The sequence below is a fragment of the Nothobranchius furzeri genome, chromosome 18 (genome assembly GCF_043380555.1).
Source record: "Nothobranchius furzeri strain GRZ-AD chromosome 18, NfurGRZ-RIMD1, whole genome shotgun sequence".
Classification (NCBI taxonomy): Eukaryota; Metazoa; Chordata; class Actinopteri; order Cyprinodontiformes; family Nothobranchiidae; genus Nothobranchius; species Nothobranchius furzeri.
The window spans coordinates 38,853,631-38,996,140 of record NC_091758.1 but is presented as its reverse complement, the minus strand read 5'-3'; the positions used below and the strand labels follow the sequence as shown (position 1 = coordinate 38,996,140).

The 142,510-nt window shown below is 45.2% G+C and overlaps 3 protein-coding genes and 1 long non-coding RNA gene across 19 annotated transcripts; 3 read left to right on the top strand and 1 right to left on the bottom strand.

The window, feature by feature from the left end:
- Positions 1-5,755: 5,755 nt before the first annotated feature.
- On the top strand, positions 5,756-35,822 carry lingo2b (leucine rich repeat and Ig domain containing 2b). 4 transcript variants are annotated; one of them, XM_015970492.3, is made up of 2 exons: positions 5,756-6,034; positions 32,738-35,822. In XM_015970492.3, the coding sequence occupies exon 2, from the start codon at positions 32,782-32,784 to the stop codon at positions 34,642-34,644; it is 1,863 nt and encodes a 620-aa protein (XP_015825978.3). In that variant the 5' UTR covers positions 5,756-6,034; positions 32,738-32,781; the 3' UTR covers positions 34,645-35,822. The 4 variants fall into 4 exon arrangements, with proteins under 4 accessions (XP_015825978.3, XP_015825979.3, XP_054597432.2 ...); XM_015970493.3 differs by lacking the exon at positions 5,756-6,034 and adding an exon at positions 30,446-30,648; XM_054741457.2 differs by lacking the exon at positions 5,756-6,034 and adding an exon at positions 31,220-31,623.
- Positions 35,823-37,990: 2,168 nt separating this feature from the next.
- Positions 37,991-39,450, bottom strand: LOC129163622 (uncharacterized). The gene is made up of 2 exons (XR_008563403.2): positions 39,073-39,450; positions 37,991-38,991 (listed from the first exon to the last, which is right to left on the bottom strand). It is a non-coding gene; the product is annotated as an uncharacterized lncRNA (long non-coding RNA).
- Positions 39,451-55,675: 16,225 nt separating this feature from the next.
- Positions 55,676-69,973, top strand: c9orf72 (C9orf72-SMCR8 complex subunit). The gene is made up of 10 exons (XM_070546764.1): positions 55,676-55,832; positions 59,281-59,773; positions 63,009-63,104; positions 63,285-63,349; positions 64,667-64,739; positions 64,972-65,088; positions 65,169-65,404; positions 65,487-65,544; positions 67,835-67,944; positions 69,557-69,973. Exons 2-10 carry the CDS (start codon positions 59,327-59,329, stop codon positions 69,741-69,743), a joined length of 1,389 nt encoding a protein of 462 aa, XP_070402865.1. The 5' UTR covers positions 55,676-55,832; positions 59,281-59,326; the 3' UTR covers positions 69,744-69,973.
- A 4,277-nt stretch (positions 69,974-74,250) lies between these two features.
- Positions 74,251-141,218, top strand: kiaa1109 (KIAA1109 ortholog). Of its 13 annotated transcripts, none has more exons than XM_015970497.3 (91): positions 74,251-74,390; positions 76,770-76,905; positions 78,268-78,384; positions 80,748-80,826; positions 80,911-80,975; positions 84,319-84,487; positions 84,958-85,039; positions 85,117-85,310; positions 85,573-85,652; positions 85,799-85,949; positions 87,915-88,071; positions 88,429-88,507; positions 89,932-90,023; positions 90,102-90,219; positions 90,297-90,452; positions 94,345-94,442; positions 94,610-94,818; positions 95,710-95,816; positions 95,903-96,129; positions 96,205-96,423; positions 97,323-97,460; positions 97,914-98,090; positions 98,996-99,124; positions 99,566-99,685; positions 100,092-100,378; positions 101,282-101,532; positions 101,786-102,026; positions 102,711-103,202; positions 103,872-104,142; positions 104,377-104,514; positions 104,589-104,659; positions 104,735-104,908; positions 105,068-105,188; positions 105,267-105,416; positions 105,697-105,824; positions 105,898-106,100; positions 106,166-106,366; positions 106,440-106,651; positions 108,541-108,692; positions 110,335-110,485; positions 110,573-110,725; positions 110,959-111,196; positions 111,306-111,454; positions 113,397-113,628; positions 113,976-114,125; positions 115,273-115,448; positions 115,555-115,730; positions 115,800-116,379; positions 117,240-117,438; positions 117,545-117,808; positions 117,908-118,001; positions 118,769-118,819; positions 119,213-119,419; positions 119,756-119,991; positions 120,075-120,319; positions 120,779-120,884; positions 121,323-121,420; positions 122,114-122,302; positions 122,378-122,546; positions 122,765-122,976; positions 123,477-123,554; positions 124,238-124,436; positions 124,757-124,816; positions 124,936-125,162; positions 126,628-126,789; positions 127,108-127,238; positions 127,311-127,434; positions 127,544-127,656; positions 127,905-127,995; positions 128,158-128,199; positions 129,633-129,889; positions 130,115-130,330; positions 130,399-130,579; positions 130,654-130,843; positions 131,038-131,199; positions 131,269-131,408; positions 132,065-132,260; positions 132,623-132,823; positions 135,530-135,700; positions 135,770-135,907; positions 136,256-136,483; positions 136,560-136,713; positions 137,333-137,490; positions 137,679-137,868; positions 137,946-138,163; positions 138,374-138,625; positions 138,695-138,898; positions 139,161-139,355; positions 139,438-139,572; positions 140,005-140,170; positions 140,814-141,218. In XM_015970497.3, the coding sequence occupies exons 2-91, from the start codon at positions 76,800-76,802 to the stop codon at positions 141,028-141,030; spliced, it is 15,432 nt and encodes a 5,143-aa protein (XP_015825983.3). In that variant the 5' UTR covers positions 74,251-74,390; positions 76,770-76,799; the 3' UTR covers positions 141,031-141,218. The 13 variants fall into 13 exon arrangements, with proteins under 13 accessions (XP_015825983.3, XP_015825984.3, XP_015825988.3 ...); XM_015970498.3 differs by having other exon boundaries at positions 104,732-104,908; positions 111,312-111,454; XM_015970502.3 differs by having other exon boundaries at positions 104,732-104,908; positions 130,654-130,750.
- The last annotated feature ends 1,292 nt before the right edge of the window (positions 141,219-142,510 follow it).

The following is a 142,510-nucleotide window of genomic DNA, read 5'->3' as shown; positions in this document are numbered from 1 at the left end:
AAATTTGTCTATGAAATTTTTAATTGATGTCAACATAAAATCCCAAATGTTTCAAGATGTTTCAGAAGCCTGCAGACAAATGCTCATGGCCGTGGTGTTGACTACTTAACAGAATATTTTAAAGTAATGACTCATAAAGGCTGTTGAAGACTCATGATAACGGTGGAAATGTCCTGAGGAGTCCCACAGGGTTCCATGTTTGGATGCAAACACTTCATGCTGAATTTGATTAATTAAAATTTCTACATGTAGTTTTATTCAACTCAATTTAAATAGAAAAAGTATTTCAATAATAAACGTGTTCTTCAAAAGCAATAAAAAAAACAAAAAAATTATAATTAATAATGATCTCATTTAAAAAAAAAGGAGACTGAGTTCTTGATGCACTCAAGCTAAACATGTTAAAATCCAAATCCGTTTTACCAAATTTACTGATGTTTGCCAAAGTTCTTCTTGTACAGGGTCCAGTGTTGTTTTACTTTTACTTTTTTCCATTTCTCTCAGTTAAGCATTCATCTTCATCCATCCATCTTCTGAACCCGCTTGTCCATGTAGGGTCGCTGGGGAGGGGGGGCTGGTGCCTATCTCCAGTGGTCAATGGGCAATCAGGCGGGGTACACCCTGGACAAAGTGTCAGTCCATCGCAGGGCAACACAGAGACACACAGGACAAACAATCATGCACACACACACTCACACCTGAGGACAATTTAGACAGACCAATTGTTCTGTTTTCACTAAAAGTATGTTGTATCACTAAAATATCATTCTCAGTCAGTTGTTATTCATTATGTGTTTACAGCACCCTTTGTGGTTTCTTCGAGTGGTGCACTTTAGAAACAGCTTTATTTTTTAAATAACTTTATTGAACAGGAAGTCCGCCCAGTCTAGCAAAGCAAGTGAGCAAGAAGAAAGGAAACATATCGGCACACAGTTTATGGTGTCCTGTTGGGGAAAAAAAACAACACTGTCTACATCTTCTATTTATGGTTGTATCGCCGGTATGTACTTTAAAGTATAAGTTGCAACTTTGTTTTTATGCTATATGTTGCCCGCTAATGCTGTATTTAGTTGCAAGCTAGTCCTTTTGTTAAGCTAGTTACCCGCGATTTTGGAGGTCGTCTGGATAGCGTTAATAGCACAAGTTCTCATAATTAGACCTGTGACATATGCTGTGTAGTAGCAGTGTGGTATATAAATGTATATTATGCTGCACATATGAATATCATAACTGTATTTTTTGTCTTGTTTTTAGTTTTACCCTTTTGAATGTCAGTAAACCTGTTGACAACGCTCATCGGTCATGATATAAGAAAGGTGTTAACGCCCCTGCGTCAGACATGCACCCATAACGGGCCGGCACACCAATCAACCTAACAGTCATGTTTTTGGACTGTGGGAGGAAGCCGGAGTACCCGGAGAGAACCCACGCATGCACAGGGAGAACATGCAAACTCCATGCAGAAAAATCTCAGGCCGGGAAGCGAATCCAGGACCTTCTTGCTGCAAGGCAACAGCTCTAACCACCGCGCCACTGCGCAGCCCCATTCATTGCAGTTCTCCTTGTTTTTCAGCTACGCACACACACACACACACACACACACACACACACACACACACACACACACACACACACACACACACACACACACCTGTGTTTCATCTACTATTAGCTCACCTGGTCCTGGTTTTGTAATCACCATCCAAGTACTTGTAGTCCTGGTTTTCTCCCGGGCGCTTGGCTGTCTGACTGGTTTGCTGCTCGCACAGCAGAACTTTTAATTAAAATGATAAATTGCAGAATTTGGGGACAAACTTTATTTCAGTTCTGTTTAAATCATATTTTATTAGATTTTCTTCAGATGCTGTTCTCCAAAGAAAACATTTTCCCATAATTCCTCCATCATAACCTTGATCATCTAAATCAAGATGAAATGTGTATAAATGTCAACCTGCTCCTGTCTGACATTTCTGTCTTTGTCAGAACATTTTGTCCTCGTTTGAATGAAATTGAGAGAAAACAGTTTCAGGTCCTCATTGTGCAACATGAGAGTCACGGGGGTGGGGGGTGAGGGTCCCCTGTGACTCGGCTACAGGTGAAAATATGTCACTGAGGATGAGAATGGGAAGCGTGCTGCATGTGAGCAGCAGAGATGAGGGGCATGAATGGATAATACACGAGTGCAGACTGAGACTCGCAGAGCAGCGATGAACAGGAGGAGAAAATGAGGCAGAAACAAGGAGTGAAAGGCTGATGCCACGGGCTCTGGAGTCTCCATGATCAATCTGGAAAGCTGGATCCCCAAAAACAACAAAAAAGCTCCATGATAGAAAATAAGAATCATAATGGTTCCTTATCCGACTGAAAGAAACCATCACGCTGATTATTGATCTGACCCTAAAGCCCTGATGAGCTTGTCCTGTGAACTCTGTCCAGCCTTCATGTAATGATTCAGTTGTTTTGGGAGGAATTGATTGGTGGATTGATTAGTTCTGGATGTCTATGAAGCCTCTGAGTTGATGCTAATGTGGCATTTTGATCTGATCCTCATCTCTCGCAAACATGAAGACATTTTGGATTCTTTGCATCTCATTTTTGTCGTTGTGATTCAGCAAAAGGAGATTCAATGAAGTGTTTCACTCGGAAAACTAAACCCTGGTAGTGGATAGAGATGATTGGATGAGAATAAACTAGTGACAAACACCGGGTTTCCTGCAGAGGAGCAGCCGAGGGCAGGTCCACGGGGGGGTTGGAGCAGGCTAGAGGTGGGCTGAACCAGCAGAGAGCTCCAGACGAGGGCTGGAGGTGCAAATAACGAGGCTGCAGACAGAACGGGGATCGCTCAGAGGCTGACAGCAAACAGGATGCTGCAGGGCAGAGCTGCTAAATAAACAGCTAGAAGCCCAAAGCTTTGGAGCTCTGATGGTGTCTTTTATCAGACTGAGAGGCAGCTTTCCGTTCTCCTACTATCAGAACAATCAGACTAAAGAAATGTTTTACCTTTTGTTGCTTCTTTAAAAACTTTCTAAAGGGAAAGAGGCAGGTGTGATATTATTAAATGTGTTTTTCCTCAATAAGCATTCAAGTAATTAAACAATTCCAAACATGGGGCTTTGAAATAGTTTCTTCTGTCCTTTTTGACCCTTCAAGGCAACCATAGCAAGGTTCTACCATCTTGCCCGTATGGAGCAGAACGAACTGAACTCGCTGTGGGGCTCGAGCTCCAAAAACAGATTAACTTGTTTCAAACTACCAGAAAAAAATGTACTTTTAATATATTTACCAACTAGGAAGAGGAAAACCCACAAGAAGCAGCAGCTTCTGAGAGCCCGAGTCGAGCTGTCCGAGATCAAACCTGTTCATGGATCAGCTCAGAGGTGAATCGAGGATGTCTGTGGATGATGACGTCCTGCAACATTTTTGCAACCAAAGTGAGACTCATTCAGGATGTGGAGCTAAAGGCCACGCCCACTCACCTGCATTCGGTTGTTACTAATTACATCAATAAAAAGTTAATAAATATTTAAATATCCAGCAGCCAGGAAGGAAGATTAATCATTTATTTATTAATAAGAATTTTTTGGTGGGCTTAAACCATCAGTTCTGTTTGAAGGTCTTGATGTTTTTAGCTTTAATCTCCGGACATGTGAACATTTAGTTTTCAGAAAACATTTTTAAATCCAGCTTCAGCTTTTTTTTCTGAAATCTGTCTGAACAGAAACAAACAGATGTATTAAAGGAGAAACATCTCGATGTTCTACTGCTAACCTCGTCTCAGTCAGAGAATCCACCCCGCAGTTTTCCACTAGAGCTCCAGTTTTGATCCTCCTCAGATTTATCAAAGACCTTCTGTCATTTCACCACCTCACTGAAGCGACGGAGGTTTGAAAACCTACTAAGAGGAACAACAAAAGGGCAGTCCCCTGAGGTGCTTCTGTGTTATTGACCTCCACATCAGACAGGAAGTCCCCTCCAATCTGAGAGTAACTCAGGCGGCTCTTAGTCCAGATAAGAAAACGAAAGATGCTCAAAGAGCTGGAACTAAAGATGTTTGAATTACCAGCGCAGCAATCAGCTGCTGGTTTTATCCACAAGAGTCTGCAAACAAACAAGATGTTCAGTGGATGATGTCATCCTCAAAGTTTCATGGAACTATGACCTTCAGCTGCGGTCCATAGTCCGAGATGAGGTTCAGCACCTCCAAATCTGTAGTCCTGGGTGGATCCTTCGACATTCCGGCTCTGTGATCATAAGAACATAAATTATATTTAACGAAGTCCTTCAGACGGAGTTCCTCTGAAGCACACGGCCGTTAACAAGTGAATACAGCAATTAATCACGAAACAACCTTCAAACTCTTTGCTTGCCGTTCACGAGATGCGAAAACTGTCAAAGTAAACAATTAATTTGATATTTTTTCATTTTCGACTTCTCACTTGTGAGGTGGCGCAATAGGGGAGGTGTGATGACTGAGATCAGGTGCAGCTTGTGAGGCTCGACACGTTCGTTTCTGCTCCAACATCACACGTGCAGACTCGGAGCAAAGTCACACACATGAAGAGCAGTGAGGTGAACAAACGGGAAGAATAAAAGGTCAACACACAGTTTATTCCCGGGAAAAGGCGGAATTCTCCCTACAGCAGTGACGAGGAGTTTGGGACCTTCGTCTATGGTCGCAAGATCTGGATTAGAAGGTCTGGAAGGTGTGTATCCCTTTCCATCAGGTGTCTGACACTACAACAGTCAGACGTGGTGGTGGCGTGATGGTCTGGGCTGCTCTGCTGCTTCAGGGCCTGGACCACCCGCTGACCTTTGACCTTAAACAGGCCGGTCCTGCTCTCCAATGGTCTATTTAGTGTGTGTGTGTGTGTGTGTGTGTGTGTGTATGTGTGTGTGTGTGTGTGTAGATGTTTATTTAAAATGCCGACCTTCCACTAAAGTCCCTGAGCAGGGCACCGTATGGCCAGGGGAGCACCAACCAATCAGGCTTATGAATAAAACTTCTCCCAACAAATACGGGATCTTGATTTGTAGAAATATAATATTTTAAAGTTATTTTTCTTTTCAATTTTCTTTCAGTTAAAAATAAAATGATGTTAACGCGTCAAACATTATAAAATCACTAATAAAGCATCAACTCTAGAACAGGACAGGTTAAAACATCTGTTTATTTGTCCACGCCTCTGGGACGCGGCTGAAAATGTCCGCGTCGCGACTGGTTTGAAACGTTACAGACTGTAATGGATTCTAGCAGCGATGATGCTTTCAGTGTGAAACCGAGAGAAATCAGATATGTGCAGCGACCAGCTGATGCAGCGATATCATGAAGCCAAGGCGGGACACGGAGATATCAGGGATGTCTTCACCCACAGAGGTCCAGTTTTTTGTTCTGTAGAAGTTTCTCATTTTATTAAAGCAGTTTTTTATTAAATATTTGAGGAACACATGAAGTTTCTGACAAATGACCTGTATGTGTCCATGTGAAGGTAAACTCCGCCCCCTGCTGGGACCTCGTGCCACACCTTCACCACCCTGAAATCCGCCTCTGAACTCTAAATAAATATAATTAATGTTTTTAATGAAAGAGAAGCTTTAAACGTTTTGAACGTCAGCATTTGTCTAATTCCTGACCAGCTGATCTCCTCCTGGACTTTTGGGTTTTTTGTAATCCAGCTTTTACTCTGAAGGTTGACTCATCCCGTGAAGCCGCAGCTGCCGGCTTGACGCATCTTCATCTCCGTCCTCCTCCTCCTCCTCCTCCTCCTCCTCCTCTCCGCTGTCACGCGCCGCGGTGCCGACGCATCTCCAAACCCGGCGCTCCACAGGACGAGACCCAGAATCGGAACCAGATAAACCAGGACCAGAAACCCCGATCATGTGAAAGTTGTTTTTGTTTTTTGTTTGTTTATTTGTTGTTTCCATGGAAGCGGCACCGGGAGAAACTCGGAGAAGATTCCGTTTCCAGTGAGTGAGGATGAGAGTGAAGCTCTGCGATGTGAAGGTGGATTATGGGATGTGGAGCAGCAGGTAAAAGGTAAGCGGCTTCAGCACGCACATCTGCATCATCTGGGTCCAGTCAGTTGCAGAGAGGAGAGGAAAGAAGAGGGAATCTTCTTCTCTTATCTGGGAAGAGGAGAAGGGAATGTCACCTGGTTTCATCAGCAGAGGCGGATCTCTGCTTCTAGTGTGGGGTTCGAAAAGAGATGCAGGAATAAAACCCTCCTGGTGTGGAGCTGAGATGTTAGAAACCTGCTGCTGCTGCTGCTGCTGCGGATGGATGGAGTTTTTAGATTATTCCAGCACTTTGGAGAAGGGGAGTCTGACCTGGAGGACCCTGGTCCTCCCTGAGGAGGTGGTGGCACATGCATGGTTTGAAGTTGCTGTGGGTCGGCCTCCCTGCAGTGGAGGAACATTGGCTTTTCTCCTGGTTTTAGAAGTCCCCTCCACCCCCACCATCCCCCCTGGATCTCTAAAAGCCTGCAGGGGGGGGGGGATATTGTAGATGTAGCCTTTCATGTGGATGAGTGCCTGTAAAAAAAAACAACTTTACACACTTTTATTCTGACCTTAAGTATGAGAAACAGGGCTGAATTATAAATGAGTTGCATCCCAGCTGAGAGATGCTCCGGCCCCAGACTCCACTGCCTCCCACTTCTCCGGGCTGTAATTGAGGATGGCATGGCCAACGTAATTGTGTGCAAATTTAATCTGGCCCTTCTTATCTTCATAATTGGGAGCAACTTTCCGGAGGAACAACCAGAAGAGCGTTGCAGAGCTTGTATTGAAGGGGAACAATAATCCGGTTGAGCTCACTGGGAATTCTGAAACATTTTGTGGGAATAAAGCAGGAAAAATATTAAAAGTTTTTCTGTGACAAATGGCCGGCGCTCTGAGCAGGAGGGATACTAATGGAGGGAGGAGAGGGAGGATACTGGAAATGGAGAGACAAAGTGTGTGAGTGTGTATGGCGTGTCCATGGCAACCTGTCAGGGGTGTGTTTGGTCCCTGGAGATGTTGAGGAACGCGGAGAGAAAAGGGAAAGATGAGAGGCGAGAAAAAAGTATCTCTCATTAGGAGTGTGTGCGTGTGTGTGTGTGTGTGTGTGTGTGTGTGTGTGTGTGTGCGTGTGTGTGTGTGTGTGCGTGTGTGTGTAGGGAGGATAATGGAGCAAGGAAAGGTGGGATTGCCAGCCCCCCTCCCATCCTTCCATCATGTGCTTTCTCCAGGTTTTATTGCTGGATTAGATCAACTCCACGCTCCCAGCAGCTGATCCAATCCACCTTTTCCCTTTTCTCCTCAACATTCCTACTTTTTTCTCCCTGTTTCTTTCTGCTTCCTGCCTCCTTACACCATCTGATAAATTCGTGCTCCTACAGCCTGACATCTCCCTCCAAACCCAACGTTTTGTCCTGGTTTTTTCCTCCTGGTGGTTCCCATGCCGCCCGGCCAGCTGGTTGATTCTCGGCTCTTTTCTTTCCCTCAGATGGTGCCAATAATGTAGACGAGCATTGCCAGTGATTAGAGCTTTATGAGCCGAATGTTAAGCTCTGTTTTACTTCTACGGGTTTAATTTATTGGCATTAGGTGGATTAGATCAGAAATCCATCTGAATACAAAAGAAATAATCACAAAATCTCATGATTACATAAAGATATTATGGAGGGAGGAGCGCCAAACGATGCAGCAACAAGTGGAAATAAGCATTTTCCTTTATTAACAGCGACAATTTATTAGATACACTCCGTTAGTAGTGGGATGGACCATCTTAGATCTAATGATCTTCAGAGGTTCTGGTCCATCCTGACATGTCAGCATCAGCTCCATCCATGATGAGAAGCTCCCCTTCCACCACATCCTAAAGGTTCTGGACTGGACTGATATCTGGTGACTGTGGAGGCCGTTGGGAGTACAGGTCATCTTCTAGAAACCAGTTAGAAATGCTCTGAGCTTTGTGACATGGTGATTGATCCTGCTGGATGGAAGCAGCATCAGAAGATGGGTTAGGGTTAGGGGCGCAGCTGAAATTCAGACTCATCAGACCAGGAAGAGTTTTCCAGTTTCTTCTGGTCTAGTTCTGGTGATCCTGTGGGAATTGTAGCCTCAGGTTTCTGTTCTTAGCTGGCAGGTGTGATCTTCTTCTGCTGGAGTCCATCTGGAGCTGCTGGTGTTCTTCTGCAGACCTTAGGAACCAGTCTGACCAGTTCCTCCTGAGGTCCTCAGATTGGCTCCCCTGGAGCTGGCCCTGCGCTGAGAAGATGATTGAACTTGACCATCTGGAGGAAGTAAAAGCTGTAACAAGGTTTTCGTTACCATGGTGACTGAGTCAGGCTCATTGGGATCTTTTCTCTAGTTACTTTGGATATTTGTAAAAACAAGTTGTCCATTTGCTCCTCCTACTCGCCGAACCCAGTAGATGTCATCCCCGTGTGGTTCAGAGTCATGGAGCACCTAGTGGTGTGGAGGGGTACTTTTGTCCTAATAATGTGGACAAAGATCAATCCATCTGTTTTCAGGAGGGATGTCTGGACACCCTTCTCAGGGATCCCTTTGACATTCCCAGATAGGATTTCCATAGAACTGGAGTCTAAACAGGAATTCTGACTCTGGAACCTTCCACTCAACACATCCAACAAAACGGGACATAAAACATCTCAAACTACAATTCAGATATTCCTCCACGCCTAACGAGTCTCCGTGGCCCCACGCAAGAACTTCCTGAAAGTCATTCCTTTTGATTTTTTTGTGTCTTGTTCATTAAATATAAACCAGCAGAAGGAAATCTCGTCCTCCACCGTCCAGCTTTAATGTTTAATGTCCCGTTTGGCTCACAAAGCCAGAGGCAATTATCACTTTTCCTGAATTAGGAAGCTGAAAACTCTGAGTGATGTTTATTTGTTTGTTTCTGTGTCTCTGCTGGCGATAGCCGGAGTCATTATTATCTCTGTCGTCTCTTCCCACGCATCCCGCTCTTCTGAATTCAGTATCTCTTGAAAGAGGAAATAAAGTGGAAATGATGACATTTGATATTCAAAAGGTCAAACATCATCTTCGGCGCGACAACAGGACGGTTTCCTCTGGCCACGGTTCAGCAGCATTTTCACTGTTCCTCTGCTGCTGAATTGGGGTTAAACATCTACTTGATACGTGCTATTAAGTCCTCACCTCACCTGATCTCAGCAAACACCATTTTTCTGTCTGACTCACCTGCTGAAGGAAAGCTCAAGACAATTAGAAGCATGTCGTTTGTGTTGATGTGTAAGGAACTGGTTTTAGGGAGGATTTTCTTTAAATAAATGTCATTTTTTTATTTTGGGAAATGAAACAACATCTGGCTTTATTTATTTATTTATTTATTTATTTATTTATTTATGGATGCAACAACACTAATCATGTGAAATTCAGTTTTCAGTGACATGAATGATGACTAAAACGCTGCTCAGCAGCAGCTAAACATTAAGATCAACACAGACGTAACCTTTCATTGCAGCGGCGCAATTCAGTGTGGCGTTACGGTTTATTAAAGTCTCGCCGCTACAGTCGTGCACGTGTTCCAACTGTCAGTGTTGATCACTTTCTTTTTCACGATCAGCCCCCCGACTCTGAATATTTGATCAGTCCGCCTGAAATCTGCCACCTGTTGATGCAAATCTGTACCTGCAAGTCTTTTTAAAATGTGATCTCTAGACCGGGAATTCCTATAAAATATTTTTTTAATTTGCTAATTTTATCTGATCATCTAATCATGAGCACCTCTGGGCTTCATCCAGGTTTAGCGCAGGATCTGTAACATTAAACAAGTTATACCCAAATGGGTCATTAGCTGTGGCAGCCATATTTAATTGGATTGCCTTTAAAACGTAATCAGCTTTCGATGTACATTTAATAATCACTTCCTGATAGTTTAATTGAAATCTGTCCTGCATTGCTTGAGATACTTCGCTAACAGAAACACACACACACACAAGGACGTAATTTTCACTTTAGAAGTGGGGGGGACACGGGGGGGGGGGGTATCTTTGCAATATGTTCTAATGGGAAACAGGCTTCAACACAAACGGTTGCTTTCCGCTTGGTCCTAGAGCTCAACCTGTGTCAATTTAATATAGTGTAATATTGTTTTTGGATGGTAAAAAGTGCAGGGGTCAAAACTTGGCTTTGGAAAAAGTGGGGGGGACATGTCCCCCCTGTCCCCCCCCCAAAAATTACGTCCATGCACACACACACACAACTTTGGCGGTGGGTGATTAATAATTGATGACATATGATTTTAGCTGAGAATGTGCAGCATGATGAGGGCTGTCATGGAAACGATCCAAACCGCAGTCAGAACGATGACTCTGCTTGTCTCTGTCCACGTCCTGCTCTGATTTGTCCAGCGTACCAGGACGGCGGTGGCTGCAGCCCAGCAACACATTAGTGATGCAGCCAGCCGAGGCCATTCTACGGGGTCCTTAGCTGGAGTGTGATTAGACTTGCAGATGCTGGTTTCTGTAGGCGTCACTTTTAACAAACTCAAGAATACCACCCACCCCACCCCTTTCCATGTCCCTGACCACGTCTCCAGTGCACGATTAAAATGTACCACTGATGCGTGGGAAATTCACAAGAGCAGAATTATGCTCCAACATAAAAAAAAGAGCTCCTCCTGCACAAGAATGCACACCGGAGCTCAAACTGCCACGCCGGAGCCAGAATCGCTTCAAAGCAGGCAATCGAAAAAATGTTCTGCAGGATTTTTTCATCAAAATGAACGTGTCAGCGTGACTGAGGATGAGAAGAAACTGTGAATTTTGTTGCATCACAATGTAGGATTAAGCTTTTAGAATGATTGCAACTATTAGTTTAATTGTGTATTTTTGCACATGAACACGTTCATAATGGAGTAAATTACGCTCATTCAGCTGCTGCCTTTGAGCTATTGACTGATTTAAGATATATGATCCATCAAACACCTTCATGTCTGTTACTGTATTCAACAGTAAGAAGCTAAATCTTTCTGTAAGCCAGTAGAATCAGGTCCATTTATCACAAAATCAATATATTGAATTAGTGTCAACTTACTGTGCGTAGACATTCACACCTCCTGGGTTTTATTACCTTGTGGGGTCCTGCTGCTGACATCTGTTTTGTCCAGTTTGTCCAGAATGTTCTGAAGATCTAATACATTACACTTCATCTGACACCGTTCATAATGACAATGTCTTCAAAAGGGACACAATACAAAACATTTCCAGCAAGGACCAGGATCGTCTCTTAGAGTTGATCTAACTTAGGAACCTGGAAACCACGAATCCAGAAATGAGAAACAAAGATGTGCCGTGTTCGAGCTGGGAAATTTCTAAAACTCCAACAGGCTAACAGGACTGCAAACTTTTGCATTATTCCAAATCCCTAACTTTCCAGGTCCAGACTGTCATACATGATATGTAGCAAAAAGGTGTGTGTGTGTGTGGGGGGGGGGGGGGGGGGTGCATCTGTGTGTGTGTGCGTGCATGTGTGCATGCAAGTGTGTGTGTGTGTGTGTGTGCACGCATGTGTGTGTGTGTGCGCGCGCATGTGTGTGCGTGCATGTGTCCATGCAAGTGTGTGTGTGTGTGTGTGTGCATGCATGTGTGTGTGTGTGCACGCATGTGTGTGTGTGCGCGCATGTGTGTGTGTGTGTGTGTGTGTGTGGTGCATCTGTGTGTGTGTGTGCGTGCATGTGTGCATGCAAGTGTGTGTGTGTGCGTGCATGTGTGCATGCAAGTGTGTGTGTGTGTGTGGTGCATGCATATGTGTGGGTGGGTGTGTGTGTGCGTGCATGTGTGCATGAAAGCGTGTGTATGTGTGTGTGTGCGTGTGTGCATGGGTGCATACAAGCATGTGTGTGTGTGTGCGTGTGTGCATGTGTGCATGCAAGTGTGTGTGTGTGTGTGTGTGTGTGTGTGTGTGTGTGTGTGTGTGTGTATGTAGATAAATAAATAGAACCAGAATAAAAATACTTTTGTTTGAATATTTTAACAAAAGTATACTGAAACAAATGAGAAGATGCAGCTAATTTGTTCAAAGCTAAAACTTTCTTTCAACACATCATCTGACCGAATCTCTACTGGTGAGAATAAAACACTGATTGTGAAAACTTTTAACACTTAGCTCTTTTATCCCATTCCAAATAAAAATGGCTGGTTCTGGCTCGGATTCTTCTTCTTGCCAAGTTTCCAGTTAAAACCTCTGATATTGTTCCTGACATTTAGACCACATTTAAAGTCAGATGATAATATTACTTTTTTTATAGTAGAAAAAGAGCTAGTGGGAAAAGCTTCTGGTTGCTAGGACAACAGACAAAATGAAACCCTCTCGGTAAAGTCAAAATGTGTCTGTCACTCAAAGTGCTGCACATGAGTGTGTTCATCTCTCAGTGAGGCTGAGAGCACATCCCACTCACTGGGAGGACAACCAGCAACGGGCCGATCTCTGGAGGATGCACTCCTGCAGAAACACTAAAATGGGAAAGAAACTGATGGGTTACCTTTGGCATTAGCACAAATTTAAACAATATTTTAGAAAATCTAACTATTTTAAAGCTAACAGTGGGACTGATAGGAGGCTAAAATAACCCGAGCCCAGACAGACGAGGCTGGGAATTAAATGTGACATAAGCCAAGAGCCAGATTTGATCTGAGAATTTCACCTGCTGCCCCCCACCCTTACCTCTCTCCAACCTGGTATTTATTTCAACATCGAGGTCTGTAACCCTCCATCTCCGCCAGCATCTGGCCCATCTTCGTTCATTAGCTCCTCCGACCTCACTTCCTCTGCCTCCTTCTATCCCAGCTTCGGCACATTTACTTTAGTTGGATGTGGAACCATTGCAGCTAATCGGATAGCCTCACTGTGCAGCAGGAACCAAAAGCTGAAGAGTGTGGGAAGTAAGTAGAAGGAGATGAAAGTGAAGAAAAGCTGAGGAACATGAACATTCAGGAGAGAACCGAATGTTAACTAGTGTCTAAAAGTTTCAAGACAAGAATCAAAATTCCTCAAGGGCCACAAAAATGTGCAAAGAAAAAAAATGCAAAGATTGTTTTGAGGGTATAAATCAATTTAATTCAGTTTATTTAAACAGCCCCATCTCGCATCGAGAGTCATGTTAAGCCACTTCACAAAGTAACCTTCCAACTGAACCTACTTAGGTAACCTACCCAGCAGACTGCACCCATACCATACCCATACCATGTTTATTTATAGAGTACATTTAAAAACATGACTGCTGACCAAAGTGCTGTACAGCAGGGAACAGAGGAGCTCCGTAAAAACAGAAAAAAAATCAAACAACCTAAAAATAAAATTAAAAATAGAATAAATAAAAGCGCCGTCAGTACTAAAAATACGAGAAAATAAAAGCAGGGAAAGCACAGAATAAAACACCAAAGGCAATCAGTCATAAGACACGGTAAAAGCAGGTCAATGACCGAGTCACTGACCTGTGTCTAATCTCCATGTGGCGACAGTGGAGAGGAAAATTCCCCTTTAACAGAAGGAAACTTATGTAGGGTTCAAAAACAGGCCTCCTGATGATGAGGGGTGCTAAACAGTGTTGCTCTACACTAGAGAGCATTCTAGAAACGCACTCGCCACAAAGTCACTTCAGAGGCCACAAATAGCCCGCGGCTTGCATCGGACACGCCCGTTTTAAGCTGATCACTAACAGAGTAGCAAGTTAGTAACGCTGTGTTGGCATCACAAGAGATGGAAAAATGAATAAGTGCCTTTCCATATCCTTAAAAATAAGCTTCTAGGATTAAAGTCTTAAATTTACCCAGAAAACAATCAAATTTCAAAGTTCTTCTCAGAATAAAGGTTTTATTTATACGAGCCTGCAGATGCATTACAATTAGAAGAAAAAACGTTTTATTCCTTCCAAGATTTCAAAAACGTTGTTAAAAGAATCACAAAAGGTTTTTGTTTTCATATCTGGTCCGATGTGAAACAGCCGTGTGCGTCTGTGTACACTAATATTAATAAAACAAATATAGAACTACCGTAAATCCTCTAATACAGGCCCGGGCCTGTATTTGACTCAAGCTCATCAAGCTCCAGGCCTTTATTGGAAGGAGGGCCAGTATTAGAGGCAGGCCTCTATTTCTATTTGAGCAAAATGAACTAATGGTTCGTTGGAGTTTTTGACAATTAAAATTGCGCTCACATTTTCAAAGTTAAACACATTTCTTTTAACAACGGTAGTTTCTGCTTCAGCCCCCCCCCGCCCCCCCCCCGCGCAGCGGCCGCAAACTCACTGATGCGCCTGCAGCCTCTCGGAGTTCCTGCTGCTCTAAACATTAAAATAATTGTTTCATTTTCTGTTCCTCACTTCTGATTACTTTCAATGGTGTCTGTTTGTTGCAACAGCAGGTACAAAAACTAACTTGTTTTTATTTGACTATTTTTCTGTCCTGTCTGTTTGTTATCTTCCTGCATCTCCTCTCAGTCCTAAAGAAAAACTGCTACCTGGGTTCATATATATTCACCTCATGGGTTACCTTTGAACTGCAGTTCTAAAAGATCTACCGACCGCAAAAACAGCGGAGTGCCGCTGCTTGGCAGTGATCGGTGCGTCACCTGAGGACAAGTTGATGCGCCCCGCTCCACAGCGAAACGCATCAGGCGCAAATAAAAGACAGAAAGCATTAAAGGAAATGAACCGACATGAACGATCGCGTGTCAGTACCGACGCTCTGGCACAGCGCATTGCCCCCCCGAGCGCAGGAGCTTGTCACCTGCTGACAGCAGGCTGCTGTCTTTTCCGAGGGCTGCATCTTGCCGTTCATTATCACGTGACAGCGACTAGTCGATGACAAGCATAAAAAGTCACTATAGTGAAGTCGACTAGTTCATACAACCCCTATTGCTCCCCAGAGTGTTCTGCAGCATAATCAGCACGTTCTCTTTGAACTTGATATCAAATTTTCGTCTCCTCTTCGTCTTCGCACGGTTAAAGTTACCCTCATGGTCTATCACTGGCAAATCAAAAGTGAGACGATGACACAACCGCCCCCCGTACTTGCTTGTTGCCACAATAAGAGACCGGCCATTATTCACCTCCGCAGACTCCGACACCGGCCAAAATATGAGACTCGGACGTTAATTGAATACAGGCCTGTATTAGAGGATTTACGGTATTTAAAAAACTTTATACAATTACACCACTATAACAATATATTTGGCTCTTATTTGCTGCACTAGTTGGTTCTCCCACAAGGGGGCAGAAGACCACGTCTGTAGAAATCAGTGGAGCAGATGTTTGAGGAATGCACAAGTCCTGTTAAAGACGTCGGAAATGTCAGACATGATGCTTTTGACTTTAACGGCTTCGTTTTCTCCGACTCCTGCTCTGTTCATGTAGATGTATTCAACAGTGGCCCTAAAGCTCCATCGTGACAAAAAGGTTTTTACATGACGGTGGCTGTTTCGCTTTAGGGAAACAGAACTCGGCACCAACAAACCCAATCAGGCCTGTCTGCCGCGCCGAGGCGTAAAAAATAAATTGAGGAACACAAATAAAACGTATTTCCTAACAGGAAATGCAGAGGAATGAAAACAGGCACTGATTTCCTGTCATCTAGGATGGAGGAAGCAAGATGATGTTGGTTGATTGGTCTCTGTGACAGGAAGCGGGAATAAAAACGGATTGTTTAGGAACAAATTCCCGTTGATTACCTGGTGGTGGTCAGAGAGGTGATGTCCTAATTCAGTCCTCGTTATGGAACACTGAGTGTGGTGCCGGGAACGCATGCACTCCAGTGGTGGAGCCCCGAGGCCTCTCAGCTGTCCTGTTGTGTGGACGCCAACGCTCCGGTTGATCCGCTGTCTGGAAGCACACTCCTTGCCATGGGGGACGTTTGTCTGGTTGACGGCCAAAGCTGCAGACTCAGAGGCTTTTTCAGGATGACAACATCGCGCCACACGCTCTGCGATAGCCGTGTCCTTTTGTGCAACACAAGTCCAGCCGATGAATGAAAACCAGAATTTCATTGCGTTTGTGGCTCGTCGTTGCTGCTAAACTGTTTTTGTTTGAAGACTGCTGTGGTTCTGGAGTGTTAGTGATGACGGTTCTGGGCCTGAGACGATGAAAGGTGCCAGACTCTGCTGCCGATGACTATTCATCAATAATTGTCACTTTATCTGACTGAGCCGAAAAGTTATTTACAGCATGAGACAGGGAGAGAGGAGGATGACAACAGAGCAGCAGAATAATTTCATTTAAATTCTCTTCAGCTCTGTTTGCATCACTGCAGCTGCCCCACCCTACCCACCCCTAACAAGGAGGGAAGCTGCAGCCGAGCGGCGGCGGGGGACCAGGAGTATTTGAATCAGATCAGAAGGGTTGCATATGTAAGCCGGCAGTGACTTCCCCACCACTCTGACGCACCCCGAAGACGTCTAAACATCACTCCAGCTAGGTGATGTTTTAAGGATCTGTCAAGTTCTGCTGCAGCAGACCTCGTATCAGCATCCATACGCACGTTCAGCAGAAACGGGCTAGCGATGCCACGGTTTAGCCTGCTTCCTCTGAAACCTGACTGTATTTGATTCGATGAAGCCTAAAATAATCATTATTACCATTCATAGCTTACATTTGAAATAATGTCATAAATAACAATGGTTAACCGGAAAGTTAAAGCTACTGCCAGTGGCTCATTAGGGTCACCAAGTTAACAACCTGTAGCTCATCAGGGTCACGTAGAAACCACTAGTAGCTCGTTACGGTCACCATAGTAACCACCTGTAACTCATCAGGGTCACGTAGAAACCACTAGTAGCTCGTTACGGTCACCATAGTAACCACCTGTAACTCATCAGGGTCACGTAGAAACCACTAGTAGCTCGTTACGGTCACCATAGTAACCACTTGTAACTCATCAGGGTCACGTAGAAACCACTAGTAGCTCGTTACGGTCACCATAGTAACCACCTGTAACTCATCAGGGTCACGTAGAAACCACTAGTAGCTCGTTAGGGTCACCATAGTAACCACCCGTAGCTTGTTAGGATCACCATGGCAACCACATGCCTATGAGACACAGGAGTGAATGCAAAGCTGTTGCTAAGCAACAACTACACGTTGGGTTGAAAAGAGTTCTTAACCAGTGAGAATCAGAAGGCTCTGATAGTAGCACGTGTGTGTTTTGTGTCAACTGTGTTTACTGTTGGAGATGCGATGAGTCAAACCTGTCCGTCGCGTTTTGCGACAAAAATTTCAAAAACATTAATTATTCAAAGATTAAAAATCCCACTTCGTTAGTGTAAAAGTCCAGCTTTCTGTGACCTTTAAAGAGCAAGTAACCCCCAAATCAATTATTTTTTCCTGATAAACTATATAAATGTGTGTATAATCGTGCTGCAGACACGTGTAGTCAATAGTTTTGCACTTTAGTGCATTTTAGTTAAAATTTAAATTTTCTGCCTGAAACTGTCAGTGTTGTGCCGTTGTCAGGTAAAAACTCTTCACTGCATTTGAATTTAAATCTGCCACCGCTATTGGCTAAGAGGTATGCTATGATGTAAACTGGTACATTATGATGTCACAATGTCATGAGTGTGTGTATTTGTTAGTGGCTCCACCCTCTCGGTCTGCTAGGCAACAGCATTTGTTGCATTTTTCAAACATGAAGTGGGAATGAAGTACGCTTCTTGTAAGGGGTGACTTGCTCTTTAAGCTGTCTCTACCACAAAGTTCACCAGAGCTCCACGAGGGGGTGGGGCTTCCTCACCTTTTCCACCAGAATCCCATTGGTCCACGGTTGTTTATGAATTTTGTCCACATTTTCTGAATATCGTAACCAGCTGATCCTGACTGAAGCTTCTTTGTTCAGAATCAGAAATCATGATGTAAACTGATTATTTATTTAATTTACATTTGGCTAAATAGTCATTAACCTTTTAAAATCTGGCTGGTGTTTTATAACTATTATTTCATATTTGATGCATTATGTCACACGTGCTTCAACAACAATAAAAATGTTCGGATCCAAATAAAGATGATTATAAAAAGATTCAAACAAACTTCTGAGATGAAGCTAAATAATCCAAGCTGAACAAAGCGAGCCGTCCATTCCAGACTGGATTTGCTCCTCCTGGAGGCTTACCGCCAGCTCTGGAAGGTTTAAATAATCTCTTGTTTATATGTTTTGGCAAAATAAACACTAACACAGTAAAGCGGCAGGAATCTGACAATCCACCAGGCAAACATTCGGATGAATTAGAACATTCCGGTCTGTCGTTTTGGAAAAGCAGAGTTAGTGAAGGCCTTCGGGTGTGTTGTTTCCATCGACATAGGTTGTTACACAGTAAACTATAAATAATGAAACACTTTAAGGAGCCATCTATGAGCTACTTCTGTAGCAGCATCTAGGGAGGAGCTCAGACTTTCCTTTGATCCTTCACAATAAGAGTCCTAAACATCTTTGGTAAATTCTTGCTGTGTTTAGTTTCTAACTGCATTTTTGGTTCTTTTTTAAAACACAGAAAAGTTTTTTTTTTTTGCCTTGCTGACCGTTTCATTTACCGGCCACAAACTTCCTCAGAGCTGACATGGATGGTGGTGTCACTTCCTTCTTCGTTTATCTGCGAGCAGCAGAGGACGTTGTCGCCCTCTGCTGGCCGTTCTCCCTTCACCGATGACACAGTCCCGTGCACGATCCAATGTGTAAACCCCATCGTCTCAGTTCATGGTCCCTTATCCACGTCTCTGGGCAGCAGAGGGCGACAACTTCCTCTGCTGCCCGCGGATAAACGGAGAAGGAAGTGACGCCAACATCCACGTCAGCTCTGAGGAAGTTTGCAGCCGGTAAATGAAACTGTCGGCAAGGTAAAAAGAAACCTTTTCTGTGTTTTAAAGAGAACCAAAAATGCAGTGCGTCCTAAACATGTAGCTTGAAACATCTGAGGCTTTTAAAATGGATCAGTACTATTATCTGTTCTTGATCAGTACAGCAGAATAATACATCTGTTTAATGGTGAGGAGATCCTGCTCGGTCTAAGTTTTGTTAAGCAGAGGGAAGTTTCTATGGAAGCTCGTACGTCCAAACAGAAAGTGACAATTTAAAAGTGTTTTCCATGAGGCCTGTGATCTAAGAAAGTTACAGATCGTCTGTTTTGTTTGTTTTAATTCTCGGTTCCTTTTGACTCGCAGCTGCCCAGTTGTTACCAGTCACTAACCACCCTCCCAGCAGTTATATACTTGAGGTCTTTGCCAGATTTCAATGACCAGACTCTTATTTCATGATCCTTGTGGTCATGCGGGTTTGCTGCAGTTTTATTTTATCATTAAAGTTGGTGTTAGTTCTCTGAACAGATCTTAAAGTAGATGTTAGCGAACTTTTGGTTTGTGAGAAATGCAAAAGGCTCTGGGAGATCACTGATGGGATCAGAACATTCCGGTAGCCCCGCCCACAGACATTTTGACCAGCAGACTGAACATTCTCACCTGGTTTGTGTTTAATTTGCTGTTTGTTCTGTGTGCGAAGGGCGTACAGCCATATGCAGATAAAGACATGGTTCCCAAAGTACCAACAAACTGATTCCAGATCAGGAACGGTTACCAAACTGTCACAACAGCCCACAGTGAAGCTGTCATGGTGTCCAATGAGACCTGGACCGGTGTCCCTTCTGCTCTGGAATGACAGCCTGGTATTTATTTCAGCACTGAGGTCTGTAGCCCTCCATCTCCACCAGCATCTGGCCCATCCTCGTTCATTTGCTCCTCCGACCTCACTTCCTCTGCCTCCTTCCATCCCAGAGAGCTGGTGCCACGTCAGGCTCTCCTTGCCCAGGGTCTCCACTCAGGTGTGTCTGAGCCATGTCCTACGGCAAGTCCCTCTCCGACTGTCCTGCTAATGCAGGAGTCTTGTTGGCAGATCCGCCCATTCATCTATGCGGACGTCTCCTGACAGCTCTGACATCTGCGCCACCACTTTGTGTACTGGAGTCTGACCGGGATCTGGTGGGTTCCTGGAATAAGGCGTGTCAAGCACGGTGGTTTTAGCCAGCTGGTCGTCTCCATCTGGCTGCTGATAAAACAGATGTTTTTAGATGAATTCATTCATTTGCTCACAACCTTTAATTCTGAAGGTTATGTTGATGCAGAAGGGCTCCCTGGCCCACTTCCTTCCTTCTCACATGTCCTCCAGGTTTGAAGCATCAAAATGTGAGTTTATCCATTTTCTTTATTGTGTTTATCGACTTCCCATTAAAATATCAGCGTGTTTTTGTGTAGCAATAAAAAAGCAGGTTTCCAGTTGGATTTCATAAAAACAACTCTGTCTAGTCACCTGGAGCCTTTTACTTTTGTAAAGCAGAGATATAACTCTCCAACAAGATGCTTTTATTTTGTAGGTTTTTCTTGGAAGAACAACAATTTTAAACTCACCAAATCTAAACATTTATCAGAATCTGGCAAACTTGAAGTTGTCTAGTGAGAATTTCTCCCCTCAGAAGATTTTTAAATTATTTTTCCTGCCAGAAAAGTTCATTTGTTTGTTAACTCATAGGCTTCATTACGATTTCAGCAAAGTCCTACTGAGCATTTAAAGATGCGTTTTTGAGCAAATGTTATGATTTATTTGTTAACATGGTCTTTACTACCTCAATTCTTTTTTTTTGTGTGCTGTAAGTTCAGCTCGCTCCTCCCTGACTGTCTCTCTGGGACAAAACTGATCATAAACCCCTTCAGCTGCATCTGCAAATGTAAACTATGGCCTTCCTTAGAAAATTCCTGTTTTTTATGTTAGAATCTAAAAATTTTCAGACTTGAAAATGAAATGATAATTAGCTACCAATGGAACTAAAAGGTTTGGACGCCATTACCGTTGTTAATGGACCACTTATGTGGCAGAAAGGGCTCCTCAAACTGAAGTGGGTGATAAAAACCACTTAGATGAGTCTCATTCATCTAGCTTTGATGCCATTTGGTGATATTTTGTGAAGATTGATGCTCATTTGATTTTTACAACTTCCTGTGATGAGAACAAGCATGTTGATTAAATGTGCAGGCACACAACAACATGATGGAGAACAGATCCCCAGATTGTTCGCTTCAGTTTTATAAAATCTGAATAATCAGGAGAAGAGTTGTTATGATTTGCTTTGGAATTTAAAGGAACCAGCTGAGAAGCCCCGCCCCCTCTTGAAGGTTGACAGTTCAGGTAGACTTCACAATAGAAACTTAACAGTTCAAACGGGTCACAGAAAAATGGACTGAACTGATCTTTAATTACATTACCAATTATCTTAAATGCATTTATATTAGTTCATCTTTGTGTGAAGATGTCACTTTTAGCTGTTTAAATTATTCTTACGCCATTGGTCAAACGATAATGACTCCTAACGATCCGCGGGTCATTAACATGATGACCTCTAATAAGTCTTGGGTCAATAAGATGATGACCCCAATGAGCAGTGGCTCATTAACATGACGACCTTTACTGAGCCACTGGTGGTTATCACAGAAACCCCTACCTAACCATGGGTTGTTACCACGATGATCCATAACAAGGCATGGGTCATTAACATGATGACCCCTAACGAGCCACGGTCATTAACACGATGACCCGTAATGAGCCACGGTCATTAACACGATGACCCCAACGAGCCACGGTCATTAACACGATGACCCCTAATGAGCCACGGTCATTAACTCGATGACCCCAACGAGCCACGGTCATTAACAAGATGACCCCTAATGAGCCACGGGTCATTAACACGATGACTCCTAACGAGCCACAGCTCATTATCACGATGACCCCTAACAAGCCACGGGTCATTAACACGATGACTCCTAACGAGCCACAGCTCATTACCACGATGACCCCTAACGAGCCACGGGTCATTAACACGATGACTCCTAACGAGCCACGGGTCATTAACACGATGACTCCTAACGAGCCACGGGTCATTAACATGATGACCCCTAACGAGCCACGGGTCATTAACACAATCACGATTACCCCAAACGAGCTACGGGTCATTAACATGATGACCTCTAACGAGACACGGGTCATTACCACGATGACCCCTGACGAGCCACAGGTCATTAACACGATGACTCCTAACGAGCCACAGGTCATTATCACGATGACCCCTAACGAGCCACGGGTCATTAACACGATGACTCCTAACGAGCCACGGGTCATTAACATGATGGCCCCTAACGAGCCACGGGTCATTAACACAATCACGATTACCCCAAATGAGCTACGGGTCATTAACATGATGACCTCTAACGAGACACGGGTCATTAACACAATCACGATTACCCCAAACGAGCTACGGGTCATTAACATGATGACCTCTAACGAGACACGGGTCATTAACACGATGACCCCTAACGAGCCACGGGTCATTAACACGATGACTCCTAACGAGCCACAGGTCATAACCACGATGACCCCTAACGAGCCACAGGTCATTAACACGATGACCCCTAACAAGCCACGGATCATTAACACAATCACAATGACCCCTAACGAGCTACAGGTCATTAACACGATCACAATGACCCCAAACGAGCTACAGATCATTAACACAATCACGATGACCCCAAACGAGCCATGATGACCACTAACCAACCACGGGTCATTGACACTATGACCTCTTAAGAGCCACGGATCATTACCACGACGACCCAAAATGAACCACGATGATCCCTAACTAACCACGGGTCCTTAACACGATGAACTCTAACGAGCTACGGGTCATTAACACGATCATGGTGACCTCTTACGAGCCACGATGACCCCTAACCAGCCACGGGTCCTTAACACGATGAACTCTAAGGAGCCACAGGTGGTTACCACAGGACCCCCCAACTAACTGCGGGTCATTAAGATTATGTCCCTTAATGAGCCATGGCTCATTAACACGATGACCCCTAACGACCCACGGGTGGTTACCACAGCAACGCTAATGATTCACCGTACCAACTTGATGATGTCTTCTGATCTTGTCCCTCTTGTCCACTTCTTTCATGACTTTGTTCAAGCTTAGACTGTTACTAATTTAAGTTTTAGTTTTCAAATGTGATTTAAAGAATAAAATGTTACATTTTAAGTTGTTGCTGAATTGAAACTAAAATCTGTTAAAATGTTCCTCATGTTATTTTGAGAACGTTGAACTCTTTTGTTTTTCCCACCTATTCACCAACAATGAATGCATCCAGTCATTATGCTCTTGTGACCTATCATCACATAGTTGCCTTACCTTATTCACTGACATTAAAGCACCCAGATGGAGCAACAGGATTTGTACCTTCATCAGAAAACTGCAGCATCCATTCATTTAAATGTTTGCTGCCCTCTGGTGGAGCATCTACAACAGAAGAGCTTTTTTTACCGTTGCATTATTTTTTTATAATGTAGTTGTGACGTTAGTATTTATTTTTTATATTTGTATCATTGTTTCATAAATCTCTTATTTAATGTGTAGCTGTCCTCGCCTGCCCGGTCTAACTTAAAGCTTATACGGAACAGCTGTCACCATTTACTCTTTCTCTTCGTGTTTCACTGATGGGAAGTAGATGTGGCGCTAATGAATGCGCGCCACCCATGGTCTTCCGTCCTGTCGGAGACTCCAGCTCTGCAGCTGAGACGCTTTTGTCCACGGCGTCTTTGTATTAATTTTTCTGGCACATGGTTGTTTTATTTTTCCTGGACGGCACAATTTGTCAGATTCGTAACGCAGCGACAGCTTTGCTTCTAAATGTTCTTGGATTCTGCAGAAATGTTTCCTCTTTCCATAAAGAAGCTTGCCTGAATGATTTTATGTGCCTTTTCTTGACTGCATCGCCTTTTTTAAAAGGCTCCAGCCTCCCTGGTGGATTTGTGTTGTCGGGTAGATAACTACATGTCAGAAACACCATCTAAAGATGTAACTGGATTTATTTTTAATGCCGGTTTCCTTTATGAAGTCCAGCCGGTGCAGAGGTAGGAAAGTTTGTCACCAAGCTCTAAAGAGGATTTCTGTCTGTGCACAAAGCTTCTGTATATTCATGCATGTTCATTTTAATTATCCTGGGATTTAAGTGCATTTTGCAAACACTTAAGTGGACTAAATCTGCTTGCTCCCATGAGTTTGAATTTTTCTGTGCTCTCCGGCTGTGTTTGCAGGCAGCCAATTATGTGGAAGGTGCACAAAGCAGGTAAATACCCTGTAAAAGCTTTCACTAAGCTCACGCACACACATCCACACACACACACACACACGCATATTGAGTGTGTGGATTCCAGCACCTAAACATCACAAGTTAAGAGCTTCTGTCTCAGTCGGGGAGCCTCAGGCTTCTGTCACAATCCAGCAGAGTAATTCCACAGCGGGCCGAAGTCGGAGCTTTTTTTAGTTTAGCCTAAAAGGACGCGTTAGACTTTTGCTGCAGTCAAATCAGAGACCTTGTGTGTCTAATTATAGCAATAAAATAACTTCAATTCAACAGTGAGAATGCATCTATTTCATACTTTTCAGATGGACATTATGTTCTATCAGGTATGTTTAAAACAATCACAAATTTCCGTCTCACTCACCTGAATAAGACACACTTGGCCACTTTGCCAGGAGTCAGCTCGGTGAATCAGAATTGGAGCTAAACAAAAATCAGATATTTATTAATTTTGGTCAATTAAACCCTGCTGCGGATTCTGTATTCAGACATTAAATGTTTAACCTTCCCACGGCAAACATGGACTGAAACATTTTCAGTGATTCTTTTCAGCGAGAAAGAATTCTTAAGGGCTAAATCTTCCTTCACTTGCGTTGTAGAAGAGGAGACATTTGGAAAACTACGTGTCGAGTTCTCCGTGCGAATTATCCTGGGAGTTAAGCACATTTTGGAAACATCAATATGGACGAAATTGTCTCGGTTCCCCGAAGAGTTCACGTTGGCTGCGCTCTGACTGCAGGCAGCCAAAAGCCTTTTGGTTACTAATGACATAGAAGGAGATTCTTGGTGGAAATGAAGAAACCTTCAGAGACAAACAAGCATAAATACCAACCTAAAACAATCAGCCCCAGGAGGCCAGACCATCGGTCCCTGAATTGGTTTTTGCTGCAGATGAATTGACTTGTTTCACAACTAACAACGTTGGGTAAAATAACCAGTGGTGCTAAATGACTGAGAATGTGTTTAACATCCATGTTTTTATTCCCAATAAACACAGAACTGAAACGGATGGATACAAGCAATACGACTAGAAGATGGAAAAGCTAGAATGTTTGTGTGAAAGGACTTTTTTTTTTCAAACCTCTTTTCCCGAAACTGTTTTTGTCTCCAATGGCTGCATGTCGGAGCAGTTGTTGCCTCACGGCCACGCGGTTGCAGGTTTAAAGCTAGGCTGTGGCCTTTCTGCATGCATGTTCTCAATCCTAAAGTCTAGCCAGGAGGACCGTCTTCTAAATCTGATCAAACTGATTGATCGCCCTTTCTGATTGTTTTGATTATCTGGAACACGAATTGTCTGGATAGGACCGAAACATCCTCCCAGAGGAACTCCATCAGCCATCTAGCATCTTCTCCAGCAAGGTGGAGCATCGTCAGAGGACCAAAATCAGATCGGATCGGAAACGGAACATAAACGTGGAGAACTTGTGGTCAATTCTCAATGAATGATAATGGATGAGCTCCATTAGTCCGGTAGGTCTAGAAGGTCCTAACATATGGGCCATTCCCATCTGTACCGGGTCAGCCCGGGCCGGGTAGCGTAGGTTGTTTACATATCTGGGTGGCCTGGTATTTTTCCGGGCCAACCAAGGCTCATTCTCAGCCCTCTTCTCGAGGGGGTCTGCTTCAGGCCGACCAGGGCCAACACACCCACTGCTGACAGCAAATTCACACCTTCCATTAGAGCAAGCCTCTGATTGGTGGGTAGAACCAGCCCACATGGGCTTAAGGCAAGGATGTGTGGAATCAACCGGGCCAGGCTGGGGCCGACTGGGGCTACCCGGCCCGCGCCGACCCGGTACAGATGGGAATGGCCCATTAGTTTTCAATATTAACCTTTGAAACTGACGAAATGCTGAAAGCTCTGTAACCATGGAAACATCTGTCAGAAACATCTAAAAAACTTTTAGTCACGACTGTTCTTGGTCAGATCCGAACATGTATGTAAAACCATTACAAGCAGAATTATAATTAGGTTCTTCATCGGGCCAATATGGGTTTAGATTTGTGTGAAGAAACTTCCTTTTTCAGACCTCTAAAGCACAAACGTCAGAAAACTAAATCCGCCTTCATGCGGCTCTTTGGATATATTTGCTCCGGAGCCTGTAAACTCACCGGACCACTGATATTCCTGAGCCAGCATTGTCCGTTCCCAGCCTGGTGCCAGAAGCTGCCAGAAGGAGTTGATGAAAAGGACTCTCAGTCCAATGTCACCTTGGCCGTCACGCTGACTTGAATTTGTTTGGAGCTGGAGTGAATTCTCCAGAGCGACAGTGGAGATTGCTAATCCGTCAGACTGATTTGGTGACAGGCAAAAGTGCTAATCCCCTCGTGTTATTCAGTTCCAGCGAAGACCGCCTAATCCCTCGCTGAGGGTCGGACGTAAAGAGGAACGACTTTAACTAAACATCTCTCCAGGAAAAAAATATCAGAGGGTTCTGGGAGCAAGCTTCCAGAAACACAGCCAATATTTACTGTTGATATGTGTGCTTGCCTCTAAATGCTTCCTGATTCTCAGCCAGACTCAGATTCATGTGACAGCAGAAGGAAAATGTTAATAGAAGCATAAATGATAGCCAGAAAAATGTTTTAATCAGCTGAAGAAAAGCTTAAAACCACTGGCTGGTTTTCAGTCCAGGTTGTCTCTTCCTAACTCTGCAGCTTATGTTTCAGCCCGAACTCAATCTGGTCTGCAGCCGGCGAGAACGCGGTGCAGCTTTGGCACTAAACGTCCACATGAGTTCAAACATCTGTCTGATGAACCAGCTGCTCTGGAGATCCACCCAGCACTCCAGTTCATCGCGTTCCTCCGGTTAATGATGGCTAACGAGGAAAAATCACTTCCTAAATTTGTGAGGCTGAACTCTGAATAGATGTCAGGCTCCTCGCTGACACACTTCCTAAGAGGGGGAGACTTTCCAAGGAACCAGAGGAGAAGGTATCACGAAAATGTGAGAAACCACAAAACTTTTAACGCCGGTAGATTTGTAATTTAGTTTAATTCGTGCAAATGTAGGTTGTGTCTAACAGGAAGTGCAGTTTCCTTACAAAAGGTTTAGTTGGACTTGTCCATTTCCTTTTTTATGCATATTAGCTCATTCATGCATTAGTTGGCTCTCTGCCTTTCTCTCGCCGAGATGAATCATTCTGTTGACTGAATTAGACGCTTGAATCTGGGAATGAAAAGTCCCAAAGATCTGCTGAAAAAGAGCATAAAAATACAAAACGTCAGGTCATAACAATGGGCTCTTATTTTGTGCGATGACCTACTTTACATTATTTTGCAGGTAAGTGAATTTATTTCTATCGGGGCTCACGAGGTTTCATCTGAAGTTTAGATCTGAGGCTCTAGTCTTTACAGAATTTGATTAATATTAAAACCAGACGAACTTCCGAACCCCGCCATTGATTTCAAATGTTTGGATTCTGTTCTGCTTTAAACGTCTCGTGTTTCTGGATGTCGGATGTTTCTGCAGCGGACCTCTTCGCCTCAGCTCTCACTAACCTGTAACATACCTAATAACGGTCACTGCTCCATGATATCTATTTAAAGAATCATCCTTTTTGTCTTTTATGTCTTAAAATAAATGAGATGTCTCGTTTGGACGACGCTTCTCGCTGTTTGACGTGATTGCACCTTTAATTTCCTCTGAAATCCCAACTCGCTTCTGTTGCATTTTTAAGATCAAGCATGGACTCGGATCAATATTTAGGATCGATGCGGGTACCAAACAATTGCAGCTAGCTCCTATAAGGAGAGTACAAACATCTCCCATGAGTTTTGTGGACAGCAGGAGAACAACAAGAGGCAATATTACACGTGCCGGCTCTTTCTCCCCTTTTATTTCTGGAGATGGATTAGCCAACGTTAACAGCTGACCTTTTTAGAGGAACGTCTGTGTTCCGGTGGTTTGGCATCATCTCAAACGGATGCTTTGTGTGAAAATGTTCCCCGAACCACCGCGGCTGTGCGTGTTGGATGTTTGGGTGGTTTTATTATGGATGTTGGGCCTTCACACAAGCTTAGCTGAAGATAATCCCAAACCCGGCCTCAGATGGCTTCTGTGCAGACCGCTGAAACTCGGAGCTAAATAATAATAAAAAGATTGGATCCAAATGACACACAAGTTGTTTGTGGGAATGTGATTATGAAAATGGGGGCAGGAACAAAGTGGAGTAATATGCTCGGGCAAATTTGATTTTGGTGAATGAGGAAGAGCCCAACGAATCAGTTGTGGTTTACTTATACCATGAAAAATGGATGAGTTCCTCCTCCCGAGACTAAAATTAGAAAGTAACTGAATATGGTGAGTGTCCTTCAGGTAACACTGATGTATAAACAACAGACAGAGAAGGTGAGAAAACTTTGCCTCTGAAAAACTCCTGGTGAAATACGGAGGAGAGCAAAGCGTGGAGAATCAGAACAATAACAAGCACAAGCATTTACAAATGGCAGAACAAGGGTAAAACACACAGGAACAACAATGTCCATGTCTCCTTCGTGTGACCGATCCACTTTTTTCAGAAATGCTGTTTGAATGCTGAAAAGGCTGAAGCTGTTTTTTTCTATGACATGAAGTTTAAACAAAATAAATCGTTCAAACCTTCATGACTGAAATACCTAAAGAATATGAAGTTTAAAGTTTTGAACAAAGTTCTGAACTAGAAGAACCAGAAGGCTGCAGGTTCAAATCCCAGCTGCAGCTTTTCTGTGGGGAGCTACTCTTCCTTTCCTCCAGGCGTAATAACGTAATAGCGGATAGCGCAGATTCAAACATTAAAACGGAAGTTTGGAATTGTTTTATAAACACTTTTCAGTCCTGTAGGGATTGGAAAGTATGTAAATCTCTTCTGACCTGTTTAATGAGCCGCCCTTTGCTTTTATCTGCTGACATTTAATGTTAAATGGCCTAAATGCCACAAAGTGCTCCAAATTTTTATTGGAGGAAATTATCAAGCACTGTGAAAGTCAAACTTCTCCACAGCAGAAAAAGTCCGGGAAGTAATGAAAACGTGAACATTTTGCGGCATGTTAGCATGACTGGTTAGCGACACAATGCTATGGTAACGGGAGACCTTTTGCCTCCCTGGTGACAAATAAATAATAGCCTCTGTGGGATATTTTTGAAAACAGTGTGGAGGTTTTGGTCAGAGAAAACCTCTTTGCTTAGTAATTGCAGGAAGACTGATGTACATTATACCAGTGGTCTGCAACCTTTGGCTCTGGGGCCACTATTGGGTCTTTGGACCTTTTTCTTCTCTTAATTAAGTATTATTTTTAAATATAGATATAATTTAAAAAAAATACAAGCAGAGATGCAGTAACCAGATTTGACCACAAGATGTAATTTTTTTTACTTTGTTCCTACATTTTGCACCTTTAATAGAAACAACATGATGTTTTTTATGTCTAAATTTATTTTTAGATGTCCTAATGCATTTAATGTGAATATGAGCTGTTGAACAAGTGTAGGCAAAAGCATCATAGCCCACCTCTCACCTTGTGGCGATGGCCGATAAAAAGATGCCGCCGTGCTTCGTCTCCTCCACCCTTTCCATGTCTTCAGGGTCTGTGAGTGAAACACAAAGAGAGACACCAGAAGGAGGAGAGCTGACTCGCTGTGTCAGATATGGATCGAGACATCAAACAAAGAGATGCTCTTCAAAAGAATCAAAGCTACATCATTTTCAAGGCTCTGCTCTGGAGCAAGATCTGAACAGGAATTTCAATTCAAGGATGAGATTGACAGAATATCTGTCATTGAGCTGCACTTTTATTGGAAAAGGCACCAAATTCTCTTCGTTTTCTGATGTTGTGTTTTGTGACGTGAGCCTAACAAAGTTGGTGGTTTGGCGACACTTCAGCAGATCTGATTTGCTGCCACGGCAGACAGCTGAGCTGTAATTAGTAGACAGAGGCAGGGAGGTGGACGGACAATAAGGCGGGGAGACGTGCATGAGACAGGTGGACAGACAGCTGAAGGACGGCTTTAAACATCCAGCTCAGAGACCAAAACTTCACCAAGATTAAAACAAATGAATGAAAATTTTATTTTACTGGCTTGCATCCTCTCCTTTTTTTTCCATTAATTTGATTGGCACGATGTACGGAGCGGATGGGAGTCAGGGTTTGTGGTTGCCATGGCAACGACCAGCTCTTTGTTAAAGGCTACACTCCTGGCATCTGATGTGCCTGCGCTGCGATCGATAACCCCCCCCCCCCCCCCCCCACCCCCCCACCCCCCCCCCCCCCCCCCAGCCTGCGGGGACTGATGAACGGAGCGGGGTTTTCGCCAGGCTAGGCGGCAGAACCGGTGGGAGAGAAGGAGTCAGGTGGAGGATGTGTGAAGGAGAAGATGCCAAGATTAGAGCAAAGTGATGGGAGGAGGAGATGCGAGCCTCTAGGAAGAGGGGAGGATGCCTCACGCTGGTTGTTTTGTGAATGTGGCTCACCTCGCTGTCAGAAGGTATGTCTGCGTCAGGAAACAGAGCTTTCCTAAATCTCTCCTTTAGCTCATCCATATTCCTGCAGCTCTCAGATGTTTCTTTGCACACCTAATTGGTGAAGGTAGTGAGCAGCTTCTGCGGGTAATGAGGCAATTATGTCCCAGCTCTCTTTCTACACAGCCATCTGTCGATTCAACAACCTGTGGCTGCTGGAAGGAGGTCTCATGTTCAGGTCCATGTCTTTCTGCACTACGGAGAAGGCTCGGCTTGTTTTACAACTCAGCTTTACCCGCTGCGAGCCGCGTCTCCATAGGGACCCGAACAACGTGCACAACAAGTATTGAGAAGGGGAAATCAACAAATAGTTGCAAGCCTTTCAGCTCGTTTTGTGCTCCTAAAGCATCGTTAAAACTGTCATGCGCTGCAGAAAACGGCCGTCCTGCTTCACCCTGACGAGGAACTCAGATGAATCTAGGATCAAACAAAACTTTGAACAACACTCTTTATAAAACCAAAGCTGTCTCTGCTTTTCACGTCTGAGAATTGAGATCATTTTATTTTAAATTTTTAGCTCCTAAAACATTTTCAAATAATGTCACAGTTTCCAAACATGAATGAGGCGGAGCCATGTTTGTGTTTGCTAAGGCAAATTAGCCGAGATGGTCACGGAGATGTTGGACCAGTTCCTGTCTGGTGCATGATGGGATGTTTTCCTAACAGCTCACCAACCATGTTTGTCTTCTGTTGCAACTGGCTAAGACTAGTCTGGACTTCTTGATTTTGACCCAAAGTTGTCGCTCATCTGAAAACAAGTCGTGAACAAGTCGGGGCTTCGTGGCAGTGCAGTTGTTAGCACTGTTGCCTCAGAGCGAGAAGGTCAATGCTTCAATTAATGGCTATGTGGCATTAGCTGTTTGCAAATTCAGGGGCCGCATCCTTTGGAGGACCCGGCCCATCTGGTGGATTTAGGCCGACATTCACCACAAAGAGCAGAAGTGAGTGACTGACATTGGTCAGTCTAGCTATCAGATGTGTTCCTGCCCATTCCTCTGTGGCTGTACTGTCGCCTAGCAACCATGGCAGCACTAATCAGAAGCCAGGAGGAATGGAGCTAGACGTTTTGCAGAGCTTTTTTATTACTTATTCTCGTGGATCTCCGCCAGCTTTATCGCCATGCGAGCTGTCCAGGACGTCCCCGCCTCTCTCCTGAAGACAGCAGCTCCCGCGACGCTATGGATTACGAGATTAAAGATGATGAGTGATAGAATAACCTATTTTTTTAATCTCAACACCTAAAACTGACTGAGTTTTGGTCGCGTTTGTGTTTGTTGAGCTCGGTTACGATTGGCTGTGGTGGGCATGTTGAATTGGTTTTTGTCCAGGAGCTAATCAGACGTGCACGTCCATTTATTACATCCTGGGAGTTTCATTAAAATCCAATCCAGGGCTTCATGAGATGTTTTTGTAACAAAAGCCTTCTGGCCGTGGGTGATAAAAATATCTATAAATAGACTGTGTGTGTTTACTGTAGAGAGAAACAATGAACCAATGAGAGGACGGAGTGTGCTCATTCCTTCAGCTGTGGTGCTATATCTTTATTTCTAATCATCCAGAAAGGGTGAGTTTTAAAAACTCTGTGGGTTTAAGAATAATTAAATTTGGTTTGTGTTTTATTTTTAACACTTCCCACATTCCCCATCCTACCCCAGGCAACAGAGACCAACGCTCACTATGCAAAACTCACACATAACCTGCACCAACAGATCCACACGGCTGCAGTCTGACAAGGGTTACTTCTCTCCGTGGGTTTGAAACAGCTTATAAAACATCTCCACTTAGCCTGCAACCTTTTGTTCTAACGCAGCGATGAACGTTCACACTTTTCTGCAGCTGATATTTCCATTTCTCCCAATGTCTCACCCCGCTGTGACATTAATTCCATTATATCCACTAGGCTGAGGAAAGCGACGGCTCATTAAGAGGAGAAAAGACTTGGCAGTTTAGGGAGACATAAAGTGTTGGAGGTTGTAAAAGTACGAAGGTGTGATCTGTGCTGACGGCCTGAGTTAAGTGGCTTTTACCTGAGTTCTTCTGTGTTGTGTCTTACAGGGCTTTGTTCGTGACGATGCTTTGCGTAGGAAAGAAGTTGTGGCATGACAGAGGGCATCGTGGGTAAAAGAGACATGCGACAGCCAGTCCCGCACCACTGCCACCTCTTCCTGGGCGGGGCCTTGCTGCTTCTCCTCGCCCACTCGGCTCTGAGCTGCCCCGCCCGTTGCGAGTGCTCTCCCCAGACCAAGTCGGTGACCTGCTACCGGAAGCGCTTACCCAGCATTCCCGAGGGCGTCCCCATCGAGACGCGGGTCCTGGACCTGAGCAAGAACAAGCTACGCATCGTTACGCCAGACAACTTCTCCTCATTCCTGCAGCTGGAGGACCTGGACCTCAGTGACAACCAGATCAGCGTGGTAGAGCCCGGCTCATTCCGCTCCCAGCTGGCCCTCCGCTCTCTTAACTTTCGGAGCAACGTGATCCAGCTGGTCCCTGAAGGGGTGCTGTCCGGCCTGACAAACCTCACCCACATCGATCTCAGTCACAACCGGCTTGTCGTCCTTCTCGATCACGCATTCCAAGACTTGCGCAGGTTGACGTCTCTGGATGTTGGAGATAATGAGCTGGTCTTCATCTCTCAGCGGGCGTTTACTGGACTTCTTGGACTTCAGAGTCTGACTCTAGAACGCTCCAACCTGACGGTGATTCCCACTGATGCTCTGGCACATCTTCACAATCTGGCTGAGCTACGCATGCGCCACCTGAGCATCAGTTTCCTGAAGCCTTTCTCCTTTAAGAGGCTGACCCGTCTTCGTCACCTGGAGATCGACTTCTGGCCGTGGCTGGAGACTCTGCCTCCCCTTTCTCTGCATGGACTAAACCTCACCACGTTGTTCATAACCAACACCAACCTCTCTGCCTTTCCTGGCGCAGCACTGCGCAGGCAGCCCAACCTCACGCACCTTAACCTGTCCTACTGCCACATCCAGCACATCCACCAAGGAGAGCTGGACCAGCTCCATCATCTGGTGGAGCTTCGACTCCAAGGGGCTAAGCTGCTTTCCATAGAGCCTTTGGCTTTTGTGGGCCTTAAATCTCTTCGGCTCCTGGACGTGTCGCAGAACCACCTGGACACTCTCCAGAGGGGAGTTTTCTCCTCAGCAGACAGCCTCCAGAGGCTCTGTCTGGGTGGAAACCCGTTAGTCTGTGACTGCAGATTACTGTGGCTCCTCAACAGCCACAAGCCTCCCTCACTGCAGATCCTGGACATCCAGCCTGAGTGCACTGCACCTGAGCACCTCCGGGGTAGAGCTCTGCGTGAACTAAAAGAGCCTCTGGTCTCCAGGTACATGACCTGCACTAAGCCACGGATCGGACCCAACGCGACCCTGATGGCCGACGAGGGTCAGCCTGCCCGTCTGAGCTGCAGGGCAGAAGGAGCACCGCGCCCCTCCGTGGTCTGGATCACACCTCACAGGCGCTACGTCACAACCAAAAGCAGCGGCAGGGTGGGGGTCCAGGCAGACGGCTCCCTGGAGATCAAAGAAGCCGAGCTGCATGACAGCGGGGTGTACTTGTGCATCGCCAGCAACCCTGCTGGGAACGCTACCCTGTCGGCATCTTTGACCGTGAAAAGCCTTGGAACCGGGGACAGATTTAGCTACAGCAACAGGAGCTCAAACTACCTGATGGACTCTAACAGCACGTGGGGGAATGGAACTGTTCTGTACAACATTACTGTCCCCATCGACCTAAAGACCATCATCATCTCCACGGCTATGGGCTGCCTGTCCTTCCTGGGTGTGGTCGTGTTCTGCTTCCTGCTCCTGTTTGCATGGAGTCGGGGAAAAGGGCGTCACAAGAACAACTTTGACATTGAGTACGTCCCCCGGAAGTCCAACGGTGCCGCCAACGATGCGGCGGAGACCAGCGGCCCCCGGCGGGTCAACATGAAAATGATCTGAAACCGACTCGAGGCAGCAACACATATCAGCCGCAAAACGACATTCTGTGGATTTGTGACCAACGAAAGTGACGTGTTCCTGTGGTGGGTGTCGGTTTGACGGTGATCTCGTGACAAAGTGGACGTGTGAATAAAAAAGTGACCTATGAAACGTGTTTATATGACATCATGTCCTCATACAGATAATAAAACTATAACCAACATATCAGAACAGGGCTGAGCCAGAGCTGTTTCAGCAGATCAGGACTAAACCGTCCCAAACCCATTTGGCTGCAGAGTGGAAGGCGTGAGTGCTGTGTCCACCGGTGAATGTGACGCGTGCGACGCGTGTTTTTTGTGCATGTGCACGCATTTCCTTTCTCGTGGGATGAAACGATTAACGTCGGGGTTTGAAGCCTTTTTGAGGCTTTTATTTTGTTGTGTTTTTGTTATTGTAACCACGGTAACGTCCCTGTTGATTAAAGCAGAGGATTATCTATGTTTGTATGCAAAACCATAATTAATCACTCCTAAAGAAATGCTGCATACATGTTGAAAACGTTCCCCTATTTGACGTGAGCGTTGGACGGGGCTTTTTTATAAATGGACGTAGTTAGAATCAGATCCGTTTTGTCTGTTTCAGCCTGGTTTTCCTGAGCAGCAGCCGTCGCCACAGGACGAGGACGTTAAACCCGTTTTATAACATTATAAATCATCGGCAGATTTTCCTGCCGGACAAATCCCCCGATATGATATAAAAGAGTCTGTGTCCAGACACAAAGGCGAAGATTTACTGGCCGGCGTCCGTTTTGAACAAGACAAAGTTGAGCCTTACAGATTTATGTGCTGAACCCAAGCCCCCCCCCCCCCCCCATTGTTGTTTGATCGAACCATTTAAAGTTAGCGTGTCCGGGTATTTCTCCAGGGACTAACAAGGAGCTTCTGGCTGTTTCACAGGAGGCTGTTTTGGAATTTGTACTTGATTCTTGTTTTGTTTTATTTATGTTTTAAATGTTTTGAGGGGAAAAAAATGAAACCGTAAAACAATTAAGGGCAAGTCTTTGTAATGCAGGGATGTGGGTATTAATTTGTGTGATCCTGTTGTGATAAAATGTTCAAGGTTGTAAAGTCGTTTTCATACGTATGACAAATTTATGGGTATATTTTCAAAAAGGAAATAAATCTTAATCATACCCCAAACAGCAGAGGTCTGATTCTCATGGTAACCACTTCTTTCTAGTCATTTGGTTTCCTCCCTGCAGGTGCAGAAATGTGTTGATGAATAAAAATCCTTGGTTGATCTTTTATTCAGCGATCAAAATAAATATCCCTGCAGAAAATTCAGTGTGCAAACCACACATTCATCATCTAATGTTTAGTTATTGTGTAAGAAAAATGTTTGTTTCTGTTATTTTCTGCAAGCCTAGAAGTTGCTGTAGAAGTTTCGTTATTTACGATCTGACACAAAAAGCCAGATTCGTCGATTAAAACCGACATGTCACTGGCCGGTGAGGAAAACAAAATTCAAGCTTAAAAGTTTTTGTATTTTTATATTTTTGGAAACTTCTGGAAACATTTTAGGTGAGTCTCGTTCAGCTAGGGTGTAGGACAACTTTTACAGGAAGTGGAGACCAAAAGGAAATCACTGACTGTGCGAGACGATTGTGTTTGGTCCAGATCTGCAAACAGTGAATCTGAGCAGCATTTTCCTCTTTGCCAGGATCAGAAAACATCAAATCTGGGTCACGTAGAGGATGAGACATCAGAACTGGGACACTTTGAGCTGCTGCATAGATGATGCCCAAATACCCTGAAAGGAAACAAAATCTATCACCTAAACCAAGATGATGTCATCCATGGCCAGTTACTAAAACAGAGTTTGTAGCAGTTAACAGCCTCTGTGTCAGCTCCAGTCAGCTCTTAATGAATGAGAACACTCTGAGTGTGTGTGTGTGTGTGTGTGTGTGTGTGTGTGGGGGGGGGGGGGGGGGGGTCACCTTCATTGTGAATGAATGAAGTCAAACATCATAAGGGGCCTCATGAAGAAACTGTCTCTGCATCAAAGCGCTGGAATCAAAGCCGACCCGAGCCTTTGAGGCTTCTGTGACTCGTCGCCTGTTGGAGGAGTTCTGAGACACGTAGAACGAAGCTTTTCAAGGATGAACGAGTCGTTTTAGAGAGTGACCTTTGACCTACGAGTTAAAGGACACTAATGGGGGAAACAGCAGCCGATACATAAACTGAACCATTATAAAGAAATCAGTAAGATTTTATTTCTGGTTTAAAATCTAAATTCCTACATTTAAAAATGTAGAAAATTTTTAATTCAAAGGTGAAAGAGTTTAATTTAAAAAACATGGAAGGGATTAAATGTCACTACATTTTCATTCAGTTTGAGTATTTAACAAAGACATTTAGATTGCGGTCCTATTTTCCTTAGTTTTCCTCTTAGACCAGAGACAGAGACACTTTTGTATTTTCTTAATCAGAAACCAGATAAAACATAATTAGTTTGTCCTCGAGCTCAAACTGAAATCCTTTTCCCAGGAAGTGTCAATGCTTAACAAATCCTCAGAAAATCCTTCTCCAGGGAACCAAAAATCCCTTCTCCAGCGAATGTCAATGCTTTAAAAACACTTGGAAATTCTTTCTTCAGAAAGTGACAACCTTTGAAACATTTAATTTAACTAATCTAAGGTTTGAGTAAACAGGAAAAGCTTGATAAATCTGCCATAAAAACTGAAACTTTAAACTAAGATCTTCTCATGGCTCCGAATCTCGTGATGAATGACAATTCGACTCTTCGAACATGACAGTTTAGCTCAGCATGGGAAAAGCTGACTGACTTCTAGCCTTTTCTTAGTTTTAGCTCGCTAATGGACGTAATTTTCACTTTAGAAGTGGGGGGGACACGGTGGGGTGGGGTATATCTTTACAGTATGCTCTAATGGGAAACAGACTTCAACACAAACGGTTGTTTTCCACTTGGTCCAAGAGCTCAACCAGTGTCAATTTAATATAGCGTAATATTGTTTTTAGATGGTAAAAAATGCAGGGGTCAAAACTTGACTTTGGAAAAAGTAGGGGGGGACATGTCCCCCCTGTTCCCCCCCAAAATTACGTCCATGGCCAAAGCTGATTAGCTTTGGCAACCATTTTTGAACGAGATGGCCTCCAAAAGTGAAGGGGTTGTAGATGTTTGCTGGTGGTTTATTCCATTAGCCATGAGCTCAGGTTGCCATGGCGATGATCTAAATTAGACTAAAAAATTTATTAACCTTCATGTGGAACTTTACTCATTTTCTAAAACTATGAATTGGTTTAATTAATTGAAAGCACTGAATAAAAAACAATAAATAGAAGTTCAGTCAAATCGCTTTTGGCTTTATTTTCTTTGAATTCAAAAATAAAATAGAAAATAAAGACAAATAAACTTATTTCTCACCATGTCTACAGCAACAAATCAGCATGGATTTTAAAAAAAAGCACCTCGGAGATGAGTTTTCTGCAGCCGCTCGTCTCACCGACGGCGCCAAGGCAAAGCGAAAATGTCAGCGACTGATGGAGGTGGCGGGTGAGATCGCAGGTTTGTGCCCTTTGACCCCGCCTGTAAAAGGTTAACCAGGTTTGGATGCTGCTGAAGTTTTAATGTGACAATGTGAAACTGAACAGTTAAAAAGCAAAGTTTCTGGTTTCTCATCTGTAAATGAAGGTCTGACCGCGTTTTATTCATGGAGTTCATGTTAAGGTTTTGAGCTGAGCTGAGTAAAACCGATGGAGTCCCTGAGTTATAATGTTGTTTACAGCTACCGAAGCTGCATCCTGGCATCAGTCACAGTAGGAAACATCTGAAGCGTCCATATATCTGTGCAGCAGGAGATAACCGAAGCCTTTCACTAGAGTCTCCGTAGCTTTAGGAAGAAGAAACAACGCAGGCGTCTTCAGACAAATGAAATGTTGAAATTATCACAATAAATCACAACCTGGAGCCTCCAGCTAGTCAGATCTATGAATGTCAGAGATATTTATCCTCAGACACGTCCGTTACAACTCTCTTCTGTCAAAGCTGCAGGGAGGAGTTCTGGACTAGGTTTGGACTGTCTCTCCATCCATTTGTCTACTTTCAGCTACTTGTCCAAGGTCATGGAGGTCCAGGAAGGAAACCTAGACCTCCCTCTCCTCAGCGATGCTCTCCAGCTTCTCCTGGAGGGTCTCAAGGTGTTTCCAGAACAAAAAGGATACATAATCCCTCAAGAGAGTTCTGGGTCCGACCCACGGTCTCCTGCCTGGATTCATCTTGTCGGTCCGTCTCTGCATCGTCACTCAAGAGCAAGACACCACGGGTGGAGCTGAAAACTGCCAACTCAAGCTTGAAAAAGCAGAATTCCATCTCACAAGTGGCCAAATACAGCTGTTAGGAAGTGAGATGGGATTAAAGTGTGTCCTTTACCTGCAGGAAGAGCAGTTCCTTCATATTTAAACTTCAGGTATTAAACTTTCATCCCAGATGCAGCGCCGGATCATCCCTGCTCCATTCTGGCTGGTATTAATTGCTTTCACCCCACGGATCAGCTGTCACTCATCCCGTCTAATTAGTTCTCCTGACCCTTTAGCGTGAGCGTGACCCATCGTGCGCTGATTTCTGCCTCACCATCCTGACCGCTGGCTCGCGCTCAACCAGCCCTTCCTGCAGGATTGGTGCTTATCGGACCGGTCCGTGCAATCAGAGCAGAATTGCTGAAAACACGCAATAAGTCCCATTTTCCTGTTTGAACACAATCAGTCGGAGTGGCTGGGATGAACCAGCCTGCCACTGGCACGCCCTCCAGATTACACCAGATTAATTGGTGACTGGGCGACAAGAAAAGACAATTGTGTTTTGAGAGAACGAATTTGAGTTGAACAATGGGCCCATTTAAAGCTGACCGGGAGGCTTGTTGTAAGGAGAATTAATGTTTGAATTAATCAGCACCTAGCTTCGCTTTTCTTCCTCTGTGATTTAGTATCTGCAGGAGAAAACAGGACTTGGGAGTCATAACTCCCAAATTAATCATTTATAATCTTTCATCTGACTTGCTGTGAAACGGCAGCACAACAGTGGAAAATGGATTAACATGGCTGCTGATAAGACACGTTAGCATGTGCCGGCGTCTTTCCCGCTGTCCTTTATCTCCCAAACAGAGTTACAGTTTCACTGAAGTCCCGCTGAGCCTCTGAGCTAGCTCAGACACTCAGCTGCCTGCAGGGATGTCTGTTCACACCGAGCTGCAAGTGAGGCCCAGAGGACATCTCATCTGCAACTCTCCACGGCCTGCACACAGATCACAGCGCGTGCCTGCAGACACACCGCTGCATCTTCTCCAGCAGCAGGGAGGAGGTCCTCATGAGCGCCCAGTCTCATAAAAATACCAAAAGAAAACTGCTAAACGATGCTGAACCCTAATTCAAACCCCCGGGGTTCACTGCTGATGCAATGCGATGCTTCCTTTGTGTTATTACGTTCATTTTTCATGTTGTAGCCACGAGGAGTGGAGCTGGGATTGGACCAGAAAGAGCTACGATGACGCCAGTCAAACCAACGCGTTCCTGCACAAAAACACATTCAGAAGAAAGGAAAGAGCGGAAGGCATTTTTTTACTGCTATGATTGGATAACAGGAAATAATTGGCTTGGTGCACATGCATACATTCATATTATCATAATTAAATTAAACAATTAACTTTGAAAATAAAATAATGCATGCATGTCGTGCGTTTCTGCATAAAATTTGAGAATAACTCCCATCTTACCTGCTGTAGCTCCCTAAACAGCCTCCGTTCAGAGAAATAGAGTTTGTCATTCAGGATTAATAGGCTAACAGCTAGTCAGATAGCAGCTGAGACCCAAATGTTCTGGTCCTGTCAGATTCTACATGAACGCTGATGAAAGATCTAGACATAAGAGATCTCACCACTCTGCATTTTAGGTAAATACTACAGCATTAATATTTAGATGTGCATTCAGTTATGAATATTTAATTCCTTACTTTTGAATGCATCATTTTTCTGTTGGGGCTCTTATTCTAGTAAGCTACCTCAGATGATACTGTTTAAATCAAAACCTTTTTTTCTTTTAGAAAAGCTTCAAAGCATCATGGATGATCATCAGAAAACCAGCCTGCTTCTCACATGACGACAGGTTTTTATTGTAAAGCATAAAAATATCTTCTGCACCTAAATATACAAACATCCTGTCTCAGCAGGATGACTTTGATTGTCACTTCAAGCTCCCCTCCAGGCAGAATTTGAATTTATTGAGAGAAAATTCTCTTGAGACGTGTCAAGAGGGGGTTTAAGAACATGTATAGAATGCCGATAAACCTGCAAACAACTTTCATCGACACTAAACACAAAAACACAAAGAGAGAGAGCCCAAGCAGCTTCTCACACTTCATTACCTGAACAAACAGCTGGTTTATTATTGCAAAGAGAAGAAATGAGGTAATTTCTTCAAAAACAAAAGTCATTCAGAGATGCACAGATAATATACATAAAGACCGATTTTGTTTAGCTCCAAAAGCTTCAGAAAGACATTTGAATTAAAAAATATATATTTCAAATTATTTGATTGACTCTTATTTCAAAATACTTGAATCAAAGAGAATAATTTGTTTTTCTTAAACGCAGCAACAATTTCAGGATTAGAGTTTTGTGCCTTTCTGAAAATAAAATAAGTTGTAATAAAACGTTTTTTTCGATTTTATCAACATCATTGATCAGTTGTAACTGTAACTAAAAATGATGATAATAATAATAATAATAATAATAGTAATAATAATAATAATAATAATAATAATAATAATAATAATAGTAATAGTAATAATAATAATAACATGAAGCTTAATGCAGATTATATCTAGAGAAATCAAATGTAATTAAACTGATCTAGAATTATTTTTTATTAATTTATTTATGGGGTTCTGAATGTAGGACAGAGTCATCAATTCATATTAAAATTAGCACAACATTTTACTAAGAACACAACAAAAATACTTCAGCTAACAGCATTTTTTGTGAAAATTTTTTACCATAACTATAAATAAACTGGAAGAAATTCCAAGTATCTAAATTTCTTCATTTATATTTTATATTGTGATTTTACTTATAAATTCTTTCCATTGGGACATTAATGAAGTAAGTGGGAATATTTAGGAATTCAATGATGAAATTAGGGGGGAAAAAATAAATCCGAGAGTGATGCCCTGTGGAACACCTTGTCATTTTTAACATGACCTTTTAGTAAAGCTGTCTTGCCTTTAAACAATACACTGAATGTTTGCTCTAAATATTAATAATGCACTATTTATAGGAGTTTAGATTTAACCTATTTAGAGCATTTTGATAAAAATGGTTTCTAATTGTTACATCTGCTACAGAAAAATCTGTATCGTGCCGAATCAGCAAAGACTTTTGCTGAATCTTCTCCAGTTTTTATCATTTAGAATAAAGAACTAGTTTATTCAAGGCAGTGGTTGTCCTCTCACTCTAAATGTTATCACTTATGTCATGCATTCTTAACACAACATATTAGTAAGGTAGCAGAAGGTGCTTTATAAATAAAGGAATGAATGAATGAATGAATGAACGACATAGTCTATATTCTGGATTACATTTGAAAAGCATATTAATTTGATATGTTTCGATTATTTGGACATTCTGATCCTCATTTATTTTAATAAATTGAATTAAATGACTTCAACACCCCCAGGACAATAATTATTTTAACTTGCACCAAGGCAGAATGACATCTAAAATGTGGAAAATAATAAAACATTGATTAGAATATAGAAACGTTTTAAGAAAAAGTCATTTGAAGCTAATTGTTCCTGTCATGGAGAAGAAGGCTGTTGGCAACTCGACTTCCTCTTAAGCATCCAGAATCATCTCTACAGCCTGCTCAGCTTTTTCACAAAAAGGCAGAAATAAGCAGACGAGGTATCGCTGCTGAATATTTCATCTTGTCACTTTGATTGTTTGATCCTGAATAAAAGACGCACGGGAAACCCAGACGGCTGTCTCCACTTGGCTCGCCACCAAAGGAGCGACTGGGAGTCCCTTAATGTCTTGGCAGCGAATAGAAAGAACGTCTGGAGGAAGTTAAATCTGCAGAAGACGAGGGCTGACACTTAGAGTCAGCAGGCACAGTGGTAATAAGAGCAACAGGGCAGAAATGGACCCCTGAAGACAAGTTTTAACACAAAACAAACGAGCTTAGTGAGCCACAACGCTTTTGTATGAAGGTATGAAAGATTGTTGAGGGTTTGATGTAACCTACTCTGAGTTTAATGCAGAAAAACTATCAGAATAATATAAAGTAATCATATAAATAGTGTCAAACCCTGGAATAAAAAAGGAGCTTCATTCGTGTCTACATTTTTTAATTTGGGGGATTCTTGGGTTTCTAAACTCCAGATGTCAAAACAAAAAAAGCACCAGGTATCAAACAAATATCTGTAAGCCGACCAAGCCTTGCATGGAAATTCAGATGGAAAACCCTTCTCCAGGACGGAAAACATCGGGAATCACGAGTGTGCTCACAGGTGGCGACCTCTGTGAGAAATATTTAAAACGTTAACGAAAAGGCAGCCGCACAACGTCTACATGGACTGGGAGAATCCGACAGCTCGGTCCTTTTGGGACTTTGACGTCAGCATATCGCAACTGTTTCAGCAGTGAGTGATGATGTCACTGATCAGCTGCCAAAGGCATCTGCTGACAGTAATCTGTCAAAGTGAATAACTGGATAGAGAAGTTGTATGTTGTAAGAAGTGGCATTCAATGACCAGAAGAATGGTTGTTTTTAACAGCACTCTTTAGGGGAACACATGGGAAGAATTTCCACAGCATTTTTCTGCGTTGGAAGTTTAGAAACAGTGATCTGAAAGCAGCGCGAACGTTTCTTTTCTTTTCATTTCATTCAACTTCACCAGACACTGTCCAAATTTTATAAATGCTGTTCTTTTGTTGACGTGTGCTGACATAATTTCTCAGTGAGTCACAACCAAACGGCACGAGTTAACCACATGTCCCACTCAGTGGCCATTTTAAAGCACATTCCCCAGTTCAAGTATTCGGTTGGTCCTGAACTGGCCTGGTGAAATGGATACATGCGCATGCCCTGAAGGTCCGGTAAAATGACCCAGACTTTTCATTATTGGAAGCAGCGTGCACTGATGAGCTTCCTCCTCTTCCTCTTCCTCCTCCTACTCTTTCCCAGTCAGGCCCTGTAATAATGCCGAGGCTGCAGGAATCTACCTTATAGGCTTCAGATGTATCAAAAACATGTTTACTTCTCAGGGAGGGGGCGTGGCTATACTCTGACTCCTCCCTGTTACACATTTAACAGTTCTAACTCACACGTTAGTCATCAGCACCATAATAAAAATAAATATTTCATCGCAGCCTGGCCCTCAACAGTCCTCCATGCTGTTATATTACCATTAGCCCCGCCCTGCTTAAAGCTGCAGGCGTCATTCTAAGAGTCAGAACAATAACCTGTGTTAATTCATCTGTTTAAAATCAATATGAGCAGTTGAATCTGTGGTTACATTGAGCTCTTTTTGCTTCTTTCGTGCCTCATTATAATGATTGGCCCTCGGCTGAGAGGAGCAGTGCAGCTGGGCAGCAGAAAATGAGCTTCTTTGAAGTTCCCTCCTTTCAACGGCTGCACGGATCGCTGTTATTGTGCCTTTTTTTAGACCTGGAGCTGCTCAGAAACCGTACACATGGATCAGGCTTGTTATGGGCCAGAGCAATGGTCTCACTGAACAAAACCTGGTATCAGACACAAATTGGAGCTCCGTGAGTCATCGGCACCATTCTGGTTTACACTATTTCCTGTTCTGTTCAGGATTTTGCTGAGCACCCCAAACCCAGGCGGCATGTTGTTTTACAGATGTGGCCCAGGGTGTGCGTCATCATCAGAATCTGATCTCAGAGCAGTTTGGTCCAGTTTTTACAGCCACATTGGTTAGTTAGGGAGGATTGATGCTGAGCTAACACTGATGGATGCTGGAGCTGGTCTGGAGCCATCCTGTCTGCCAATTGTCACCAAAACAGATCTGCTGCTCCGTCGCTGCTCTTCTTCACGTGTCTGAGCAGAAGCACTGATGATGATGAAGTGAAGCGCAGAAGCAGACTCTGTAACCCTGTTCACTCATCCAGTTTGGCTCCTTCAATTAAAAATCCCCAATTAACTGTATTCATGAGGTGACTAGTGAGCCAAACACGATGAAGATCCATCTCAGATGACTGATTAGGCTGCTGTTTTCACCAGGATCCAGTCTCTATTTAAATAAAACCTCTCATCTCTTTAGGTTTGCAAGAATAGTTTACATTTAATTTATTCTTATTTCTGTTTTGATTTTACAATTAATCTGAGCTTAAATACTTTTTGTGAATAATGCAGAAGCCTGCAACACTCTGGCCCTTCCACAATGACTCTGGATAACTGGCTTAAAACTGATAAACAAACTGACTTGTCTTTTTAAATATATATATAATAAAAATGCTGGTTTAAGCAGCTTTTCAATTCTCTCATGGAATAAATACATTTCCACAACAGAATGACAAAGGATGTACCAGTATCATTTCCACAAATATCAAGAGATCTTTTTGAAAAAAATGCGCAAACTCTTTTTGCCAAAGTTTGTTTTCTTATTTTTAAAACTTCATGTAGGGAAAACTTGTGGTTTTTCAAAAATCTTTTAGATATTTGAGGAGGAGGAAAATAAAAAGATGATGGAGGGACTAAGTTTCTTGTCTGGCCAGAGAACGCCTTGGGATCCCCCGGAGGAGCTGGCCCAGCTGGCGAGAGGGAAGTCTGGGCTTCTCTACTTAGGCTGCTGCCCCCATGACCTGAACTCAAATAAGCGGAAGAGGATGGATGGATGGATGGATGGATGGATGGATGGATGGATGGATGGATGGATGGATGGATGGGTGGGTGGATGGATGGATGGATGGATGGGTGGGTGGATGGATGGATGGATGGATGGATGGATGGATGGATGGATGAAAGATTTCTGATTTTAATCTCAGAGTTGTAACATTACTTTCAGAATTTTCAGTGGCATTAATCATATTCTGCAGATATTTCTCAAAAATCATATATTTTCATTTTGCAAAATATCATGTAACAGCTCCAAACAAGTTTTATTCCAGTGGATTCAGGGTTGCCTACTCAATAATTGGGGTCTTGTCCAGGATTGTGCATTGATACCTTAAAAAATTGAAACAACATCACTGTTATACTGCAGGCCTTGGATCTGAGCTAAATTCTGTTAATATGACCTAAAACATACCTGCAACTTGGTGATAGACAGACGGAAGGACAGATGGACAAAAAAGTTAAAAAGTACAGAATCAAAGGTTTTTAAGCTACAAACAAAAAAATAAGAAACATTAAAAATAAGGAAACAAATAAAAGAAGTTAGAACGAAAAATATTAAATAACAATCAGAATTGAAACTTGGTGAGTTAAAGGTAGAAGGTCTGCTGTAGCTTTAGAGTAGACGCTGTTCCTCAGCCTTGTCATCCTGGCTCAAATGTCTGCCTGAAGGAAAGAGGTTGAAGTTAGTGGGATGGATGGTTGTCCTCCATTGTGCCTCTGGTTCTGGGTCTGCTATAATTGTCCTTTAGAGAAGGGATGCTGCTGTTTGCAGCCTCAGACCAGACGTCAGGATGCTGTCTGGCTCCACCACAAACAGGTGTTTTCTCATATAATACAGCATGTTTCCTACCAGACCCATAAATTTAATTATCACGCTGATTCTAGAAAATGAAATTTGTCTAACTACATCAGACTTTGGTAGAAATATTTTCCTCATTGTTACCAATTTACAATCTGGGTCAAGCCTGCCAACAGGCGGACTCAGGATCAGCCAGAATGTTGTTGTTTTTATTTACAGTACTTGTTTATGATGAGCAGAGCTTCACCTTTCAATAAATAAACACCTACCCAGTCTATAATTATGCATGAGGTCAGCGTGTGAATCAGACCCAACACATCATTAGCATGTAGGGCACAGCTCGTCTTTGGATGCTGCTCCAAACCTGTGAAGCTGTGAAATATTCTGTATGTGGTGGTTTTCCTTTTCATGATAAATTCATGCCGTTTTTTGTATTTCACGCTCATCAGACTGAGCTGTGAGTGCTACAAAGGCTTCACAGACACATATGTGCCTCCCACTCGTTACAGCACAGACGGGTAAAGTGACAGGTGAAGAAAATACGGTGCAAAATGTCGGCTCTGCAGCTGGAATTACGGATGCTCCGGTTTAAAATAACCCCAACTAGGAGAGCGGGGTCTGTGCTGACAATTTACACAGAATTTAGAAAAGCTGAAAATGACTGAGATGTTAAGATGGGAGACAAAATCATCCAGGAGGGATGTTCAGAGGTTAATAATACACTTTAAAGGAGAGTTGTGGGTTTTAAGGGAGGTTTTGTTTTAATGAGGCTATCAGAGTAAAAAGTATGATTTTTTTCTTACATTGAACAATCAGAGCATGACTAATTGGTCAGTTCCCAGTAAAGAAGCAGGAGGTACGTTTTAAATAAAAGGTTGTGGGTTTGAGGCTTAAGCTGAAGAAAAAACTGTATAAGAACAAATTAATAATCTGTGGTCCCAAACTCAAGATGTGCACGGATCTTCTGGTCAGATCTGGTTCACCCATCACTGAGTGGCCACAGAACACTAAAGGGTGTTTCTCAATGTCAAGGCGCCTTGCTTACGAGGACACGGTCCTTCCTCGGTCAAAGAAAACGGTTAAATGGAACAGACTTGCATCACGTCACGTGACACGGGAGATAACGTTATATTTTATATGTATTAGTTTCAATATAAATATTTAAGGAGTCTTTTACTTTTTTAATCGTGTATATGTTTATTAAATGAAAAATATAAGCGAGTTACCACACGCTAGCCACCGGATGGCAGAACTTTTAAAAACAATGGCGGACAGTGAAGCGGGAGCTGTCGGAGAGGATTGCGTATATAAATGTCAGTGTTGTGCCGTTGTCAGGTAAAAACTCTGCACTGCATTTGAATTTAAATCTGTCATCGCTATTGGCTAATAAGTACACAATGACGTTAGATGGTACATTATGATGTCACAATGTCGTTGTGAGTCTGTGTGTAGCGGCTCTGCCCTCTCAGTCTGCTAGGCAACAGCATTTGTTGCATTTTTCAAACAGGAAGTGGGAGTGGAGTAATACTCTGGTAGGGGGTGACTTGCTCTTTAAACAGAGGAGGAGGCCTCAGGTTTCACCTTTCCAGCACCAATGTTGCAGCAACCAAATGCCAAAACAGTTTCAATCTTGGTCACACCTTCCTGCATCTAATTAGAACAACCATTCCCACACAATTGGGTCTAACAACTTCAACGACTCCCCAGGTTGCTTGTTAGCAACAACAAACATCTACGGTTTATACGGAATTGGTAAAGCTCCTCAGATACGAAGTGCAATGCCTTCAAGAAACCAAAGAAGTCCAGTTGCCTTCATTTGACCTCCTTTGGATTACCATGACCTGGATGACTGAGAGCCTTCACCAGCACAGGTCAGCTTGAACGTGGACTAGTCTTCTACCCCTCCTTCCTGCCTTAGCTGCTGATAGAGAGTCAACGAGGAAACACCCTTAATGGAAAAACTAGTCAGATCTACGTCACAGTGTAAATTATCATTCATGGACTCACCCATCTTGAGTCTTTTTTAGACTCAAAAAACATTCATTTATATTAGAGACTGCTGCAAATCTCTTGATAAAACAAGTGAACTTGGTCTTTAAGCAATCAGTCCATCAAATATTAAAGGCTCTATAATATTGATCATCCATATTTTTATGGAGTATTACATTTTATTGAATACCTTTATATATTAATGACAATTTATTTAAAGTAACCACTTACATAACATTACAGTTGACACAAAAGCCCCTCGGGCATCTGAAACCAGCTTCAAAGTTGAGTTTCTTTTAGTCAGAAAGTGAAACAACTTGGAAGAATTCAGACACAATTGGGACTAAAAAACAGACAACTGCTGACTAAAGGAGACTTAATTTAGATCCCTTGCACTAAAATGAAACGTGAAACTTTGCTCCACATCCACATGAATTTCTGCTGATTTCTAGCTGGAGACACAAAAGTGTTTGTGTGGTACTTTAGCTAGCCGCTTTATTTACGACCAGGCCATTTGAGTTTCATCATGAGTCATGCAGTCTGCCCTGACACTCATGAGAGAAAACCCAGAACCCCTTGCAAATGTTTTGGGACTTTGTGGAAACTCTCTTGTGAACACTGTTCACCATTAGTGAACAGTTGCAGCCGACTGGTGACTGGAGACAAGCACAATCTGATACTCTCATAAAATACGGGTGGGGTGGGGTGGGGGGGGGGTGAAAAGTTCCAGATGTAAATCATAACGTTTTCACGCCAGATGTGTTTGTGCCGCTTTAAACGATCCAGGATTTGTTGGATAATTTGATTATTTGCTGTAAAATTGAGCTGAACCAGGGGCAGACTGGCCATCCGTGGATTCTGGAGAATCACAGAACGGACGGTACTCCAGGACGGCCGGTGGTCCGGCCCACCACTCTCCACGCTTTCAACATCTGACTTGAGCCAAATTTCCGCGCGCCAATTACTTTGGGCCAGGCCTAGTCAAAGTCCGGGGCTGTTTTTTGGTCCCAGTCCATCCCTGAGCTGAACTCTGGTCTGGCTGACAAGCTGAGGCTTGGTTATTGTTCAATATGAAAATCTAACAGACAATCCAGCAAAGCAAGGAGAGGAGGTGACTCTGTTGTACTGTAGTAAAAAAAAAAAAAGAAAAACTAAAGCTGAGGGAGCAAATCTCCAAACGATTAATAAGAAAATGTCTGGAAGGCAGAGGTGGAGAAGTGAGGAGATGGAGGAGGGCATTGATATCTGGTCAGCAGACGAGATATCATAGCTACTGTTGTTTATGTCATAAACAAACTGCTGAAAAGGTGGTTTTTGTTTATGATCGTGCCCAAACTGATGAGCTGGATTTTCTCTTCATGCCCTTTCCCTTCCCTGATCAGGGCTTGTTTTAGGGCTACCAGATTCTTACTCCACTCCCACTTCCTGTTTGAAAGTTGCAGACCGGGGTGGTGGTCCCCATCTTTAAGAAGGGTGACCTGAGGGTGTGTTCCAACTATAGGGGGATCACACTCCTCAGCCTCCCTGGAAAGGTCTACTCCAAGGTACTGGAGAGGAGGGTCCGATCAATAGTTGAATCTCAGATTGAGGAGGAGCAATGTGGTTTTCGTCCTGGCCGTGGAACTGTGGACCAGCTCTGTACCCTTGCAAGGGTGATGGAGGGGGCATGGGAGTTTGCCCAACCAATCCACATGTGTTTTGTGGATTTGGAGAAGGCTTATGACCGTGTCCCCAGGGGCACCCTGTGGGGGACGCTCCAGGAGTATGGGATGGGTGGCTTTCTGTTAAGGGCCATTCAGTCCCTTTACCAGAGGAGCGTGAGTTTGGTCCGCATAGCCAGTAGGAAGTCGGACCTGTTCCCGGTGAGGGTTGGACTCCGCCAGGGCTGCCCTTTGTCACCGGTTCTGTTCATTACCTATATGGACAGAATTTCTAGGCGCAGCCGTGGTGTGGAGTGTGTCGAGTTTGGTGGCAGGAGAATCTCGTCTCTGCTTTTTGCAGATGAAGTGGTCCTCCTAGCTTCATCCAGCTCTGACCTTCAGCTCTTGCTGGGTAGGTTCGCGGCCGAGTGTGAAGCGGCTGGGATGAGGATCAGCACCTCCAAATCTGAGACCATGGTTCTCGACCGGAAAAGGGTGGCTTGCCACCTCCGGGTCGGGGGAGAGGTCCTACCTCAAGTGGAGGAGTTTAAGTGTCTCGGGGTCTTGTTCACGAGTGAGGGTAGGAGGGATCGGGAGATCGACAGGCAGATTGGTTCGGCGTCTGCAGTGATGCGGACGCTGAGCCGATCTGTCGTGGTGAAGAGGGAGCTGAGCCAGAAAACCAGGCTCTCGATTTACCGTTCGATCTATGTCCCAATCCTCACCTATGGTCATGAGCTTTGGGTAATGACCGAAAGAACGAGATCGCGGATACAAGCGGCCGAAATGAGTTTCCTCCGTAGGGTGGCCGGGCTCAGCCTTAGAGATAGGGTGAGGAGCTCGGACATTCAGGAGGGACTCGGAGTAGAACCGCTGCTCCTCCGGATCGAAAGGAGCCAGTTGAGGTGGTTTGGGCATCTGGTCAGGATGCCTCCTGGACGCCTCCCCGGGAAGGTGTTTCGGGCATGTCCTGCCGGCAGGAGGCCCCCGGGTCGACTCAGGACACGTTGGAGAGGTTACATCTCCAATCTGGTCCGGGAACGCCTTGGGGTCCTGCCGGAGGAGCTAGTGGAGGTGGCCGGGTAGAGGATGGTCTGGAGCTGCCTAGTTGGAATGCTGCCCCCGCGACCCGGTCCCGGATAAGCGGAGGAAGACGACGACGACTATTTTATTTTGATTTCAATTTATTAAAAAATTATCGTTCTGATTCAATCCAAATACAACTGAAAATGGATTATTGACTGAACATCATGACAGAAAGTGTTCTGACACTTTCTGTCATGATGTTCAGTCAATAATCCATTTTCAGTTGTATTTGGATTGAATCAGAACGATAATTTTTTAATAAATTGAAATCAAAGTAAAATAGTTGTCGTCGTCTTCCTCCGGTTATCCGGCAACTCATCTAATTATCATCTAATTAAGGACCGTAAGACATTAAGATTGCACATCGAGTATGAAATCCATCTTACGGACCACTGAGTTGTTTAACCAGAAGATCGGAACTTTTTAATGTAGGGATTTGAAACACCTTGTATTAACTGAAAGCTAAGAGAAGAGAGAGAGTCCTTCAAATGTTTAAGATGATTTATTACTAAATAATTTTAAACAATTTAAGCAAGACTAACTCTACTAATGATGGATGTATCTGTTTGAATGAGATGTGAGATGGATGGTGTGTGTGTGTGAGTCGTGTTAATCAGAACTCTCGTATCTGGAGAAGCAACTCTGAGTGGGAGATGATGTTTTGCTCCTAACTATGATCAGAGTTTGACCGGTGTAGTTGCATAAACACATGAGACGCCATATTTGTCGCATCCACACATACCCTCAGTGAGACCTCCGTACAGATCCGGATACCAGGTCCTCGGACCCTCCTCTGGTACTGGAGCCGATGGAACAGCGTCGACAGCACGACAAACCAGTCTTTGGATCGTCTCCGGGTAAAATGCGACAGGTGGTTCACAGCGTCAAAAGGGGACCCTCCTTGGGTCAGTGAGTTCAGCTTTTATTCTGAAAGGAACCTTTGCTTGGTTGGTAAAATGCAACAGATTTTTCCAGCTTGTTGGTTCTCAGCTTCAAAAGGGAAGTCCAGATGGCCGGTTCAGTTACTTCGCTTTGCATGCGGTGAACTCCAGTGAGATCTTGAGAACAGAACTAAGCTGGCGTTGGAACTGGTTTTATCAATCTGGACGTTTTGAATCCTGGTCGAATCAAAGCTGGCAGATTTATAAACACCACAGAGACTCTGCCACGCTTCAGACCAGGAAGGTTCTGACTGGATCAGCAACAGCAATGTGTCTGAGTGGTTTACCTTACGTGTGTCAGTGTGTCTAGTGAACTAGATTAAGTCATATTACTTATTAAAACATATTAATCATAGCTGTTATTTCACAGATCGGTCACATTGTATTATTGACTAACACTTGTTTTGATTAGCTTTATTAAAAATAGAGTTCTTTGATTTAATAAAAGAAAAGAATCTCTTCATCTTCTTTCTTCTCTTGCTGCAAAATAAACAGTTTAGAAGCAAATGCATGACCTTGAGGCTGACTCATGCACTCGAACACTGTGTCAGAGGCATCTGTGGAAAGAGGTTAAATCCTTGGTGGAATAGCTCCTTCATCACGTACAATATATATATACACACATATATATATATATATATATATATATATATATATATATATATATATATATATATATATATATATATATAATTATTTTCTCTTTTCGGTGGCTGGCGATGAAACATTTAAAATTGGAGCTTTTGAAATTTAGATTTCTCCTGCAAATAGCTCTTCAAGGTTGCAATAACTGTAAAATATACCACAGATATTGTTGACTCTGAAGGAAAACAGAGTTACCAGAAGCTTCTGCTGCAGTGTAATGCCATCAGTACGGTGGCTCGAGGACATTCACTTTACAGGAGGCGTTGGTGCTGACCGGCCTTGAAAGTCTGTCTGGCTTCTGTCGATGGGTCCGAGTGGGCTCCAGGAACCAGCTCTTCAACTGATTTGTTTTTCATGCAGGTTGCTGATCTGATAAAAGAGCGACACTGACGCTGGAGCAAAGTTTTCAGGATAAAAACTTTGTCAGAGCTGGGAGAGTGTTCATATGTTCTGGATGTAATTTCAGCCTGACCAGAGGGCACCAGAGTCGTTATGAGATTTCTGCTGCAGAAATATCAATCAAACCCAAACAGGAAGTTTTTTAAACACCCGGATACTTTTGGGACAAGCATTCTGTTTATTCTGTTGTTTTCTGTTTAAAGCTAATTTTGTTCAGTCAATTAAATAAATCTGCCAGAAACCGCTTGCAGACGACAGTTCTAATCAGAAAACAAAGACTTTGTTTAATGATCCGTCGTAACTGGTGTAAAGGACCAAAGACGTTTTCATGTCAACAACAAAAATCGTTCTGGTCTGTTTTAAACCAGCAAGCGCAGCAGAGGTGTTTTAACAAGGGCTGCGTTCAATTCCTACATCTGTGCAATCTGGTTGTTCTAATAACCTTTTCTAAATGGAATGCAGCCTTTGCTGAAACACCTGCTTTACCAGATCAGTGAGCTCAGATGTTTGCTATGAAATAGATCTGTTTGGTGGTGGTGGTGGTGGTGGTGGGGGGGGGGGGGCTCTCAAATACTGGGGAGAGGATCATTTGGTTCTTTAGGCTACATAAAGGGGAAAACAAACTGTTTATAAATTATAGAAACATATTATAGATTCGTCTGTAGGGATGTGAATCTTACAGCAACTCACGATTCGATTCGATTCCGATTCTCTGGGTGTCGATTCGATTCAGAATCGATTCTCGATTTAAATCAATTCACAATCAATGTTAACAAAGAGTGTCAGCTCCAGGATGAACTACTTTGTTGTACAAGTTAGTTAAAGCTATGGGACATTTTTATTTGACTTTAAACTGGTCATGACCCAAAAATGCTAATTTACAAGGTAAAATAAAGTGATACTAAAACTGTAAACAGAAGACATCTTTTGACCAAAAGGCAACATTTAGTTTTTGCTTACCTTGTAAAATATAACAAATCTGTAGTTACCTAACAGTAGCTTTGAAAGTAATACGGTCAAATACTTTTCAAGAATGTGTGGAAACAAGTTACATGAGTAATCCTGAGCCCTCACTTATCAACTTAGAAAATAAAAATGAGAATATCTCAGATTAATGAGTATGGAAAAAATTGCATTCAAGTGCCCTCCTATCAGCAGATTAAAAAATAAATCATCTCAAATTCTGAGACCACAAAAGTAAACGGAGTGCTGACTCTCCTAACAAAGATTACAAAAAAAAAACAGACAAAAGTGCATCTCAAACCTGTAACATGCCAAACATTTGAGTTCTTGGGATCGATTCTGAATCTTTATAAATAAGAGTCCCGATTCAGACTTGAATCGATCTTTTTCAGCACCTCTATTATTCTGCACGATGTTTTATTACTATAGCAAGCCTTTGCAGGTGAATTCTAATAAATGTATTTAATTTTATGTACTGTTTGCATTTGCTTATGCATGTGAGTAGTGCTGCTTTGTTAAAATTCTTGAAAGTTTCTTTATTATTTACATTAATGCGCACATAAAAAAAAGAAATGAGGCCTTTGAAATAAGTAAGTGGATTATCAAACAGGAGCAATAAAGAGCGGAGCTCTTCTGATCAATCTGTTGCAGCCAATCAGACGGTTTACTGTAGGAAGCTCGCTGCCGATGGAGGATGGGTCTTCAGCAGATTGGACTCGGATACCTGGAAAGCCCCAAAGATCATAGGTGCCTGATTATTGTAGCTTCCCCATCTCTGCTTTAGTCAGAGAGATTTGCAGCTCTGGGTTGCAGCAGACCTAGAAAGGTCTCAGAAGAAATTGAAGATGGCAGACAAAGATTGATTGATGAGAACAGACATCATCTGTGGTCCAGAACTGGAGGCAGAACAGCACCAGGAAGGTGTTCAGTAAAAACAACAATGCCAGTTGGATCTCTTGATTTAATTTTCTTACATAATTTGAGCTGGCTGCTTTGTTTGCATGAGCTGTTTTGTTTCAGAGAGATTCAGGCTGAGAATTGCTGATGAGCCATTTAAAGCCGGCAGCATCAACCATCTCCTTCTGAACCATTAGGAATAATATTGAGCATTAGTATGGATACAGCGTGTTGATGGATACACAGATCATAATACAGGTGTGAGGCTGTCTGCAGAGCTGACTCCTCTCTAATGCATTATTATGCAGGTTTTTCTAGGTTTTTCTGCAGTGGATGAGCCTATCCCTGAAGTGGAGGAGGAATAATGATGTCTAAACATTTAGAATTTCAAATATACCCTAAAGGAAAACGAAACATTTGCTGCAGTTGAAGTTTTCCTGGAGGTCTGGAGCGAGGATCTCTTAAGAGATATGGAGTTGTTTTCGGGGGGTGGGTTACAGGAAAACAGATCAGCTTGTTGAACTGAACTGATGCATCATTAATTTAAAGTCGAATAATAGAATTAAAAAAGGAAACACAACCAGCGGTGCCTGAATATTCATCTGTTTGTGGCACCAGAAGTTATGTAAATATATGTAAACACCTCATTTTCAGCAGGTGGCTGTTTGAGTGGAGAAATTACATCATTGACTTCCAGCGATCTGCCGCTAGGGGTCGCTGTGCGTGAACAGAGATCGATGTGCGTCTGACGTACACGGAAGTGTGTAACAAACCATAATAACAGCAGCTGGCTAGTCGCGATGAAATTAAAAACTACAAGACAAAGTCAGTGGTTTCTAATCAGCTGGATTAAAATAAAACTATGATAAATGTAGTTCTGTTTAGAAGAGTGGACGTATTTGTATTAAAGACCCAAACACAGGTAAGTTGTTAAGATGTTCATTTTAATAGCGTGTGTCAACCTGTGTTAGCCTCGGGGATGCGACACCATCAGTATTTTGTCTTTTGTTTTGCCATTACTGTTAGTTGTAACCAACTGTATTAGTACAATTAGCTTGGTGTTTTAAGTTATTTGCGTTAATTGGGGATATTTTCCCGTACAGCAACATATTAGCATAACAACAGCTTGAGAAATTAACTTTTAGACTCTGGCTTCCAGGAAAGCAAAGTAGTGTCCAGGATTAAAGCCGAATCCTGCAGAAGATCTGCTACTGTCTGGGTAAAGTGTTCACTTGTGTATATTTTACTAAGAAAAGTGAATGAATAAAAGTAGCTTTTTTTCTATAGAGTTTGGCTCGTCCATACACACTGGCGTTCATTTATGTTAAACCATAAAGCCGAATTCTCCAGAAGAATAAACTCATTTGGACTGGGGTTATTGACAGTTATGTTTGGCTAAATGTCTGATAAAACAGAAAATACTTTTTTTTAAGTAGCTTGACTAGTTTTACACGTCCACCCAAACAGAAGCGTGTTTTCAGGGTTTCTTGCTGACCAAAAAAAGAATATACGCCCATCATAAAAGCTGAATTCAAGAGAAGATCAAGGTCTTTAAGACCAGTCTTCTCGCAGAAATGTCACCCTCTTCTCCACATGTAGGAGTTAATTTTAGCCATTCAACTGTGAGAAAAGTGCATTAAGGCCGAATTCTCCAGAACACCAAGCACTTTTGGGTGAAAGGAGTTCCAAAGTTTGTGGATTTTCCTAAACGATTTGAGTGAAACTAGGAACTGTTTCCTTTTCTGGAGTTTGGGCCAAACTCTGGTGTTTGTCGACAGAGAAGTAACTTTGTGGTTCCTCGTAGAAAAGTCAGCTGACTTAAACTGTTTCTCAAATAAACCGCTTTCACTTCCTCTGAGTAGATTCTTAGGTCGTCGTCGTCGTCGTCGTCTTCCTCCGCTTATCCGGGTCCGGGTCGCGGGGGCAGCATCCCAACTAGGGAGCTCCAGGCCGTCCTCTCCCCGGCCTTGTCCACCAGCTCCTCCGGCAGGACCCCAAGGCGTTCCCGGACCAGATTGGAGATGTAACTTCTCCAACGTGTCCTGGGTCGACCCGGGGGCCTTCTGCCGGCAGGACATGCCCGAAACACCTCCCCGGGGAGGCGTCCAGGAGGCATCCTGACCAGATGCCCAAACCACCTCAACTGGCTCCTTTCAATCCGGAGGAGCAGCGGTTCTACTCCGAGTCCCTCCCGAATGTCCGAGCTCCTCACCCTATCTCTAAGGCTGAGCCCGGCCACCCTACGGAGGAAACTCATTTCGGCCGCTTGTATCCGCGATCTCGTTCTTTCGGTCATTACCCAAAGCTCATGACCATAGGTGAGGATTGGGACGTAGATCGACCGGTAAATCGAGAGCCTGGCTTTCTGGCTCAGCTCCCTCTTCCCCACGACAGATCGGCTCAGCGTCCGCATCACTGCAGACGCCGAACCAATCCGCCTGTCGATCTCCCGATCCCTCCTACCCTCACTCGTGAACAAGACCCCGAGATACTTAAACTCCTCCACTTGAGGTAGGACCTCTCCCCCGACCCGGAGGTGGCAAGCCACCCTTTTCCGGTCGAGAACCATGGTCTCAGATTTGGAGGTGCTGATCCTCATCCCAGCCGCTTCACATTCGGCCGCGAACCTACCCAGCAAGAGCTGAAGGTCAGAGCTGGATGAAGCTAGGAGGACCACATCATCCGCAAAAAGCAGAGACGAGATTCTCCTGCCACCAAACTCGACACACTCCACACCACGGCTGCGTCTAGAAATTCTGTCCATAAAAGTGATGAACAGAACCGGTGACAAAGGGCAGCCCTGGCGGAGTCCAACCCTCACTGGGAACAGGTCCGACTTACTACCGGCTATGCGGACCAAACTCACGCTCCTCTGGTAAAGGGACTGAATGGCCCTTAACAGAAAGCCACCCACCCCATACTCCTGGAGCGTCCCCCACAGGGTGCCCCTGGGGACACGGTCATAAGCCTTCTCCAAATCCACAAAGCACATGTGGATTGGTTGGGCAAACTCCCATGCCCCCTCCATCACCCTTGCAAGGGTATAGAGCTGGTCCACAGTTCCACGGCCAGGACGAAAACCACATTGCTCCTCCTCTATCTGAGATTCAACTATCGATCGGACCCTCCTCTCCAGTACCTTGGCGTAGACCTTTCCAGGGAGGCTGAGGAGTGTGATCCCCCTATAGTTGGAACACACCCTCAGGTCACCCTTCTTAAAGATGGGGACCACCACCCCGGTCTGCCACTCCCTAGGAACTGCCCCCGATGACCACGCAATGTTGTAGAGACGTGTCAACCATGACAGCCCTACAACATCCATAGCCTTGAGATACCCAGGACGAACCTCATCCGCCCCCGGGGCTCCGCCGCTGTGTAGTTGTTTGACTACCTCAGCAACTTCTGCCCCCGAGATCGGACAGTCCATCCCCAGGCCTCCCAGCTCTGGTTCCTCCTCGGAATGCGCATTGGTGGGATTGAGGAGCTCCTCAAAGTATTCCTTCCACCGTCCGACTATAGCCTCAGTTGACGTCAGCAGCTCCCCATCCCCACTGTAAACAGTGTGAGCGAGTTGCTGCCTTCCTCTCCTGAGGCGCCGGACAGTTTGCCAGAACCTCTTTGGAGCCGATCGATAGTCTTTCTCCATGGCCTCACCAAACTCCTCCCACGCCCGAGATTTTGCCTCGGCAACTGCCACTGCTGCACCCCGCTTGGCTATCCGGTACCTGTCTGCTGCCTCCGGAGACCCACAGACCAGCCACGCCCTGTAGGCCTCCTTCTTCAGCCTGACGGCTCCCCGAACCTCTGGTGTCCACCAGCGGGTACGGGGGTTGCCACCACGACTGGCACCGGCCACCTTACGACCACAGCTAGCAACAGCCGCCTCGACAATCGCAGAGTGGAACAAGGCCCACTCGGACTCAATGTCCCCCACTGCTCTCGGGACGTGGTCAAAGCTCTGCCGGAGGTGGGAGTTGAAGACCGTCTTGACAGGTTCTTCTGCCAGGCGTTCCCAGCAGACCCTCACTATGCGTTTGGGTCTGCCAGGTCTACGCGGCATGTTCCCTTGCCATCTGATCCAACTCACCACCAGGTGGTGATCAGTTGACAGCTCCGCCCCTCTCTTCACTCGGGTGTCCAAAACATACGGCCGCAGGTCAGATGATACGACTACAAAATCTATCATCGACCTGTGACCTAGGCTGCCCTGGTACCAAGTGTACCGGTGGGCATCCTTATGTTCGAACATGGTGTTCGTTATGGCCAATTCTTAGGTGGTGATAGAAATAATAGACTATTGTTCAGAACATGAGCTTATTTCTTTTAGTGAACATTTAATCAGTAACAAACGTTATCTTCTGCTTGTACAGGTTTGATAAAAGTCCCTGATTTGGAGGACTTCTCAGGACGTGTCCGATGTCTTCTGGCTGTCCACCTCAATCACCTGCTGTAGCGAAGTCTGAGGTAGCCGTAGAGGGAGAATGTCCTCTGCTCGCCGCCACCTTTGCCTACTGGGACAACATCCTGGGTCCACGTGTGCGCCACATCTGGACACCAAAGGGTGACCAGCTGATGTTCCTCAACGATGGGGAGATCACCTTCTTGGCCAATCACACTCTCAACGGTGAGATCCTGCGGAGTGCAGAGTGCGGCGCCGTAGACGTGAAGTTCTTTGTACTGGCAGAAAAGGGTGTCATCATCGTGTCGCTGATCTTTGACGGCGAGCTGAAGGGAGATAAGAATACGTGCGCCTTGTCCGTCATTCTTCCTCAGACGGAGCTGGCCTTCTACCTGCCTCTGCACACCATCTGTGTGGAGAGGCTGAAGCACGCAATCCGTAAGGGACGCATCTGGATGCAGAAGGTGGGTTTATGAAATAAAACAGCTCCTTAATTTACAGATTTTGATATTTCCTCACTATTAATGTTGCAGATGCTCTAAAACATCAGTTGGTGATTAAAGTTGGCCAAATTTCAGCACGATCAGGTTAAACAGAGACGCTCTCACTCAGCTGTGTGAGACTGTTCACTGCGATGCACTATTTCTCCAGTTATCACTACTCCATGCTTGTTTACATGCAGGTAGAACTTCCTGTTCTGTGCTCCTCATAAATGGTCTGGGTGCTGCGCTTCCTCACTCTAAGTGTTCCACCTTTATGTTCCTCGGCGTTATTAATTAGCTTGAATAAAGCTGATTATGAACATTTTAAAACCATCAAGAGTGTCTAAACATCACATCTCCCTCTCATAGTCAAAGCTTTGCAAAAATCAAAACTGGCCCCAAAACCAGAGTGTGTGTTTAAAATGTCAGGTTTTACTGGTTATTAGGAGTAGGGTTAGGGTTAGGGTTACGTCACACGTCACGTGAGCTGTTGAGCTCTTATCTGGAATAAGTTATAATACAAACTGTGACAAACACAAATGCAATTTAAGGTCTTTTTAACTTTTAATTTGAAACTAAAGTGATTCTGACCTTAATACACTGCTACTGAATGATCTCTGTGTAGATTTAAATAAAAACAGGTGGATAGATGGTTTCATTAATCTCGTTGTTGTGGTTCCAGTTTGGTTGTTTTTAACGACCCGGACTAATTAACCTTCTCACAGAAGAATCTGTGATTCAAACCGATGTAAAACACCAGCTGAGAGGATCGATTACAAAACCACTTAACATTTTCTCCTAATTACCAGATTAGATTTTGTAATTAAGAGTTTTCTTTGAAGAAAAGAGTCTCATTGAAGGGAAAGAACTCCCGGTGTATTTTCTCTTTGGGGATGGCGACGAGCTGCTTTTCTGTTTTATCTGTTCAGTTTTCATTTCCTTCACACGATGACTGAGCCACAGAAAAAGACGTTCCAAAGACCAGATATAAAAGTCCAGCTCATCCCTGCTTCCAGACTTCCCCAACTTTGGAATGATCTCCCTTCATCCTTGCCTAGTATTGACAGTCTGGACACTTTTAAAAAATCAGCCTTTGATTCAAAGCTGCTTTCATCTAAATATTTAATTTTCTTATTTCTAACTCAAATCTATAATCGTCTTTCTTTAGTTTCATGGTATTCCATAATTGTATAACTTTGTTGTTCTGATGTCTGTTTTGAGCTCATTATGATTTTATGACTTCATGCTTCGTTTTGATCTGTGTAGTAGTGATATAAAAATTTAAATGTACTTACTTAAAACGGCTGACGCCATCTTCTCAGGTCAGAATCCATCTAGAACCAAAGCAGTTTATTAAAACTGGTGTTTTTCTGGGTGGATTATCAGAGACTAGAGAGAACCGGAGTATCATTTAGCTTTTAGAGCTAAAGCTGGGTTAAATGATAACTTCTGATGGAGTCTGAACCAAACTCAAAAGTTAAAAACAACACAAAGTATTTTTAACTGGTGTAAGTTTGATCATCTCACCTGTTGTAGACTACTTTGCTGAACAGCCTTTGTTTAGAGAAATAGTCCCTTCTTCATGACTGATGAGCTAAGCGCAGCCTTCTTAACTCGTTCACTGCCATTGACGACAAAAGTCGTCATTTGCATGTTTTTACTGTGTGGGCGTCGGACGAACCCCCGCACCGTGAGAACAAACATCCCAGCTCTGAAGCCGATCATCATCCACGTGCGTCACATGATCAGGATGCAGAAAATCCATGTGTTAGGAGATCGTTTTGGGCCGCTGCTGTAAAAAAAGTGAGGCGAGAACCAGAAAAGCTTCTGCCGATCACAATTCAACAACGGATTATGAAAGAATGGATAACGCTCAAAATGCTCTGATTCTTTCTGATGTAAGAGGCGAGTCTCCTCTTTGTTTTGGTTGTTTTGGTTGTTTTGGCGACGACATCATCCTAGCGCGCAACGTTCTGTGACTCTTAAAAGAAACAGTAAAAACGGTGAGAAATGCTGGCAGCGAAGGGCTCTACCGATCAGGAAGCGGCTGGCGGTGAATGAGTTAAAAGTAAATCTTGTTTCACTGATAATTTATTTCTTTATTCCAGTAAATGAAGTCCTTTAAAAGCAGAAGATGTGCAAAATACACAGCTGGTGCCATTAAATGGTTAAATATAGACATGAAGCCCTCTACTCCAAGTGTCAGTACCACGTGGTCCCTGAAGGGGGCGCCACACACAAACCACAGGAACTTAGAAATGTCATAAAGAAGAACACGCTTTGCTCGTTGACATTAGAGCTGCATGTTTACTTAAAATTTGTCAGTTTTGACTTAAACTCCACTCAAAGACGACGTAATCCACGAGACCACAACAGAAAACGTCCAAGAAGAAAACCAGACTGACTTTAAGCAGCGAGATACCCAACGAGAGAGGTGAGGACACTTTGTGGTCCAGATGCTGTGTAGCTGTGCCTTTGCTCTGTGACCCGGTCAGACTCTTAAAAAACTAGTGAAAATGCTGAAAACCTCTGGCAGCGAAGGGCTTTTCTGACCAAGAAACGGCTGGCAGTAAATGAGTTAAGAGGGTTCCAGACTTCTAGGTTGTTTTTTTATATATATATTTACACGGAATTCCCTGGTTGTTTACATGGAATTCCCTGGTTGTTTACATGGAATTCCCTGGTTGTTGGAGTGGAGCCGAAGCTAGATTAAGTGGCAAAAGAGAGAGATAGACAAACAGAGAGACCGAGACCCAGTTCTGGGGCGTTTCCACTAGTAACAGGTACCAGGGTGTACCGATCCAGGCCAAAAACATTACAGCAGAGGATTGTTGGTCACCGATTGGCCAGGGGGAAGTCGCTGGTTGCTCCAGAGACTTCCACCTCGCTGGCCGCGGCCTTTTCTGGGCCTCTTCTTTTCAGAATCCGACAAAAAGCCACCGACCGAGCAGAAGGTTCCACATTGCCACCTTGTCCTACTCTACTTGCCCCTCCTCTTATGATGACCCCGCCCACTAAAGCTGATTGGAGCCCCTCTGAGGAGTGAGAAAGGGCCGAGAGCGATAGATCGAGGGAGAGAGAGTAAATCCAATAAAACTCTTGAGTCAGTTTGTTGCATCTGATGAAGAAAAGCTTTTTAATACCCAAACTGGAACCAGCAGATGTTCCTGCTAGTCTCCAGACCTGCTGGATCTCTGATTCTCTCCTTTAACTTCAGGGCTACAACATCATCTCTGTGCTGAGCCTGGAGATCGTTCCCATCATGGAGCTGTTGGCCTCCATGAAATCTCATAGCGTGCCTGAAGATATAGATGTAAGCAACACACACACGATGTTTTTAGGAGGTTTTACTCTGAAGCTTTCTGCTTCTACAAGAACAAAGGGATCCGTCTGCTGAATTAATTTAACTTAAGTTTTCTTTTAAATCAGCGCTTTTGTCTTTGTCGTAGACGCGTTCTAACATGGCCTCGTTTGTTTCGATCCTGCTGAGCAGATAAAAGACACGGTGCTAAATGATGATGACATCGGGGACAGCTGCCACGAGGATTTCCTCCACAAGTAAGCAATCCGCTTCCGACAAATGGAGACAGATGATGAACAGCGGCCATTTAACAGCCGTCGGGCTTCCAATGATGTGTGATGGATCGGGATCAGATGAAGTTAGCTACAGAGAAGGGATGAAGGCTAAATCACAGCCTGTAACGGTCCAAATGGCTCCCAACTCAACAGGATTTGTTAGCTCAGCTTCTCCTGATGATGATAAAGAATCCGGAAGAACCGGATCAGAACTCTGGCTTTAACTTACTTTATTTGGAACAATCGAGTGTTTTGGTTTTATTGGAGGATATTCCACCAAAGCCATTAACTAGCTGTTACTGCCTCTGTAGTAATTAGCCTGTGGAGGAGTTTTGTCTGAATTCAACCATGTTGGAGGGTTTTCCAGCTGGAATGGTCCAGTCAAAGGTCAGATGTTCTCCTTCTGCGTCTTCTGATAGAGCAGAATTCATGGTTCAGTCAGTTACAGCAGGTGGTCCAGGACCTGAAGCTGCAGAGCAGCCCCAGACCATCAGACCACCTCCACCATGCCTGACTGTTTTAGTGTTAAGTCTGACTCCAGATGGAATGGGACACACATATTTACTAGGGATGTAAGAAAATATCGATATGGCAATATATCGTGATCTTTTCCCAGCAATATTATATCGATATTCAAAAGCCGTGTATCGGAAATATCGATATGGCAATATATCGTGATATTTTTTCCTGCGATTATTACATTGATATCCAAAAGCCGTGTATCTAATCTTTGAAAGAATTTACATGCAACCATTTGTGTATTTTCTTTTCGTTTTGTGCAATTCTGTCACCACCTGCTAGATGGCAGCAGTGTGCAACGGGGTTTGTTTCCACCATTGAAATGTAAATCCCTCCATCATGGGTCAGATACCTCATCTTAAACATGTTACGTATCAATTTGGACTGTTTATTGAACATTCTTACAAAAAATTCAGTAAAAAAATTGCTTGTAACGTATTGCAATATATCGTGATCTTATCGTCTCCCCTGTATCGTGATATGTATCGTATCGCCAGAATTTCAACAATACACATCCCTGATATTTACCCAGAAGTTTTTCAGGTCATCGGAATGTTTTTTTTGGTAAATGTGAGCCATGTCTGACCTTAACCGTAACCAGGTTAGATGAGGGCAGGATGTGTTGCTTTTTGAGATCTTTTAGCCTACTTCCTGTTGTCAGATGGGTTGTGCTAGTGATGTATTTATCCTCAAGGTCTGGGTGGGGTCAGGTGTGGGTCTTTGTTTTAACAGAGAAGTAAATGTGTCCTCATCAGCTGATCTGTGTGTTTGTTGTCCCAGAGCCGTCAGCTCTCACCTGCAGACCTGTGGCTGCTCCATCGTAGTCGGAAGCAACCCGGAGAAAGTAAACAAGGTCAGTTTGGTGTTTGTGAGGCGTCTGGATGGTCGGTGTGATTATTCTGGATTAAGGAAGTTCACGTCTCCTCTGACGTTTCCCCTGAAGCCTTAAAGTTATTTATAAACGAGCTCAAGCTGCAGATTTCACCACATTCCCCACGTTCTCTTTGATCTCGTTTTGTGTTTTTCAGACAGTTTGTGTTTTGAATCCTTACTCTTATAAGAACCGCCTGTTGTTTTTCCTCCAGATCGTCAGAACGCTCTGCCTCTTCCTCACCCCGGCTGAGAGGAAGAGCTCTCGCCTCTGCAGGTCCGGCTCTTCCTTTAAATACGACACCGGTCTGTTTGTTCAGGGTCTGCTGAAGGTCGGCTCCGTCTCTGCCTTCTGCATCCATTTCCTTCACAATTAAATGTCTTTTCACGAGTTTTATTCTGCGACCTCCAGGACTCCACGGGAAGCTTCGTGCTGCCATTCCGACAGGTCCTCTACTCACCGTACCCAACCACGCACATCGATGTCGACATCAACACGGTGAAGCAGATGCCGCCGTGCCACGAGCACACGTACAACCAGCGGCGCTACATGCGCTCTGAGCTGAGCGCACTCTGGAAGACGGACAGCGAGGAGGACATCCCTCTGGACACGATCATCCACACTGATGAGACCTTCACCCCTGACCTGTAGGTCTCTCCCCCCCCTCACATACACACACACCTTAGTCTTCGTTGGATCAAAAGTGAAGTTGTTTCATTTGTGCTTCAGGAACGTTTTCCAGGATGTGATGCATAAAGACACTCTGGTCAAGTCTTTCATAGACGAGGTAAGGTAAAGATGGCCGCCAAAGCTAATCGACATTAGCAAACCTCACTGAGCTCATGTTTAGTATTCAAGTAGCTGAGAGTCGATAGTGATGATTTGAGGATCAGCACTTCCAAATCTGAGACCACGGTTCTCGACCGGGAAAGGGTGGCTTACCAACTCCGGGTCGGGGGAGAGGTCCTACCTCAAGTGGAGGAGTTTAAGTATCTCGGGGTCTTGTTCACGAGTGAGGGTAGGAGGGATCGGGAGATCGACAGGCGGATTGGTTCGGCGTCTTGATGCGGACGCTGAACTGATCTGTCGTGGGGAAGAGGGAGCTGAGCCAGAAAGCCAGGCTCTCGATTTACCGGTCGATCTACGTCCCAATCCTCACCTATGGTCATGAGCTTTGGGTCATGACCAAAAGAACGAGATCGCGGATACAAGCGGCCGAAATGAGTTTCCTCCGTAGGGTGGCCGGGCTCAGCCTTAGAGATAGGGTGAGGAGCTCGGACATTCGGGAGGGGCTCAGAGTAGAACCGCTGCTCCTCCGGATCGAAAGGAGACAGTTGAGGTGGTTTGGGCATCTGGTCAGGATGCCTCCTGGACGCCTCCCTGGGGAGGTGTTTCGGGCATGTCCTGCCGGCAGGAGGCCCCCGGGTCGACCCAGGACACGTTGGAGAGGTTACATCTCCAATCTGGTCCGGGAACGCCTTGGGGTCCTGCCGGAGGAGCTGGTGGAGGTGGCCGGGGAGAGGACGGTCTGGAGCTCCCTAGTTGGGATGCTGCCCCCACGACCCGGACCCGGATAAGCGGAGGAAGACAACGACGACGACAAAGTAGCTGAGAGTCGATAGTGAGGATTTCATCCACGAAGACGCTTAAAGGTTTTGTAGGGATGATGGGATTTTATCAATAATTTTTGTTTTTGTTTATTTGGGGGCCAGAGCTTTAAAAATCCACTTTTGATGGTTAACAATAAAAAAAAACTGAAATAACTTATTTAAATAAATAAGGCTGGTAACCCAAAGGTAAAGCTCAGACTAATTAAATATGTATTTGAATCATTTTGGTTTCATCAGATCCTTTCTGACGTGATTTTGCCAGAATTTAAATCACAGTTGATGAAGAGATCAAAGTTTTTTTATTCGTAGAAATAATTAAAATAAAATAGAAGAAACCAAACCGACGGCAGAAGTACGTTTTATTTTATTTCCTCGTTAAAAGTCATCGTGAGCTCGTCCAGGTGGGTTTATCATCACTAAGTTTGCTGTTGGCGAGTTTTATTAGCAGAAAAGAAATCGCCAGACGGCGATCTTCCTCAGAACGACAGGAAGACACCATGAAGCGGAAAATCAACGCTCTTCCTGTGCAGATGTGAGTCTGAAAGGTGTCGGACCGAAGCGGCGTGTTCGTCAGGAAACGAGCAGCTGTTGAGTCAATTCTCCACAAACTGGAATTTATTTCAGATTCGTCCAAAAAACACAGATCTAAAGATTACAAACAGCTGATTTATTTCAACATGAGAAAACGACGTTTCAGCGACTTATTTATTTATTTATTTCACTTGTGTTTGGGGGGATAAAACCTCATGAGATGAGACTAGATCCGCCCTAGAGTTTTACTAGAGGACAAAAACAACAGAATTCCGTTCGTAACAAGGAATAATCTGTTTACTCAAGTGACCATATTTGGTTTGTTTGTTTACTGTCTGTCGTTAGAATAAAGGAAGTTCATAAGAATAGAGAAGAAAATGCAAAGAAGAAACATTTTTTCTTTAAAACGTTATAGAACAAATGACTCGATGCTTGTGGGTCTTTGGACTTGAATCGGCTCACTTTCACAATGACGACTTGTTTTCTCCTGCAGCTCAGACCCTAACCCCAACCCGGACTCCCGTTAGAGAAGCAGTCGGAGAAATTAACTCAAACAAACGCGCTCAGATCAGAGCGTCGAAAGGATGAATAAGTAAGAGAAATAAAAGGAGCCTCCTCCTTAGTGACAGACCAGTTGCCCGGTAACGAGTTGGTTCCTCATCAGCAGAAGGCCTGTCGGCTTCCTGCTCCTGGACTTCTGAGACGTGTTTTTGTCTCTCAGCAAACACTAGAAACATCTTCTCCCGTACGGCCGCCCTGATCTCTACATGCAGGCGTTGGGACAAAACCCAGAGGGTCACAACCTCCCGTTGGTTTCCATGTTAGTCGTCTCCGGGTTTCGTTCCCTCACAACAGTATCAGTGTGTTTCTGTTTCAAGGTTGGGGGGGGTTAATTCCATGTTCGGACTACTAATTGACATCCTGTGTGATTCCCAGGTGTTCATGCTGAAGCCGGGCCTGTCCCTACGGAGCGCTTACCTGGCCCAGTTCCTGCTGCTGCTCCACAGGAAGGCCCTCACGCTGCTCAAGTACATCGAGGATGAAACGTAAGCGGCGCTGCTCGTTTGAGTCCAAAAGACGGATAAACAATCCATCAGCTCTGAGATTTGGGTGGATTCGTTCTGTTCGAGTTTATTTAGAAAAAAAAACCGAAGGTCTGAATGCTCATGGTTTACAGAAATAACGACGAGTCGACTTCTTGGGAGGATTAAAGAGAGACGAAGCCGCCGAGTGCAGGTTTTTACAGGAGAAGTTCTGTTCTGGAGTTCTGGAGGTGATGTTCTGCTGAGCAGGAGAAACGTCTGACGTGATCAGGAGATTCATTCTTCACAGTGAAGGAGGAATCCATTTTTATCCTTTTACCTTCATGAATCCGTAAAACACCAACCAGAGGTCAGACAAGCTCAGGATTCACAGAGACTAGAGTCAAGTCAGTCGATCTGTTCTCCACTTCAGGAAATACTTTTTAATAATCAAGTTTATTCTTATTTTATGTTTTACAGAATAAAACAAAGCAAGTATAAAAGGACGTCCAAAAAACTCACCCTCACTAAGAGGTTTCAGGTCTCAGGACTTGGGTGAAGTCCTGAGACCTGAAACCCTAGTCCTGCAGTGAGTCGGGACTTGCATGGTTCCAGTCTTGACTCTTGGTTTGCATATTTTAAGACCTGACTTGTGATGTGCGTGTCTCTGAACCTAAATTGACTCGAGACTTGAATGAAAAAGTTTCTGACTCACCTGGCAGACTAGTTCCCACCTGTGGCTCCGAGTGTTTCGGCCTCTGTAAAGTGGATTTTTATCTTTATGGACTCGCATGAAAGAAACGGTTGAAGAAATGAATCGTTGAGCTTCAGAAAACACACGCTTGCACACGCTCCGGAGCGCTTTTTAAGGATTAATAATTAATTGACAAAAACCCATTTCCCCCTAATTTGAGCTGGAGGTGATGAATTACGTCGCCGTGACAACATCATTTTTATTGCATGGGAATCTTCACCAGTAATCCGATGCTTGGCACGTTCCGAATCCCTCAGAGAGCTGTGATTCTGAGAGGTGCCATCACCATTATCATCACGAAAGTCAAACATGGACAAGTTATGATCCCCGTTCACACACACACACACACACACACACACACACACACACACACACTTCCCCAGGAGCAGAGCGGATACAAGGTGACCTCCAGGCCATCACTCCACACACAGACTCCAAACTCCTTACTGGTCTTGTCTGTATTTAAATCCCGTCATTTCCCATCGGACCGGCCGGTTCTGGCCCGGCTCCAGATGCTTTCACGTCTCAGCGGCTCCTCCTGTGGCATCCTGGTCATCTCTCCATCTGGACTCGACTCATCTCCCTCTGCGCTCTATAAACAGGCCCGATTCAGAGCAGTGATCGTTCTCCTGTCCGGCATTCCTAAAAGGGATCCCTCACTAATTGTGAATAAATTCTCGGAGATGTCTGGAAGGCATTATTCCTGAGCAATAACGCGGACTTGTTTATGATGCTGCCATCGCTCTGAGGTCTAAGGGCCCATTATTTTACAGAAGCGTGGACAGGATTGTTTATGCCTCCGCCCCGTAGCCACATGCATAATTCAGCAGCTGATTCTGACGCCCAGCTGCTTACCGTTACAGAATATCTCTGTGTTCACAGGCAGAAGGGGAAGAAGCCGTTCCGATCGCTGCGTAACTTGAAGTCGGACCTGGATCTGATGAAGGAAGGAGATCTGGGCATCATCATGGCATTTGCTGAGAAGCTGAGGGCGGGGCTTCACTCCTTTGTGTTTGGGAAGTCGTTCTATACCAGCGTTCAGGAGCGAGACATCCTCATGAGCTTCTGACTTCACTGGACCATTTCAGCCCTTTTAACGTTTGTTTCTGCTTTAAAACGTTCCCTTTTGTTTGTCCTGAAAGGCCTCTGTTCAGAGAAATGGAGTTCTCTAATGTTACAACTTGTCTCCTGTTAAATCTAATTTATACAGACAAACAAAACCTCGTGAAAACAGATTATTTTCCATCATGATATTTTATTCATAAGGAAGGAAACAAACGTGTTGTTTTTTATACAAAAATCTTTTGCATGAAGCATTTTAGTCCAAAGCAGGGAGCAAAATAGATAATAAAACTTAGTTCAGCGATGAAGCCAATCACTGGGTTTTAAATACGTTAAATCTAGTTTTTATGTTGCATTTCACTAATTCTGGTACTGAAGTGGCAGGAAGCGGCACACACACGGTGGTGATGATGTTTTTCTCTAGGCTGATGCAGTTTTAGTTTAAAAAGCAACCAAAATGCAAGTAAAATGCCAACAATAATGTCTTAAGATTTTTAGGGTACAGTTTTAGATACTTCTCCTGTGTTTAGTGCATTTATCATAATTATTCGGTCTAAAGAGTTGGCATGGAAGTCTTACGTACTTTTTTCAAGAATTTGGATGGAAAACGTCAAATGAGCCCTCCTGATTGTCAGTTTAGGCATAATTATTAGGTTCAAGTCATTCTTGGTCAGAGTTAGGGATCCAAGGCTAGTCTGAGCTAATGGCTAGTATGAGCTAACAGCTGGGCCGAGCTAATAACTATTAAGAACAACATATAGTTTGGGCTAATGGCTAGGCTGAGCTAATAACTAGTAAGAGATGGCAGTAGTTGGGAGTGAAGGGCTAGTCTGACTTAGCTAGTCCGAGATAACAGCCTAGGTTTAGTTTGAGCCAATAGCTATAACAAGCTCCTAGCTTGTTATAGCTATTATGTACGCTGAGTAAAGATGAGCCCAAAGTGAGTTTTTGTTGTCTTAAATCAGCTCGGATTTAAACTTCTCCGGGGTTCACTTGATGTTTTATTATAAATTTCTATATCGTTCAGACTGATGAGTCCTAAACTCTATTTCTCTGAACAGAGGCTGTTCTCTACAACAAGTGGAAGTTATTTAAATCTTTTACACATAAATGCCCATGGATTGGCTGAATGTTGTGGACGTTTTGTTTTGGTGCCAAACCTGCATGTTTTTGCTTTTATTATAAAAGCGTAATTCTACTTCCTGTTTGTGACTGCTGTCATGAGCCCTTAGAGTCCAATCCCTCTCCCTCGTCAAACATAATGAGAGTTTTCAGACAGATAAATTATTCATGAGCTCCCACTTAATCGTGGGTCAGGATTAATTTATGGTGCAAAAATTGGCGGAGGTGACATTTGCAATTTAATTTCAGATTGTATTTATTGGAAGAGGAGTTATTAGTGTCCACGCTGCCCGTCGTGTTGGAACAGTTTAAGCCTTTTAAACCCACTGGTGTCTTTTTGTGTTATTGTTTTTAATAAATGCTGATGCTTGTTTTGATGAAATACTAGATAAACGTGTGAATATATGAGTTCCTGTCCTGTTTTAGATGAATTCTCTTTCTCTCACTTAGCCTGTCGTTGGGTGTGAGGATTATAATTTCATCTCCCATCATTAAGTGTTTCTCCCTCTCAGATCAAAGCCTGTTTCTCGCTGATTCTTTAGCCTCTGCGCTTCATGTCTGTATTGTGTGGAACACTGTAAGATGAGCTGATGAATAATAAATGCTGTCTCCGGGGCTTTCTGCTGCTTCACACTTAAACCGGCTCACGTGAACGTGTCGTCTGAAAGGTGAAGAATGAGTGTTTTCCAACCCAATCAGCTGATTCATACCAGGTTTAAATGCTCTCAGACACTGACCGTTTTGAAAGAAATGACTAGTAATGTATCAACTCATCTGAGGTTATTTTATTCACATCCAAGTAAAATAACATCTGAATCTTTGCATTTTCCTTCCCACCAGCCAGGCTTTCCTGTAATCTTCTAAACTGTCCTGGATCAACAGCTCTCCAGACTTTTGAAGGTCTTCAAGACATTTTTTTAGGATTTTTGACTCTATTTCAGTCCTTTATCCTTCTTTAAAAAACAAATGTGTTTACAGGAGCAGTCATTTGTAAAATCTGGAAGTCCCGCCTACTCACCTGCACCCACCCGTGATTTTTTAAACATCAAATGAAGAGTCATGAATAAATCTCTTTTCCTCCGTCGATGCACGGTGTAATCACCATCAGGTTGTCTACGCGACTAAATGCTGCCATCTGATTGGCTGTTTAGATCTGTTTTTTAATAAGCAGGTAAACGGGTGTACCTAATGTAATGGCCGTGATTACAGATGTGCTGTTGAGCCTTTTAGAGCAAACGAAAATCAAACTGACCTTTCATAAAACACCTTTTAGATGTGCTTATTTGTAATTTAGACAGTTAAGATGTAAAAGTTCACCCTGAGCTGATCATCGGCCCTTCGTCTTTATAGACGTGTTTCTGAAAAATGAAAGAATCTATAAACCTCCCGGTTTCCCTCGAGCCCTGCTTAAAAAAGGCAGATCTGTGCCCATCTATAATCGCCTCAAGCAGGAATATAATTTCGAGTCCTCTGGGGGGCCTTGGAGTGGTGCATATTTAAAACAAGACGAGGAGGAACTTTTGGGAGAAGCTGTTAATTACTCATAGAAAATAAGGACTGCACCAAAGATGTCCTTCAGGAATTCACAAGATGTAAACAGAAATTCTTTTAAACTCTCAGAGAAAAGAGGCTGCTCCTCAGAGGGGGGCTTGATAGGCAGGCTTTGAGCCTTTGGATGGGAGGATTTCTCCCTAATAGAACTCTGAGAGTCCGTTAGGGAGGATTTACAGCTGTGACTGGAGGAGAGTTTATCATCGGCCTCCTAAAAAGTACCCCAGAGTGTCAGTAAATACAGGAGAAGCAAATGGCTGCTGCTTTGACCTGAAATGGTTGTTCTTTGCATGCAGTGAGCAGTTTTCTCAGGAGACGGGACCCGAGTCGGTGCAGAAGTTTCCTCCCAAACAGAACCTGGTGTGGCGGGTGGAACACAAATGCTTCCAAATACAGTCAAAGGAAAACAACTAAATGTTTTTGTATTTTTCCCTAAAAGAGGCACCTTCCCACCACCAGGTCCAGGACCACACTCTGCAGCTCATCTTGAGGGATCTCAAGGAGTTCCTAGACGAGAGAGAACATAAAGTCCCCCTGAGTTTGTCCTGGGGACTCATGAGACATGAAATAGCTCTTTTCTGAACTCCCCCTATAAATGATGGAGCTTCTGGCCTTATCCCTTGAAGTAGACCAGAAAATCAAACTCCCAAATCACAGTAAAAGGAAGGCCAGATTGTCTTACCCCCAACAACCACCACCCACTCTTGTAGTTGGATGTTGGATCCTAAGGTGTCCCCAGACCATTCTAGAGATATAATCCCATCCCCAGGACTTCCTTAAGGAGGACATTTCCAAAACGCCTCCCCAGAGGCATCTAGCGGGATTTCTGACCATGTAAGCTGACTCCTCTCAACGTGGAGGAGCTCTACTCCTGGATGTCTGGCCTCCTCCCCTGACCTCCTAAGCCCGGCCACCCTCTGGAGGAAACTCATTTCAGCAGCTTGTATGATCTTGTTTCTTTAGTGATTCCCAAAGCTCACAACCAAGAGTGAGGACCGGAACAGAGATAAACTAAACTGCGGGATTCTTTTTTCCCCCTTAGCTACACATTAGACCTCCACTATAGCATGTGCCTCAATGATGGTAGGTGTTGTGTTGCCTCTGGTAGCGGTACGATGCCCCAGACATGAGTGCTGGCAACTGAATAATAATAAACCTGCAATGTCTCTGTCACTGTCCTTCTGTTTCCCTGAGTTGGGAAATTGTCTCACAAATATAAAACAAAAACGTAAAAAAGAACATTTGTCTGCAGTTAAAATGGCAGAAGAAAATGTGATGTTTATCAAGAATAATAACAACAAAACCAACAATGATAATAACAACTATACATTTTCCAAATACAATAAAATCCTAATTTATCAACCAAAACTTCAAATTGAAATACATTTTAAAGTAGATAAACTAATAATTTTGTCATTACTAGTTGCATAAAACTTAGTTTTTACATCTCTCTCTCTCTCTCTCTCTCTCTCTCTCTCTCTCTCTCTCTCTCTCTCTCTCTCTCGCTCTCTACACACACACACACACACACACACACACACACACACACACACACACACACATATATATATATATATATACACACACACACATACATATACGTGTGTGTGTGTGTGTGTGTGTGTGTGTGTGTGTGTGTGTGTGTGTGTGTGTGTGTGATTTATTTTGTCCTAATTGTTTTTATTACAAATATTTTGTCTTATTTAGCTGACTTAAAAAACATTCAAATGTAAAAAAAAAACATGTTTGTCAGCATTGGGCGTGGTCTCACGCAGCATTGACATCCGATTGGTCTGTCTTCGTCTCAGTATTTTTCTATTGGTCGGCTCGGTGACAGCCCTGGTCAGAACAGGAAGAGACGGCCATGTAAATACTGAGTTGAGGATGCTAGCTGGGTCCGCGTTCTAAACGAGAAAAAGGGCAGCTACACCTAAAACACCGGAGCAAAGATGAGACTGCCTGGTTTACCGGGAATATTACGGTATGTCTCGCTTACTAACAGACCTTTACTAACATAACAAGAAAGGAAAATTCATAAACGGCGGGCCGCAACCGAAAGCTTGCTGGCTAGCACGGTAGCTAACGATGTTTAGCAGCTTTATTATCAAAAGAAAATAAAGTCCGTCAGCCCAGCTGCATGTTTGGTGTGATGATCGGGTTAATCTCTTTTTGTAATGAGATTAAGGCTGCCAGCAGAATTAAACGTGTCTGTCTTTGCTAAAACTGAGGAAAGTGCCACCAAACCTGGGATTAGTATGGTTCCAGGTTCGTTTCGGGTGGTTCTTTTATTCCATGTTTAATCTCTGAGATTCAAAAACTCTTCGGCTCGTAGTTTATAATCACAGGTTTAAAACAGTCAAGTCGTTTAGATGCGTTTGGTGTTTGTTTGGCTGTTTCCTGTCCTAAACGTCCCAGGATTGATTCAGATTAAATTCTCAGTCCGACTAGTAACATTGTTTTGTTATTAGATAAACATTTGTAAATATGTTGTAGTAGAAAGTATTTACATCTCAGAGTGCTGTGTGGTAATGATCCTGTTATAGTTTCGTATTAAACAAGCTGCTCCAACAACCCAACGTTTGTTTTAATCTGAAAACCACCAGGATTACAAAATCCGTGTTATCAAATTAAGTTTGTTAATTTTACCAACATATAAAATGAATATTGATAAAAGTGAAACATGATTTGTCTGAACAAAGGTTTTATTATTATTGTTATTATTATTATTATTAGATTTAAGTCCTGTTCTGCAGATCCTGCTACAGTTTTATGTTTTTCTTGTTTTTGTTTAAAAAACTCACAAATTCTTCTAAATCCACGTTTGTTCAGCTGTAAAACTCTGTGTTAATGTGATGGTTGCATCGTGTCACTTCCCACCTCTGCCTGTCTTCTCCTGACACACACACACACACACACACACACACACACACACACACACACACACACACACACACACACACACACACACACACACAGGTGCATGGTAAAATTCACTTCTTTATTAAAATCGTGTTTGTTTCATTGACAAGCACTTAGGCTGGTTGGAGGTTTACTTACAAACAGAAAGGCAGCTCAGTGAAAACGCCACATGCTCTACATTGTGATCACCTGTAAATAAAACTGAAACCAGGTGAGGCGATGGATAGTGAGTCATCTCCAAAGTGCTTCGGATGCTGATTTCATTCACTAGTTGTTTTGTAATCTGAACTATCAGTACAGTAAACGGAAATGAATGACATCACGCATATAAAGAAACCTGACAGCAAACCAGAGTCTGGTCTCCTGATGGAGTCTGGGTTTGGGCTGAACTTAAAATTAATTCTGCTTTGATGGACAGTTTAAAAATCGGAGTTTCTGTCCAAAAGGTGCAGTAATTATAATTAGTTGTTTATCAGCTAACATCAGTTAACTTATAATACTAAGTTTCTGATGTTGTGTTGTTGATTCAGATGCTATTTAAATGTCCAGAGGTGTTTTTGTTCCATATTCCAAGAAACAGAAGCAATAATGAACGGAGTTCCTGTCAAACCATAACTTTTACTTTAAATCAAAATCCAGAGGCTGGAACTTTTTTCTTTTACAAAATCTGGCAAAACAGAGAAAATGGGTCGGATCTGATGTAGCTTTGACCAGATGTAAACACAAGCAGTTCCTGAAGTTCTGTCTGTTGCCATGGTGATCTAGCTGGAAACATCTCCCCGACCTTCAGCTCCACGTATTCGACGAACCAGGAGGTAGTTTGTAGTTTTGTAGTCCAGCCTGTTGATGGATCCTGCTGCAGATCTAAAGTTCCTTTATGAAATCCCTTTATTCAGCCAGTTTTATTACTGTCATCATTCATAAACACAAGGTTAACCTGATTTCAGCTACAAAGGTTTTATTTCTTCTCTTCTTCATAAATGTTTTACATTTCTTATTTACTTTGTTTTACAAAGACAAAAAGGAAAACCTGAGCAACTTCCTGAGTCGCTGCTTTCCTCCAATCGTCTTTTAATTCCTGTTTTTATTTGTGAGTTTCTTCACTTCTGAGGTTTATCTACAGAGTTTAACGACTGTTGGTTTTGTTCATTTTTGTTTCTCTTCATCTGATATGTTCACTTTTATTTTTGTATGTTTAAAACAAAAATATACTAATGATCATATGTTTACTTTTTACTACTTATAACATTTTATGAGAATAAACCCTTAATCAAATCCCCTGAAATCACGTTTCCATTCATTTGGTTTAGTTTGTTTGATCTGCATCAGTTTATTTGACACCTGAATAATTTTGTTCTTGTTTAAACGGTTTCCTCCACGTTGGGCTTATTTGGGTCAAGGGTCAGGGGGTTTTGCTTCCCTAATCAGGGGCTTTCTTTAGTTTCAGACATCAGACTGAGAGCCTGTGACCATGGATGGAGCCGCTCCCAAAAACAATGAATCGAACTTCTTCAACATCGAGCATTTGGATTTAATCCTCAACAAACACAACTCAAACTTCATCTGGCTGCTTGTTGGTGAGAGACAGACCATCATTATTTTTTGAGTTGAGCTTGTTTTAGGTGTTGATAAATACACATTTGATTAAGTTAAAATGACAATACTTAAGGACGCATTAAAGAATCGACCAGGCTGAAAATCAAAAATTCCATTTTGTTTTGTGGTCCTTAAACGCGTCATCGTCAAACAGAAATAATAAAAACAATAACATTTTCCTGGACTGTGAACTCATCATTTCTAAGCACTGACTGACAATAACAGAAATGTAATGCCGTTCATCGGGGTTAAACGTGGAATCGAAGCTTCTCTAATAATGTTTTTGTTCAGTTAGAATAGATATTAACCCAAGAATGAAAAAATCAGGCACAGCATTGACCTTTTAAAAACCGCATCACTCCTATTTGTCCTTCTCTTTGTGCCTTTTATGCTTATTTTAAATTTTTAATAATGTTCTACAATATCTTAGGAAATGATGCTGCACTTAATGAAATGTAAAAATGATTTTTTTTCTTATGAGATGAAAACATTAAAACTTTGTTTGTTAAAATTCAATTCAAAAATACTTTATTAATCCCAGAGGGAAATTGATTGCTGTAGTAGCTCGGAATAATAATAATAATCAAGTCATCAAAGAGTTGTTGTATATTACAATGGCTGTTGGCAGGAAGGATCTCCAGTAGCGGTCAGTGTTGCAGCCAAACTGAAGAAGCCTCTGACTGAAGACACTCTTCCGTTGTCGGACAGTCTTGTGAAGAGAACGCTCAGGGTTGTCCATCATTTTCTTGATTCTCTGGAGAATCCTTCTTTGCATTATCTCCTCCAGCGGTTCGAAAACTGCCGAAACTCTGGCTGAGTCCTTGAAAGGGCTTGGAGTTCCTCCATCTTGTTGGCCAGTGATCTCACATTGCCCATTATGATCGATGGAAGAGATGGTTTGAATTTCCTCTTTCTCTGTCTCCGTTTTGCTCCCGCTCTGCACCCACGCTTCTTGTGTTTTAGCTCATTTGGGATTTGCGGCTTCAGTTGAGGTAATATTTCAGCCTTTCCAATGTTAATCAGCTGCTCCCGATTGTAAACCAGCTTGTTGCCATGGTTACGCATCATAACAAATGCTCAAAAAGTGCGAAAAGCTAAAAAAATAGCAGTAAAAATCCTCCAAGCTTCACAGCACCAGAAACAGAAAAGTAAAGTGTCCAAAAAATACAGTTTTTCTTGAGAAACTAGAAGAAAAAATGCCCAAGAAAAGGCAAAAATTACATATAGTCAACAGCTACTCCAGCATGCAGCCGGCCAGAGCAGCGCAGTTCCGGAAAAAAAAAGCTAAAACATCCAGTTTGATTCTATAATAATAAATAATTCTTTGTTTTTTCTCCTTTCAGCGACCATTCTGTCCTGTGGATGGATCATTTATTTAACTTATTATAACTCCCGTAACATCGGCCTCGTTCTCACCCTCATCATCAACAGGCTGTATAAGGATGGCTACATCCACATCGGTGAGTGTGGCCCAGCTGAAGCAGGAGTTTCACCACCAACAGGAACACGCTGGTTTTGGTTGTTTTAGCAGGTTTCCGCTGTGTTGCAGGAACCTTTCAGTCGTTCTGAAGAGTTTTCTGAGCAAATGTTTGCAGATGGAACAGCCTCTTTTCAGAGAAATAGTTTACATTCTTCAATACTTATGAGCTAACAGCTAGTCCTGTTATTGACTGTAGCTCTGAGATCAGCTGACCTGATGCTTTTGTTTGGGATTCAATCAGTTTTACATTTGAAATAATCAACGGAGGAAGGCTTTACCAAAGGATGGATTCAAAATGTGGGTTTTTCACAACCAGTTGCATTAAGAATTACGTTGGAGTTGTATATTTTTACTAGCTTTTCCCTGTTTGTTTAAACATACCTGCAAACTTGTCACTTTTTGACAAAAATCAGTGTTTTTGAAGCCAGATATAACGTTCACGTTAATCGTATAGATCTGAAGAGTTTTTGTTTGGGGAGGGGGTCTTCTGTCGGATTTCAGTCACTCTTTATGAGAATCTATTTTCAGAGCAAGGAGGGATATTTATCTTGTTCACAAATGATCTTTGTTGTAGCGTGTCAGTCGCACGTTGTCATTCGACCAATCACAGTGGAGATAGCATGCCAGAGACTGCAGACGCTGTGGCCGTGTGGCGCCTACAGCACGCCTGGCTGCTGTTGCTTCAACATCTCGCTGCAGTTTTGAGCTCAAAGTTTATCAGATCACTAAATAACAGGTTTTCTGTCAAGGACTTTGGCAGATTTCCCTCCTCTATAGATGTTTCTCGAGTCACGTCAGTTTATTTATTTATTTATTTATTTTTTTAGTTTGGAGATTAACAAACACAGCCATTTATTTAACCCCATTAAAACATAATATTAGCAACATATATACGTTTTTCTTTTAAAAAATGGCTGCCAGTACCAAACCATGTTTATTTGTAAAAGCACATTTAAAAACAGCGTGCCAGCTGAACAAAGGGCTGCACAGGGTAAAAACACGCTACAGAAACACAGGTGAGATGACGGCTGCCATCTTTAAATGCCTAAGAAATCCTAAACCTTTAGCCTGCCTTCAGTTTCATCTTAACCTGTTTAACCCTAACGCCTCCCCAGCTGGGGGCTTCTACTTTTTCACATCCCAAACATCTACAACTGTCCACATTCTCCAAACACAACTACAACCAAACAGCCCAGATGGCAAACAAGGCCATTTTAGATTGTAATAAAGTAAGATACAATGATAGTTGAACTTTATTTTAGGAGAGCATCTGACCTTCTCTGGTGTCTGCTGGGAAAAAAAAAACCTTGAACAAATGTAGTTCGAGGATCCCTAGAATAAATAAAACAACTGACTAAATTTCCTAAATGGAATTTGAACTCACAACCTCCATCCTGTCAGCACGTTCACACAGGGCAGCTCTTCTAAAATAAAGTTCAAGTATTATTTTATCTTAATGCATCAAAAAACAAAAATTGCTTGGTTTACAGTGTAAACTGGTTTGATTGTAGCTGTAGCTGTGCTCGGGGAATGCAAACCATCACTGACACGTGGGACATGAAACTCCAAAGGCCCCCGATTGGGAGGCCCAAAGAAAAAAGGCCTAGGGCCTAAAGGGTTAAAAAGTTGTTTACATTGAATATTGTGATTGTTTATAAGGAATATGGGGATTTTATTGTGTAAAATTGTGATAATGTTGTGGTTATTAATGTGGAGTTTTGTTGTTATTCACATGTAATACAGTGGTTATTACCATGTACTTCTGTGGTTTGACTAGGAGAGCTCTGATCCGCTGGAGAAAAGCAAAACATTCCCCACAAGCAGGAATGTTGGTTTTGTTGTTGGAGCGTGTTCCTGCAGGGTTCTGAACGTGTCCGTGTTCTGTTCGTGTTCAGCCGATCCGAGTGCTGCAGGAAAACATCAATCTAGACAAGCTCCCTGGTTCTTTCTCACTCTCCAGCCGCACGTCCTGTTTTTCTGTCAGTCAGCAGAAAAAATCCCAAACATGTCAACCTGTCAGCCAGAATAATAAAGCTCAGGTGTTTCTGTTGTGTTGGGTCGGATGATTAAAGCAGAAAACCAGATTAATGGTTGGGAATTACATAAGTTTTTGGTTTTTTTATCTTCGTTTTCTGACACCGGCTGAAAGGTTTGAGTTGGATCCTAATTCAGGATAAAACCCGAGTGATGAAACACCAAATCGGCTTTCAGATCCACGCAATAAAACCTCAGTAGTTACATAATCAACTTAATTACTTCTGCTCTGGGTTGAGTTTAATCAGATTGATCCATTTCTGTTTGTGTGATTAAAAATGTTTGACCTGTCCGGTTTTCTGTTCTCAGGCTCGTTCTCCTTCTCCGTGCTGTCGGGAAAAGTCATGTTCAGAGAGGTTTATTTCATCAACCAGGACATGTCCATCAGGTCACCCGATCTCCTCTAGCCCTCCTGCCACCAGCTGCGCCGCCGCCGCTCAACTGTCTCATGGTTTTATTCTTTGTGTTTCAGGATTCAGGACGGCCTTCTCATATTCCGCTGGTGGAAAATGTACAACCCCAAACAGAAGCAGCATGGTGAGCCAAGCATGATGTGTTTAAATATTCAAGATTTAGAGATACCTGATGGTAGATAAACAGAAATCCGCCGTGAGATGAAAGTAATAAACAAACCATTCAATATTAAAGGCCAAGTTCACTTAGAAACCATTATTTACTTGTTATGTTTAGGTCCGGGACTTTAACGCATTAATTATGATTAACTAATTAGAAAAAAATGACACGTTAAAAAAATTTCACGCATTTAATCGCAGCTTGCATTTCGAGCACGGCGGAACCTTTGTTATTGCACGACTTCCTCGTAGACCGAATATCACTGACGCACACAACAATGCACAGTGCTAATGGCTACTAAAATGGAAAAAATGCAGAAAGAAGTTGCCTTGCTTGGACTAATGCAGGATTTAAGAAATTCTTAACTTGGGAAAAAAAAACTTCCAGACAGCAACGAAGTCCGTGTCGCGGACATTTTTCAGAGATCGTCTCTGCTGCGGCTGCCCGGTGGCACCGGAAACTTTACAAAAGTTGCGGTAAGCTATATTTTTAACATTTATGTAACATCTGTGCAGCGCTGAAAGCACCAGACAGAATAATTCTGTGCCCTAACAGTAGTTTATGAAAGTAGTCAGACAAACGAGAGGCACCCGGCTGCCGCTGGGAGAACGCTCCGTGTTCTCACTACTCTGTAAACAATCACAAACTACGTGTCTTAACGTTGAAAACAGAAGTTTAAGTTAAAACAGAAACGCTCTGAAACTTTTCTGATGATTTTCTAAACATTTCTGTCGGGGAGTTATACGTTTCTGAGACGAGTCTCTGTCTAAACATCACATACATTATTATCATTAAGCAGCGAGGTGTGTTGAAGCTGTCATCAGCTAAGGGGCGGATGCTTAAGTGTATCAGGGGCAGCGAGGAACGAGGAAGTTGTGATCAGGCTGGAGATCACACCAGATTCGCTGCTGCAGGTGTGAATCTGTGGGTCTGCAGCATCCCCTCCTTAACGTGACATCAGGACTTCCCATGTAAGGAAGGTCCGCTCACCTGTTGGCCAGATCATTATTTCCTCGCTATGATCTTTTATCTTCCCATCAACCTCCAGTCATCCAACTGGAACCAGTTAGTGTTCCTGATCATTCTCAGAATATGCCACGCCTGCTCTGGTGTTAAAAGTTAGTACATTTAAGTCCTAGATCATAAGTCCTAGATCATATTTGTGCCTGTTTACTGTCATTTTGTATGGTTATTATTTATTTATGTGTTTTTACTACATTATGAGTAGAAATGCTAATAAAAACTCCCAATTATACAAACAAGTGAAACTGGAAAAATTAGAATCTGGTGCAAAGTCAAATTTATTTCAGTAATTTAACTAGACAGCGAGACTATTTAAAGGCTCAGGAACCCTTTGCAGGTGTTTTCTATTTGTAGTTATAAATTTTAGTTGATTTGGGTTTAGTTTCATATCACACAGTGACATTTGAATAATTCAAATGCTTTTTTTTATTAAAAGCTTTTGTTCACAGTAATAACCATGTCTAATGTTTGATTCTTGGTCTCATAATTTTAATTAAAAGTTTTGCTTTGAGAGCACATTTTCCTGAACGATTAAAATGCGATTAATTTAGATTAATTAATTACGAAGCCTCTAATTAATTAGATAAAAAAATTTAATCAAGTCCCAGCCCTAGTTATTTTCAAAATATGATCGGTGACTCTGAGTTTCACATGCAAGCTAAATGTGAAAATAGTTTCCTACACCTATTTCCTGCATGGGTCACTGATGGGAAACAGACCGGGGAAGCCCTCTGATTAGAAAAGCCAGTGAGGTCTACATCACACTGATTATTAGCACCCGTCTTAACTACGGGTGGGTCAGTGTCCAGGAAACAGAGCACGTCTTGGCTAGTCGAAGCTAACCGTTAGCATTAGCAGCTCCACCACACGGCAGAACTCCTTCAGGCTCCATCAGCATGTGAATGTGTGTGTGGTTGGACGAATGATGAAGCGCTTTGGAGTCCTCTGACTTTGAAAGACTCAAACACAAAAATATTGCTTGCTTGTAATGATTTTGGTTTGTAGTGCCTCCTACCGCCTGGGAAGAGCTTTAAAGATGAAGTATGCATGATGGAAGATGTGTGATGTTGGCCTCTAAGAATTATTTAGTTTTTCTTCTTTCATTAGCTGGGTGTGCTGCATATATCTGTATCAGAAATGAAGAGTTACAATATCAAGATATCAGTAAATAAGCCAACATTGAGCATTCGTAATCAGAAAGTCTGTGCCATCTCTGACCTGCTGTCCTTTGTAAATTAGTAATGTTGTAGTGGCCACAGAGAAATGGTTCGTTCTGAGGAAAGCTGGTTTTACACAACATTAGCGTAGAAATGCCACCTTACATTTGCAATTCCACTTAACCGTCATCAGTATCTAAATGTTGCAGAACAGCGCTAGCCCGAGCTGCTGCTAATGTCTCCTGTTGTGAAAAATTTGCTCTAAAACATCTAAAACTGTGGTAAATAGAGAAAGGTTTTGCTTCATTTGTTCCTTCAGATAGTTTCCTGTTTTCGACAGGTTTGATAAGATCAGAGGAGTGTCGTTGATCTACACTCTTTGATGTTCATGTGTTTAGGAGACGCTTTTATCCAGAGGGACTCACTTTTTAACATGACAGCAAACTGGAGCAAACCCTCCCACGCATGCATTAGGAGAATAGGCTAGCTCCTTGCAGAATGGCTGCAGCTGAGATTCAAACCAATAATACCTAGCTACGGACGTAGCCCCGGCCAAACACGCCCCCGCCCCCCCCCCCCCCCCCCCCCCCCCAAGCACTGTTCTTGTGTTTGTAGAATACCTCCGGGCTACCACATTGCTGTTGTGAGTTTGCTGCTTATTAGATGAGGAGTCATAAACGGTCAAATAAATAGCCTATTGTTACGTTTATTTTGGCCAAAAGGCTTGCATGTAGCCCATTAAAAATTATATTAAAAAAATTTGCGTCCATGACGTCTTCCCTCACTGCCAATAATGCTTAATTTTATATAAAACTGTTTCAGAAAAAAATTACGAATGCGCTATCTATCAAACTATGTCTTAAACGTTCAAATTTCTAGTACAAAATCTTAGCAAGTTGTAAAAATATAAATCTGTCTTTACCTGAACCGTCATTTCCATCTCTTGCAACACGCATGCGAGTTCTCATCTTCGTACATGCACGCGTGTTTTGTACATAGGGGCGTGTTTGGCCGGGGCTCCGTCCGTAGCTAGACCTTACTCATTCAAACCTGTAGTGTTGCCAGCTGCACCACCGTGCAGTCCCTTATAAACCATGAATCTGTTTGTTTTCTTATCCTTTTAACAGATCCAAAGGCAGAAACCAGGCTTTACGTGACCGTCAACGGTTTTGAGTTCCACGTCTACAACCGCACCGACCTCTACGCACGGCTGCAGGAGACGTTCGGACTGGAATCCACACTCCTGACTCCCAAGAAGGATGAGGAGCGGGGACAAGACACAGAGACTCTGGAGAGGTGAACGGGTTCCTCCTGCTGCAGTAAACAGCATTCATTGTGCTGCTCAGTTTGTTTACACTTAAATGTTCAGCGTCCATGCTTTTATGTGGAAATTAAACACACCCAGCCTCCAAACTCACCAGATACCAGCCTGATGATTAGTTATTTCATCAGATTACTCATTAGTACTTTTTACAACCTTTAATTTTATGGAAAAAAATCTGTTTTTCTGTCTTTTAACTTCCTGTTTGGACATCCGCACGTCCAAAGCAGCTCTAGTTAGATTAAGCACTTTCCTTGTCTTCACCATTACTAAACAGCTCAATCTGGTTTGTTTTCATTCAAAATCAACAAAATGAACAAGAACAGGCAAAGTGAACACAGACCATAATAAACAATCAGGTGCTTTTATTTTGACAAGTCACACCTCAGTGATGGCAACAGGAAGTGCTGCACTGATGTCTTGTGCTCTTCTTGTTTTTGTACAGTGTGAACATCAAAGCAGAAAGTCCAGATCCCACGTCGTCATGGCGATCGCTGATTCCTGTCATCAAAGTCAACATCAGCACCGTAAGCGTCCCACAGCTTCTGACCCGTTTGTTAATCTGGAGGAATCTGGGATCTCATGGACTTTTCTGCTCCCACAGGGCCGCTTAGCGTTCGGGAACCACCACCTCCCCCAGACGCTGTGTGTGAACTTTGAAGACGCCTTCCTAACGTACGCCACCAAACCTCCATCCAGCCACCTGGACCAGTACATGCACATCGTCAAAGGCTCCCTGGAGAACGTGCGCGTCATGCTGGTTCCCAGTCCTCGTTACGTGGGCTTAACAAACGATGAGTGAGTTCAGTTTAGCATGTCCAGAAACTGGATAATTATGCTGCACGTTCTTCACATTCTTCCTCTTATTATCTAATGGTGTGATGCTTAAACACACAACAGCTGAGGGCTCATTATTTGTTTTTAAAGTCGTTAAGAGATCAAATAGTTTTGTTTTACCGTTTACTGAGTAGAAATGCAGATGTTGCATACCCATACCTTGCTTCATATTTGTTTCATTTAGTTTAAAGTACGAGTTTTCTCTGTGTTTCTGTGGCTGTAGACCTCCCAGACTGATGGGCGAAGGCTTTGTTGTGATGCAGTCCAACGACGTTGACATCTACTATTACCAGGATGAACCCGGTAACTCGTGATAATCAGAGCTGATTCTCGGCTGCGCCTGGTTTTTACTCTACACCAGAGGCTCTGCTGTAGCTTCGTGTTTGTTTCTCAGAGTTTCTGCGAGTCCTTTGTCTGATTCTGACACCCGGCTGTGTGTCTTTGTGCAGGTCTTGTCGCTGAGGAGCTGGAGAATGAGGAGGAGGCGGAAACCAGCAGCGAGGATGATAAACTCCAGGACCTTCCGCCGTGTTGGGGTCTTGACATCGTCTGTGGGAAAGGAACCGACTTCAACTACGGACCCTGGGCGGACCGCCAGAGGTGACACAAGCACACAAAGCCTGTCTTTATCAGCCTTTAGCTGGAAAACATCTCTGGATTTTTTCACAGTTTATTGGTTGTGGCTTTTATACAGCAAGGTTTTCACAAATGTGTACATGTGCCCTGAAGCTGGTAAGCACGTGGATGTATGATGATCAGTAGTTTTAATGGCACAAAGCTGATTTATTTGCCCATTTTATTCTTGATTTAACTTCCAGCTTGTTGAAACATCTTGGTTTTTATGTCATTTTTACCTAAATAATGTCTGGAAACGGACTAAAGTTGGGATAAACTGAAACTAAACTAAGTCACGAATAAAATTATATCTTTATATAATTCTTAATGTAACACACATATCATAATAAAAAGCCCTGCTCTGGCTTCACTTCCTGCTCCAAGCTGAAAAGGTGTGATTCGTGCCCGTGAAGGGGTAATAGTAGAAGGGGTAATAACAGCAGGGGTAATAGCAGCAGGGGTAATAGCAGCAGGGGTAATAGCAGCAGGGGTAATAGCAGAAGGGGTAATAGCAGAAGGGGTAATAGTAGAAGGGGTAATAACAGCAGGGGTAATAGCAGAAGGGGTAATAGCAGCAGGGGTAATAGCAGCAGGGGTAATAGCAGAAGGGGTAATAGCAGCAGGGGTAATAGCAGCAGGGGTAATAGCAGCAGGGGTAATAGCAGCAGGGGTAATAGCAGAAGGGGTAATAGCAGCAGGGGTAATAGCAGAAGGGGTAATAGCAGAAGGGGTAATAGCAGAAGGGGTAATAGCAGCAGGGGTAATAGCAGAAGGGGTAATAGCAGAAGGGGTAATAACAGCAGGGGTTATAGCAGCAGGGGTAATAGCAGAAGGGGTAATAGCAGAAGGGGTAATAGCAGAAGGGGTAATAGCAGAAGGGGTAATAGCAGAAGGGGTAAGGACGGTCAGAGTGCAGTTTGATGGACAGATCCAGATCCAGTCATTAAAAATGGGACATTGACAACAGCTTTTTTCCAGGATTGAATGTTTGGTGATTAATATTTTTTTTTTTTGACAAAACATTTAACTTATTGGTTGAAATCAGTATGTGAAGGCAGCAGCCTGAGCCGAGACGTCCAGACTTCCCTCTCCACAGCTACTTGGGCCAACTCTTAACGGGGGAATCCCAAGGTGTTCCCTAGCCAGCTGAGAGTCATCGTCCCTCCAGCGTGTCCTGGGTCTTCCCTTGGGTCTCCTCCCGGTTGGACGTGCTCGGAAAACCTCACCAGGGAGGCGTCCAGGAGGCATCCTGCCCAGATGTCCGAGCCACCTCAACTGGCTCGTATTGATGTGGAGGAGCAGCGGATCTACTCTGAGCCCCTCCCGGATGACCGAGCTTCTCACCCTATCTCTAAGGGAGAGTCCAGCCACTCTGCGGAGAAAACTCATTTCGGCCGCTTGTGTCCACGATCTCGTTCTTTCGGTCACTACCCAAAGCTCATGACCATAGGTGAGGGTAGGAACGTAGATCGACCGGTAAATCGAGAGCTTCGCCTTCTGACTCGGCTCTCTCTTCACCACGACAGACCGGTACAACGCCCGCATCACTGCAGATGCAGCACCAATCCGCCTATCGATCTCACGCTCCAGTTTTCCCTCACTCGTGAACAAGACCTCGAGATACTTAAACTCCTCCACTTGGGGCAGGACCTCATCCCTGACCCGGAGAAGGCATTTTACCCTTTTCCGATTTAAGACCATGGTCTCAGGGCCGAGAAGTCCTTCAGATGTGTAAATAAAGCAGCAACAGGCTAAATAAAACATAAAGACATAAAAATCCACTAAAACAGAAACAGATTTAGTTCAGTGGCCGTCTGAATGTCTGCTGTTCTTTTATTTAGTGTTAACAGGATTCCTCTCCTTCATGTTGTAGTTAAACATCCCGATGTTAGAGAAACTGGTCGTAGAGGTTATAAAATAACCAGTTTTTTATGTGATTTGACTTTTAAGGGATTGTCTTTGGAAGTTTTTCCTGCCTGCTGACTTTCAGCCCATGAGAGAGACGGAACCTGCTCAGCCTGGAAAACCAAGGCAGATTCAAGCCTTCGAGCTCCGCATGAACATCATTGCTGATGCCACCATCGATCTGCTTTTCACCAAAAACAGGGTGACTCGTTTCTTCTCTTCTTTCAGCCACTTTGATCTCACTTCCCCTCGCTGCAGTGCCTCATCTTTGTCTCTGTGCCTCACCGTATTCCACTTATTGATATTGGTTCATGTTTTATTCTTTTTAAATTTTCTTCCTGGAGCAGTGGATGTTTTTTTGTTTTAGCTAAATGCGTGAAAGGCATACTAAAGGCCACATTAATGTGTGTAGAATAAAGATGGGAATAGGCCTGAAAAAGGCAGCCTTGTGCTTTTATCGCCTCTTTTGCTCAGAGGAGGTGACTGTAAGTCATCTCTATTAATCAGACGTCCCTGTTTGCTTCCTGTCTCCTGTGCTCGTCTCCATTGCTGTTACTAGGAAACCAATGCCATCCATGTGAATGTCGGTGCCGGCTCCTACCTGGAAGTCAACATCCCCATGACTGTCGGGGAGAACGGTAAGTGTGTGTGTTTCTCGGCGAGATGAGCAGAATAAAGATGTCCTCTTTAGAATCTGACATTGTTGAGTTTAAAACTTAAAAACATAGAAGCATCTCATCAGCTGAAGGCCCAAAGACAAACCTAGAGCCACTCAGACTCCTAACTTATTTGACCCATTTATTTAAACAAAGGGGGCGTGGCTTAGATGTAGCCACTAGGGTACATTTGTCAGAACAAACATCAACTTACTCGTTCAATTGAATTTTTTAGTAGTTACTTGTATGCTCAGTGGTTGGAGGCACAAAATTGTGAGACAGTTAGCAAGTATGGTTCGGAAATATGCTGATTCAGAGAAACCGCATTTTCTGTCACTTTTAGGCCGGTTGTGTTTCTGACGGAAGTTCACCCGTACGCCGCTTACACACTGGCATCGGCTCTGTCCCGCCCCCATTCATTCCACACTGCCTTAGGAATGCAGATGTGATTGAGCACATGGGCGGTATGTGGTCTGTGATGTCACTAGCGCATGTGGGCGGGGCTAAAAGAGCACGGTGTCTCCATTATTAAAGAAAAGCAGCCTGAGCCGACTCTCTGGCTCTGATATTGCATCCTGCTGTGTGTGTGTGTGTGTGTGTGTGTGTGTGTGTGTGTGTGTGTGTGTGTGTGTGTGTGTGTGTGTGTGTGTGTGTGTGTGTGTGTGTGTGTGTGTGTGTGTGTGTGTGTGTGTGTGTGTGTGTGTGTGTGTGTGTGTGTGTGTGTGTGTCACAGAAAAAACAGCTTCAGTCAGAGGGTTGTTAACTCCACAGCATCCAGAATGATCATGAATCACGCATGTGGGAAGCCCCTACGCGATGATTCTATCCACCAATCGGACGCTCCCTCTGAAGATGTGCATGCTTTTGAGTCAGCCAATCGGTCAGCAGTGGGTGTGTCGGCCCAGTTTGGCTCCAGGCAGAGCTCCTCGATAAGAGGGCTAAAAAGACGTCTGGTTGCGGGGGGGGGGGGGGGGGGACACAAACGCAAGGCTACGAGAACACTCCCAACCCGGGCCCGGCCGAGTGGAGCCGATGCTAGTGTGTAAGGGCCGTTAGATGAAGCAGTGAGAACCGAAGCATCTGATGCTAAATTAAATTAAACGTGCCTCAAACCTGCAGAACTTTATTGCTTCGGTACATAATTAATGCTGTTTTCTGAGAAATTGGAACTTTCCTACAGTAAAATGTTTCTTTGAAGCGTCTGAATTTGAAACGCAAAGCCAGAGAGTCTTATGCAGTAATTTATCCCACCGAGCTGAAAACCTTTTAGAGTCGTCGCTCAGCTTTCTCCTCAGTTCCCTAAAACTCTGTGAAGAAAAGCAGATTTTCAATTTGTGCTCGTAAATAAAGTCATTCGGAGAGTTTAGCTGTAGGTTTTTTACACTTCCTGTCTCGTTTGGCCTCAGGTTACTCTCCCACCATCAAAGGTCAGCTGCTGCATGTGGACACCACCAGCAGCATGCAGTACCGGACTCTTCTGGAGGCCGAGATGTTAGCTGTGAGTGGCTGGACGAAGATTTTAGATACTCTCTTCTCTCTGGGAGTGAATAAATACATGTGTCTGCCTCTGCTTCAGTTCCACGTGATCGCCAGCTACCCCCGGATTTGGAACATGCCCCAGTCGTGGCAGTGTGAGATTGAGGTGTACAAGGCCACGTACCATTTCATCTATGCTCAGAAAAACTTCTTCACTGGTGGGTGGAGCAAACTCAACAAAACAAATAAAACATTTAAACTGACTGTTGGCTAAAGCAACTTTTTGTCCTTATAGATCTCATCAAGGATTGGGCGAGCGACAGCGCTCCTGATATCTACTCCTTTGTTCCGTATTCCTGGAAGTTCAAGGTCTTATTTCACCAGTTTGAGATGATCTGGGCAGCTAACCAGCACAACTGGATCGACTGCTCCACCAAGCAGCAGGAGAACGGTAACTTGTGGTGGAGATGTCATTTCCTCCTCCTCCTTCATCATCTTCTTTTCCTCCTTTTCCTCTTTCTTATCTTCCTCATCCTCCTCCATCTTCTTATTCTTTTCCACCCCTCCTCCTCTCTTGCATCGATGTTTGAACTCCCGTATGTGCTTAGTTTTTATTTCCTGGCCATCCTGAACTAAACAAAGAAAGATGGTCGCCGCTAACTCACGGTGGTGTTTTAGCCTCTGAGCTAAAATTAGCCATAGATCAGCATGATGTCATCACTCTGAGTCTTATCAGATCCCGCTACCTCCTCAGTGGTGACTTCTTCTCTAGTCGTGTCAAGAACAGTTAGAATGGCATCATTTGTCAACATAGTTATAGGGCTGCACAATATATCGAAAAATTATCGTCATCGGGTTAACAGGACGTGCGATAGGCCCATCGCAAAGCACGCCAAAAACGGCGATAAATGTTTGGTTCAACGTTTCCATCCGTGTCACACATCAACTTTTTGTAAACCAGCTCTGTTTTTTACGCGGAAGTATTATTTGACCAATCAAATGTAGCCCTTCTGATATGCGGCCAATCAGATGGGTCCGTTCATGTAATACGCCCGCCCCCTACGTAGACTCTTAGGATGGAAAGCAACGCCCGAACTGAGTTAGCGGCGCCGTTCCCTTGTTCGTCATGCTGGCTCAGAGCAACGAACGCACTTTGTGCTGAGGTTTCTGGATTCAGCGCTGCTTTCAAACGTGAACGTGAGTCCGCTTTGTGTCGTTAATCATTTTTACCGGGCTGACTCCGACACGTGCCGGTGAACCAACCCACCTTCATGTCACTAGTGTTGCACCGGGTGGTGATGTTAGCCCATCGACATATAAATACTGGACAATTCATTTCCATAGACTCCAATAACACGTTTTTGAGGCCAAATGGGAGGTGGCCACCACCGCCATTTTGACCATGTTACACGTTCCGTCAAGCCCAGACAATTCCACAAAAGGGAAGAGAGGTGGAGCTGAGGGTGGGGCTGTAAGGCTGGGATCAACTGACGACACGCGGTCGAACTAGCTACAAGCTAACCTGAAGCTAACCAACTTGTTATATTTCAACCCATTTTCTAAAGTGCAGCATAATGTTAAATGCACTGGGGTTTACCCTATTACATTTAAATTTCATGGTTAAACAGTACATGTTAAAATCTAAGCTCAGCTCGGCAGTGACCTAAAATACATGAATATAATTTTACTTACCGAAAAAAATGAAGTGGAGACTCCTTGGACGCTCTATTAGTGCAATTAATGCCACAGCAAGTCATTTTGTCCAACAATTGCACAAAAAACATCCAAAAAAGAATACACAAACACAGAGACTCAAAATCCCAGAGCAGTTTCCAAGCCAGACCGAGGCTCTACTGAGGCCTTTCCACGGAGCTAGCTCTGTGGTCACATGGGTCTGATGCTCATTAATTATACAGAATTTTAGGCTTTTAATACACTTAAACAGAAGAGTGAGAAAAAAATTCACCCCCCTCAGAGTTGTCATGAGTGTAAACTAGATAATTTAAACCAAAAAACATGTTTTGGTACCAGGCTGTAAACATGTTTATTTCTGCTGTGAAATTGGTATTTTTAACATGGGAGTCAATGAGGATTTGCTCGCTTCTGACACCAGCCCCTAGTGGATGAGGGTGGAACTGCAATTTCTGGTACTTCCGGGTTGGAGTCCATTTTTGAGCCGCATTGTGGAGGCTTGTGTTAGCCCCAGGCTCCGTGTCCAGTTAGCTTCCAGCTAAAAGGCTACAGCACTCTCCTCCCAGTCCCACCCTGCTAAAGAGGGCCTGGAAAAGTTCCCCCACACATCAAAGTGATTTTTCATTTAATAATAATAATAATAATAATAATAATGCATTGAACTTATATAGCGCTTTTCTAGACACCCAAAGACGCTTTTCACACACACTCACATTCACACACTGCTAGTGATGGTAAGCTACTTGTAGCCACAGCCGCCCTGGGGAGTTCTGACAGAGGCGAGGCTGCCATTTGGCACCGTCGGCCCCTCTGACCACCACTAATACAGGCAAGTTGGGTGAAGTGTCTTGCCCAAGGACACAACAGCAGGATACCCCTGGCAGGAGCTGGAATCGAACCCATGCCCCTCCGATCATGAGGCAACCCGCTCTACCACCTGAGCTACTGCTGCCCCAAATTTATAAGCTTTTATAACCTTGTTAATCAGGGTAGTTGATTTGCTGCTGCACATAAACTGTCAGTCAGAAGCTCTGCTAGCTGGTTATCTTAGAGGAGCTAGTTCAATTTGTTAGCTTGTTATCAGAATCATAGTTGCAGTTTCATCATCTGAGCTGCTTTTTAAGATCTAGGTAAACTTGTTCAATTTGGGGTTAAAAACAAACGTTTTCATACATTTTCCATGTAGTTTTTTTTGCCAGTTCCTCTTCTGAAAGGTAGACAATTGTTTTTCTCTTTCTCTCAGAAAATCTTAATATTCTCCTAGTTTGGCCCAGCACAGTTCACTTCCCAATTACAGCAACAGCCTCATATCATAACCACATAAGTGGAGAAAATGCTCAGTAGCAATGAGAGAATTTGCTGTTGCATTTAAGTGATGTTAACTATTATTTAACATTTAAACTTATTTTCTGATATTTTTATTTATTCAAAAACCCTGGTAAGGGATGTTTTTCTGTATTTGGAGCATCAGAAAAGTTTTATGGTGGAGGTGATGTTTTAAAGTCACTGAGAAACTGCATGCATGCAGTTTGTTGTGTTGCTGCTAATACAGTAGCAGGTACAGCTGCTAATACGGTAGCAGGTGCAGCTGCTAATACAGTAGCAGGTGCAGCTGCTAATACAGTAGCAGGTACAGCTGCTAATACAGTAGCGGGTGCAGCTGCTAATACAGTAGCGGGTGCAGCTGCTAATACAGTAGCGGGTGCAGCTGCTAATACAGTAGCGGGTGCAGCTGCTAATACAGTAGCGGGTACAGCTGCTAATACAGTAGCGGGTGCAGCTGCTAATACAGTAGCGGGTGCAGCTGCTAATACAGTAGCGGGTGCAGCTGCTAATACAGTAGCAGGTGCAGCTGCTAATACAGTAGCGGGTGTAGCTGCTAATACAGTAGCGGGTGCAGCTGCTAATACAGTAGCAGGTGTATCTGCTAATACAGTAGCAGGTGCAGCTGCTAATACAGGAGCAGGTGTAGCTGCTAATACAGTAGCAGGTGTAGCTGCTAATACAGTAGCAGGTGCAGCTGCTAATACAGTAGCAGGTGTAGCTGCTAATACAGTAGCAGGTGTAGCTGCTAATACAGTAGCAGGTGCAGCTGCTAATACAGTAGCAGGTGTAGCTGCTAATACAGTAGCAGGTGCAGCTGCTAATACAGTAGCAGGTGTAGCTGCTAATACAGTAGCAGGTGCAGCTGCTAATACATTAGCAGGTGCAGCTGCTAATACAGTAGCAGGTGCAGCTGCTAATACATTAGCAGGTACAGCTGCATATTTTTTCAATAAAATGTTATGTTGTAATGGAATTCATGCATTAGTTTTTGTTTGCTTTGAACCCAGAGCAGACGTCACACGCCAGACGACATCAACACTGCATACTTTAGTATTTGTTCATTTATCGTGAGTAATATCGATATCGCAATATTAAGCACTGTTATCGAATATCGCAGGTTTTCCTAATATTGTGCAGCCCAAATATTTTAAGTTATAACAAATTTATGTTGTTCTTCTTTATTTTATAAAATAAAAGATCAGTGAATTCCCTAAAGCCTGTTGCCCTCTTGGATCCTTCAACTCCATTAAGACCTGATGTGTCATACTGTATGAGTTCATCCTGAGTCAGGCAGACTAATCAATCGCATCATTGATCGTCTACAGTGTACCTGGCAGCCTGTGGCGAGACGCTCAATATAGACTTCACTCTGCCTTTCAACGAGTTCGTTCCCTCCACCTGCCACACCCGCTTCAGCCTGAAGGTGAGTGAAGCGTCTTTGTTCTGGAATAAAAGCATCAATGTTTGACTCCAGCAGTGTGTGTGTGTGTGTGGGTGGGTGTGTGTGTGTTCGTGTTCGTGTTCGTGTGTGTGTGTGTGTGTGTGTGTGTGTGTGTGTGTGTGTGTGTGCGCGTGCCTTGTCCTCCTCAGGCTGAAGACACAGACATGCGACTGTCCCTGCCTGAGTGCCACCCAAGCCGCTACCCCCTCCTCACCCTTGCCAAAGACTACCAGAACATCAAGCTTCCCCCGGACATGTTCACCTCATCAGGGGAGAACCAAGGAGCGCCTCCCCCTCCTCCCCCACCTCCGCTTCCCAAATCCAACAAGCCCCGCTGGAGGAACATCACCCACGCAGAGTGAGATAAACATCTTAACTGTGTCATCAACAGCTGGAAGCTTCTGGTACCTGAAGCTCTGTTTATGAGTTTGAGTGATTTAAACTTAAAGGGTCGTTCTGTTATTAATAGACAGTTTAGACCCCGCTGGTGACATCCCTCAGAGTGGGCGGAGTCTCTAGAAACAGGAAGTGGCTCTCTTGACGTGAGCGATACTGATGCTTATTTAAAACAACTCTGGCTCATGAAGGTCACACCGAAGCGTTAAAATGCTAAATGATCCGTGTTTAAACGGCTAAAGTTTACTTCATGCCGGATGAACCTGAATCAGCAGCAGAAGGTTCAGAAGTAAATCTTTATAATGAAATCACGTTTGTTTGTTTATTTTTTAGAAAATAACTTTATAAAGTTGGCCCATTAGAGGAATTTTCTCCAAAGTTCATTATAGAAGAGCCTTTATTGACCTTCCAGAGAGGTTTTGCTTTTATTTTTCTGTTCTTAAGCTAAAAAATAACATCGTTTAAGAAAATAAAAGCTCTTTTCTTTCTCTTTGAGGTGATCAGCATGTGAGTAGTGAGCTCTGGCAACAGATCAGGGTTTTGCCGTATAACAATTGCTTAAATGTGTCTCGTCTTCATCAGCCTTTTACTGTCCAACTCCCTACTTATCGATCTGGCGGTGACCTGCAGAACGTTCCCGCCCTACAGCGCCAACGCTCCCTCATGCATCCTGGAATGCAACGCTCAAATCCTTCCTGGACCACCGTGCTTTGCACTGCAGAGAAACTGGGCGTAACCCGTTTGCTCCTGGCTCCCCGTTCTGCACGTCCGGCATTAGAATGGGTCATGAAGCGAGTGATGAAGTGGAGAAGCGGTGTGAGTTTGTGTGTGATGACTGAGTGTTTGTCTCCAGAGCCGGCTGGGTGGATTGTTGGAGCGTGCCAAACTTCCTGCTCACCATCGACTACACCTGGCACCCCATCTATCCCCAGAAGGCAGATGAGCAGCTCAAACAGTCGTGTACGCTCGCAGCTCTCCTTCTGCTCTTTAGAAGTTTGGTTTCCACCTTACCTGTTTGTAACCCACCTTTGTGACTTTGACTCCAGTTTCTGAGATGGAAGAGTCCATGCTGTCGGCGCTGCGGCCCCCGGAACACACCTCGGCGCTCCACAGCGGCCCGCCTCACTACAGCGCTACATCAGCCGCCCACAGTCGGGGTCCCACCGATCCATCAGAACTCCCTCCTGACAGGCTTCACGTGGAGATGGAAATGTCACCTGATTCTCAGATCCTGCTCTATGGGCCTCTGCTTCGAACGCTCATCTCCATCAAGGTCTTTCAGTGATAAGCTTTAATAATACCATCCTCCAAAGAGCTTCCTGTGCTCATCTTTCCTTCCGTCCCACAGGAGAACTATTTTGGGGAAGATGACATGTACACAGACTTTGAGGAGGCCGTTTCCAGCCCCGTCATGTCTACCTCCACCTCCTCCGGCCTTGGCTGGTCTCCTCTGGGGATGGCAGACAGCGAGCAGAAGGAAACCTCTGACATCCATCCTCTGGACCTGCGGCCGTGGGACATCACGGTGCGCATCAACCTCTACAAAGTCCACGGCCGGCTGCCAGTCGTGAGTCTGCTTTGGGTTATTTTTGGATTTCGCTAAAGAGACTTTTAGATGGGTGTCTCCACGAATGTTAACTTGAAATTAAGACGTGTAAAGCCTGGTTTATGCTTCTCCGTCAGCTCCGCAAGGGACAGACACGCACGGATTGACGGAAGCGTTTTGCTCTTTTACTTCTCCGTCTCCTGGAGAGCGTTGCAAAGCAATTGCCCGGCAGGACCACAGAGGGCGTAGCGCTGTTCTGTGGTATCCTGTCATGTATCGGTCCAAGATCGTGTGTTTATATTGTGTTTTTTGTATATAAGAGACTTTTAACACGGACATGTTCGTCTCTCGTTCTCCCACCGCTTCATGCGCTCCCCACCTCTAAACCCACGTTTCCTGTCATTTCCGTCCACAAATAAAACGCTTGCTGCGCATCTTTTCACTCCTCCAGTCACGGGAGGATGAAACGTTCATATGTTTAGAGTTTTTTCGTGAGGTATTCTTCAAGCTTCTCTGTGTCTGCCGCTTGTTATCCTCGGCTCTCTTTGCAATGGCGGCGCTGTAAACAACAGCGGCGTCCTGACCAATCACAAGCTTGCGTAATCGTCTCGTTCGACGGATGTTTAAAAAAGTGGGCTCGACTCCGTACGTACTTGCGTGCCCTAGGCAAGGACGGATAATGGCGTTGCGTGTCTCCGCACTGACGCAGACGGAGAAGCATAAATCAGGCTTAACTGTCACAGGCTTTTCTAATCCTCTGTGGTTTCTGGAAAAGACGACAAAACTGATGAAAAGTAAAAGATAATTAACTGTTTCATCTTTTAAGGATGAAGAAAAAACTAAACGCGGCCCGCCTCCCTTGTGAGGATCAACAGTTTGCTTATTTTCTGACTGGTTTCTCTCTTCTTGGGGTGCTCCAGCACTGCAGCAGCGATGGTCCCGAAGGCCCGTCAGGTTTCCTAGAGCGGCTCTGCTTTGAGATGAAAAAGGGTTACAAGGAGACGATGCTCCAGATGATCCTGTCTCCAGTTCACATCTTCATCAGCGACAACTACCAGGTTGGACTTCTGCTGCTTTTAGATCCACAATTCAGCTATAAGGTGTTTATTTTCTTCTTTTAGATTAATACAAAATCTGCAGACTCAACAAAAGACACTCGGGCACTTCCTGATTGATTCGGAGACTGAAGCCAGCTCTCATCTGTTAGAAAAAACTAAAAAAAGCTCCACATGCTTCCAGCAGCCACTTATTTTAAATTAGCACATTGTATAACCACAGGATTTCTAATTTCCAGTCATGAGTTGAATCCTGTTTTTTTAATTTACTGAGGGATTAAGTCCTTCTAATCCCTAACAGAGGACAGGCTGTCTCCTGCCTGTCCCTCTGCTGGATAATCAGCACTTTCTGAGGCACGTGGCGGGAATTTAGAAACCGTCATCACAGCCTCCCTTAAGGAGAACTCTGTGTTTAGTTTCTGTCGTCTGAAACTGAGAACGTTGTTTGCTCCTCAGCGGCCCACCGTGGACGGAGTGTTGAGAGACGGGCACCTGAGTCTGTCCGGGCTGCAGATGAGGGCTCACGCCATGTTCTCGGCGCAGGGTCTTCCTCTGGGAAGCGACACGCTAGAGTACGCGTGGCTCATCGACATGCAGGCCGGAGCGCTGACAGGTCGAGTCACGGTTCCTCAGGTGGGCTCTTACGCAGCTTGGAAAAGTACGGAAATAATCCACAATCTCACCAGGCCGTGACTTTTGATCATGTTTAAGTCTTTGGGTGTAATTTTGCATATCGGGAGCCTAAGTCACGCCCATTTACTTCCGCACCACGGGTCCCCGGAAGAACAAAAAAACGAATGCAAGTCAACGGGGCTAAAAAGGCTATTTTCTAATTCGGCTTGTTTTGTGCCATGGGTTTCACGTATGATGTCCTTGAATTTTAAAGACGCATTTTGATACCAAGAACGCGCTTATTTTCGAACGGGGAAAACACTATTTTAGGTTTTGGGTGAAAATAAGTCCAGGACTACAAATGTGCTTCATTAAAGTGACGTCATCGAACCAGACACGGAGAACACTGAGGGAAAACGGCCGTAAGTTCAGCAAACTTCCCACAGGAGGAAAGATCCACCATAAATCTGGTCATGTGGTAAGTAGCAGCTACGCTAGGGGAGAGGAGATTATGTGGTGATGTCACATATGCGACATGCTGATTTCTGGTTTGTAGTCATGCTAATTACGAACCTTTACAAGCTGATAAATCTCAAAGTACGTGACTGCTGTGGTTGAAACACCCGTCATTACTTTTCATTTAAATTGCAGTACAACATGTGTGATCCAGGGCGTAAGGCAAAGCGGATTAAAAAAAGTGTTTTTTCCCCGTTGACTTGCTGTCATTTTTTCGTTCTTCCCGGGATCGTGATGCGGAAGTGAATTCGGCTCCCTACATTAGTAGTTGTTATGTTCTAGGATGCATCTTGCAGAAGTAAACAGCCTTAATCCAAGTTGTTTTTAATTATGAAATCTCTCATGTGGGATTTTAGAAACATTATTATTATTATTATTATTGTTAGAGGTTGTGGTTTTGTGTTTTCCAGGTGGCCAGTGTGATTGAGTGGGGCGAGAGCTTCATTTTTCATGTCATGTCCCGAGAATTCCAGCTCGAACAACCCAAAACGTCGGTCAACTGCCAACACGGCGTTGACCGTCGCATCTGTGACTCCAAGGTAGGTCTGCGTCCCCACCACACACACACACACACACACACACACACACACACCGTGTCGCTGGAAGCTCCTATGTTAGATCGTTATGGCTGAAGGCTGTTCCTCTGGTCACTCCCTTCTAAAATGTTTGCTTTAATGAATCGAGACTCAGAAAGTACACTTTTTAAAATTTATTTTTATTTTTGTTTTTTAGAAGCAGGAAGATGCTCTCCAGCACAGTTCTATTTATCTGCTCACATCACAGTAAAGCAGAGTAAAGTTGAGGGTGTGACACGATGCCTAAATGGGAATACTAATAAGGATATTTTTACAAGTGCGGCCCGGGAGCCCTCATTATTTCCTGACAGCCGAGCGGCTGTGGCCACAGGCACAGGAACCAAACACAAAGACCAAACAAGAGCGTGTGGTGTGAGACGTTTCTGAACGGCGTTTGTGTTCCAGCTGAGCTGTCTGCCCGGGCACTGTCGCACGTCGGAGGATCTGAAGTACACCATGACGCGGCTGGCCATGGATGGAGCTGACCTCTTCTTTGTGGAGCACGGCTGCGCTGCCAACGTCAAGGTAATTAGCTCCGGGAGCGTGTCAGCTGTCCAGGAATAGTTTTCTCCCAAAGTTGAATGTGTTTGACTCTGAATCTGTTCACAAGTGTGTGTGAAAGGTGAAGAAAGGCCTTAACTCTGTGTGCTCGTTAGCAAATTGGCTCCTGAACTTCTGGATGGGCTGGAATGAAACTCATGATTGGTTGAACAGAGAAACTTTTAGAGTTAACATGGCTGCCTGGGCTAATGCATGTTGGCTAACACAGACAGGAGTTAGATTGAGATACAGGACTTTATATTTCATGTTTTTATAAGATTATTTTTAGGACAGCGACTGGGATTGAGCACTTTCTGGAGCTCAGCATTCAAACAGCATCCCTGCAGAGAAACTCCTCGTTGTTTTTGTTGATATTTTCCACCTATCTCAGACGGGGATCATCCGTGTCGCCAACTGCAACCTGCACAACCAGGCGGTGGGAGAGGGCATCAGCGCCGTGGTGCAGGAGGTGAACGTGCGACAGTACATTGAGCTGCAGCTGGCCGGACAAGGTCAGGGTCTGGGTCAGCCCCCCCTGCTGCGGCGTTCTGTCTGGCTTGAGGCAGGTTCAGTCAAGCTGAACCTCATCACGGCGGATATCGCCCTGGCAGCTGACCACCCGGCCAAATGTGAAGTCCAGAGGCAGTTTCTGGAATTACATGACGCCCAGACCAAAAGGTGGGGAATGTAGGAGTTTCTGTCTCACCCTTTCGCTTTAGGAAACAAGAACGAGTGCTTTAGAGCTCTTCTCCTAGCATGGCGGCTTGCTGAGTTTAGTTGAGGACAGCAGTGAGGGTAAAACTGAGTGAAGCGTTGACTCACTCCCTCATATCTCACCTCTGTGGAGTGAGTCACCGACTGCAGCATGTTAAGCTGCAGATCTAAACCTGGCATTTACAGTTAACTCATTCACTGCCAGCCGTTTCCTGATCGCTAACGGCCTTCGCTGCCAGCGTTTCTCACCGTTTTTACTGTTTTTTAAGAGTCGCAGAACGTTGCACGCTTGCACGATGTCGATACCAAAACAAAGCGGAGACTGACCTCTTACATCAGAAGGAATCCGCGTGTTTCGAGCGTTATCCGTTCTTTCATAATCCGTTGTTGAATTGTGATCAGCAGACGCTTTTCCGGTTCGCGCCTCACTTTTTTGCAGGAACGGCCCAAAACGATCTCCTAATACATGGATGGTCTGCTTCCTGATCATGTGACGTGTGACGTATGCGGATGAAGATCGGCTTCAGGGCTGAGATGTTGGTTCTCTCAGAGCGGGGGCTCGTTCTGATGCTCAAACAGTAAAAAAAAAAATGCAAATGACGACTTTAGTCGTCATTGGCAGTGAATGAGTTAATGATGCTACATAACCATAAAGATTGTTTACTGCGAGGATAACCATTTCCGTCAGACTGAATGAGCTTTTCTAGCTTTTAAATGGACAAGAGGCTTTTGTTCGCCTCAGAAACCAGTGAGAGAGAAGGAGAATCGTCTGTAATTAGGTAAAATGGTCGGTTCCCTTCTGGTAAGGAAAACTAAATGAAGGTGTGTAAATGTTAGCAGCACCCAAGAGTTTCCCCCTCTCCTCAGACTCTGGTTCCTGTGGCCCGACGAGGCGAGCGTTCGGAACAAGCGAGGCAGGAACCGCTGCGGCTGCCTGGGAGGCTGCAGGTTCTTTGGAGGCACCAACATGGGTCTGGACTTCTTCAAGCTCGAGGAGCTGACTCCGTCCTCCTCATCTGCGTTCTCTTCGTCCAACGCTGAGCCGGACATGTCCTACGGCCAGTCCCTACTCCAGCCTGGGGAGTGGATCATTACCAAAGAAGTTCCGAAAGTGGATGGTTGGTATCTGCAGGACTGCTTCTGCCATCTGGAGCTGCTCCAGGCGGTTCGGGTTCAGCTCTGTAAAGAACGTTGTAATGTAGAACATTTTATGTGTTCTTTTCAATGAACAAGTTAATTACAAGCTTTTCTTGTCCTGCTGTCTTCAGGACGGGTCCAGAGAACAGCAGGACCTCATTAGGTTTATGGGGGGGGGGGGTTCTGCGAGGCCATTTGGGTCATTCAGAGTCTGTTGTGTCCTTGTTTCATCAGGGAGGGTTGTAGGAATGAAGACGGCCACACATTCCCCCTGCCTCCCTCCGGAGCTACCTGAGAGGCAGGGTCAACAGCACCTGAGCCTCCAGGTGCCGCAGCGATCCCATAGCTCCACCTCCTCCTCAGAAGAAAACAGCTCCTCCAGTGCTGCCTTGCCTCTGCTCGCTGCAGAACGGGACTCGCCCTCCCCGAGCCACGAGGACCGCGTGTTCGCCATGAACGGGAAAAACCACCTAGAGTGAGTAACGCTGCTCGTGGAAGAGATGCGTTTAAACCCTAAAGCAGGAACAGGGAACCCCGGTCCTCGAGGGTCGGTATCCTGCACGTCTTTGCTCCAACACTTCTGATTCAGTGGTTAATTCACCCGTTCTGCAGCTCATCGAGCTCTGCAGAAGCTTGTTAGTTACCTGCTGATTGAAATCAGGTGTGATGATGCAGGGTTGAAACTAAAATATGCTGGATAGCGGTCCTCGATGGACCAGGGTTCCCCACCCCCGCCCTAAAGCATCAGATAAAAGCATTCCAGCAGCTGTTTACGGTTTGGGAATGGTTCCTGTTTCACGCTGACGCCATTTTATCTCAGGAGACATACGTTGTCCCAATGTCCTCGGATGGACCAGGAGCTTCTGGGATCTACTCTGTAAATTTGCCGGTTCTGGTTTGATCTCTTAAGAATTACAATGACCCAAATCCAAATTATGTTTTTATTTGTGATGAGTGAAAACTTCCACGTGGACCTTCTGTTGGTGGGAGTTGAGAAGAAGTTGGATTTTTTATTGCTGGGTTGGGAAACTGCAGCTGCTAAGAGAAAAGAAGGAACAAGGTCATTTTATTCAATCAACTTCATTATTTTTAAGGATTTTTTGAATCTGTTAAAACCGTTGTCAGCACCGGCGGAACATCTTCTCTTGTTTCCTTGCAGCCCCCGGGGGGACATCCCAGAGGTCTCACCCGTCTCACACAACGGTTCCCAGGACCGCACCTCTGTGCGCTCCCCCCTCTGCTCTCCTCTGAAGCGTCAGTCGTCGGTCCAGTCCGGTCGGCTGGGCAGCACCAAGAGCCTGTCGGCGGCTGTCTTCACTGATAAGCCTCCTCCAGTCCTCTCAGGAGGAGTCCAGTTCAGCAGCGAGGTCTCCCGCAGTGACGAGATTGTCCTGGATTCTCCTCGCCAGCGCCGAAGCTACGGCTCGTTTCCCTTCACGCCATCCGCGGACTCCAGCACCTTCCACCAGTACCGCTCCGCCGACTCCAGCATGTCGGTGGCCGACAGCGAGGCCTACTTCTCGGCCACCGAGGACTTTGAGCCCATCAGCAGTGCCGACGAGGGCCCGGGGACGTACCCGGGCCGCAAGAAGAAGAGGAGGCAGCAGATGCAGCAGCCGCCGCCGCCGCCCTACCTCATGGAGAACTACAGGTCAGATGCTTGTTTGATGTACTGCAGGACATGGAGCTTCAGGCAGATCATGAGGAAGGCTGAGGTCAGATGAAAGAGTGACTTCTTCCGTAAGGGATCATGAATGAATGAGGACCAGAATTCTGAAGAGTTTCTAGATTTACGTAAAAGAGTCGAACACAAAACTGTTTTAGATTTAAATACGAACCTATCAGCCGTGTCGGAAAACTCTTGACGTCTCTTCAGTTGTTGTAGAGCGTTCCGATGGAACGTTGTCGAGGAATACGTTATCCATGTTACCTAATGTGTGTCTAACGCCTGCAGGTCATGAATTTGATCATGAGGAGCAGCTTTTCTCCAGGCTGAATGTTCTGCAGCTTTAATTTGTTGGCTCAAGCGTCCTCAGATGGACGTGATGCGGAGCGTTTGGTGCAAATGAGACGTTTTATCCACTTTGGGCTGGAATGTTTCAGAGAGTTAGGTTTCACTCGCGGCTGCCTCGTCATTTTCTCATCACCGTAGATTGTTCTCACGTTGATCCCAGCATGCCCTTTGATTGCCTGAATAGAAACACAAGTAGCGAGTCTCATGAAGTTCCAACTGGAGCTCGGCTGCCCCCTCGTCCTTTAGTTTCAGAGCCGAAGCAGAAAAGAGAAAAGCTGTTTTAACCGAAGCTCCGTTTGTCTCCAGCCGGAGTTCCATTTACCACAGCATCGAAGGACCGCTCACCTACGTTCTCAATGGAGAACTCATCACCGAGCCTCGCCCTCTACCGCCTCCACCGCTACCCCCGCAGCCCCCCCAGCCTCTGGCTAGCCACACCTCCCAGGCCTCCTTTGTGTCAGCCTTGGCCATGGAGGAGGAGAGCTCGGTGGAGGCGGAGAAGACGGTCGAACCGGGCCTGGTGACCCAGCAGCCCCACGTCATGGCGTGCTACCAGAACTACCTGGCCCACTACCAGGTACGTCCTCTCATACCAGGAATCTGAGATGTACGGTGAAAAACTGACTTTATACCAAACAGACATGAGCATCAGGGATCAGGGAAATCTCGTTAGACTTGATGCTTTTATCATGTCTGGCTGAGGTTGTCCTTGCTCCCGAGTAGGGTGGGCAACATCACCTCACACACACACACACACACACGCACGCACGCACACACGAGACACCCCGACACATCATTCTTTCTCTGTCAGGTTTCTAACTGGTCTGTCAAGCAGCCAACCAACAAACGGACATCCAAGTCCTCTTTGCACCGCCCTCTTGACTTTGACACGCCCACAAGTGAAGAAAGCTCCGCCTCTTTTGACCAGCTGTCTGTCCCCAGCTTTAAGGTCTGATTATCACTAACAGAGTCGTGGGTTTCACTTTTATCCGGTAAACATCTGAACCTTTCCTTCTTACTCAGGCGACAAAGCAGGGCCTCTCAGCCAGCTCGCTCTTCGACAGAGGAGTTCAGTTGATGGGGGAGACCAACAGGTAGGTAGGAGACAAACACACACACACACACACACACACACACACAGTTACAACCACCCCCTTTCTCCTCAGCAGCACTCCATACACTCCTCTGGATAAAAGGGCCATGGAGTACACGGATGAGGACACGACCACGGATGACTGGACGCTTGAGCAGCCTCTGTCCCAGACCAGAACCACCGCCATAGTGGAGGTGAAGGGGGCTATCAACGTGGTGCTGACGCCGCTCGTAGCCGAATCTCTGGACAGGTACAGAGTTTTTACGTTTTCGTCGGGTCCAGCTGCACGTTGGAAAACAAACCTAAAAGCTTTTCTTACAGTTCAGTTTTAATTTTAGCCTCAAGTCAAGGTTGTCCCACTTTTATACACACACAATTGTTGTGTGTGTGTGTGTGTGTGCTGGTTCAGGTACATCGAGTCTATGGTCCACTTTGCCAGCATCCGGCACCCGGCGGCCATTCTGGACGACCTGCACGGAAAAGTCCTGAATGAAGCCTATCAGATCAGCAAGTCCACGGTCACCGAGTCGGTACGTACAGCTCCTCCGCCGCCTGGGTTTCTGATCAGAGACTAAAGTAATTAACGCTCTTCTGGACTGGTTCTACAGAGCCAAACGGCAAAACAGGAGCAGAAGCTGTCCAAGACGGAGGGCACGACCCCCGCCTCGCTCAACGCCTCTCACGGCCAGACGGAGCTGTCTGTCAAACCCGATAATGTGAAGATCAAGGGGCTTCAAGCCAGCGTGTCCATCCCCAAGGTGAGACCCATGACCTGACGCCCCAAAAGCCCGTCTGCCGTCCTCCAGATGTTCTCTGATGACAAGAAGCCTGATTTCAGAACACACTACTGTTAAAATTAAAATGATTCAATAAGTTTGGTTTTCTTTCTAAATAAAGTCGAAGTCCAGCCACTACAGGAGCATTAAAGGGACATTTCTGGCCAAATCAAAACCATCTGGCTGAAAATTCCCTTTAACCTGAGAATTCCAGTGGCGGCCTTTATGATCCATCCTAAAGGAACGTGGCGTTTGTGTGCAGGTGAACCTTTGCCTCCTGCAGGCTTCTGTAGAGGAGGGATCCCCATCCAGCACCAGCAGATGTGTCCCACACATGTCTCTGGTGGCGCTGTGCTTCGACCGGATCGCCACCCAGTTCAGGATGAACAGGTGACGCCCGGTTCTGGTAGGTTTGGTTCTGATCTGTTCTGGGTGTGACGGCTTTTCCTGCTGCTGGTTTCAGGGGGATTGTAGAGGAGACCCCCAACACCACGGAGCATGGCCGACCCTCCGTCTCATTGGACAAATACGCCTCTGCCACCAAGATGCAGCCTCAGTCCTCTGGCTCGTTACGCTCCAACGCCGGAATCGAGAAGGGCAAAGAGATCGCTGCCAGGCTGAACGTCCACCGGATCCACAGCCAGCTTCGAGGCCTGGACTGCACAGGTCGGTGTCGGATCCGGTGACTCCAGAGCCGCACGGCTCTTCCTAACCTCCTCCTCTCCTTGCAGACGAGGGCACGTTTGCCATCACAGCCATCCCCTTTGAGAAGTCCAAAGTTCTGTTTGGTTTGGAGGAAATGGAGGAATTCTCCATGGTAGATGAAACCGACACCCAGACACCGGGAACCGATCCGGGCCGTTCCGGGTCATCGCTGGAGAAATGGGGCTGGATCATGTTTGAATGTGGCATCGAGAACCTGACGGTTAAAGGTAAATCCGTCAGCCGGATCTGGGTTAGGAAGCGCGGGAATGTGTGTTTAGTTCTGATGTGTTTGGGTCGCAGGTGGCCGTCAGTCTGGAGCTGTTCTCTACAACGCCTTCGGCATGATGGGCCGCTCGGATGCGGGAGGGAAGATGGGAATGTCCAAGTCCAATGGTTCAAGCGGCTCCCAGACAGGAAGCGGTTACAGCACAGACATGTCCGATGACAACCTGCCTCCTGACGCCATCAGTCCGAACTCTGACGCCAACGAGCACACGGACTCAGACGACCAGGTGAGGCTCTCGGACTCAGCTTTGTTGGCTTTGATCGTGTATTTCTTATTAAAAATGGCCGCTCACAAACGGGCTCCATTTAAAGGGACTTTACGGAGTTTTGAATTTTTATGCTCGTGATTGCCCCCTCAGGCCAAAAGCGTAACGGCAGCTTCAATAGTAGGCTCGAGCACCAGGGGCGCATGCTGTACGTGCACACTCCTTAACGAAAATAACAGCTGAGACAGTCCCTTGTGTGTGTGTGTGTGTGTGTGTGTGTGTGTGTGTGTGTGTGTGTGTGTGTGTGTGTGTGTGTGTGTGTGTGTGTGTGTGTGTGTGTGTGTGTGTGTGTGTGTGTGTGTGTGTGTGTGGCCCGGAGGACAAAGGACAGGAGAACGCGCAGCTAATTAATTAAATAATTTGGTTCTGTACCTTTCTCTTCAGCACAGCCGACAAAGGTTTATGATGGGTCAGTCCTCCTGCATGCTCAGATCATTCCCTTCTCTTGCTTGAAAAATTGTTCCAAAATGAAAGTTGAATCCCCTTCTTTTTTATCTGTGAATTCAATGCCGTTCGGCGAGTCTCAAATAAAAATTTGGGCATCTTACTGTAAAAAAATATACCATTAATGTAAAAATGAAACTAAATAAACTACGTTCACATCCAGAATCAAACCCAGGTCTTCTGCATGAGAGTCAGACATCTTACTAGCTGAGCTAAAGTGCCAGTGATGTCCTTTGTATCTGTAACATTTATATTCTTGATGACAGCTGAAACAACGTTCAAAGAACGGTTCTGAGGGCTACGCCTGAGCGTGAACGCGCATGAAGCAGCCTGCTCGACCCGAGCATCTCTCTTTTTCTGTGATTTTACAGAAAAACAGGCAATCACAGTAAAAATGCCAGGGCTCATTCTACAGGACCAGGGCATTGCAGGAGAATGTATGAAGAAGACATTTATTATTTCTATACATGTTTTGGCTGTCAAACTTCCATAATGCCCCTTTAAAATAACAAAATTCAAGTTGAACAAACAAAAGTGGATTCTGGTGCAAAAGCATCGGGCCCGAACCCGATCCTCCTCCTCAGTAACAACGGTTGTGTTTGGTGGATCAGCTGATCCTAGCCTTAGATCAGAACGTGTCGTGTCCGACATCGCAGCAGAACCTGCAATGTGATTAACGTGCACGCGCTCGAAGCCTCGTCGAGACCCAACAGGAACGTGCTCTGCCTGTAAAGATACTCTGGGTTCTGGTGTGGTTTGGCGCTGCTTTAGAGGATATTTGTTTTCTAATTAGATGAACGTTTTCTTCAAACTTCCATGATAGTCGGCTAAGATCAAACTTACTGTGAGAATCTAAACTAAAAGCTGCTCTATCTTTACATCATTAGGCTTGACTTTTATTTGTTTTCTTCTTAATCCAAAAGCACGCCGACGCCTTCTTTCTGTCGTTTGAATTCCTTTGAAGCTTCTGTGACACACCAGTTGTCTCTGCTGCAGTCCGGGTGTTTCTGCACACGTTTAGCACAAGTTTCCATTTCAAAGCTTTCTTTTTGCACATGGTGAAGTTTTAATGAGGCGTTTAAATCCCACAGAAGTTAGGAAGAAAAACACAAAAGACTAAAAGAGTCATTAGAGCTCCGTAAAACCTCTAGAATCTCACCAAGGGTCAAATTAATGTTCAGGAGTCTGTGAATAAAGATCTAAAGTGACTGTTTTCATTTATTTTTATTGGCAGAAGAAGTCAGAGCAAAAAGTGGTCTGCTTCCTTCTCGGGATTATGACTGACAGATGTGACCAGATGTTCTGCAGCACAAATAAACAGCCTTTGAGCTGATTAAAGCAGAGACATGACCCCAAGTCTTAGGTTTGATGTATTCACAAATGGAAACTAAACTCTGTCTTTGCAGGATGAAGGTGTGGAGTCGGACGACCTGAAGAAGGACCTCCCGCTCATGCCTCCGCCACCAGATTCCAGCAGCATGAAGCTCACCATCAGAGAGATCTGGTTCAGTTTTGCTGCTCCCACTAATGTTTGCTCAGCTTCTGAGACCATGTCCAGGTAAAGCACTGTGGGAGCATCATAAAGAGTTGTGTGGGCTGTTGGTTCTGACTCAGACCCAAATGAACACGAGGCCTGAGCTTTTATTTTGGTGTGAGGCATTTTGTTTTTCTCTAGGTCAGTGGTTCGCAAATGGCGGCCCGCGGGCTGGACATGGTGAGCCCTCTCTTTGTGGCCACCAAACCCCGCGCCCACCCCCCACCCCTACCCCCGATGGCCGACCGGGAGGTTTAGGATAGAGCTGAGGGAAGCTATAGTGGAACGTAGTTTTGTTATTTTAACAGCGGCACCAGCGCAGCATCCACATCTGTCAGAGCGGTGTTCTCCACATTTACCGGGTAGGAAACTTTGATCTGCCTTTATGTGGTACTGCAGGGCTGAGCCCTGGAGTTGTAACCTGAGACCGAACCCGAATCGAGTCAGCCCGACCGGTTCTGTTGGATTTGGCCCGTGAATTATGTTAACTGAGCAGGTTGTCGATCAGCGACTGAGAGAGAGGGAGGGAGATTGTCTGCTCACACAAGAGAGAGGATCGGAGGACGTTCCTCCAAACACGCGTTATTATTTGTATAATTTAATTATTGTTTCTCCTGGAAGCGCTCCGTCAGACCGAGTGCTGTGATGTCGGGAGGTCCGGTCTTGGGGAGGGAGCGGGGTGAGGGACGGCGGCAGCAGCGTAATCATCTGTCTCTTTTATTTAGGGACACGGAGAAGTTAAAAGGAGAGAGAAATAGAAGATGGAAGTTCTTGTTCCACTTTAGTCTTTTGTTTCATGACGATAAACTGATGTTAAATTCAGCTTAAAGAGAAACTGGGAGGAAGCTTTGGGTCATCTTAAGTTACAGGAGATCTTGTCTCCTATCTGCTCCTCCAGAGACAGCATGGACATGAGGGTTACATGGTGAGGGTCCCACAGGACAGGTTAGTGCAGTCACACAGCCGAGCTGGAGGGGGGCAGGTGTTGTCCTGCTTTGTATTGCAAGCTTGTGTGTCATGTGTATTACAGCCAGCGATCCAAACAGCAGCAGCCCCCCACCCCCAACCCCGGCCCTCTTGCTTCAGGGTCTTTTTTGTGTGTGGCCCTCGGACCATTATAATTGAGGACCCCTGCTCTAGGTGTTTCAGACTAGTAGGAACTCATTGACGCAACAAAATTTCTTGAACTTTTATTGGTTCAAAATTTTCAGGAGGTATTGAAAACGTACCTGAAATTTTAGCAAAACAATCAAATACCTGAGGGGAGGGGTGAGTGTTCCGTGACCCTGTTAACGTTCAAAACCTAGCTTGTTCAGTAGATAGCAGCTTTAAGGGTCTTGTAGCTAACTGGAAAACTGTTAAACCAACTGGGAGCATCGCCAGATCTTCGACGTGTAACTCACAAATGGCACCCGACCAAACCCAATTTCGTCACCACGGGGTCCAACCAACAACTTCAGTTTTATCATCGCTGAAGTTCTGAAACCATCTTGAGGTTTGACCTCAACGAGGTAGCCGAACAGTGACGAAGATGGATCAGAGCATCATCAGCATAGAAATTAAATATAAAATGGATTTTGAGAAACATTTAGAAGCTAAAATTTGTCCAAGACCAGAGCCTTGTGGGACCCCAGTAAGGAGGACATTTTGTGTTTCCTGTATCCAGGCAGCTGAATCTGCTCAGCACCGCCACACCTGCAATCGGAGCCTGGCTGGTTCCCATCGACCAGCTCAAGTCTTCTCTACGCAAGCTGGACATGGAGGGCACGCTGAGGGTGTGTGCAGTGATGGGCTGCATCATGACCGAAGCTCTGGAGGTGAGCAACTCCAGAGGGCCGTGCAAAAATTAGGAACGGCATCTGAGTTTCTTAGTTGTTTGTTTCTTTGTTTGTTTATGTAAACAGAAAAAGAGCATCCACATCCCGATCCGCAGCAAGTACAACCGTGTGACCAAGCGAGCGCGCTACTTGCACGAGAACCCCTCCTGTATGCTTTGCAACATCCTGCACCGCTACCTGCAGCAGGCAGACTACTCCATCATAGAGGAGGCCACCATGGTGAGTCCCGCACACCAAAACCAGAGAAGCGCCAAACCCATCCTCTTCTTTAGTGGACTCTCGATCTCTCAACAGCAACAGAAATAAACAACTGTTTCATTTTAACAACAGATCTTCTGTGTGGAAGTTTCTTCTTCCAGAATCAGAGGTTTACTATGGTTCTCTTAGATAAGTCTGTGTCTGAGCTCTTGTTCATGTTCAGAAATCACCCGTTTCTTCTGCCTCCATACCAGAATGACGGCGTCCCCGCTCTGGTGACCCTGAAGAAGGGTCTAGTGGCTTTGGCCCGACAGTGGATGAAGTTCATCGTGGTGACCCAGGGCTTCAAGGCGATCGGTCTGATTGGACCCAACCAGCTCACCAAAGCCAAGGAGGCTCCGCCAAGCCTGGGAGGCCCAATGGGACTGGACAACGGAGCGGCGCTGCAGAGCGACACCAGCGCCGATGGTGCCGAGTTTGAATACGACGCAGGTGGGAACGTCGCATAGTGACTCCAACATGATCCATTAAAGTTCAGGGTAGATGTTTTCACTCGTATCAGATTTTCAGGAGAGGTTTATTTGATGTTGTAATTGTGAAGCTGCAGTGAGCGAACACACCATGCTGCTGGAGGGGGTGTGCAGTCGTCCTCCACCCAAAGAGACCACCTCTGGTCCCGTCAGCGGGGTGGAGATCATGAGGAAGCTCTCCAAGTCCCACACACACAACGAGTCTGCTCTCAGGATAAAGGTATGACTTGTTCTGCTTCGCTAAGCAGCGTTTTTATCCTGCAGATGTAAATCTCTCCAGTTTCAGTAACGTTTTAGTTACACATCAGAACGTCCTGCAAAGGTTCAGTTGAAAATTTGAATGCTGACTCAGCAGATCGTCGTGTTCTTCTTGATTCTCTTTTTCAGTTTGTTTTTTCTCCCACAGTTTTTCAGCTATCTGAACACAGTCCAGCTGTAATTTGTTTTTTTTAGTATCGATGTATAAATATATGTTTCAGATGTTCAGATTTTTTATTAAGTTGTAACAGCTTCAGTTTGTTTCTACCCAGACACTCGAGTCACGAGACTTGTGAGCTTTCCCTGCAGGATTCAGGCTTTACAGTTGTTAACTCATTCACTGCCAGCCGTTTCCTGATCACTAACGGCCTTCGCTGCCAGCGTTTCTCACCGTTTTTACTGTTTTTTAAGAGTCACAGAACGTTGCGCGCTAGCATGATGTCAACGCCAAAACAACCAAAACAAAGAGGAGACTCACCTCTTACATCAGGAAGAAGCCGCGTGTTTCGAGCGTTATTCAATTCAAGTTTTTTCAATTCAAGTTTATTTATAAAGCGCCAAATCACGACAAGAGTCGTCTCAAGGCACTTCACATAATAAACATTCTAATTCACAGTTCATTAAGCCAATCAGAAATAATGTTTCCTGTATAAGGAACCCAGCAAATTGCATCAAGTCACTGACTAGTGTCAGTGACTATACAGCAATCCTCATACTAAGCAAGCATGCAGCGACAGTGGAGAGGAAAACTCCCTTTTAACAGGAAGAAACCTCCAGAGAATCCTGGCTCAGTATAAGCAGCCATCCTCCACGACTCACTGGGGATCGAGAAGACAGAGCAGACACACACACACACACACACACACACACACACACACGTTATTTCATAATCCGTTGTCGAATTGTGATCTGCAGACGCTTTTCCAGTTCGCGCCTCACTTTTTTTTTACCGGAACGGCCCAAAACGATCTCCTAACACATGGATGTGTTGCTTCCTGATAACGTGGTCTGTGATGTATGCGGATGAAGATCGGCTTCAGGGCTGAGATGTTTGTTCTCTCAGCGCGGGGGCTCGTTCCGATGCTCAAACAGTAAAAAAATGCAAATGACTTCTTTAGTCGTCATTGGCAGTGAATGAGTTAACGTTAAGACTTTAGACCTGATGTTCTTTTAGGAGGCTCGCGTCTTCAGATCCTATTTATGACTTATTCTGCTTAAACTTCAAATTGTTGAAAGATTTCAGCAGTTTTCAGCATTCAAACAGTGTTTCTGCTACAAAATAAAGTTTAACAAGCTGATATTTGAAAGAAGAGATAAACAAACTAAATTAACAGAATCTATTGCAGAAGGTTTAGCTTCAGACTGATGTTTTATTCTTGTTACTAATTGATCTGAATCCACCTAATAGGAGCTTCAGCAGCTAAAGTAAACCCACTCACATTCATAAAGTACCAGGACTCTTTGAATAAGTATTTCATTTCTTTATTGAGGCTAATTAACTGTAAAAAAGTCATGCAAAGCTTCAAAACTGGTGAAATGATCCGAGTTTAGTTCTCCATGATCCCAGAGTTTATTAATATAATAAGTGATGGTTGGAGTGGAGCTCTAACAGCTGACTGACGGTGCTGCTGGATGAATGTGACGCCATCTTGGATCAGAGTTTAGAAGGTTTCTCTGACAAAGTAAAGTCTGACGTTGTTTCATCTCTGCTTACATAGAGCCAGCTCAGCGCTTTCAGCCCAAAAAAAGTTTAGCCGCAGCTTTAAACTCGGCCCTTTCCGTTATTTTACCAGACACAATTTATCTCCTCTGTCACGTCAACAAAAAGCCAAAGGCAGCCGGTGATAAATGAGACGACGCGGGCAGAACCTCCTCTTAGCACTCTGCTCATTTGTCATACCCAGGGCTCACATCCCTACCAGTCGCTGAGCTACACCAGCGGTGACACGGCCGCTGACTCACCTGCCCACGTGAGCCGGGTCGGACCGACAGCCAAGGACAGCCCGAGGAAGGAGAGCCTCCTGAGCAACCTGACGGGCAGCTTTCGCAGCCTGCACAACCTGCTGGAGGGCACGCCTCAGAGGAACGAGCCGTCTGCAGCCACTGCGGCCAAGAGCGGCTCGCTGACCCGCACAGGTGTACACACACACACACACACACAATTATACACACACACACACACACACACACACACACACACACACACACACACACACACACACACACACAATTATACTCTCTCTCTCTCTCTCTCTCTCTCTCTCTCTCTCTCTCTCTCTCATATATCAGCAGCTCCATTTTTAACCAGTCCATCTGCTCGCTGCACCAGCGCCCTCTGCTGGGCTCTGAACAGTTCTGGATGTTTGTTCCTGGTTTCCTAACATCAGGACTAATTTCCCCACATAAACATTTATTCAGAACTCCACTAACATGAGAACGGTGCCACTCACTTGTTTTCCTATGATGCTTCGTGTTGCTTTCAGGGACCGACATGCTAACGGAGCACCCTCTGCTGTCCGAACCGTCCTCTGTCAGTTTCTACAACTGGATGTCCAACGCTGTTGGGAACCGGACCGGCGCTGCAGCTCAGGAGTCTCCGCTCAGCCGCTCTCAACACAACAGCCTGCAGACAGGTGAGCTCCTTCGGATGTCTGCTGGTGGTTTCCAGCTCTCCCAGTACAGGTTTGAGTCACTCCTGTCTCCATGTGTGAAGCCGCAGCTTCCACCACCATCTACCTCTTGGTAACAGCTCTGATGGAGGTCAGGGAGCGTTGCCTCTGACTGTTTTGATGGAGAAAAACCTGCTAACACAATAACATAATGTATTTATTTTATTTTAATAATTCAAAAGAGATGAAATTAGATTTTTATGTTTAAAAAGCTGTAAACAGTCTTTTTCTAAAGGATCTTGTAACAGATGAACTTCTAAACAAGTCTTGTTTTGTTGAGCTGAAGGTTGCTTACTCCTGTCATTAACCCTTGAAGCTTTCAGATGGAGCATCAGGATTAGTATCTTCGTCAGAAACCTGCCATTTCCAGTCCAGTACATGTCTGCTGCCCCCTGGTGGAGGATCCACACGTGGCAGATTCTTTAATAACCAGTAGTTTGTTTTTTAGACTCTAATCCTGACGAATGGTAAATGGCCTGTAATCGTATAGCTTAGGGTTCTACAACCCCCCAAGGCTCTTCACAACACAATCAGTCATTCACCCATTCACACGCTGGTGGTGATGAGCTACGATGTAGCCACAGCTGCCCTGGGGCGCACTGACAGAGGCAAGGCTGCCGAGCACAGGCGCCACCGGTCTCTCCGACCACCACCAGCAGGCAAGGAGGGTTAGGTGTCTTGCCCAAGGACACTACAGCAGAATTCTCTGGTAGGAGCCGGGATCGAACCTGCAACCTTCTGATTACTGGACAACCTGCTCTACCTCCTGAGCTGCTGCTATTCGATGAGGTGAAGCTTCAAACCTGCAGCGTTGGCACTTCAGAAGATAAAACCGTTTTTCATTCATTTCAAACTCAGAATCAAACCTTCGGTTTGCCTCTCCTTCCCCTCTAGGCAGTGCTGCTTCCTTTCCTCCGCGTCTGCAAAGGTTTAATTTTTCTGTAACAACAGAAGAAGTATTTGAAAGTGCAGCTGCGGTCAACCCTCTTGGACCAAATGAAACCTGTAACGAGTGAATTTGCTCGTGATTAGATGAACTTTATTTTGATTTAACTCCGGTGCGAGCCAGAGCTGCTGCCGTGTTGATATGTCCACATTCTTGGTCCTGTAGGGGGCATGTGCAACCTGCCCACCATCCCCTCAGCGTCGGACTTCAACACGGTTCTGTCCAGTGACCAGAACACCCTGGACGGGACCCACTCCCAACACAGCACCAGTCAGGAAGACATTGTGGACATCGAGGAGGGGAACCAGTGTCCAGCAGCCGTCCAGCTGGCCGACGCCCAGGTGTCTCCGAGTTTCATCCTTCACACACGAAGTCCGGTCTTTAAGCGGCTCGGGGCAGCCTCGGTTCTGTCTTCTGACCCGGAAATCTCTCTTTTCTTCTCTCCAGGTGGTTTTCAAGCCTTTGCTGAGCTACACGGGCATCCAGGCCCAAGATGCCACTCCACTCAGCTACAAGATGTACTTCGGAGAGCATTTATCCTTCTCTGGGAACCTGGAGTGTCTCCGAGCAGACATCGTTGATTCCGACACAACCAAAGAGCGCAAAAACAAGCGTTCCCGGAGGTAGTTTTCCTAAAACGGCTTCTGTTTCATGTTTGTGGTTCCTGATTTACGTTTAGCTGTAATTCTCAGACAAGGCACGGTGAACCTACCTCCGCTGGAGTTCAAGCCAGCTCTGCTGATCGAGACCTTCAGCGTGAACGCCGTGGTGATGGAGAAGTCTACCAGCGCTCCCCAGGGTCCCACCGCCGCTCCGCTCTCCTTCCATGACCTCAACCGGCGCCACTACAACACCTTCCACTGTGACTTCACCACTGCCTGCCAGGCCATCAGCCAGCGCGTGGACATGGCGCTGGTGCGCCTCATCCACCAATTCAGCACCATGATCGACGACATCAAGGCCACACAGACTGACATCAAGCTGAGCCGCTACACCGCCGGCTCCGCCTCGCCAACGCCCACCTTCAAGGCCCGGCCCTACCACCACTTCAGGTCCTCGGACTTCAGCCGCAGCTCCAGGGGGAGCCTGAACGGGGCGGGTCGCAGTGGGACCCAGACCCTGAAGAGCAAGAGAGGGGTTGTTGGAGGCGGGGGGGCTGGGGGAGGAGCAGGCGGTCCTCCTTCTGGACCTCCATCAGCCATGGACACTTTAGGAAGACGGGAGCCGAGAGGACGGACCTCCATCGGACGTTCAGAGCGACGCACCTCTAAGGTAGGAAGACAGATTTTCGGAGTTTGGTCCACCTTAAATGGCCGGATGGGTCAGTCGGCCATGTTTGGGTTTGAAAATGTGTTCATGGTTTTCAGTCGACCAGCTGGATTTCAGAAACACGGCTGCCTTCGTGCTACTCGGGCCTGAAGGTTCAAAATGGAAAATAAAGGAGTTAAAAGAAATAAAAGATTTGAGTCTTAAAAACTAATAATTGAATCTGATGATGGATGCAAAACTGAAAAAAAAGTTTTAGCGTCACCTTTTTTCATTTGAGTATAATTTTTTACAACATTCAAGATGAAACCTTCAGTTTCAGCACAACGGCTCAGATGGAGCTCCGCACTGAGTCGGCATTCCCGGTGAATCTGAACAGACTCCCGACGATCCTGGCGTGGTTCTCCTTCTGAAACCACGTGGGGTTTAAAACGTTATTTCTAAGTGCGTCCTTGTTTCTAGAGATGTTTCATTCACATGAAAACAGAAACCAGGTGTGAAGGAGGCTCAGCTGCAGAACAAACTTTAAACACCTGGGGTCATAGGTCAACATTCTGGTTGGCTCTCCGGAACCTGAAAGTATCATCCTGGTCTCCTGAGACACGAGGATGCTCCTCAACCCACTGGTGGGTCTCTATGGGTTTGTTGGCGACCGAGTCATCATCTCTAATGAACCTAATAAAACATTCTGAGCTGTAAGACCAGCTCCTCCTCTCTGAACCTAGAGGGAGCCAGCAGCTCAAGCAGCTGGATCTGACTCATCACCTCTCTTTAGGGTTTGAGGGTTAAGTTCACCCATCATCCTGCTGCGTTTTTTTATTTCTGTCCCTTTCCTGACGTGGAATAATCCTGCATCACGCCTCCAGGTGTCGAGGAAGGGCTCGCGTGACGTGGCAGACCACATGGCGATCCAGATGGACGACTCGGACTCCATCACGGTGTCGGAGCAGAGTGAGCCGTCAGCAGAGTGTTGGCAGAACATGTACAAGCTGCTCAACTTCTACTCCCTCATCTCCGACCCCACCGGCATCCTGGAGAAGAGCTCCCCGGAAAACTGCCTCTCAGGTGGACGTCAGTTCTCAGCCAAATAAACGGCAGAACCAAAATAATAACTACAAGAATTAGGTCAGGATCTCAGCAGCCTCTTCCCTTTCCTCCATCTTTCCCACAGAAAGTGGGCGTCGCCCCTCGGAGCCGTTCTGTAAGGTGACCTTTGAGAACGAGCAGCAGGAACCGGCCACGCCCAACAAGCCATTGGGGGCGGGCGGGCGGCGCCGCAGCCTGGTGAGCTCCGAGCCCCAGCACGTCACGCTCATCGTGTTCGGCATCGGCATGGTGAACCGCACTCACCTGGAGGCGGACATCGGCGGGCTGACCATGGAGGCGGAGCTAAAGAAGATCCATGGGAGCTTCACCCTGAAAGAGAAGATGAAGGGTGAGATCAGCCTATAGTTTGATGCATCGCTGCAATAAAGCGCCATTCATGGAGGGGAGGAGTTTGTTTTGTTGATGTGTGTTTTTATGTGATTTGTAGATATTCTTCACCAGAAAATGACAGAGACGTGTGCGTCTTCTCATATCGGAGGAATAAACATCGTCCTGCTGGAGGGGATAACACCAGACATCCAGTATGCACTCGAGCTCCCGCAATCCCCTCAGACGGGTTTGGATTTCAGGGTTTAGATCTGCTCACCGGCCTTAATTATATAATTATTATAATAAAAAGAACAAAATTCCTGCTGTTTCCTTAAGAAGGATGGATATAAACTGGAGACGGTTTCAGGAATGGCTGAAATGGACTTGATGGTGATATTAGTGGAAACTAACTTGTATAAATGTCAAGTCTAGAGTGTTAAAAGTAAAATATGCTAATTGTTGCATAGGTTACATCAATACAATGACTTACCTTTATGCAGTAAAACGCTGTTTTAAACCGTAAAATCAGATTTAGCATTTATTTATGTGCTGATGGCTCCGAAAGCTCCAACGACGCCTTCAGATTTCAGGATTTTTGACCTCAAAATGAAAATGCTGTCACCGCGTGACGTTATAAGAAACCTAGCAAATAAAAATTCACGTTTTCTGTGAAACACAAAATACTAAATAAATCTTAATGCTGGTCTGGAAGTAAGTTAAAAGTGCCGATGATAAGTTTCTTTTAATGTGCTGAACTTTGTGGTTTCTGCTTTTATTCTAATTAGCTTTTATTTATTTTAAATAGCTTTTATCTATAGAAATGTCTTTATTTTAACGTTTTCCTACCTGGTTTCTTCCTTCCTGATGTCTCAGCGTGTTTTTTCTCTGGTTATCTCAGATCTGCGTTACCTCTCGGCTGTTTCACACGTGTTTCTGCTCTTCTTTCTCCTCCCTTACGCTGCTCGCTTTAACTGCACAGACTGGAGGATTTCCCCACGTCTCCCACCAGCACCGCTAAACAAGAGTTTCTGTATGTTAGCCTCATTTAGGTCCATCACCAAACCGAAACCACATTCTTCATTTGTCCCGGTCTCTTGTTCCTCACCTGCATTTCCAACATTACAGAGCTGTTTTTTTTTTTTATTGTTTGTTATTTTTTAGCTCAGTACATAAAATTAATCAGAATAATTTTAGGTAACTCAGTATTTAATACATTGGTGTGTTTATTCTCATAAATATTTTTCATTCTGTTTGACTTTTTACTCGTAGCTGTGTCATATTTACTCGTTTTACTAATTTATCCTGAAAAACGGGAAACTGTCCAAACGCTGCATGGCGTCAGTAATTTCATCCTCATCCACATTTGCTCGATCTCAGAGACCTGATTGATTTGAGTCGCTCATTCTGGTTTGTTCTGTTCCAGAACGGTGGTCAAGTGTAACATCGCCAAGTCCCAGGCTCTGTACAGCGCCCAGCGCGGCCTGAAGACCAACAACGCCGCTGTCTTCAAAGTGGGGGCCATCATGATCAACATCCCCCAGCATCCGGCGACGCTGCACAGCATGATGGTCCGGAGCTCCCATCAACTCTCCAAGCAGATCGCCGACCTCATCCGGCAGCCGTCAAACGTGTACGTCTTTAATTGGGTTTGGTGGTGTTGGCTTTGTTGCGTAGGGCGGCGTCTCCTCCAGGAGTAATTCAGCTCACGGATCTCTCATCCTTACCCCGGAGAAGACTAAAAGTACGGTCTCAGAACCACAAACCTGAACATTTGGCTGCTTTTACCAAGTCCTTTATTCCTGTTAACACAGGGTTTTGTAGCCTGGATTTAACCGGTTACCATGGTAACAGTCAGATCCATGTCAGTATGTTTGTACAGCTGTGAGTGTGCTTCAGATATCAAACGCCATATCTGTAGGTTGATATTTACCCGACTCAGTTCTGGTAATCCTTCGTTTTATTTCAGTCAACCTCCTAACAGAGAGGACACGCCCACCCCCCAACCTTCCGACAAAGCGTCCAGCATCAATCAGACCCCCGTGGAGGCCAACGAGTTCCCCCAGCTCCCAGAAGGTCTGGAGAAGAAGCCCATCGTTCTGAAGTTCAGCGCCACGATGGACGGCATCACTATCGGCGCCGCACTGCTGCCCTCGCTGAAGGCGGAGTACAAGATGGGCGCCATGAAGAGCCATGGCATGACAGGTGCTAACAGCTGTTAGCCTCCACTGATGTCCTCTCGCCCCAATAAAAGAACAAAAGGTCACGATTCTTCTTCTTGTCTTCAGGAGCTCAGACCAGTTTCACCTTTGAGTTGCCACACCACAAACTGTGCTTTCAGTCCAAAGTGTCCCCAGTGGACTTGTCCACCATGTCCCCATCAGCCAGCCTGACTCTTCCTCAGGTCACCATGTCAGGGGAGTACATCATGGAGGATCACGAGAGCCACTCGGATCAGGGCTGGGCACCAGATGACTTCCCAGCAAAGCAGGGGAACTACCTGCAAGGAAACTACCTGCGATGTGTCGCCGAGGTAAAACACACCTTTCATCTGAACGTCTTCACCGTGGGCAACACACGTTGTAAAATAAGGACTAATAATGGGATGATGTTTAGTTTCCTGGTTTAATTTTGTTGTTTTTTTCTAACAGGAGCTTAAATGTGGGAGGTCTGAATTAGCCTCGCCGGTTTATTTTGTTTCGATTTGTTTTTTAAAAGCCTGATGGTTGATGCCCGTGTGATGCGTGTGGGCGCGGCGCTGCTGCTAACACACTGACTTTGTTCTGGACAACCTTTGCTGGTTTGGAGTTGAATCTCACCTCCATCGTTGTGAACTCATCGTTGCTAATGCTTATGCTAATGCTGGGGTTGGGGTTAGGTCTTCTGGAGATTAGAGCTCCTCCAGACTAATCGGAATCGGTGCATTCCTGTAAAATCCTTCGTCGATGTTTGGCTTTTGAACACCGGCGCTTGTTTGTGTCTCCCTGAACAGATCGGATCATTCGAACACAACCTGACCACAGATCTGCTCAACCACCTGGTTTTCCTGCAGAAGGTTTTCATGAAAGAAGTCAACGAAGTCATTCAGAAGGTTTCAGGTGCAGAAGCTTTTGCTGTGATGCTTTCATGTTTAGTTTAAATAAACTCACCAAACCTTCTATTCAGAAGCCCTCGCTCTGCTGCTGCTGTGACCCAGTTTCTCCTCACGGATCGATAATCTCATCTGCAACGTGTTCCCTACAGAACTCCTCACCCAGCAGCGTAAATCCAAGTCCGATCGCTTTTATTTTCTCCACACTGAACGAAGCCCCAAGCGCCGACGCAAATCCAGTCCTGTTAGTTTCCACCGCAGCATCGATGCTAATTTGTTTAACTGGCTAAACCTGATGGATGTAATTGCCCAGCAGAGGGAGGACGGTGAGGGATGATGATGCTGCCCTCAGCGGAGTGTTCCTCTTGGCTCTGGGGCCTAAAACGAAGCTCTGGTGGGAAACATCAGCCAGCTGAGGGGCTGACGGTTTTTTCTGTTGTTTCAGGAGGCGAACAACCGATTCCTCTGTGGAACGAACACGACACCTCGACAGATGCAGACAAGCCCAAAATTCTGCTTTACTCCCTCAGTCTGATGTTTAAGGTACGCCCAGGGTGGAGAGAGGACGGCCTGTCGCCCGACCAAACTCATCTCCTGACACTGAAATGAATCCTGATCCAGGGCACTTTCTGTCAATTCCACTTTTGTTTTTGTTTGAAAATGCCTGAACATCTAAACGTAAATGTTTAACCTCGCAGACCGCGGGTCACTTAAACGACTCAGGTCATCAAATAAATTTAAATATGAGTCAAAGACTGTACGGCCACTACTCCACACACAAAACACTCGATATCTGAATATTAACACGCGTGCGCTTACGTGTTCACAAAGATGTCTCACTTGGTCAGTAAAAAGTGGAACAGCTGATACTTTTCTAACCCCCTCTCCATAATGCTTCCTGTGGATGTGTCTACACAGGAACTACTGCTGCTTATAGCGTCTTGATGTCTGGTCGATCGTTTACTGAAAAGTTGTTTTCTAGATTCGTGAAAGTCTCGGGGTTGATGTTCTACCCTAAACAAGGAAGACGTACTCCTCACACGGCAGACAGGAAGTTGGTTTTTTGCGGTTCTGATCAGTCATTTGCCGACAATACTTCCTGAAGGGCTTTTCTCCCAAATCCCAGAAGTTGTTCTGCTCTGATTGTGTGTTTAAGGGTTAGGGTTGGATGCTGGAAGCCTGCAGCAGGCCTTCTCCTCAACTCAAAGCGACCCCCCACCCCTTTGTGCTTCACAGGGGATCCAGATGACCGCCACCACTCCCTCCATGCGGGCCGTGCGCTTCGAGACGGGCCTGATTGAGCTGGAGCTGTCTAATCGGATCCAGTGCAAGGCTCAGCCGGGAGGCAGCAGCAGCTACCTCAAACTCTTCGGAAAATGCCAGGTGGACCTGAACCTGGCGCTCGGACAGATCGTTAAGCACCAGGTACGGATTCATCTCCTGCTGTCTCACGTCCAGACCCTCTGTCCCTATTCGCCTTCTTTCTTCTCCTCCCTTCAGGTGTACGAGGAAGCCGGCTCTGACTTCCACCAGGTGGCATACTTCCGAACTCGGATCGGCCTGCGGAACGCGCTGCAGGAGGAAATCAGCGGCTCGTCCGATAAGGAAGCTGTCCTCATCACGCTGAACCGGCCCATCGTTTTTGCACAGCCAGTGGCGTTTGACCGAGGTTCGTTTTCCTTTTGCTCCTCCCAAATATCCGTGGAACGATTAAAGTCGGATTTTATTTGTGTTCCATGAAACTCCGCTTTAAAAACTAACAGCTGAACAACTGGAAGTGAGTTTATTAACTCAGCAGGGGGTGAATCTGTTGTTTCAAGACCCTTCGTGACTTATTTGGGGTTTTTGGTCCGAATCGATCTTTTCTCCTCACCACTGATCCTGCAGCCGTGCTCTTCTGGCTGAACTACAAGGCGGCGTACGACAACTGGAATGAGCAGCGCCTGGCCCTGAACAAGGACATCCACATGGCCACTAAGGAGGTGGTGGACAAGCTGCCGGGCATTCAGCAAACCTCCGCCCAGGCCTTTAGCACCCTCTTCCTGCAGCTGACGGTCAACGACCTCGGCATCTGCCTCCCGATCACCAGCTCCTCACAGGTGAGATGGAAAAAAACACATTAGCTCACTGATTAGATTGTTATGATTAATACAGGGGGGCAACACATCCTAGTACTCGGTTGCTAGGCAACGCTTCGCTTGCTTTGAAGATTTAATGGCTCGTCAGACAAACCGTCGTAGAACGTCTCTTCTGATCGACGTCCGCAAAACAACTTTTATTCTCATGTTTAACAAAGTTTATAACAAACACATTTAGTTTGCTCAAACATGTTTGTAAAAAAAAACTCAGAAGAATTCAGACACAAACATCAGAAAATCTGAGCTTGTTGCTTCTAAAGTTCAGATTAATCTAATCTGATTCCCTCGTTTGTGTCGATAATCTGGTGGAGTCACCCGTTTCATCAAACTTCCTCACGGAGCTGGAGGGGAAAGTTCATGTGTGTAACCGCATCCTGTTCTTCACCATAAAGGGACAGATTAGGATTACTAATCTAATAACAGATGATCCTACAGGTTATTTGGTTGATTTATTTCTGTAGAAAGGACAAGCTGCCCAGGAGGGCGGTTCTGAAGCCAAGGTCTCCGACCCAACGGGCCAGCGGAAAAAAACACTCAAAGTAACGTCTGCTTGTGTTTACGGCTCATGTGATGCTTGTTGTGGGTGAAAATGATTCTTCTGCTCTATAATCTGGGTAATCCGCTGCACCTAAAGTGCTCTTTGTTTCCTGATGGTAACATTTTCCTCCTGGAAGCCAGAGTAAATCCCGGGAAGTGCCTGCCGTGTGTTCTCCCTTAGAAAGAAGGCTCTGCCACTTTCTCTCACATCTGTTTGTGTGTCTTTGTTTGCTTCGGGAAAACGTTTTGGCATTCGGGAATGACTCTGATTGCTGCAATAGTTGCTCCTAAAATGTGATCTGATTCCTCATCCAGACGAGAAAACTCTAATTAGAACGAGTGGAGGTGGAAATCTGTCCGAGTGCTGAGTCGGATGATAATCAGATTGTTGTTTTGGGATCTGGAATCTGTGTGGATATTGGTGTTTTCCTGATTACTGGACCTAACAAGCTGACGGAAACTGGGAACATTTCACTCTAAAGTTTCTTTATTCCTCAAATGCAAAAACGGAATCATCCTAGTTTGGGGGAATCCGCTTTAACCACTTTCCTCATGGTTTATTTATTTACTGATGGATCGTTGGTGAAATGTTTTCAGCTCTCTGGGCCTCTTAGACACATGGAAGTGGGTTATTTTCCTTATCCCCTCAAAGCCTTTGTAACTCTGTAACTCCGCCTCCCTCCAGACCAATCACAGCATAGACTTCGACACCGGGTCGGCTCTGGTTCTGACCATTGAGAGCACCCTGATCACTGCCTGCTCCTCAGAGTCCCTGGTGAGCAAAGGACACTTCAAGAACTTCTGCATCCGCTTCGCTGAGGGCTTCGAGACCACCTGGGATGACTGGAAACCGGATATCCGAGGAGACCTCGTCATGAATGCCTGTGAGTCACGTCGTCTTCCAAGATGGCTGTTTTTAACCTGACCTGATGGAGCTGCCGGTGGTTACCGTGGCGAGTGTGTTGAACCACTGGCAGCAGCATTAACATTTCTGATTTATACACCAAAATGCAGACAATTTCTGTTCGATATGAACATTATTTAGCAGATATTAAGACTCACTTTTCTGGGAATTTCCAGTCCAGGTTACCGTCTAGTTGGACGTTTATGATGCTGCTGTCATGTGATGGTTGACCTGGTTTGGCGAACGTTTAAGCAGATTGTTACTCTGAAATATTAAGGAAGTGTTGCGTGTTGTTTCCAGGCGTGGTCCCTGATGGAACGTACGAAGTGTGTTCCAGGACCACGGGCCAACCCTCAGCAGGCGAGTTCTTGCTCCTTGCATTATTGATTAAACATCATCCGTGAGACAATTATAAGAGAAATTCAAGTTATTGAATCGGTTGTTTACTGTTTTTCTCCCTCTTGGCTTCCTGGGAACAGAGAGCAGCAGTGCCGGAACCTGGACTCTCAATGTGCTCTGGAAGATGTGTGGGATTGACGTTCACATGGACCCAAACATTGGGAAGCGCCTCAACGCCCTGGGGAACACGCTGACATCACTCACAGGCGAGGAGGATGTAGACGACATCGCCGACCTGAACTCCGTCAACATCGCTGACCTGTCGGACGAAGACGAAAACGACACAATGTCACCAGCCATCCACATGGTCAGAGCTGCTCCATTAATCGGCCTAATCCCGCCAGATTAGAGCTGCTGTAAAGTAATCAGCATTTTCTTCCAGATTACGTGTTAGAGAAGGGAACAACTTAAAGGAATAGTTCAACATTTTGTCTGATTGTTTTTCATCTGGAATTTAAAACACATTTTTTAGTTAAATATGAAGCTGCAGTTGCTTCTCATCAGTAAAGATGGATGACGTCCAAGTCCAGCTGTGATATCAGGAGCTCCAGAAGCCCCGCCCACTCACCTGTACACAAACACAGTGTCTGTTCAGCATGAAATAACTAATGACATCACTTTAACATTCAGAGACACAAAAACAACTCAAGTCGGGATCGCTCTGACTTTTTATGTAAAATGTTTTTACCCACTTTTATCGTCTTGTCTGTTTTTCTGTCACAATATAGAAAATGTGTTTTGTTTGTAATTTCCACCAATTTCTGTTTTTCCAGGTTTAGAATATCAGATTCTCCTATTTTCTCCAGCCAGTCCCAAAGTCTTGTCGCGTTTCTCTGCCTTCTGACTCACAGAAACTAACTGGAGACTGAATCCAGACCCAGTGGGGTTAGCTAGTGCTAACAACGCGCTAATGCTAACACGAGCCAACTGATACTAAATATAAGCCACGAAGAAAAAAGATCCAGACTGCTGGGCAAAAATAATTCTTACTTAGTCCAGTAGCAACGAAGCCACCATCCGTCCCCATCGCTCTGACGAGTTTAGGCCGCGCTTCTCTCTGGTTTTAGCTCCTATGTTTACTTCCAGGCTCCGCCATGATGCCAACAAAAAAAAAAAGCTAAATTCTTCTTTTTGTTGGTGGTAGGTGAACTGAAAAAGCTAACCGCTAACCTCAATATTAGCTGCCGTAAACAGGTGGAGACCTCCCACTAGTGCTTCTACCTGAGCCACAAAACTATCAAGTTCTGGTTCTGGTCAGCAGAGGCTAAACAACCACTGAAACCAGATTGAAAGCAACAGCTTAGTGTTAAAAACTCTTTCGTGCTGCTTTTAGAGAGAAATAAAGTAGAGCTGATTTTCCGTGTTGAACCTCCGGCGACACAAGCCTGATGAGGCCCTCTTGGAAACGGTTTCAGCCCGATGAGGGGCTGCGTTTCTGTATCTTGTTCCTGACGCCGCCGAAATAAAAGCCCATGCACCATTTAAACGTTTGATTTAAATGTATTAAAGCTGGTTAGTGAAGTTTCTCTGCAGGCTCTCTGTTAGACGTTTATTCTCCCGTTTCTGTTCAGATTAAAAGCGATTTATGAGTTTAGATCTCCGGGATGTGGTGGAGAAGCCGCTATTTGTTCGCCTGAAACCGGAAAAGCCATCAGGAAATAAAATGTGTTGAACTATTCCTGTCATGTTTAAGTCCAGCTGGTTTACCCTAGACGACCTCTGAAGGTAAATTCTGACCCGGGTCGGTCTGATCTTCCATCCGTCTGTTCCAGGTGAGTCCAGAGAGCCCGTTCAGCCCTCGGCTCACCTTAAGGAAGCGTCTGGTAAACCACATCCTGGGCCTCAGCCCCAGGCCTCTGAGTGTGTCCGACCCACCGGATCACTTAATCCAAACGGGCAGTACCAAGACCCAAAGACCCCTCTCCTGGGCCTGTGTATGTAGCCTCACACCTGAACCTGGACCCAGAATGCTGAGCGGTTCTGTTGGTACTGTGATTAAAGAGCCTGATGATGGCGGAGGTTTCAGTGTTGGGTGAATAGAGGCGACTTCCTGGGGCAGTAGAGCTTTGTCTCCCTCGTCTGTCTGTGTGTGGGCTGGTGGCGGTGCTGGTTCTGTTTCCTGTCCTCCCTGGTGTGATCAACGCTCAATCGATATCATCTGGATTTAATTGGGCCGATTCACAGAGGGCTGGATACTTGACTGGGGATCTGTGGTCTAATCAGCAGCTCTGGTTGTCGTTTCGATTCACCAGGAGACCATCGACCCCCGCAGGCTGACGGTGACGGGGAACCAGATGGTGGACGCTCGGGGCAGGAAGTTCACCAAGAGGGTGGTGGACATCCGGGAGCTGAACGAGCAGGCCAAAGTCATCGATGACCTCAAGTATGACTCCTTGATCTGATGAGCTCACTTTAAAAACTGCGCCACTGACCCGATCCGTCCTCCTGATTGTAGGAAACTAGGAGCCAGCGAGGGCACCATCAACCAGGAGATCCAGCGCTACCAGCAGCTGGAGTCGGTGGCCGTCAACGACATCAGGAGGGACGTCCGGAAGAAGCTGCGGCGCTCCAGCATGAGGGTAATCCCAGTCGGCCGCAGCAGTTTGAATGCTTCAGACAGGAGGATATTCTGGAATAGTGACCGTTTGTTGTAGTTTATTATTTTGTTGACTTGTTTGTTTCCATCAGGCGGCTTCTCTGAAGGATAAATGGGGTCTTGGCTACAAGCCGAGCTACAACCGCTCCAAAAGCATCTCTGCTGCAGCTGGCCGGCCTCCTCCGAAGAGGATGGACCGGCAAAGGTGAGCATCGTTTTATATTGCGTCTTTCTTTCTCTAACCCCAACCCAACTGAAAATGGACCGCTCGTATCTGCTAACACACAGATGAGCTGACTTAGCGCTAAAGTTGGTGAGCTGGTAATTAGCTGTCGACGTTTATCTGATAAGGTCATTCCCAGATTTCTGTTGAGTGGTTCGGGAGACGTTTAGCTAGCAAAAGATTAGCTCTCAGCGTTGGTCTCAGACAGAAACCTGCATGTTTGTCTCCAGTTCCAGGATGGGAGACGTGGACGATTTTCCAGATATCCGTGTGGACGCGTCGTCTCCGGGACCTCGGGTCACCTTCAACATCCAGGACACGGTAAAGCCCTTCATGTCACATGATCAGCGACAACTTAAACTTGCTAACATGGAAGGTTTTTATATCCCGTCTTGCATACGTCAGAAACTCATGTTCATGTGTTTAGGGTTTTATTTTTTCCCTTTCCATTAATATTTTGTTTAATTGAACACTAATTATCAGGAGTCGGCCCAGGCGCCCGTCAGTCCAGAAGGAGTGTTCCAGGTATCCGGTCCAGATCCCAAAGCTCCTTCAGCTCTGCTCTTCATCTGGGATTCTTGTTTACCGGATTTGAAAAATGCAAAATCAAAGCAGGATGATGAGATGAATCTGATCCTGTCGTTTATAAAGCAGCTGCTTTATTAATGATTCATTTCTAACTCTCATCCTGTCATGAGTCTGCATGTAAATCCATCTGTCACCTGAACAGGCGACCTGATCTCTGCATGCGTGAAATCTGATATTCAGAATGGAAGTTTTTTTTTCTCCTTTTTGTTCCGCTGCATCAAACCTGAACATTTAATGGAATCCGTTATTTAATGAAGGAATTCTGGTCCACTTCCTGACAGGTCAGTCGGAATTGACCCTCGTGAGTTTTCCTGAAGCATCCGGTCGGTTCTAGTTCTGCTAAACGTCTGGAATCCAAGCGAAGCCAGCTCTGTTCCCGGCAAACGGAGCCTCGCCCTGGAGCCTCTAATCTGACTTGGTTTGGTTTGTTTTAAACGATAGAAGCGTGAACACAACAGCTCGTGACCTCGGGAGAGTTTTTGTGTCCTGCTGTGTCACAAGCCACTTGTCCTTTTAGATGTTGTTGCTAAGCAACCAGCAAGAACCCCCACGCAGCTTTTGGGTGAAATTCAGATTCATTTATTGTTGTTCAGCAGTGCGGTTAATCAGGTGGTAGTGAAGGTCAGAGGTCAGGGGTGAAGCGGATGTTTCTGCTCAGCCTTTGGCCTGAAGGACGGAGGGTGAAGAGACGTTCAGCGGCATCTCCAACCCTCTGGGTGATTGGTGTTAATCCGTAACCTGAGAAGAAGCTAAAGGAACCATCAGAACCAGGCTGTGAAACCCGGATATTCCTCCGCTTCCTCTGACAGCAGTCAGAAACCAGCATCGTCGACCCGGGCTGAGCAGAACTTTAGTTCAGAGGTTCTGAATCGTAACGAGCGTATCCATCAGACCAGCTCCTGCCTGTTGGAGACCAGTTGGTTTTACACGTATCTCACAATTAGTTTTTATTTTCACAACTCGTCGTCAGTCGCAGCTTGGTGAGGTTTTAGCTGTAGATCTTTTCTGGGATGTTTTATCAGTTATTTCCTGTTTCTCTCTGTTTTTCTCCACCAGCCCGAATCTGGGTCTCTCTTGGGTGTTTCTCGTGATCTTTGACAACGATTGTTGGGATATTTGTGTCCTTTTCCTCCTTTGGGGGGCGTCTGCTCTTCCTCTTCTTCTCTGGTGGTCGTTCCTCCACAGGCAGACTCTGATTGGTTTCAGGTTTTGGTTCTGCGCTAAACATCTAAACTCGCTTTTCCATGACCGCCTCCAAAGCTCTGATTCTCTGGGTTTCCCACCTCGTCTCCGTCTTAGAGAGGATTTTACGTTTCAGAGCGTCCAGATTGTCCTTTCTGTGTGAGTTTGACTTTCTGTGTCGTCTGAAGTTTCCTGAGGAGCCAGAGATGGACCTGTTGTCAGTCACCATTGATGATCCATCCCATCATCACCTTCACCTCCATTCTCCATCCGCTGTCGAGGGTCTGCAGTCAGTTTTCAGTGCCCCCACCACCCCCGTTGTCTTCTCACCCGCAATGTCCTTCCAGCACGATGACATTAGACGAGACGACCTGTCCTCTTCGTCCTCGGACGACTCGGAGAAGGAAGACGAGTTTGAGAGGCCATCCAGCTACCGCAGACCTCTGTGAGTTCAGCTTCATTAAGATAAATGGACGTAAATGTTCTCCACCCCCCCCCCCCCAAAAAAAAAACAATTTGTAAATTGGAAGAAACAGTTTGGCCTTGAATGGACTCTGACTAGCCGTTAGCTTATCAGTCCCGAAGTTTGGAAAGGGAGGCTGTTTCAGGAAGTGGTCTCCAGCGGCTCAGAGAGGAGCCACCTTTAACTTCTCCTCCTTTTGCTCCTCAGTCAAACATCTCACAAGAGGTCCTCGGGCTTTTCTGCGGTCAGTCAGCTGTTCAGCGAGCGCTGGCCGACCACGCCGGCCAACCGCAGCTTCGGTGGCCCGACGTCGGAGAAGAACATCGACTTTGAGCTGGACGTTCGGGTGGAGATCGATAGCGGGAAGTGCGTCCTTCACCCGACCACCCAGCAGGCTGAGCAGGAGGACGTGTCCCTCAGGAGGTGCCCTGAAGGCCGCTGCTTTACCTCCAACTCATGTTCCGGGAGTAACGTTTCGTTTTCTCCTGCAGGAGCTACGATCGCAGCCTGAGGAGTCTGGATCAGGATTCTCCTCCCAAGAAGAAGAAGCTCCAGCCCACTTACATCTCCACCTCGCACCTCCTCGCTGGGAAGAAATGCCCCTCCTCCCTGCAGACCAAACCCAACGACCTGGAGACCACCGTCTTCTACATTCCAGGGGTGGACGTGAAGGTCAGCCCTGACCCGAACGTCTCTCACGTCTTTCTTTCTTCTCTAATCATAAGTTCTCTCTTCTGATCCTGAAGCTGCACTACAACTCCAAGACCCTGAAGACGGAGTCACCCAACGCCTCGCGGGGATCCTCCCTCCCCCGCACGCTCTCCAAAGAGTCCAAGCTGTTTGGTATGAAAGATAGTGGCCCTCCAACCCCCCCCAATGCTGCCCAGAGCAAGACTAACTCGCTCCTACCTCCCCCGCCCCCACCCATCCCGTCAGGTACTGAGCATCTCCTCATTACTGAATGCATGCCTTACCGCCGGCCGCCTGCTGGACCCGATGGTCCACACGGACCTCTGCATGCTCCTGTTTCTGTAACCGTTGAGTCCAGGAACACAGATCCGAGCCCGGATCAGAACCAGACCTTTAGACGGGACTAAAAGACTTTTACTGAACCTGACTTGTTTTTGCAGCCAAAGGAAAAAGCATCGGAGGAGTGAAGACTGCTAAGCTGTATGCCTGGGTGGCTCTGCAGACCCTCCCAGAGGAGATGGTCATCAGCCCCTGTCTGCTGGACTTCCTGGAGAAAGCCCTGGAGACCATCCCCATCACACCTGTGGAGAGGAACTACACAGGTGAGCCTTTGCTCAGGTTCTGCAGGCTGCCCTGTGCCTCACCTGATGGTCTGGTGTGTTGTTCCTCAGCTGTGGCCCAGCAGGAGGAGGACATGGGTCAGTTTGATACGGTGGAGCCGCTGGAGGAGTCCGGCACCTCCCTGGTTTCCTCCTCTACGTCTGCCTACTCCTCGTTCCCAGTAGACGTGGTCGTTTACGTCCGTGTTCAGGTATTTTTCTGTTTTCCAATCATTTCCAGCAGTTTGTCCTTGATAAGATTCATCACAGAACAAATGATGAACCAAATTATTTAAATCATTTAAATTTGCTTCTTGTTCCAGCATAAAATCCAGGATTTTTTAAACTTCCTGTTATGTTGTTCATTCTTTCTCATCCTAATGGAGGTTATGTTTATGAATTTATCTCTGCAGCTTTAAAGATTTATATTTAGACCTAATCTAGAGTCTCGCTGGGCCTTCCTAATCCTCAGAGTCGTTTTAGACGTCTTTAAAACCGTTTCTCCAGCAGATCCAGGAACCTGCAAAATCTGTCTTTTCATGTGTGAAATAAAAACATCTGCACAACATTTTCCTACCAGAATTGTTTTATTCAACTGAAATTCCTCACACTGGAATTCCTCACGGTCTCATGTCTCCAACAAGCCCGCTTCAAAACAAGCGTCCCCTAGTGGCAGGCTGCAAAATAGGCTTAAAGCCCCACCCCCTTCCATGACAAACAAATGGGATGAGCAGAAGATGAAATGAAAACAAATGGAGAAATAATGTCATCATCGGTTGATCTCATGACCCGGTCAGAGTTGAAACGGCTAAAACGGTTTCTGTCCCGGTCAGATTCCGGCTCTCTGAACTTTCCTGTTTGGTTCCAGCCTTCCCAGATCCGGTTCAGCTGCCTGCCCATGTCCAGGGTGGAGTGTATGCTCAAGCTGCCCTCCTTAGACCTGGTCTTCTCCTCGAACCGGGGAGAACTGGAGATCCCGACTGGACCCGCCCCTTCAGAAGGATCTCAACCGCCCTCCTCCACTCCACCAGGCCAGCACGTCCCCAAACTACCTCCCAGTAAAGGTCCGTGGCGCTCTGAAGACCGTGTGTGTGTGTGTGTGTGCGTGCGTGCGTGTGCGTGCGTGTGTGCGTGTGTGATGGGATTCGTTTAAATTCTGGGAGCGTTTCTGGGAGCCACCGCTTCCTGACTTCTGTGCGCCGGGATGATTTAATGTTCCTCACAGTTTGCTGCTGGAATTAATTCTTTTCCTCTCCGGTCTGTCTCCTCTCCACATGACGGCAGCTCCGCGGAGCCTTTCCTTCCCGCCTGAGTTTAAGTCATTTGTTTTTATTTAGTCCGACCTCGTTTGGAGACCTGATTGTCTCCAAAGATGTTTATTTAATTATCTTCCTGTTGTTGACTCGTCTCCTTCTCCTCCCCCCAGCGTCTCCATTGTTGGGGAGCCCTTTGGGTCGGAGCCGCCACAGCAGCAGCCAGTCGGACCTAACCGGACCTCCTAGTACCTCCTCAGGCCTGAGCTTCACCGCCTGCATGTCCGACTTCTCTCTCTACGTCTTCCATCCCTACGGAGCCGGGAAGCAGAAATCAGCAGTGACCGGCTTGCCTCCGGGCCCTGGACCGCTAGGTACCACAAACTTTCTCCACTTACTTTCTCGGTATTCCTAAAGATCCCCCAGCTCCTAAACAAGCTGTTAGCTCCTTAGCTTCTGACTCACAAAACAATACAGACCCCTAAACCTGGTTCAGGTAAACAAAAAACTCATTTATTTAGTCAGATGTTCAATTCAAGTTTATTTATAAAGCGCCAAATCACGACAAGAGTCGTCTCAAGGCACTTCACATAATAAACATTCCAATTCAGGTCAGTTCATTAAGCTAATCAGAAATAATGTTTCCTATATAAGGAACCCAGCAAATTGCATCAAGTCACTGACTAGTGTCAGTGACTTGACAGCAATCCTCATACTAAGCAAGCATAAAGCGACAGTGGAGAGGAAAACTCCCTTTTAACAGGAAGAAACCTCCAGAGAATCCTGGCTCAGTATAAGCAGCCATCCTCCACGACTCACTGGGGATCGAGAAGACAGAGCAGACACACACACACACACACACACACACACGCACACGCACACGCACACACACACCAAGTAATGTGTCTATGGTTACATTGTGATTTCTTAGTAAATATTCTCTTTGGTGAGAGATAAACTTTATTGTATTTATCCTAGTGGATCTATAATTAAACGGATAAACTAGCAGTAGCACATCCAACGTCAAGGAAAGCAAAAAGTTATTATCAGGAGAGGGAGAATGTATTAGTGGTTAGCAGCAGTGTGCTAGACGATGGTGTAAAGAAATTTGGCTGGCTCAGCCATATTTGTAAAGAAAATTGACTGGCTCAGGTATATTGTAAGGAGAAACTGTCTTTACTCAGTTATATTGTTAAGAAGACTCAAAGGTTGTTTTCATCGATAAACTGACGATAATATCTGTGGGTCTGTGTTTCAGTTCAATGAGGAAACCAGTTTGACAATTAAAAGTTTTAATTCTTCAAATTAAACTAATGATTTTGAAATTGACAAACAGGAAATAAAAATCAACATTGGCAACTTGTGGGACAATCTTTAACAGTTGATATGCTCTTCTTGCTCAAATAGACCTTCTGTCGGTGAATGAAGATTGAGAGTGATATGATGTGATTATGGATGCGTGTGGGTGCAAAGTGTCGTGAGAACTGAACCTGAGGTGAGATGGATGCGTGTGTGCATCTGATTTTGCTTCAGGAAGAAACAGGTGAAAAGTGATGGTTTGAATAAACTTAGGTTTAGTTGGAAAAGATGCATCAAAACACTATCTGTCGTGTTTTTCCTCACCGAAAATCGGACCCTCTGTTGGACCCGGGACGTCACCTTAGGATGATGTTTCATCCACCTTGGCTGGCAAAGAATACAAAGATGCGCCGCGAACCGGTCCAGAGTTGCCCTCGGTACACGTGGATGGTAGAGCGTTTTGTCGATGCGCTTTCTTAAGTTAATTCACTCAGAAATCAAAAGACTCGGTAATGAGTCTGCGTTAGAAGTCGCGATTCAGCTATTCTGCCTGGCTTGGCAGGGACAGCGTGAGAAAAGGGGGGGGAGAAACGAGCCAACCGGCTCCCCCCTTTCAGCGGTTGTTCACACGTCCTCTCTCTTTCGTTGTCAAGCACGAACTGAAATCATAAGACTGAAACTTACCAAAAACCTTTCTCTTCTCAAAGCAAAACATGTGCGTCAGCAAATGTGTTTTGGAGTTTACTGTGAGCAGATGTGTGTGGGTGTGTGTGAGTGTTTGTGTGCTTGAGTGTGTGTGAAGGTCAGTAACAAACACTCTCAACATTATCTAATTATGGATTCATTAAATCTCTTATAATTACCCCAAAGCATAATAGTCATTCATTTGATTAAAACACATTTATAATGAGCAAATTGATGATTACAATTTTAACATTCAAAACAAGAAAAGGAAGTTTAAAGTTTATGTTTTGACTTGTTATGACTACTTGTCCATGAGAACTCCTTCATCTGGTACCGCAGGTGGCAGATGTTATGGTTTCCTCCCAGACTCGCTGGCGTTCAGGTCTTAATCTGTGGGTGAAAGTTCTCAATGACCCAGCTTTGACCCAGCTGAGTCCAACACCACCTTTGTGACAGAAAACCCATATTTCCTCACGTTACAATGGCCCCCTCCAGGAGGCCACCACAGCTCAGCAGAACGTCATTGTAGCTTCTTCTGGGGAGAAAAACACTTAGAGAGAAAATAAAGTTAACAGCTGAAATAGCAGGAAATAATACAGTTAAAGAGCAGATGGTAGAAGAAAGCAGTCGAGTGTGAAAAGTGGCCAGTGTGTCCTCCAGCAGTCTAAGCCTATAGCAGCATAACTACAGAGATAACTCTGTATAACCTAGCCTTTTAGATGGAGGCATGTTGGAGGCAGGGCAAGGGAGAGCCGTCTTTACCGACTGTACACTCCACCTCCCTCTACTCCCCCACTTGTCCAGATCTAGGCTAACATCAGATTTTAACCATAGGCCCTATCAAATAAACATGTTTTAAGCCTATTCTTAAAAGTAGACAAAGTGTCTGCCTCACGGACTAAAGCTGTGAAGGTGTCTTTCCATTCTGAGTTATTTTTCTATCACTTTCAATCATATGAAGCTCGAGACTTGGTGTTCCGGCACCCGGAGCAGGACCACAACCTCAGCCTTCGGGAACTAGAATCTGGAACTTCTAGATTATGGAAAACTAACCGTCAACATTTTTGTCAGAAATTAAAATCCTAATGGATTCACAGGTACGGTCGACGAGGAGCCGTCCTCCGTGACGGGGAGGAAAGACTCTCTGAGCATCAACCTGGAGTTTGTTAAAGTCAGTTTATCCAGGATGAGGCGTACCGGAGGTCCGACCTTCATCGAGAGCTTCGCCAAAGGAGGGAAAATGGACACGACCCTCATCAACATCTCAGGTACGCCGTCCCATCATCACCAAAATCCACATTCATAAGTCTTAATAAACAAAAATATTTCCTCCTCAGCCGTGTGCGACATCGGCTCGGCTTCCTTCAAGTACGACATGAGACGACTGAGTGAGATCCTGGCATTCCCGAGAGCCTGGTACCGCCGGAGCATCGCCAGACGCCTCTTCCTGGGAGACCAGACCATCAACCTTCCAGGTGAGAGCTCAGCAAATGTAAATGAGATGTTAGCATAAATGCTACATCACCTGTAGAGTCAGACTGATTCAAGATGGCTGCCGCAGCTAGCAACCGCAGCATCGATTACGGCTCAGTCAGTTGACGAAAATGACTTAACTTCAGTCGCCGTTCAGCATTCGAGGCTGCTGGCTTAACAGCTGATGTCTGTAACCTCATGAGGCCCCACCCTAATGTGATGACATCATAATAATCAGCCACAATAACCATAAAAACCAAAATCAGGAAAAGTCTGAAACGCTCCAAAAGGAAAATCCAACAGGACTTCTCATTCATTCACTCACGTTGTTCCTAACTGTTCCCTCACAGCGGCCTCTGGCCCCGCCACGCCTGACTCAGCTGAAAACATCACCCAGCATCTTTCCCCCGAGTCTAGCCGGAAAGCCTACTGGCGGACCTGGGATGGCAGCACCGGGACTCACATCCCTCAGTCCCCCAACGTGTTTTCAGAGCATTCCACTGGGAGCCTGGGTCACCTCAAGTCCCCCGCTCCGGGTCGCACTCGGAGCGTGTCCGATTCCTCCGCTCCCAGACGAGGTCGCTGCTCGCTTCAGTAGACGTATTCAGATTCAGAAGCGTGATTCCCGCTCATCTTTCACTGTTTTTCCTCCAGACTCGGTGAGTAAAACGTCCACGCCATCCTTCGGGAAGAACGGGAAGTCGGCCGGTCAGCAGGGCTCTCCCTGGGAGACGCTGGTGGTTTTCGCCATCAACCTGAAACAGCTCACAGTCCAGATGAACATGAGCAACGTGATGGGAAACAACACGTGAGTTAATCCCAGGGTTAGGGTTAGCTGTTCCGGATGCAGATTTAAATAAAAAGATGAATAAAAAAAACGATCCTGCGTGACTTTGAAGTCGTCTCTGCTGATGAGGTTCAGCCTTTCTGCTCATGTTTGTGTAAATCCTCACCAGCGCTGGAAAAGCTCCACAGCGCTTGAATCCGACAGAAGCCCAAAGGTTTTTCCTATTTATTTTTAGATGTTTTGTTCCGTTTATTTATTGATTTAAAATTTCCTGAAGGTTTTGGACCTTTTCTCTGTTCGTTCCCGTCTGTATTGTGTTGGTTCTGCAGCGCTCCAACGTTCTAACGCCTCCTAGAAGATCCCCGTCTCCTCCGATCCTCCTCAGAGCCGGAGCGAAGGAGACCTTCTGAGCTCCTCCTGAATGTTTCATGTCTTCATGAAGACTTTGAACAAACACAAGGAGCTTCTGGTCCTCTTTAGGTTTAGACGAGTTCTTCTGAGCTCCGGTTCTCCGGGTCTGGAGCCGCGTTCCTTAATGCTTTCATGCCTTTATTCCCGAGCCGACTCATCCATGTTTTATCATCCGTTTCACTATTCATCAGCGCTTCAGAACGTTTCACCTTCTTTTTGTCCCCCTCAGCTGGACGACCAGCGGCCTGAAGAGCCAGGGCCGGCTTTCTGTGGGAAGCAACCGGGACCGTGAGATCAGCATGTCCGTGGGCCTGGGCCGCTCCAAGCTGGACTCCAAGGGCGGAGTGGTGGGCGGGAACATTGACGTGAACACCCTGGAGATGGTCTGTAAGTGAACAACACCTCCTGACTCGGCAGAGACTTGTCTTCAGGACCGCTGGGTTCTGATAAGCCGAGCAGAGAAGCATCTAAAGAGGGGTGGTCATCAAAGACCACGCCCAACAAGCTCCAGCGGTCCCAAGGGAACACCAGGAAGTGTGACGAATCCTCACTAACCAGTTTTTTGTGTTCTGCAGCTCACATCTCTGAGCACCCAAACCAGCAGCCCAGTCACAAGATCCAGATCACCATGGGTTCTACGGAGGCCCGGGTGGACTACATGGGCTCCAGTATCCTGATGGGAGTCTTCAGCAACGCCGACCTGCAGCTGCAGGATGAGTGGAAGGTCAACCTGTGCTCCGTGGACAACAGCCTGTCGGAAAAAAGGTGAGTTTACATTTAAATCAGAACTGAAGAGTCCAGATCCACAGGTTAACGAAGAACCTCCTGTCCCCGTCCTACAGTGAGATCTTTGTCCACGGCGACCTCCAGTGGGACATTTTCCAGGTGATCATTTCCCGCTCCACCACACCAGACCTCATTAAGATCGGCATGAAGCTGCAGGAGTTCTTCACCCAGCAGTTCGACACCAGCAAGCGGGCCCTGTCCACATGGGGCCCCGGCCCCTACGTGCCTCCCAAGACCCCCGTCATCAGCACTGAGAAGGGATCCGCTGAGCTGTGTGAGCAGATTCCTTCCTTCGGGAGACATGTTTAGCTCCGAGCTCGGCTGTAACGAGCGGCGGCGTTGCTACAGGAAGTGAATGATTCATGAGTCTACTCTGCTCCGTTTGTGGACCAGAACCCAGACGAGCTCTCTGGGTCATTAAAGGTCACAACACAGATCGGATCTAGTACCTGTCTGAATCTGTCCTGTGGTCTTCTCCCTGCAGACATGGATGCGGCCCATCACCGGCACTGGCCCGGTGTTCTGAAGGTGGTGGCGGGCTGCCACATCTCCCTGTTCCAGATGCCTCTCCCCGAGGACGCCGTTCAGCTGGGCGGTTCCATGAGCCTCCACGGGAATCACATGACTCTGGCCTGCTTCCACGGACCCAACTTCCGCTCCAAGTCCTGGGCTTTGTTCCACCTGGAAGAGCCCAACATCGCCTTCTGGACCGAGGCCCAGAAGATCTGGGAGGACGGTGAGTTGGACAGAACCCGGGTTCTTCACACTTCAGAGGTTCTGTAATCAGGTTCTTGTGTTCTGCTAGGCTCTAAGGACGACTCCACCTACATAGTCCAGACTCTGGACTTCCATCTGGGTCACAACACCATGGTGACCAAACCCTGTGGAGCCCTGGAGAGTCCGATGGCCATCATCACCAAGATCACCCGCCGACGACACGAAAACCCCCCGCATGGAGTCGCTACGGTGAAGGAGTGGTTCAACTACGTCACCGCCATGAGACACGAAGGTAGCCCGAGTCGTTCAGGGGTCAGACGCCCGAGTCGTTCAGGGGTCAGACGCCCGAGTCGTTCAGGGGTCAGAACCCCGAGTCAGACCTGGGTCAGACCCAGTGGTCGGTCTTGTTTGGTTTATTTTTTTATCTTTTGTGACATTTTATTCTATCCGTTACATGTTTAAGTCTCATGTGTTTTGTCCATGTTTGCATGTTTTTAACGTGTTTTTCTCCATGTTTACGTGATTTTTTAACGTGTTTTATTTCCCGTTTGCAGAACTGAACCTGCTCAGGAACGTCGAAGCCAACAACCCGGAAAGCGGCGCGACGGCTAAAAGCTCTAGCCTGCTGAGCAGCTTCCGAAGTTCGCACAGCTACAACCATGAGAATGAGACCATCTTTGCCCTTCCCAGAATGCAGCTGGACTTCAAGTCCATTCACGTCCAAGATCCAGACGAGCCGGTTCTGACCGGTAGGATCCAATTCTGTTTTTTTTTTTTTTTTTTTGTTTGTGTTCTAGTTCTGTTTGAAGCATCTTCTGGTTCTGGTTCCAGACTCCAGCAGCAAACCCAAAGTGGAGTGCAGCATGGTGACGGAGTTCACCGACCACATCTGCGTTACTATGGACGCCGAGCTGATCATGTTCCTCCATGATCTGGTGTCGGCCTACCTGAAGGAGAAGGAGAAAGGTATGTTTCATTCATTCATCGTCTGTGTTTATCTACAGGTCCGTGAGTCATCAGTTCTGCAGAATCGAACTCCAGGCCCGAGCAGGAACGACATCCTCCAGCGCATCTGTCTGCCTCTGCACCTGCGAGGCCGGCTTTAATAGCCCACGCAGCAGGGGGTCGGGGAGCTCGCCGCAGCTTTTTAATGTCCCTCACGTCGTCGCGCATCAACAGAGCTCACATTTAAATCAGAGCCCAGTCCTGGTTCTGTTTGTTCTGCTTCTGAAGAGAAAGAAAGTCAGGCTGAAGCTTTTCATGGTGTTTGATTAATCCAGATTAATTGAGGCGGTTGTGAATGAGACTCCCCGGTAGCGGCGATGCCTTTTGTTGTCCTAATGAAGGACGTGGACGCTGGAGCGCTAACACCTGATGGCTTTGCTCCTTTCCTCTCAGCTCTTTTTGCCCCACGCATGTTTGTGACTCGGCCCGGTCAGAAGAGTCCCACGGCCCTGCAGGACGACGACTCCACCAACAAGGACAAGGACGACGGCATCAACTGCACCACGGTGGACTGGAGGGAGTTCATGTGCAACACCTGGCACCTGGAGCCCACGCTCAGGTGAGCAGCGCTCCGATTCGGCCGGGTTCAGCTTAAACCTGGATCCAGATGTTTTCCTTTTTCACAGCATCAGTGAAATATTTGATCAAAGCGTTTAAATTTTTTTATAGCAGACAGGTCGTTCCCCTGGAAAGTTGTGCAGACGACACAGTTTAGTCCCAAAGTATCCTAATTTGTTTGTAATGAAATCTCATTTTATTCTTTTTCAATGTTTTCAAGTCACAAAACCTGAAAGATGAAGATTTGACAATTTTTACTTTTAGGAATTTTATCTCACATTTTTTTTTAACTTCATTAATAAAAAATAAAAAATAATTGGGGGCTTGTCCAGGATAAACCCCCGATTTTGCACTGTAAGCAGGAATCTTGACTCCTAAACCAATCAAACTCCAGTGACATCACAGCGAGGTTCTGGGAACTTCCTGAGCCATCGTTGATGTTTAGACATATTTAAGAAAATTCTTGGGGAATTTGGTTTTAGTCTAACGGTCAGAGCTCAGCGAGAAACAGACTGGAGGTTCATCTGCTCAGAAGGAAACTGAGAAGAGATAAAGTCTGGATCAGGACTTTATTTTATAAAGAGCATACATGTTTGTTGTGTCTGAGGAGAACCAAACACCTAGTTAACATCATCTTCGTTCAGGCTCATCTCCTGGACGGGCCGGAAGATCGATCCCGTGGGAGTGGACTACATCCTGCAGAAACTGGGCTTCCACCACGCCAGGACAACGATTCCCAAGTGGCTGCAGCGCGGCGTGATGGACCCGCTGGACAAAGTGTTGTCGGTTCTGATCAAGAAGCTCGGCACGGCCCTGCAGGACGAGAAGGAGAAGAAAGGCCGGGACAAGGAGGAGCACTGAGGAGAAACACTGGACTCGTGCATCACTGCTGCGTTTTTAATCGTTTCCACACTAAACCCTGTGATCGTCTGCAAGCTCGTTTGCCACTTTCAGCTCCGACTGAAGCGTTTTGCACCAATTATTTTTTAATCTCACTTTACGTTTGGAACCAAGTAGTTTTATTACTCTGCTTTAACTCCCAGCCTGTGAAACCTGGTTTACCCGCTTATATAAAGATGACCACTAGCTCAAGAGGATCGACTTGTTGAATCATTGCCTTTTTGTTTCCCATGGAACACAATGCTTTATGTACTTTAAATATTTTAGACCAGTTCAGCGATCTTGTTTTTGACATGAGGTGCTCCGCTCAGCCACCAGGATGATTGTAACTATTAATTCAACAGCGATCACCGTTGGTATTATTTATTGGTATGTGGGAATGTAATTTTATGTGATGTTTTTGTCTTTTTTTTAATCCACTCTGTAGAACATGTGTACATAGATCAATTTCGTAAATGTGATGATTTCCTAACTTAATAAAACTGCTGCCATTCGTTTGAAATTAAATCATTTTCTGTTATTTTTCTACTTGAAATTAAAATGTGCATTTGCAAAGCTGCAGGAGAGAAGAAGAAAATGAGCCCCAAACTTGAGAAAATGTGCCCAGCGCCCCCTAGGGATGAGCCACCACTGGTTTGTGTTGTTGCACCAATTTCTCACGCTAAAAAACAATTTATCTGAGCGACACCGAGTCACGCTACTGTACACACTCCCCTAGCTACAGCGCTTCAAGTTCAGCATTAAGCTGACCTCATGGTGTTTCTAATTTGCATATCTCTGCAGCACATTTCTTTTATTCCTCTTTCTTCCTGGAGCTGCTTTAACAGTCTGTAAACATGAGAGATGAATGGACGACCAGCAGATGGAGACAGGCATCCTGCTCGATGGACTTCTCCCTAAAGACACCTTCCTGTGGTGAGCCTGTGAATTATGAAACAGAAACAGGGTAGAAAACATAAAAAAGTCATGAAAAGATGTTGAACTGCTCAGATTGCCGCTCTCTGTTCTTGGCTCTTAGGATCAAACTGAGCTCCACGGAGGGGAGGTCCGACCAGAACACAGAACCAGTAGCTGGTCTGGTTTGTGAAACACGTGATTTCACCACTTTAAAGTCGCATAAAAGCGTCTCGTCCTAAAATCAGAATCCAAACTAGTTTAACATCCGCTACAATTATTTTGGTTAATTAACAAACTAATCATGAATATTTGTAAAGCTCAGAGTTTAGAAATACTTGGTTGATGGTTTAGGGTAACTGTGACCAACCATCGGTTCCATCAAGTCTGGTTGGAAGACGATCATCAGTCTGATGAGTTCTCCGACCCCCGTCGTCGTTTCAGCAGCAGAACAAAACAGGCGGTAAAACGATCGAGTCGAGAAAAGACTTCTATGTCACAGGGAAAATTAGTATTCATGGCCCCGCCCACGAGAAGGAGAGGGCAG

Bases quoted from the DNA above. Each gene is read 5' to 3' on its own strand.
- lingo2b (XM_015970492.3), top strand. From the start codon at position 32,782: ATGACAGAGGGCATCGTGGGTAAAAGAGACATGCGACAGCCAGTCCCG.
- c9orf72 (XM_070546764.1), top strand. From the start codon at position 59,327: ATGTCTTCTGGCTGTCCACCTCAATCACCTGCTGTAGCGAAGTCTGAG. The intron at 64,740-64,971 runs GTCAGTTTGGTG...TTTTTCCTCCAG, and splicing joins ACCCGGAGAAAGTAAACAAG to ATCGTCAGAACGCTCTGCCT. The intron at 65,545-67,834 runs GTAAGGTAAAGA...TGTGATTCCCAG, and splicing joins TCAAGTCTTTCATAGACGAG to GTGTTCATGCTGAAGCCGGG.
- kiaa1109 (XM_015970496.3), top strand. From the start codon at position 76,800: ATGGATGGAGCCGCTCCCAAAAACAATGAATCGAACTTCTTCAACATC. The intron at 131,409-132,064 runs GTATTTTTCTGT...GTTTGGTTCCAG, and splicing joins TCGTTTACGTCCGTGTTCAG to CCTTCCCAGATCCGGTTCAG. The intron at 135,908-136,255 runs GTGAGAGCTCAG...GTTCCCTCACAG, and splicing joins CCAGACCATCAACCTTCCAG to CGGCCTCTGGCCCCGCCACG.